We start from the raw sequence: 144,179 nt of genomic DNA, 5'->3' as shown, positions 1-144,179 counted from the left end.
ACTCCCTTCGAACTTAACGTTCAATATGGCCATGACGATGGTGATCTCTTGCGAAGCCCACATTATACCGCCGTTTGGTTGGGAGTTTGGTTTACTTAACAATGACTCACCCTGATATTGCCTATGCTGTCCAAGTAGTCAGCCAATTTGTATCTGCTCCTCGGACTCTTCATATGACTACAGTGTTGCGCATCCTACATTACCTATGTGGAACTCTGAATCGATCACTGTTCTTCTCCTCCACGAAAACTCTGGATTTTCGTGCTTGTTTGGATGCTAACTGGGCCGGTTACGCTATCACACGAAGATCTACCACTGGCTACTGTATTTTTGTAACACCCCGGTTCCCGAAACCCAAGTATACTACTCATTTTCCAAAAACTCGAGTGTTAACCTTTAAAATATCTCGAATTTTCACGTACATTTTTTTTTCTTTTTATCAAAGTTAATAAACTAGCGGAGTATAAGCAAATCAAGTATAAGAGGGAGTCCAAATATACATAACTAAATAATTGAATGGCTACCCAAGAACTTATACAAACCAATATCTTAACTTATTACAAAACATGATAATACAAATTAAAATGGACTGAAATCAGGAAAGAGAGTCGCAAGGTCCTCTAGCTCCTCCTAATACACATGAACACCAGTATGTGCATCATCTATATCTCCTGCACACTGAATACGGTTTGATAGCGTCAATGGCTATCGCAGTGAGGTATACCCCTTAAGATTTATCGTATCATCAAGATAATTAAGCATAGTTAACAAGGCAGTGTATAACAAATATTACACAATGATTATCATGGAAATCAAATAATGTTCATCAGATACACATTCATTAAATAAATTTCATAAAGATGATCTTATTTAAATGCATGGATGCGTGCACATGCTCACAGACCTGGAGATGCTCATCTAGCTAGTAAAAAGTCGCCTAAGGAGAAATAATCACCCGAAAAAGTACTCAAAGGTATGCCCAAGGAAAACTAGCCACCCAGAAAAGTCTATGATATATAGATCGGCCAAGGAGGACTAGTCACCCGAAAAAGTACACAAAGGTACGTCGAAGGAGAACTAACCACCCGAAAAAGACCATAATAATATATAAATCGCCCAAGGAGGACTAGTCACCCATAAAAGTACACAAAGGTACACCCAAGGAGAACTAACCACTCGAAAAAAATAATAATATATAGATCGCCCAAGGAGATCTAGCCACCCGAAAAAGTACTCAAGGTACGCCCAAGGAGAACTAACCACCCAGAAAAGACCATAATAATATATAGATCGCCCAAGGAGATCTAGCCACCCGGAAAAGTACTCAAGGTACACCTAAAAAGAAATAGTCATCCGGAAAAGACCGCATGCCATGAAAATACATGATTAGCCCAACCATTATTATTCTAATTTCAAATAATCAATTTAGGAAAGCTCAAAGGTCACTATGGGAGGTTGGTCACCCAGCATAGGCCAACAACTCAGGCATTGTCTCATTCCACCATCCCTGACTCATGAGACTAACAAACAGGATGTTTTAAAGATAACCCCTTCAACTAGGGGCCAATTGTAGTCCAACAAGTGGAACTTACCATCGCATATATGTATAAAATAATCCATTAAAGCCGTAAGAGGGCAAATAGTCAATCAAAGCCATATAAGGCAATCAGTTCATTTAAGGATGTGAGAAAAAATGATTTTTTCAAAAGCCACATAGTCAACAAATGGTCCACAAGATGGTAAGTCCACGACAAGAAAATTCTATTTAATCTATTCGACAGAACGGCCACTAGTTCAAGGACTTCCACAAACACCATTAAATAACTGCATGTGGCAAAACATACCGAGCACGGTGTCAAAAGTAATAACACATGTAAAGTGAAATATTTGAGACTTATACTATGTTCATATTTGAATATAAATCTAACCATCAGTTATTATAAAGAATTACTCAAATAGAAACTAGCATTTATCATAAATTTCACTAAGTATTATTTTAGGCAAGAGATGAAATAAACAAGTTACGCTAACTATCAAGATTAGAAAAGCTTGAAGGGTGATCCTCACCTTTCAATGGTTGACTTGGTTTCCAACGTTGTTAAATATTCGTATGTAATCTTTAAGATCAACTTCACTAACAAATTGGTACATATGGTGTGGTTAGATTGCTACGATACTTCATTTATCGGGTTAGATAAAAAATATTGTTTAATGGTGTAGATCGCAAGTTTTTAACTTAAAAGGTGTAGATATAAAAACCTATAGACTAGTTAAGACTAATTCAAGATGCACAAATTTGAGATAACTCACCTCTACTAGTTGTTTCATCTAAATAAAATCCTGAATCACTTCGGCTTTGAATAAGGTAACGTACACAAGAATTTGAATATTTTGATAATAATCAACCCTGTTCAAGGGAATTGAGTTAAATTCCCATAATTTCCAAGATCACTAATGTTAAACTTAAATTTTCACAAAAATACCTAAATATGAAAATCTTTAGATATTAATGAAGGTTTAAGGACTAATAGACCTAATTCAAATGCAATTGTAGTGAAGATAGGCTCACATTCGATGGATCAACTCAGTCAGCTACAAATCGGGTTGAGTTGGTGTGTTCGAGTGGTGACTGAGTCAACTCGGTTGGAATGAGTTGAGTTCAGCGCACTCTTCTTCTTCTTTCCCCTTTCTTCTTTCCTTCCCTGTTCTCTCTTCTTCTTCTGTTTGCTGAAGACTCGGCCAGAGATTTGAGTCGGACCGTGACTCAGCAGGATGACCCGCCCTTGAACCGAGTCAGATTTTGTTGCTCACTGCAGCTCATCTCTTCCCTTCTCCTCCCTTTCTTTCTCTCCATCATTTTCTTCTTCTTTCCTTCCTCTCTCTCTCTCTCTCTCTCTCTCTCTCTCTCTCTCTCTCTCTCTCACTCACTCACTGGCCCTATACACGGCCTGAACTCAAGCCAGATCTGCACACAACTCGGACTGAACTCTGTCCAGACTCGGTGCGACACAGCAACAGCGGCCCCGACCACCACTCTCTCTCTCTCTCTCTCTCTCTCTCTTCTTTTCTTCCTCCTCTCTTCTTCAGCTGAATAGGAGAGAACCCAAACTCCATCGCTCAACAGTGAGTTCACCCAGTGCCGCACACACGGTGCGATAGGGACGCACCTGCACCTTGTTGTATTTTGTTTTAAAATAGCATTAAAATTTGAATTTTCAAATTTTTGGTAATTTTCCTCCAATTTTGAAAAGTTATAGTACTTTTGAGTTGTGGGTTTTATCCCACATCGAATTTGACATAGTAAACTATCTTGTATATAAGATAGTCTTTTTGTTTAGGGCTGAGCTCCTTTCGGGGGCATGTGAATTTGGTCCTATGGGGGCTATGCCAATAGCTCTAATCTATGCCATTGACCACACAGGCGGCCGAGCCGAGCCGAGCCGAGTCGAGTCCGAGTCCGTGTCCGTGTGTGCGTGTGCGCGACGCGACGGAACGGGTGGGGGCTGGCTGGCTGGCTGGCTGGCTTGGCTGGCTGGCTGGCTTGGCTGGCTTGTGTGAACTCGCGTGGGTGTGTGTATGGGTGACTGGCAGACTGTATATGCGGGAGTGTACTCGCACTTGCGCCTTTTGTTTTAAACCAAAGATGCGTCCCTTCCGGTTGGTCGCCTCTGTTGGGTTTAAACCCAACGGACCTAACCTTTTGAAAAGGGTGCTTATGCACCACTCTGAGTCTATATAAAGACTACCGATTCCAGTTTAATATACGAAAAATTCTTCTCTTATAAAACGCTCTCGATATTCGGTTTTAAGCAATTTTCTACTAATTCATCTGAGTCAACTCGGACTTTACGAGACTCGATTTCTCCAGTGCACCATTGGGACTCGGTTATAGTCGTTGTATCCTGGAGGTCGATTGCTGTGGAAATCTGTTTGGGACGCTACCCAAGGGGAGCAAATTCGATATCAAGCCGAGTGACTCATACGCCTCGACTCATTCAATAAGTTCTTCTTTCTCAAAATTTATTTTCCTTTTTGGTTCTCAATTTTTAATAGTCTATTTAATTCAACTAAATATTCCAACAATTCTCTCGATCTTCTCTTCCTGGTTCTCTGCTTCTCCTTCTTCTTTCTCTGTTGGACAGATCAGGTGAAGCCTTGGACTCATCCCTAGCACGCAGCGACTCAGACCGAGTCAACCCGACTCAATGTGACGGCGTGAAACACACTCCCTCTCTTTTTAATTTTTCTTTCTCTTTTTCAAATGGTTGCCCTAAAAGGCAGCTTTATAAAGGCCTTTCTTAATCCTATTCTAAACAGTTTGTCTGTAACTAATGAGGGATTAGTTGGGGAGATTAGTGCAATAACAGCGAACCAATCGACGTGTTTTTCTGCTGATTAACCTCCAATCGAAACCGAACTCGATGCATGATCTTAATCTGGCTACACAGTTGATCTCCTCATGTTTTAGATTACCGGATGGATGACTTAGATCAAGATATGTGACCCACTGTGTTGGGACGGGTCCTAGAGTTAATCGGAGAAGATGGAGTGGCCGATCATGGTGGCTTTTGATGTACGGTCCCATCCTTTGATCCATTACTTTTGGATGGACCGAATAGGTCTTAAGGACCTTTTGGGACCCACCATTTGGACGGTCGTTAGGGTTTTCTAATGAGATTAGGTTTCCATTTACGGCGGCGGCTCGTTTGTTGTAAAGAAGCCCTAACCCTTGTGGAATGAATGGACGGCTGAGATTTTCCTGTGCGAAGGGTTTGGATTAGAGGAGAATCCCGCACATGGGCTGCCAGCTAAGAAGGAAAACGGATTTCTGTTTTCAGAAATGAAGCGTGCGCACAACTCATATTGCGCAGGTTCTCGTGTACACATGAGTGTATAATAACGGGTTTGAAAGTTGCGTTATGTCCGAATTCCTACCTGGACCAGATGGACGGTTTGGATCATCGATAAGATCTCCAATGAGGCCCACCTGATCGAAATTTGCAGGCACAGTCCGCTCGCTAGCCGCTCCTAAAGAAAAGGTGGGAAATTGCCATCCCTTTTTGAAAATTATCGGGTCAACACGTAGTTGACCCGATTTTTGGTTTAGTGTGTTGTGGGTGCACACGCACTAGTGTATGCTCAAATCATAAGCGGGGTCCACAGTGATGTCTATGGACAATCCACTCCGTCCATTTGCTTCCTCATGCCTAGATAGGACACCTGATTTGCGCTGAGGTAGATCCAACACTCAGGTGGACCATATTGTTTTATTTTTGTGATTTAATTGATGATTTCCATCGATCTGATGATCAGATCATTCTAAGATTGAACTTCAACGGTCAAAATGGTCCAAAGGGTCCCTTAGTTGGAAATCAGTGGTTGGATTATGGATAAGATGGTCTGATATGCATTTAAAATTTTAAGTATTTTTGTTACAATCTTCTTAATAACGTTATTATTATTATTATTAAATTTATTATTCCTATATTTTTAACTATTGAATATTTATATTCAAATATGATGGTTCTATCATTAGGAGTTGTATTATAGTCCTTTTTCAAACTAATTTATCTATTTATTTATTTATTACACTTATTTTTATTTTATTTCAGATTAACGGTTGGATGTGACAATACGAATAACCTACGTTATTAGCCTTCATTAGATAAGTCCCAACCTACCACTTAATTTCTATTTGATCATTTAAATCTTCTTTTATTCCAGGTTAATGATCTGGTGACCTTAAAATGTGTTATTTGAGTGGCTCACAAGACTTTATAACTACTGAGATGAAGATCTATGGTGGATCTCCCAAATTAACAATCAGGTGGCATAATCTTTGGATGGAGATTACTTTTAATGGTCAATTTAGGCTATAATGAAGGTAAATGTTTAAATAGGCTAGGTTTGTATTTATACTAAGTTTGGTTATAAGGTAACACCCGAATACTAGAAAGTACGGGGTGTTAAAGTTTTTCTCGGCTCTTTTCTCATCTCTTGGAAGTGTAAGAAGCAGGCCACTATTTTCAAATCAAGCACGGAAGCAAAGTATCGAGCGATGTCAACTACTTGTAGTGAGCTTGTTAGGTTACATGGACTTCTTTCCAACTTGGGCGTTCATCTACAGAATCCTTCTCCTCTCCATGTAGATAATCTCAGTGCCATTTAGATTGCCTCTAACCTTATTTTTCATGAACGAGCAAAGCATATTGAGGTTGACTGTCACTGCATCTGAGAGAAGTTTCAGTCTGGCTCATTTCTCTTCCACATGTCGCATCCCATGATCAGATTACAGACATTCTCACGAAGCCACTTACTTTTGCACGTCACTCATTTCTAGTTGGCAAACTGTTACTTGTCGATGACCAGCATCAATTTGAAGGGGGGGTGTTAGACAGGAAACATGCCTTGTATAACTAATTTCTATGTTAGACAGGGCACATGTTGTATAGTTAATTTCCATGTATAGACAGGTGATTCCATTTACCCTGTATAGATGATTGTAGATCTCTATATATTCAACCCTTTAGGGTTGTCTCAAATATAAGAAAACCAATGGAGGATTGTCTTCTCTTTGTTTTCATGCTGGCCTACCTTGACGATCTAAGACCCGATGGGAGAGTACCTCGACTTGAACCTATATACTCAAAGGTGTTTTGAATTTACCTTGTCGGCCTCTTCTTGGATTGTCGGTAAAAAATCATCTTACTTTTCGTCTCCCTTCCTTTCTCTTTTCTTGCGTGAACTTGTGCGTTCACTTGCTTCTCCTATGGTGGGCTTTTATAGGTCTCATGCCTGGCGAAAGCGAGTTCTCGGTTTGCGCAGGACTCGACCTTCCGCACCCTGTTACGCACAGGTTTGCGTGAGGCCTGCAAGTAGTTTGGAATTCACATCCCTGCCGTCCCTCTTAGTCCGATCGTTTCGTTAGGACATAATACTGTGTTAAAGATCTATTATCTGAATGCTTCTAATTCCCTGCAGATCATCCTGTTTGGCCTCCGTCACCGTGTATTCAATTGAGCAGGGGTTCCTGTTTCAATGGCAGATTGCTTCTCGGCCACTCTCCGCCCTACATCTTTCCTTTAGACCGTCCAATATCATATTCTGACCATCCCTGGCCCTTAAATTTCTGGTCCGAATGATAGTTTTTCGGAGTTTCCTTGCGAGACGTCACTCCGAAACTGTTTGGAGTGGAGACGGAAGGTGCGTGCGTGATTTCTCCTCCTTTCCCGATTCCTCTTTCGTCGGAATGGTCGGAAAGGAAACCATAAGGGTTTGGATGGCCCACATTTGTTGGATCTGCCGTGGATGAAAGTTTTGGATGGAGGAAACTTTCTTGTTTAAGTTTCTTTCGGACGTTGTAACAACGTCTGATTTCTGCTTGTCTTGAGGATGGATGGGCCCACTAGTTCGGCTTTTGTGGTGTGATCCAACCCGGCCATCAATCTTATCTTATCAATTTAGGGCACGAGCTCAAGTTTGGAGTGGATTCGTTGATCAGGTGGCCCACACATGGAGTAGGAAGGTGGCATGAAACCCATCGTTTCACCTGGTTCCGTCACCTACTGTTGCAGCGTGAGGGCGAATGCCGCTTCAGCTAGTTGTTTTGAATTAGGTGGGGTCCTGTTCTCTCGAAAAATCTGCTCCCTTCACCGCTTACATCAAGTCGTGGTGGCCCATGGCCCTAAGTTTGAAGTAGATCCGACTTCAAGGTGGGTCACACGGTCAGCTGTTGTGGGAGCAAAATTCACCATTGAACCAACTTCCTTCATGTGCAAGTTAGGTGTTCGAAGTAGGTGGGATCCACTGTGATACTTGGTGAGAAATCCACTCTGTTCACCGTCTTTGTCCCATTATGTTAGGACATGTGATAAAATATGAGGAAATTTCATAAATCAAGTGGACCCCTAAGTGGAAATCAATATTTAACGTTAATTCTTTAGCTTACGTTGGTTGAACAAACAGTACCATGCACGCATAGTGGTAGTTTTATTTACCAAATTGCTAATAAATTCCCAACTAACTTCTAATGTTAATTTTGTCAGAATGCACCATCCAATTACTTTGAAATTGGGCAGGTATCCCCCATTTTTCGTGCTCTTCCCATCGGTCAAGCTTGGGCTCCGATCTCCTAACGATGACCAAGATGCTCCTTTCATGGTTAATACACTCCGTAATTCAAAATAACATCTATACACCTTTGATTGAAAAGTTACCGAGTAGTTTGGACCTAAACCCTAAGATCTTCATGATGATCGGTTAACCGTGATGTTCACATAACCCGTTTGACGGATCCGAACCTGACAGATGGTCAGATGACTTGCTAAAAATAAGAAAATTTGATGGTTAGCACTCTAACAATGTATGTAGGTGGATGTACGGTCCGTTCTGTAAATGGACAAACATAAAATGGGTTTTTGGAGTGATTAGGGTAAAGCATGTGTATCTTCAGATTAGAGTGTCTTGTTCACATGTATAAGTTTCTTAGATCGTAGTTCTGATAGTGGGTTGAGTATATTCATAGGTGATAAACAAGATAGACGGATCAGAATCTTGATTTGATAAGTGTATGGACGGATGTAGAGGTCAAGTATCTAATTTACTATGATCTAAGGGCTGAAATTTGACGTGTACGGTTAATTTATGATAATTAGGCCTGGTATAAATTTTTACATGAAACGGATCATGAGAACTATGTGAATTGGAATTCAAGAGTATATGTTTATGGCATTTTCGTAATTATTGCTGATCTAAAAGTTTTGTGAAATTTAATGGTTTTACATGATTATATGCCCATTTCTAAACAATTCTTACAAAAGAACTTACATTTAAATTATTGTAAATTAAGAGTTATTCACTGATTTAGTCAAAGGAAGGTACATATATCAAATACATGAGCAACAGTCGAATGACCTGATTTATGTATGAAGATCATTCTTAACGGTTAGATTAGTGTTGAAGAATAAATGTAGGGTTAGGATAGTTAGATTGGCATCGTACACATGTACTTATTAAGTTGGATTTCATGTTAACACTCGAGAACTTTCAATTCTCGGGTATTGAAAAGTTCGGGGTGTTACAGAAGGGGTAATGTTAGGCTAAGTTTGACCAGCTTGAGGAATGGGTCCGCTATAGACGAGCCGGGCCAATATTAGCAGGCAGATAGTGAGGTCTCTTCCACTTGCCCAGTTGTGCGCTTAGATGGGACGGCAAGCTAGTGCAGAGTGTACTAGACCCGGTGATATTCCAGAGAGGAACTGTACTGATATGTGGATCCAGTTGAGGACTGGTGTGCTTGCGTTACAGCTTGCATATGACATTTGACCATGTAGGCTTTGCATCACATAGCCTTGGTATGACCGATAGCATTCATGGACTTGCCAACATTTCCACATAACATTCATGGACTTGCTAGTATTTTCGTATTACTCTGATATTGTATACTTGGCACGTATATTGCGCACACACTTACACCACCCTCTGAGTTTTCTGTAAGCTTATGTACAATAGATGTGTGCAAGTGACGCTAGGACGCAGTCAAGCTAAGGCAGGAGCGTGCAGCTGAGCTTTTGGAGTTTCTGATATCTATCTTGTATTTTCCCTTCATGTATTGTATTCAAAGTTTTTGATATAGTGGATATGTGGTGATGTTGTGGTTATTGTTGTGGGTTATGCTTGTGGTTATGCTTTTTTACGAAATTTTATTCTGAAAATCCTCCTTGTAGGATCCCAGGATCGGAATTCAGTATATGGGTGCCGCGAGTTAAGAATGGGGTGCTACAAAGGCTGTTAGCGCCGGATTCGACGATCAGAAAATTTGTGAGCCCGGTTTCTGAGTTTAGGGCGTGACATTGACTGTCCAAGTTTTGATAGAAATAAATTGGACACCAAATGATGGATTGGATCCACTCAATCACATCGATCAACTCCGATATTCACTGCTCAAGTTTCGATCAAGATAAATTGATGACGGATGAATAATTAGATCTGCTCAATCACATCGATCAACTCTGATCTTGATTGTTCAAATTCCTATCCAAAAAATTTGGATGTCGGATGACAGATCAGATCTGCTCAATCACATCGATCAAATTTGATTTTGACCGTCCAAGTTCTAATCGAGATAAATTAGATGTCGGATGATGGATCAGATCCGCTTAATCAAATCGATCAACTATGATATTGACCATTCATATTTCGATCAAGAAAAATTAGATGCTCGATGGCGGATCGGATCCACTCATCACATCAATCAACACTGATCTTGATTGTCAAATTTTCGATCAAGACATATTGGACACCATATGACATATTTGATCCACTCAATCGCATCGATTAAATCCAATCTTGGCCATCTAACTTCCATTCGAAGCAATTTAGACATCATATGACTGATCAAATTCGCTCAATCACATTGATCAACTCTGATCTTGACCATTCATGTTTCGATTGAGACAAATTGGACGTCGAATAATGGATCAGAGCTACTAAATCACATCGATCGAGTCCAATCTTGATCGTCCAAGTTTCAATCGGAACAATTGAAAAATCGAATGACAGATCAGAATGGCTCAATCACATCAATCAAATATTATCTTAATCGTCAAGTTTTGATTGAGATAGATTAGATATTGGCTGACAGATAGGATCTGCTAAATCATATCAATCAACAATCATATCAATCAACTCCAATCTTGACTGTCTAAAACCAATCCTAAAATTGGTCCCAAACCCAAACTTCAGGAAAAACTGAACCCATAGAGTCAGCCCTTGAGTTAATCCACTAAGTCAACTCATCTGGTCAGCCCACATAGCCAACCCAGACAACTCACCGCGTCAAACCAAGTCTATAAATCCATTTTGGCGCAAGTCAATTCCAAAGCCCCGATTTGGAGGAAATGGGAGACAGCAAGGCAACTTCGGAGGACTAAACATATCCACGTGTACAAGAGGAACCTCCCTCCAAAGCTAAAGCAAAAGGAGAATGACGAGCGACACCCAAGGTGCCGCTCACCACATGGCATTAGTCGTACTTTGGCCAGTTGCCTACTCATGTGTTGCTATCCTTCCTACCTATTTCATGCATATGTAAAACTTGGCAATTACTTTGATGCCCCTGTTTTGAGGTAAAATTATACTTTATGCTACCAAAATCAATAACTAATATCTTGCCACATGGCAATCTCAAATCTCAGTCATCCAAATCCTTTTTAATCTCTAGCCTTGCAAGTATTACTAGAAAATTAGGCTGGAGGCCTATTAATAGCCCTTCTCTTCACATTTCAAGCATCCTCAATCCACATCCATACACATTAATCCCTACCCATCGACAATCAAGCATACATCCCACCAAGGAGAGTGAGAGTGAAGAAGAGAGCCTAGCCTAAGTCTAACCCTAATACTAATCTCTTGAGCTGACCCAAGTTCAATTCAAGCCACTCGATACAATCCTTGCAACACTACCTTCCACGCAACTATTTTCAATCAAATTGCTTGTAGCCATTGTGTTTGCATAGCGCAATATTCATCTTATCATTCAATACACTTCACACCAAATTGGCTCAAACGTATGCTTTAAGGCTTGTAGATTAAATCGGATCCTACCCAACAAAAATCTACCAATTATTTCACATTTTCTCACAAGCTTTGTATACATTCGTATACCAGGACAGATCTTAACCTTCAAGAACAATTAAGATTCTGCGAAGTAGAGACCGTACATCCGTTTGAGCAAGTGGGTGCCTAACACATTCCATCCTATAACCACGGTCCCTTACTCTGAATCTCTTATCACGTAACCAAAGAGTCATATTAGGACAAAAAAATCTTCAAATTCCTACCTTAATATTTCTATAGAGTTTAGCCGCGAGTGGAGATAAATTCGCAAGTGGTGACTCTACTCAAATATAACCCATCAATTACGACCCGAAGTCCAGTCCGCGGAGAAAGTTAGCATTAGTCCATTCCGAGCTTGGATCCTAGCGTCCACACTACTGGTTCGTATACCATGGTACATCTGAAATTCGGATATGCTTCGCTTTTTGTTTTGTTTTTTTTTTAATCAAGCCCTAAAGTGATTTTCCAATACAGATGGACGGCGTGGATGTTGTCACATACATCAAGGTGTGGCGACAATCAAGGGTCGCACACACCTGGGTGGATCCGGGGATCACCGAAGCCGCGCCCCGTTGGCAGCGCTTTCCACGTGACCAAACAAATTTTCCGTTTTAGATGGATAGATGCATCCAAACAAACGCATCTATAGATAGGCCTCCCACGGGTGAGAAATAGGAATCCTGGCACACGCTGACACAGAGCAAGTGAGATCCGCGTTATTAATCAGGTGGGAGACTCCATTCATTAGGTGAGACCCACTGAAAAATCCCTTTCAGTCGAATCAGGATGGCAGAAAATAGCTAAACTCGCATGAGAAAAATGGGCGATTAGAAATTTATGGTGCACTCGTGGTCCACCAAATAAGTTGAAAAGACTAAATTTTGGGCCATAGAACGATCAAGGTAATTGCCACCTGATGAATTGACCAGATTTCTCTCAAACATGTATCAAGTTCACACATGAACGTTGACTTTTACCCTTCTCAATTTCACTCGCAAGACACTATCACGATGGGGTCCTTGCTCTTGGTCGGGGGGTGGTAGACTGTGAGGAGTTTCAACTTCCGGTCAAGGGTTCGAGTACCCATAGGTGGTGAAACTCCACTAGCGTGAGTGTGTGGGGGTGTGTGTGCGTGTGTTTTCTAAAAAAAAGAAAAAAAGAAGAAGAGGAAAACACTCTCACGACTCGCGAGAAAGACCATCAGTGTACATTGAAGGCAGATGGGGGGCCAATTTCTCCTAACCGTCCACCGCACTTGTGCTTGTGTTGCCACTGGATCGTCAGATAAGCTTATGTTTTTATAGGAGCGTTATAAACAGCACGACCCACCTGTTTAGCGGATGAGATCTGTCCACGTCTGAGATGCAAGTACCAAATAAGAGCACACGCGATCAAGTGCTGTTGCATTTTCAGAGGCCGGAGCATGGGATCTTGTTGCATCGGAACGAGAATAGCATCCTGATGCGCTACTCCATTACATCCTAGCCGTTGATCCGAAGTAACACAAAAAAGAATGGCGCCGCTGACTCAAAAATCTCCAACAAACACAGCAGTGCATGTAATAATAGCCATATATGTGATTTGTAGAATCACCAATGGAAAATGCCTTCCTGACTTTTGTACGGACATGAGCGTTAAGATCCACCCCATCCATCAAGTGCGCCGCCATATGTTTAGAAGAGGCTTAAAAAATTATGTCCATTCCACACTTAGGTGGGCCACACCATTGGAAAACATTGGACCATTAAAATCATCCAAATTTCAGTCTACAGCGTTAGGATTCCCCATATCGGATTTCTGGAACAATGCGATATAAGCAGTTATTACAAATCTATAGAATAATCTTACTCTGACAACTTAAGATTTTGGTTTTTGGGAGGTGATAGCAGCTGTGGTCAACGCTGTGCATGTGCAGATTTATCGAACAATGCTATATAAGCAATTATTACAAATCTATAGAATAATCTTACCTTGACAACTTAAGATTTTGGTTGTTGGGAGGTGATAGCAGCTGTGATCAAGGCAGTGTGCATGTGCCATACAGATGTACCACAGCTGGATAAATAGATTCCACTACTTGGACGTGGGGGCATTTTCAGTGGATTTAGTTGTTCTAGGGATGATTTTGCTATGAAATAAATTGGAAATACCTAAAATTAAAATAATAAATATTGATGTAAAAATCTGGTTCACCATCGCCGTGCTCCGAGCATTCGCACCGAGTCCTATAAGCTTGCACAGGAAAAGGATAAAGGAGACCCCAGCTAGATCAGCGGACCCTCCGATGCCAAAGTCAAACTAGGAATCCGGGTCTAAGTAGTGTGGGTAGGTTTCCGATGAGAGATTTTGTTTACGTATTCTTGTGTATTAGATAGCTATTTATACCTTTCAACTGGAGCGGACGTGCCCGTCTTTCTTGGCATGATCTTAGCTTCTGGCCATGAATGACGAACGTGCAAATACTGGCGGTTATACAGTTATTTCGAGATCATGTGTTACAGGAGATGATCCACAGGTCACGTCTTCATACAGACTGACTTGTCGGTTCTTGCACCCATAGTCTTACTGCTCGACTTGGTGAGTAACATCGGTGCTACGCTTCAGGACTGAGTCCGAGCTGACTTCAAGTAGAAGGGATGAAGTCAAACTAAGTATCATCTCGTTGGACCTTGCTACTCGGATATCACTATGACTCAACTACAACTCTCAAGGATGAAACATGCTCAAGATTTTTCCATAACAGAAGTCCCCTACTCTCTGAGTACAAACTTGGACTCAGAGAGTAAATATATGGGGAAATGATCCGTGGCACCCTATGCCACGAAGAGTCAGCTCAGTTAAAGCATACGGTCGCAATTATGGTTCCCAGTTATCAAGATGGTGTGTCGCTGCAGCTCTTCAATTATGAGCCCGTAACTGCTGAACACGTGGCGACGGTTGTGGATCTAAATCATCAGGGTAGTTGTGGGGCCGCCACGTGGACTCCAAAGGACGGAGTGGAGTCGTTACAGCTACTCGATGTTAGCAGCACGTGGCTCGATGTTCTTTGGCTAATGGCCTGTTGCCATGTATCCCGCAAGCTCGGCTCGAGACGCTTCGGCTTCAAAGACAACTTTTCGTCATGATTGCAGATGGCAACCTTGGGCTATATAAAATGTTCTCCCCTTCCTCAAATCAACTTTACTTTTAAACTTTTTGGAAGGCAGTCGTTGTGGAAGTTCCCCGGAGCAGGCGATTTTCGATAAGTTTTCCTTCTCCCAGCCTTCTTTCAGTTTTTCTTTTTCCTTTTATTCTGGAATGTCGGATGGATCAGGTGAGATTCGGGAAGGATACACATATGAAGGTGAATCCAGGCCGGGAAGCTCGGACTCTAGCCTTCAGGCCTTGGAGGGCCCTTTGGAAGAGATACCCCTCCATCCTCGACCCAAAAAGGGGAAGGGCCCTAAAGCCAGTGCTCGCTCCAAGGGCACAAAAAGAATACCCCAAGACCTGATGGGAAGGACTATCGCCAGGCCATCTGGTGGCCAACTGTGGAGCTCGTCCCTGGGGGCTTAGTGATCATCAAGTCTCGGATAGCTCGGATTCGTGAGGAGTTTCAGATCCCTGACTTCGTACATATACGAGCTCCTGCCCCCCATGATGCCCCTGGTGATCCTGCTAAGGGTGACGTCACCATCTTCATCTGTGTTTTACAATGTGGGCTTCTGCTTCCGCTGTACCCCTTCTTGCCCTCCATGACAGCGATCTTAAAGTTAGCCCTGGGCCAGCTTATTCCCATCAAGGTTCAGGCCTCGTTCTCAGACTTCTTTCTTCCAACAAAGATTGGAAGAACAAATGATTCTGGACTGCGGGAGAATGGGAAGTGCCCGCGGCTGAACTCAGAAATCTGCGGGTCCGAGTACCCATTAGATTCTTCACCCCAGGTCGAATTTCGAGAGATGCTCGTTCCCTCTTTGGTTCCCCGACCTCTAGCATTTTGACTGATTTTTGTTCTTCTCTGTAGAATACCCGAAGGGAGCCCCCCAGCTCTCCTCTCTTCTCAAGACTCAAGTGGCCAGAGCGAGATTGCTCACGGAAGAGCAATGCGTCTAGCATTACGTGATCACCTTGGATAATCTTCACCAGTCTGGGCTCTGCAAACTCAAGCCCCTCCCTTCTACTTTAAGTCAGTATTTGGCAACCTTCGCACCGAATTCGGTGTTTGCGCACGATCCTAAGCCAGGTCCCGCGCACCGACGTCGGCTCGATCTGAAACTTATGTCTTGACGATCGCGTCGTCGCCGCGGTTCCAACGCCGTGACTTGCGCACCGAACCGATACCCAGGTAAGAAGATGCCGATCAGCGTTTATTCCGAAGAAACACCGCGCGTTGCGGATTTCGAGGGAATCTCTACGCAATAAGTCCCATCAATCATCATTAAATGCAACCTTATCTCAAGTACAACAACCCATACCTCTCTCTTCACAAAGTCAACTCTCTCTCTCTCTTCACCCATCCCCCCTTTACTCACTTTTCAAACAAACCCATGCCCCATTAATTACACCCATCACTCCATCACCTCATATCACTCCCATCCTCTCATTTTCTCTCTCATTTTCTCATATCTCTCCAAGCAACCCCAAGCCCCAAACGTCTAAGCCTCCTCTCCCTCTCAAGTGTGGTCCACCTTTCATCATCCATCTACACCCTCCTATCTCTCATCCTCATCATCAAGAGTCCATCATCCTCCATCAAAGTTGAAGCTGAGGGGCATTGGAGTCTAAGAGACCAAGAAGAAGGAAGATAAGGTGGGTGCTTTGTCATTATTTTGAATTTCAGGGCCCACTTGTTGGTGGGACCCATTTGGATGTATGTGATCTAATCAAGAGGGCCCATAGTGGCGGGGTTCCTCTATCTCACCGTATATCTCCCTTTATCTCTCTCTTTCTCTCTCTTTGTAATGGTGTGGATCCCACCAATATGTGCTACGTCTACCCCGTCCATCTACACCAGACGGCGTGGCCCACTCTATCACAGGTGATGATCCACACCATCCACTGTTTGGATGGGCCCAATGCACTTTTTGTATATATATACTTATATGTTATATTTTATATAATATATATAATATATATAACTTAATATGTATTATATATATAATATGATATATATATTATATGTATATATATATATACATATATATTTTGGTGGGCCACGTCCATGTGGGACCCACCACAAGACATGTGTTTATCCACGCCGTCCAGCGTCACTGTTTGTGTTACAAAAAAAAAAATAAGAGAGTAGGGAGAGGTGGGCCACTCATGCAGGCCCCACCTTGATGTATATGTAAGATCCGAGCCGTCCATATTGTTTCTCAACTCATTTTAGGCGTTGAGCCGAAAAATGAAGTTGATCCCATTTTCTGGCGGGCCGTACCATAGGAAACAGTGTTCCTACTTTCGGTTTACTCCCTAAGGCTCCTGCATATCAAAAATACCCCGATATTGGACTCTATGGGCTTGTATCAAGCCATAGGGACCCATGGCTGGAGTGGATCTTGCGGATGTGGGCCCCGTCTATAAAAATCCGCAGAAAAACAAATTTTCAAAAAAAAAAAACGAACAGCAGCAGCAACTGCTGCCGCCGTCAGAAGGCGCAGGCGCGCTGCCTGCGGCTGCGCCCACCTTGGTGCATCTCGGCCATCAACACCGTGCATTTGATGGGTCCCCAGAGTTCACCCGTCCACCCCAGAATTCAACTGTATATGGAACTCCGGTGGGCCACATCATTGAAAATCATGTGAAGACATACTAAAACATATAAAATCATTTGGCAGGGCCCACCTGAGTTTTGGATGTTGCTTAAACTTGGTCTGTACGGTCATTTAGATGGGACCCACATAATGAATGGGCTGGATTGTGAATCACATCTCGGTGGGCCCCAAAACAAAAAAAAAAAAAAAAAAAAAAAATTTAAAACAGCAGCAGCAGCGCTGCTGCTGCTGCCGTGACGGGCGGCCAAGAGGCAGGGACCCACGGCTCCATCCGTGGGCCCCACCATGATGTATATTTTGTATCCACATCGTCCATTTGGTGGGCCATTATTTGATATGGACCCCCCTCAAAAATCAGGCCAATCCAGCGCTCGGGCGGCCCACATCACAAGAAACAGTGTGAATTGAACTCTACCATTGAAACCCTTTCTGGGTCCACAGAAGTTTCAGATCAAGCTGAAAATTGTTGTTCCCCTCCTCCCTGGCCCGTGTGACCTTATGAATAAGTTGGATTTCAAATGAACATTTCAGTGGGCCTTACCCAAGGTCCAAGTGACCTTATGAATAGGTTGGATTTCAAATAAATATTATGGTGGGCCCTAGGCCCATGTGGTGGAGCCATATTGATGTATTTCTGGCCATTGGGGAGGCCCACCTTGATATATATATAAGGGCCATGAGGTTAGGCCCATTCGACGTATTGGTGGCCCGATGTTGAGGCCCACTCTGATATATATAAGGGCCATGTTACGAGACCCATTGTGATGTTTTCAAAGGCTCATGGAGTATGACCCATTGCAATGTACATAAGGCCCACTAATGCGGCCCACTTGATTTATATAAGGCCCATAGGAGATGGCCCATTTAATGTATCTGAGAACTATGGGTCGAGGCCCAATGAGATGTATATTAGTCCATTGCAATGTGTGATTTCCTATGGTTTGTGTAATGGTGCTTTATGGCGGGCTAAGCCTTGGGAACAATGTTGGTTTGACGTCCACATTGTAAGGACAATGTTGGTTAAATGTCCGCATTGTCACACTCCTTAAGGCCACTGATAGGTTCATATTTATACTCTGCAGGCCGTCTAGGCCCATTTCTGTGATACGCAGAGCCCATCCCTATATGCATGTTTAGTATAGATCCATGGTTCATGATCATTCGCATCATATGTATGCCTGACGTGAGGAGTGACCGATCATAGCATATGCCTTTGGGCAGACTGTTTATGGGCTCCCTGATAGGCGGAGTTGCCCCATATAAGTGCATGGTATATACAGACTGTTGCATGACTGATAATGTGACTCATGCACTTGCATTTGTGTGATTATAGTTACTATGTGCCCTAGCGACATCAGGGCCATAGCCTCCACAGATACATCGTGGATGGCAGGATTGGAGACCGGAAATATTTGATTCTAGCATACGGGCACCATAGATGTCCCTGGGTGAAAATCCCTAAACCCGATGGTACCAGAGGATGACTCCAACGTCGAGACCGAGTGGATATACGAGCGCATGAGGGCCGAATACCAGGAGGCCGCGTCTCCCACTGTGTCGTGGTCGGTTGGAAAGGAGTGTGGCCTTACTCGCCCGAGGGTAGGGGGCAATACTAGGTTGAGTTTGACCAACTCGCGAATGGGTCCGCTATCGACGTCGGATAGGTATTGGCGGACTATTGGTCGGCGGATAGTGAGGTTTCTTACGCTCATTTGGACGTGCGGCTAGGAGAGCGACAGTGCCATTTGGAGTGTATTGAACCCGGTGATTATCCAGAATGAAATACTGATACATGTTGAGAATTGGCATGCTTGAGTTGCATCTTGCATCGCATGGCCGTGTATGGCCGATAGCATTCATATCTTGCACCGCATAGCCTTGGTACGGCAATTTGCATGTGCTCATCACCATGATTCCGCATCACTCTGACCTTGCATTTTGAGCACGTTTATATTGCGCACACACTTACACCACCCTCTAAGCTTTCCATAAGCTTATGCACGATTGATGCGTGCGGGTGACGCCAGAGCAATCGCAGCCATAGTCTCGTTGTAGTTGGAGCGTGCAGCCGAGCTTCTGGAGTTCTGTTTCTTTTGTTACATTGTATTTTATTTTCTTTCAGTCGTATTGTACTTAAAAAGTTTTTGATCATAGTGGATTTTGTAGTGGTGTTCTTGTGCTTATTGATTGTGGGTTATGCTTTTGTTATGCTCATTATGAATCAGACTAATGATTTGAAACCCTCCTTGTAGTATCCCAGAGCTCTCCTCTCTTCTCAAGACTCAAGTGGCCAGAGCGAGATTGCTCACGGAAGAGCAATGCGTCTAGCATTACGTGATCACCTTGGATAATCTTCACCAGTCTGGGCTCTGCAAACTCAAGCCCCTCCCTTCTACTTTAAGTCAGTATAATTTCGTTACGTTGAAACTCTATAGACTTGGTGGTATTCTCAACTTTCACTACTTGTGTATGTATGGCCGAGGCTTCCGGAACTAGAAAGAGGAAGCCCCCACCTCTTCAGGAGATGCTACTCTCCGAACCCTTGGTGAAAATCACCGCTTGGAAGAGGAAGGAGACTCCCTAAGATGAGGTCTCTGTCGCTGCGGTTCTGGACGTCATTGTGGAGGTCGAGATTATGGCTGCTTCTGGGGCTGGAGTCGCTCCTACCTCGACAGTCTGACTTGATGTTGTCTCCACCCGAGCCCTCGGGACGCCCCTGACTCCCTCCAGACATCCTCCCATGACTGAGGGAGAGAGGATCAGAGGGGTTGCAATCGCAACCCCTTCTTCTATCGAGCACGAGGGGGTTGGTTAAGCTGCTGGAGGAATACTCTCCCCGCCGGGGGACAGAGGCGCTGCGATGGCCGAGGCTCAGGTCTCGATGACCAGTGGCGTTGGTAAGGCGGCGAGGTCTACTCCTCACCCTAAAACTGGAAGACTTCCACCGGGCTATCATATATCCGGCCTGGTCAATTGGGTGGTAAAACACACCCCTGAAGATGAGATCGCTTAACTCCTCACCGACATGAGTCTTTTATCAACGACATCACCTCCGTCTGCTACAAGGTAACTCTCATATGTGATTTTTCTCTTATTTGATTTTGGATTGTTCATAACTTATACTCTCTACTCAGTCACTGCCCATGTTCCTGTCGACTCAGGAGAGACTAAGGGAAGTGACTAGGAAGGATGAGGAGATTGAGACTCTCCAGGGCGAAGTTAGAGCGCTTCGGGAGGAGCTTCACAGCTTGATAGCTAAGGAGAAGATGAGGGAGTTGTTGTACTGAGGGGACATCAACGAGCTCTAAGCCCGCTGCGATGCTGCCGAGTCTCAACACGGTGGAGGAGGATAACGCTCGGTTGGCAACTGAGTTGGGGCAAGCTAAGATCGATGATACTGAGGAGCTAGAGCTCGAGGTCGAGAAAGCTAAGGTGGCCCAGTGCGCTGAGTTTGAGGCCTCGGTCGCCTCAATGATTGTTGTTGCCGTTAAAGAATACAAGTCTTCAGCGGAGAGAACCGTTGAAGCCAACAAGTTCTACTACTGCAGCTACAATGCCTGCATAGACGATGTCTAAGATCTATATCCGAACCTCGGCCTCAATGCCCTAGCCGCGATGATGCCAGGGAGAAACCGGTCGAAGAAGTCCCCTCCAGCCGAGTTCCTGACTCTGAAGCTCCTCCTGCTGCCTGACCCCTCGACGTCGATCTTGCTCCTGCCAATTAGCCTCTACCCCCTTTTTACTTTTAATATTTCTTGGTCGAATTTAGAGGATATTACGACGTCTCGGCGTTATTCTTAGATATTTTGGATGATGATTTTTTGAATGATGCTTGTTGGTTGATTATTACGTTTAATATAACTTGTTGAGTGACGAGCCGACCTCTTCTATGAGAGTTTCCCGTCAAAGGGTTCCGTCTCTGCACATGAGAGATGGTCCTTCATAGTGTCCTTGGATAATAAGACGACCATTGCTATCTAATAGTCGGCTCACCCATAGGGCCTTATTCCTTGCAGAAGTCCCGTGTAGACTGAGTAGAAAAGAACTGGGGCAATTTGTAGAAAAACACGTCTTTTATTAAAACAGTAGATTTCTGGCGAAATGGGCTTACCCTTACATTGTTTCCTTCAAGAGTAGTAAATCTTCAGATACTCGACATTCCACAGGTGCGGCAGGGGACGCCCTTCTAGGTTCTCGAGTCGATAAGAGACGGGCTTTTCTGAGCTAACAACTCGGTAAGGACCTTCCCAATTAGGCCCTAAAGACCTTACTCCTGGTTCCGATGTGTTTTGGAACACATGATGCAGGACTAGGTCACCCGGTCTGAAATGCCTTGTTTTGGTCTAGGAGTTGTAGAAGCGGACGACTTGTTGATGCCAAGCTATGATTCACAACCTGACAGTATCTCTCAACTCTTCGATTTGGTCGAGGCTCATCGTCATCTGGTCGGCATTCTGCCTATCGTGATACGATTACACTCGGGCGGTGGGGAGTCCTATCTCAACAAGAATGATTGCTTCAGCACCATAAGAAAGGGAGAACAGTGTTTCCCCTGTCGTCATCCGAGCTGTAGTCCTGTATGCCCATAGCACAAATGGGAGCTCGTCGGTCCACGTGCCTTTCGCTTTTTCCAACTGTCTTGAGATGACCTTTTATTATTTTATTCACTCCCTCCACTTAACTGTTTGACTAAGGATGCCGAGGCGAAGAGTAGACGTTCCTGATGCCGAGCCTTTAGCACATGCTCCTGAACCTATCGTTATCAAACTGCTTCTCGTTGTCTGAGACAATGGTGTGCGGGATGCCAAATCGGCATACAAATTCTTCCAGACAAAGTCCGTTACCTTCTGCTTAGTGATCTTTGCGACTGGCTCGGTCTCGGCCCACTTGGTAAAGTAATCTACTTCCATGATTGTGTACTTGGTTTGTCCCTTGCCCTAGGACAGTGGATCGATGATATCGATTCCCCATTGAGCAAACGACCAAGGTCCACTCATAGGGCTCAGTTCTTCCACCGGCTTCCTGGGGATTGCAGTGAATCTTTGACACTTGTCACACTTTCGAGTAAAGTCTTTGGAGTCAGCTTGAATCGTCGGTTAGAAGAATCCCTGGCGAATGATCTTCTGTGCTAAGGCTCTGCCCCCGGAGTGATTTTCGCATATTCCTTCATGGATCTCTTTAATCACGTACTCGGCCTCGTCCGGTCATAGGCACCTTATATATGGTAGGGAAAATCCCTTCTTGTATAAGATGTCTCCGATGATAGAATACCATGCCGATTTAATCCTTAGGTGTCGAGCTTCTAACCTGTCCTCGGGAACCTTGTCATCCCTGAGGAATTAGACTATCAGGTCCTTCCAACTCGGGATAGTTTGCACAGGTTGAATGACCTCTGAAGTGTGGTCGTTGATACTCGGCTTGCTCAAGAACTCCATTGGGATGAATCTCAGGATTCTCCCCTCAGTTGCCGAAGCAAGCTTGGCAAGCGCATCGGCCCATGAATTCTTGGCCCTTGGTATCTAGCTGATGTTGCATTCTTGGAACTTCCCTATTAGCTTCCGAGCCTTGTTTAGGTACGCTATCATTCTGGCCTCTTTCACCTCATACTTCGATGTCACCTGATTTATGATGAGCTGAGAGTCACACTTGACTTTTAGGGCTCGGATCCCTAGGGCGACAGCTAATTTGAACCCGGCCAACAGAGCCTTATACCCTGCTTCATTGTTTGAGGCTCGGAATCCAAGTCTTATCGTGTATTGAACCATTATCGCATTAGGTGTGACCTGAACAACCCCAGCTCCTCTTGGCTTTGAGTTCGATGAATTGTCCATGAACAATGTCCATTTATCTTCTGCCTTACCCTCCCCAGTAGGTTGAGGAATGGGAGGAACCACAGGGTCTCCCATCGAGCCAGTAGATGCATCCAAACTAGATGAACTGTCTTCACTATTCTGAGCGATGAATTTCGCTATAAAATCGGCCACAGACTGGCATTTGATAGCTGTCCTCGGTCGATATTTGATATTGAATTTGTTGAGCTCTACTGCCCACTTAATCAATCGTCTAGACACCTCAGGTTTCTTTAGAACCTGTCGAAGGAGTTGATCCATGAGGACAATTATGGAGTGTGCCTGAAAATACGAGCGTAGCTGATGCGCCGAAACAATCAGGGCTAAGGTGAGTTTCTCCATATCTAGATATCTTGTTTCTACTCGGATTAACGCCTTACTGACATAGTAGATTGGGTACTGTTTTCCTCTAGACTCTCTGACAAGTGCTGAGCTGACTGCTGAAGAAGACACAACTAAATAGAGGAACAACAGTTCCCCTTTCTCTGGTTTAGACAGCAGTGGGGGCAATCCTAAATACTGCTTCAGTTGCTGGATAGCTTGCTCGCATTTGGGAGTCCACTCTGCCTTCTTATTACCCTTCAACTGCTGAAAAAAGGGGAGGCACTTGTCCGTGGCTCTGGAGATGAAGCGATTGAGCGCGACTATCCTTCCCGTGAGGCATTGGATCTCCTTCAGATTTCGAGGTGAGCTCATATCCAGGAGAACCCTTATCTTTTCTGGATTAGCCTCGATTCCCCTCTGCCTGACTTGAAAACTGAGGAACTTACCCGAACTCACACTGAACGTGCATTTGATAGGGTTCAGTCTCATCTAATACTTTCGAAGGATGGAGAAAGCCTCGGACAGATCCGAGGTGTGGTCAGCCAATCTGACACTTTTCACCAGCATGTCATCAACGTAAACTTCCATTGTTCTACCGATTTGTTGGGCGAATATCTTATTCACCAGTCGTTGATAGGTTGCCCCCGCATTCTTTAACCCGAATGGCATGACCCGATAGCAATAGAGTCCTTTGTCTATGACGAATACTATCTTTTGTTTGTACGAGGAGTGCATGGCTATAAGCCAGAGTATGCATCCATGAATGTTAGGAGCTCGTGCCCGACTATGCTGTCAACCAGTTGGTTAATCCTCGGGAGGGGTAAGTCATCCTTGGGACAAGCTTTGTTGAGGTCAGAGTAATTTACATGGACTCGCCACTTCCCGTTTGATTTTTTGACGAGCACAACGTTGGTGATCCAGTCAGGGTAGTGGACCTCTTCTATGAAGCTAGTGTTGAGGAGTTTTGTGACTTCCTCAGTGATCGTCGGGTACCTTTTGGGCTAAAAAGTCCTCCTCTTCTACTTGACTGGCTTGTGTTACGGATCCACATTCAATCTGTGAACCATGACTTCAGAGGCGATGCCCAACATGTCCTGGTGGGACCATGCAAACACATCTTTGTGCTGTCGCAGAAAATTCAGCATCTAGTCCCGCTACTCCACACTTAATGATGATCCAAGCTGGACTGTTCTGGTCGGATCAACATCATAGAGTGGGAAGGGTCAAGAGGTCCTCCATAGGGGAACTCTCCATTGAGGTGTTTTCTTTGGGGTCGAGCATACCAATTGTTAAGACTTGCTTTGTTGAGACCTTCCTAACTGCTATGGAATAACATCGCCGAGCCTCCCGCTGGTTGCCTCTAACATAACCGACTCCCCCTACAGCAGGGAACTTCATCATCAGGTAGTACGTGGATACCACCGCCCTGATGGCATTAAGAGACGATCATCCGATTATAACAGTATGTGTCAATGACGTGTTTACGACTAAGAAGTCCACCAGCAGGGTGACCTGGTTCCGTCCTTCTCCTGTTATGACCGGGAGAGATATTGCCCCTTCTGAAATAACTTTGTCGCCTGCGAAACTGTGCAACGGAGTTCAGACAGGTCAGAGGCATGACCTGTCGATGCCCATCTTGTCAAATGCATCGGAGTATAAGATGTCAGTTGAGCTTCCGGTATCAACCAGGATGCGGTATACCTTATGATTGTCTATCGTCATCGCGACCACCAAGGCATCGTCATGAGGATGCTAAATCCCACGCCCGTCATCCTCTATAAATGTAAGACTACACGGGCTCACTCGGAGCTCCTTTCTTGGTCTATTAGCCAAATGGACATAGTGCCCAGGGTCAGTGTTCCGGGCATGAGCTTTACGGGCCTGATTCGAGTCGCCGCCTCTGGACGGACCACTGTTTATCGTCCAGATCTTAATACCATTGTCCGCAGCTCTGCTCGGTTGCTCGTCCTTTCGAGCTTGCTTTTCTTTTTTTATGTACTGACGTAAGTGACCCTTGCGGATGAGGGTCTCGATTTCCTCCTTCAAATCGACGCAATCACTGGTGTTATGCTCGTGGTTGCGATGAAAGCAGCAATATTTACACTTGTCTCGCTGACCTGCTTCCGTCTTCATACAACTTGGCCAATGTAATAGCCTTCTGTCTTGAATCTTCAACAAGATCTGCTCTAGAGATGTGTTAAGAGGAGTATACGAGCTGAATCGGCTTTCGGGCTTTCTACTCAGCCTTTGGCTATGAACAAATCCTCATACGCTCTCTTCCTGCTTGTACTATGTTGAGACGGCACATACTTACGCTTCTCGTTCATGGATGGGTGCTCTGAGCTTTGGGCACTTTTCCACGAGCTAAAGAACTATTCGATGTTAGTATATTTCTGAGCTCGGCTTATGAGTTCACTTAGAGTGGTCAGTGGATTCTTTCTTATTGAGAAGAGGAACCTCCCATCTTTAAGTCCGCTAATCATTGCAGTCAGAGCCATCATATCGGATTAATCGTCCACCTGTAACGCCTCCTCGTTGAGCCGAGAAATGTAGTCTTTCAGTAATTCACCGCTTTTCTGCTTGAGGGTGAGCAGGTGAGTCAATGACTTCCAACTCTTCTTCCCGACAATGAACTGAGTCAAGAAGGCTCTACTGAGTTCAGCGAACGTACTGATCGACTTCGGCTTGAGCTGCCGATACCAGCTTCTCGCAGCACCCGTGAGGGTTATGGAGAATGCTGTGCACATCATCTCCTTTGATGCCGACTGAATCTGCATCCAAGAGCAATAAGACTCAATGTGTTTTGTCGGATCTCCATAATCTAAAAATTGAATGATGGGGGGCATCCTGACTTCGGAGGCATTGCTGCGCTCATGATCTCGCTAGTAAATGGAGGCTCGATCTCCTCCATCATTGTTTTTATTGCAGTCGGAGTTTGCGTCTGGCGATCCCACTACATGCTCTTAATCTAGTTTCGGAGTTCATTAAGCTAGGCTTCCCGTGGATCTTTATTCTCAGTGATTGTTTCACGAGGAACCTCAACCTCGGGTGTCCTGCCCCTTCTCCTCCTTTCCAATTCGTGGTGGAGGTCAGTTGGCGCTAAGGCCGAGGTCTTAGACACATAAGTTGGGACCCAAGTTGTTGCATTCCGGACGTGATTTGGGGCCTGAGCTGACATACTCCAGGTGCTCCCACTTGCGAGTTTACAAGGACAGGTCGCTCTGCTGCGACTTGGGCGGCCTCCCCCTAGTTAGGGGGCGACTGTTGTCCTGCCACTTGCTACTGCTTCATTTGGTTGATTTTGTTGACCAATGCTTGCACTTGGTTTTGCAGTGCTTAGTACTTGCCTCCTCGGCTCCGAGTCCGCTGAGACGGTCCCGTTGGGGCTGACTCAGCATGAAGTATTAAAGATGAGTGTCGTTACCTAGCGGGCTCGTGCTCCGCCGCTAGTACCGAAAGTGCTATCCGCTTTCCCTTAGCCATTGCTAGTAGAGTTACAAAGACTTTTTGTTAGATATTCCCTCAGACGGTGCCAAAATGTTAATGCAAAAAATTTGGTTCACCATCGCCGAGTTCTGAGCACTCACGTCAAGCCCAATAAGCTTGCACAGGAGAAGGACAAAGGAGACCCCAGCTAGAGCAGGGGACCCTCCGATGCCAAAGTTAGGCTAGGAATTTGGGTCTAAGTAATGTGGGTAGGTTTCGGGTGAGAGATTTTGTGTACATGTTCTTGTGTATTGGATAACTATTTATACCTTTCAACTAGAGCGCCCGTCATTCTCGGCACGATCTTAGCCTCTGGCCATGAATGACGAACGTGCAGATACTAGTGGTTATACAGTTATTCCGAGATCGTGCGTTATAGTGGATGATCCGCAGGTCACATCTCCATACAGACTGACTTGTCGGTTCTTGCACCCATAGTCTTACTACTCGACTTGGTGAGTAACATCAGCACTACGCTTCGGGATTGAGTCCGAGTTGACTTCAAGTGGAAGGGTCCATGCCATAGGAAATCATGGTCAATTTTTTTTTTAACAATAAGCATTTAACCCATTATTTTTGGGTGTCGTGGTCCACTTGAGCTATGGATATACCTCAATTTTGAATTCATGCTCTAAAATTATCCCGCAATATGAACATATGTACGTGGATAAGCCACATATTAAAGTAGGCCTAATTCACACCCTCCTTGTTTTTAGTATAAAAAAAAGTAAATGGTTACAGGAAGCATAGAAAAAGTGTGGACGTGGATTGCGTACTACCCCCGCCCATCCCCAGCTCCAAACGAGCAGTTTTGTGGGCAGGCCCACCATGATGTATCTGTACATCCAAACCGTCTATCCCTTTTCTCAGATTATTTTAAGGCATGAACACAAAAATGAGGCATATCCAACGCTCAAGTGGACCACAACAAATAATAATCTTAGTTGCATGAAAATGCACAAAGCATTAAATGTCAGTTGCATTAAATGTTTTCGATGCCTTAAAATAAGATGAGGAAAGGGATAGACGGTTTGGATGTACAGATACATCACGGTGGGCCCACCCAAGAACTGTCCGTTCAGAGCTAAGGATGGACAGGGGTAGTACGTAATCCGCGTCCAAAAAAAAATAGTGATTTAATAGTTATATTTAAAAAGTTCCTAAGGCCCATTGTAATGTTAATTTGCCATTCAACCCTCTGATTAGGTCACAAAGACCTTAATAAAAAGAAAAAAAAATATCAACTTGATCTAAAACTTTTGTGGCTCCCGTGAAGTTTTTAATGGTGGGCATTCTATCATCATGGATTCTAGGGTATGGTCCGTGATATTTGGCTTTTTCATTTTTTGGACTGTAAATTGACCTTTCAAATTGGATGGAATGCATGAATAACAAACCTTCATCACTTTGGGGCCTGTTTGGGCAGTGGGATTAGAAGGGATTAGGTGGGTTAGGATTTTTTTCTCATTTTTTAGATAATGCTGTAAATTGACCTTTCAAATTGGATGGAAGGCATGAATAACAAACCTACATCACTTTGGGGCCTGTTTTGTAAGACCCGTATCCTAGTCCATACTGTTCCGTCGACTCCCACGATCCTTTCCGTCGAAGTCCGGCAATCCACGACCTATAATCGATGTTTACGCGCGATCATAAGTCGTATCCTATAAATTTGAGTCGGCTTAATCCGAGACTTGTACCATTGCGACCGCACCGTCGCCGCAGTTTCCATGTGAGAAAGTGACTTTGTGTGGCCCACCTTTTTCATCCCAAAAACCTTCATCCTAGCCATTCAACTCTCATCACCCTCCATCCAAGTGAAGCACAAGGAGACTAGCGTTCCAACGGACCGAGAAGATTAAACGGTGGGTGCTCTATTAGACCTAGATTTCCTTTTTTTATGAAGGGCCGAGTAAGGCCTACCGATTGATAGTATGGATCTCACTTTGGACCCTAGGTGTGGCCGATGGCCCACCATGATCCACATGATCATTCCATGATGGGGCCATTCTCCATGGACCCCATCATGATGTTTATTTTCTTTACATGGCTAGGGTCATCTAGACCTTCCATTTTGGTGGAGAAGGAATCTCCATCGTTGATCTTTGATTTGATGGGCCCACATGTTATGGGACCCACTTGATGTATGATTGATTGCAAAGGAGGGCCCATAGTGTCGAGTTCCCTCCATCACATGCGTGTCTCTCTCTCTCTCTCTCCCTCTCTCTTTCATTTTTTTCTTGTTGTATGTGATGATGTGGCCATGTGGCCCACTCGGATGGACTCCACCATAAGGCATGTATTTTATCCAAGTCATCTATAGATGGGGCCCACTTTATGAGTGTTGTATCCACACTACCCATCATTTGGTGGCCCACGTGGGCAGCCCACTTGAAATGCACAACCGTCCAGCGTCCCTGGACGCTGGACGTTGAATGGAAAACACAAATATTAGCTTGGTGTAAAGCATTTGGGGTGGGCCACTTGTGTAGGCCCCACCTTGATGCATTAATGTAATCCATGCTGTTCATCCTATTCTTCAGATTATTTGAGGCGTTGATTCGAAAAATGAAGCTGATCCAATTTTCTGGTGGGCCATAGCATAGCAAACTGTATTTTTTCCATTGAAATACCCCCCGTCATTTCTATAACCCAAAATATATTGAATATTGGGCTTGTTTAGCTTGTCTTGAGCCATAGGAGCCATTGGCTGGGTCGGATCCACCTGATGCGGGCCCCACCTACGAAAAACCTCAGGAAAACCCATTTTAAAATATATATATATATATATATATATATATATATATATATATATATATATATATATATATATATATATGTGGGCAGCAGCTGCCGCTGACGTCCTCTGAACATGCAGCAAGTGTTGCTATGTGCTGTGCGCTGGGAGGCAGGGACCCACCATGGTGTATGTGTTCTGTCCACATCGTCCACGGTACTGGACGGTGGGACCCAACGTGATGTACGTGTTCTATCCATGTCATCCAGCCGTCAATCAGGTGGGCTATACAGCAGGAAACAGTGAGGATTTAACGTCTGCCATTGGAACCCTTTTGGGTTAACAGAAGCTTTAGATCATATGAAATTTGTTTTTCCTTTCATACAGGTATGCATGGCCTTATCAACAGATTGGATATTAGATAAACACTATGGTGGGTCCCACGTGGGACCCACGATGATGTATGTGTTTTATTCACACCATCCACGGTATTGGACGGTGGAACCCACAATTATTTATGTGTTTTATCCACACCTGGACGGTGGGACCCACCATGATGCATGTGTTGCATCCAAACCATCCAACCAATCTGAAAGCTCATTTTGTGGCATGAGCTAAAGAATGAGTCGAATCTAAAGTTCAAGTGGACCCCACTATTTAAAATAGCGGACAGTGACCTCCACCATTCAAACTTCTTAAGAGCCATAGAAGTTTCCACTTGTCTTTGGGTATGGCCCATTTGATGTACATATGGGGCCCATTGGTGTGGCCCATTTGATGTACATATGGGGCGCATTGGTGTGTCCCATTTGATGTACATATGGCCCAGGTAAGGTGGCCCATTTGTTATATGAGGGCCCATTGTGATGTATTCAAAGGCCCATGGGATATGGCCCATTGTAATGTACATAAGGCCCATTGATGCGGCCCATTTGATGTAGCTAAGGCCCATGGGTCAAGGCCCAACGGGATGTCCTTAGGGTCCATTGCAATGTGTGATTCCCATGGTTTGTGTAATGATATTTTATGGCGGGCCATGGCTTGGGAGTAATGTTGGTTTGACGTCCACATTGTAAGAATAATGTTGGTTAAATGTCTGCATTATAACTCTCCCTAGGGCCCATTGATAGGCCGGTACTTGTCGTGTGTAGACCATCTAGGCCCATCTTCATTGTAAGGACAGTTCATCACTTTATAACATGCTTAGTATAACTCCATGATTCATGCCCATGCGCATCATATGTATGCTTGATATGAGGAATGTTTGATCATAGCATAAGCCATTGGGCTGAGACATTTACGGGACTCTTTATAAGACGGAATGCCCCACATGAGCGCGTGGTATGCGCGGTATTGCTACATGAGTTGATGGTGTGACTCATGTATCTCGCATATGTGTGACTTGATCATTGTACACCCTAGTGACATCAGGGCCGTGCCTCCACATGTACATCATGGATGGCCTATCGGATACCGAAAATACTTGGTTCTAGCACTGTGGGCACTTAGGATGTCCTTGGGTGAAAATCTCATAACTTTTTTGGTACCAAGGGCTGCTCCAACGTCTAGAGCGAGTGGATACATGAGCACCCGAGTGCCGAATTCCAGTAGGCCATGTCTCCCACTGTGTCGTGGTCGGTTGGAATGGGGTGTGGCCTTATCCGCCCGAGTGAGGGGGCTATAAGCTAGGCTGAGTTTGACCAGCTCGCAAATGAGTCCGCTATCGACGAGCAGAGTAGGTATTGGCAGACTACTAGTCAGGTGGATAGTGTGGTCTTTTTCACTTGCTTGGCTGTGTAACTAGGGAGGAGGCAGTCAATGTGAAGTGTATTAGACCCCGGTGATATCCAGAGAAGAACTGTACTGATATGTGTACTTAATGAGGACTGACATGCTTGTTTTGCATCATGCATATGACATTTGGCTATATAGGCCTCGCATCGCATGGCCTTGGTATGGCCGATAGCATTCATGTCTTACATCACATAGCTTTGGCACAGCTGATAGCATTCATGGACTTACTGCATATTTTCACATTACTCTGATATTGTACACTTGACGCTTGCCTTGCGCACACACTCACACCACCCTCTAAGCATTTGTAAGCTTATGCACGACCGTTGAGTGCAAGTGGCATTGGATTGCAGCATGGCTAAGGCAGGAGCGCACATCAGATTATTTTGGAGTTTTTAATCACCCTGTACTTCCCTTTCCGCACTGTACTTAAAGTTTTTGATATAATGGATATGTGGCGATGTTGTTTTGTGACTTGATTATGTTTGTGGTTATACTCCATTACAAAAAAAAAATCATACTGAAAATCCTCATTGTAGGATCCCAGGATCGAAATCGGGCACATGAATGCCGGGATCCGAGAATGGGGCACTACGGAGGCTGTCGGCGCCAGATTCGGCAATCGAAAATTTTGTGAGCCCGTTTTCCGAGTTTGGGGCGTGACATGTTTGGGCGATGAGATTAGAACGGATTAGGTGGGATGGGATTCAAAAAACATAATTATTACCCATGGCAGGGATTGTCCCCTATTGCCATGGGATAAGATTAATGTCATGCTTTGTTGATAATATGGTGGTACATTGAATGAATATACCCACCATCATTTGAAATTACTGAGAATAACACACGTGTTATATCTAAACTATTAATTTGTTTTGTTACCTCATTTTATGGCATGGGCCTAAAAATGAGTTAGATCCAAAACTTATGTAGCCCCAAAGAAGTTTTCAACGGTAAGTATTCAATCCCCATTGCTTTCTATGGTGGGGTCCACTTGAGCTTTAGATTTACCTGATTTTTTAGCCCATGCTCTAAAATAATCTCGATAAATGGGTGGACGGTGTGGATATATCCCACACATCACGGTGGGACCTAAACAACTTGCTAACATTGAGTGAAATTGGCATGGGACCCAATGCAATTCCATTTAATGTAATTCCAAGCTTTTCAATTCTTCCCAAACATGGAGTGGAATTGGCACAGAACCAGATGAATCCCATCCCACCTAATCCCTTTTAATCCCACCGCCCAAACAGGCCCTCAGGGTCTACAACAGGGACACAGATTAACTACTTAGTTCCTGTTTGGCTGGGTGGATTGGAAGGGATTGAATGGTATTAGGGTGGATGGCATGGATTTCAAGGTAATGATGGTGTTGTCAATGGATTGTCTTAAGATCCATGGGATTGCTATATCAAGTCTGTTTGACGCGCTCGGCCAATCCCTGGATTAAACCTTCCCATCCCTTCCAATCCCTCAAATGTCACGCCCCAAACTCGAAAACCAGGCTCACAAAATTCTCGATCGCTGAATTCGGCGCCGACATCCTCCATAGAACCCCATTCTCAACTCCCGACACCCCTTTACCAAGTTCCGATCCTGGGATCCTACAAGGAGGATTTCTAACATCAGTTTGATTTGTAATTAGCATAACCATAAGCATAACCCACGAATAATAACCACAAGAACACCATCACAAAATTCACTATGATCAAAAACTTTTGAGTATAAAGCGACTAAAAGGAAAATATAAGATGATGATAATAACAGGAACTCCAAAAGCTCAACTGCACGCTCCAACTCTGACAAGGCTACGGCTGCGTCCTGGCATCACCTGCATGCATCAATCGTGCATAAGCTTATAGAAAACTTAAAGGGTGGTGTAAGTGTGTGCGCAATATAAGCGTGCTCAGAATGAAAGGTCAAGGAAATGCGGAATCATGCGGATGAGTGCATGAATGAAATCAGCCGTACTAAGGCTATGCGGTGCAAGATATGAATGCTATCGGCCATAACACGACTATGCAATACGAGATGCAGCTCAAGTATGTCAATCCTCATCATATATCAGTATAGTTCTCATTATGGATAATCACCGGGGTTCAATACACTCCAAATGGCACTGCCGCTCTCCTAGCCGCACAGTTCAAGTGAGCGTAAGAAACCTCATTATCTGCCTGGCCAATAGTCTGTCAATACCTATCCGGCATGTCGATAGCGGACCCATTTACAAGCTCGTCAAACTCAGCCTAGTATTGCTCCCTACTCTCGGGCGAGTAAGGCCACACTCATTTCCAACCGACCACAACACAGTGGGAGACGCGGCCTCCTGGTATTTAGCCCTCGTGCGCTCATATATCCACTCGGTCTCGACGTTGGAGTCATTCTCTGGTACCATCGGGTTTAGGAATTTTCACCCAGGGATATCTATGGCGCCCCGATGCTTGGTAATAATATTTTCAGTATCCAATTCAGCCACCCACGATGTGTCTGTGGAGGTTATGGCCCTGGTGTCACTAGGGCATACAATAATCACAATCACACAAATGCAAGTGCATGAATCATACTATCAGACATGCAACAATCCTGCGCGTACCGAGCGCTCATGTGGGGCGACTCCGCCTATCAGGGAGCCCATAAACGATCTGCCCGAAGGCATATGCTATGATCAGTCACTTCTCATATCAGGCATAGATATGATGCGTATGATCATGAATCGTGGATCTATGTTATACATGTTATATGGTGATGGGCTTTGATCAAAACGAAGATGAGCCCAGACGGCCTATACGCTACAGGTATGAGCCTATTAATGGGCCCTAGGAAGAGAGTGACAATGCGGACATTTAACCAACATCATCCTTACAATGTGGACATCAAACCATCATTGCTCCCAAGGTATAGCCCGCTATAAAATCAACACATATACCATGGGGAATCATACTACAATGGGCCTTATATACATCCTATTGGGCCTCGACCCATGGACCTCATATATATCAAAGTAGGCCTCGACAATGGGCCACAATTACATCAAGATGGGCCTAGTCACATGGGCCTCATATATATCATGAATCATACCAAAAGATTAACTGGACCACGCTCCAAATATCAGTGGTGATAATGATTTCCACCATTAAAATTCTTAAGGCCCACCATAGCATTTATTTTCTATCCAACCTGGTCATGGGGCCACACAAACTTGGATTGAGGTAAAAATAATTTCCTAACATTCCAAACTTTTGTGACTACAAAAGTATTTCAATGGTAAAAGCTCAATCCTCACTACCTTTGTACTGGGTGGTCCACTTAATCCTATATCTGTCTCATTTTTAGTCTCAAGCCGTGAGACAAGCTTTCAAAATGGTTGGACGGTTGGGATGCTACACATGCATCATGGTAGGGCGCACGTGGTACCGTCCAAATGGATGGTACATATGCAATACATTTAATAATGGTGGGTCCCACCAAAGCTTACTAACGTCAATGGAGCTGATGACGCGCTCCAGCCAATCCGCCAGCAGGTGGGTTCCACATGGACCCCACAACGTAAATAATATATTACATATTATTATAATATCATTATTATTATTATATCACACACACACACACACACACACACACACACATATATATATATAAGGATGTCCAGCGTCCAAACGTCCAGACGTGGACGCTGGAGTGCATACATACATAGAATGGGGTCCACCATGTTGTTTGTTTTCCATCCAACCCATTAATAAGGTCACACGTGACCTGGGCCCACCGTAGTATTTATTTGCAATCCAAACTGTTGATAAGGTCACACAAACCTTGATGGAGAGGAAAAACAATTTCATAGTGACCCAAAACTTCTGTCTCAAAAAGGTTTCAACGGCAGACATTCAATTCACTGTTTTCCAGTCGTGTGGGCCACCTGAGTTTCTTGTACCACTGATTTTTTTTGGGGCCCACTGTCTCAAAGGGGACCCAACAAATGCATGGCGTTGATGGTCGACACACATCATGGTGGGGTCCACGACTGGGACCCACGTTGGGCCAGCACATGCATAATGGTGGGGCCCGCCGCACAGCGTAGCAGCGCTTGCTGCACGCGTCAGTGGCAGTTGACGCGTGCAGCAGGTGATGCTGCTTATTATTTATTTTTTCTTTTTAAAGGAAAAGGGTTTTTCCACACTTTTTCCTATGTGGGGCCCTTATCAGGATAATCCGACCCAGCTGTTGGTTCCCATGTCTTAATACCAACCCATCAAGCCCAATATTCGATGGGTTTTGGTGTACAGCAACATCAGAGCGTATTTCAACGGTAGAAAACTTTATTTGTTATGCTATGGCCCACTAGAAATTCGGATTGAGATCATTTTTTGGCTCAACACCTAAAATGATCTGAGGAAAAGAATGGACGGCTTGGATTGAGTACATACATCAATGTGGGGCCTGTAGGAGCGGCCCACTAAAAAAAGCTAAATATATTATTTTTTTGTTAGCCGTTAGTACACACCCATGTCAGTATACACACCCCATGTTAGCCACGCCCGTCCCTGGACGGCATGGATATAAAACAAGCATCATAGTGGGCTTCGCACACTGCCATGATGGGGCGCATGTGGCGGCCCACCAAGGTTTGGATCAGTTGATGTTTGTGTTTTGCTTCCTCCAAGTTTGGAGAGTAAGGTGGGCTCCAGTAGTGGGTTATAGTGTGGTCCACTAAATGGACAGCGTGGATGCAATATATATATCATCGGGTGGGCCATCAACAATGAGAGAGAGAGAGAGTAATAGAGAGAGATCGGTGGAGTGGAGGCACCCCGCCACTATGGGCACCTTTTTAATCACAAACACATACATCAAGTGGGTCCCATCATAAGTGGGCCCTTAATGGAAATTAACGGTGGATCACCTACCTCTAGGCTTTCTCCTTGCTCCCTTAGGTTCGTAAGCTATTTACCTTCAACTTTGATGGAGGTTTATGGAGTTTTGATGGTGCGGATGAGAGATAAGAGGGTAGGGAAAGTAGGCCACACTTGGCTTGGCTTTGGAGAAGAGCTTGGACGTATGGAATTTGTTGATTGGGAGAGTGTTTAAGAAAATGAAAGAAAAAGAATAATAAGAGGGATGTATGGAGTGGTGGGTGTAAGGAAAAAGGGATAGGGAAGTAAGCTATTGTTTGAAATTTTGTAAGAAGAGTGATGGAAGGTATGGCCTTAGTTGAAAATGGGGTAAAAGAGGGATGGTGAGGGGAGAGAGAGTTGACTTAAGGGAAAAGAAGGGATGGGTTGGTTGTTCTTGGGGTAAGGTGTGACTTGACTTGAGTGATTGATTGGTTGATGGGACATATCGTAGAGATTCCCTCGAAATTCGCAACACACGAAGTTTCTTCGGAATGAACACAGGCCCATATATTCTAGCCTAGGTATCAGTTGGATGCGCGAGTTGCGGCGTTGGAATTTCGGCGACGGTGCGGTCGCTATGATACAAGTTTCGGATCGAGCCGACGTCAATGTATGGGACCCGGCTTAGGTTCACGCGCAAACATCGGATACAGGTCGAGGATTGCCGGAATTCAACCGGAAGGACAGCGGAAGCCAACGGAACGGTACGGAATAGGATACGGGCCTTACACAAACACGTCCAATGCAAATTTGAACGGATTAGGGTGGATTGGATGGGATTTAAAGGTAATGATGGTGCTATCAGTGGATTGTCTTAAGATCCATGGGATTGCTATATCCCAGGATCAGATCACCCGGTCTGTTTGGCACGCCCGGCCAATCCCCTGATTTAACTTCCAATCCCTTCCAATACCATCCAATCCCTTCCAATCCACCTGGCCAAATGGGCCCTTAAAGGCTGAGAAGCAAGATTTGCTACTGACGTGACGTCACCAAGTTCGGTGGGTCCCATCATGATGTATGTTTTGTATCTACACCGTCCATCCATTTGGAGAGACCATTTTAGGGCATGAGCCAAGGAATGAGTCAGATCCAAATCCCTAGTGGACCCAACCACAAAAAAAAAAAAAAAGTGAACAGAGTGATGCCCACCATTAAAAACTTATAAGAGCCACAAAAGTTTTGGATCAAGCTGATATTTGTGTTTTCCCTTTTTTAATGTATGTGTTAACTAATAAATAGGTTGGATCTCAAATAAACATCATGATGGACCTTAGGGAGGTTTTAACGGTGTGTGTCACTCTCTCCACTCTTTTCTGTGGTGGGGTCCACTATAAGTTTTGATCCGCCTCATTCTTTGTATCACACCCTAAAATGATCTTTCCAAACAGATGAACGGTGTGGATAAAACACATACATCATGGTGGGACCCACAGAATTGGGTGACATTACTTCACTAGGGAGTGTCGCTGCTCAACCTGTCGGTAGCTGATCCACGTCCCTACAGCACGAGTACCGACCTCTGTGAGGGCTCGCACACCCGTGGCTGTGGGAATGCATCAAGGAGAGTGCGCATCTAAGGACCTGGGATTTCCCGTCTCCGGTAATTCCATTGAGCCACGTTACCATTGGCTGACGTTATCTATATTGACTTTAGCAAAGCATTAAAAAAAAAATGTTATAAAAATACGCCTAGATAAATGAAATTAACATTCTGCCCCTACAGTGAATGGGCACGGATTTACGGCAAACAACATTTTAAATTTATTTTCCACAATACATGTAAATCATGACAAATAAGTAATTATTATTTTTTCACTTGATTTGAAAATGGGTGAATAGTTCTATCTATAAAAAAACCCAACCCAAAAGTATTATCTTCCATCTATAAACCCCACCGTAATGCATATAATGTATACATGCCATCCATATGTTTTATCATAATATTTTGAGCTACAAGCCAAAAAATAAGGCAAATTCAACTCCCACGCTAAGGTAAGGAGTGGTATTAATTTGTCCATCCTTATTTTTTTCACTGGCTCAATGTTGAGGTTTATTCATCATCTAACCCGTTCATATGGTCACTGACACATGGATAAGTAGAAAACATAAATATCAACTTGATTAAAAACTTTTAGGGGCATAAGAAGTTTTTAAGCATATAAATTTAATTCCCACTTTTCTTGTAGTCTAATCCACTTGAGTTTTGGATCTGCCTATGTTTGGGATTATGCCCTAAATTAAGGACATAGATTCCATCCTACCCCCCGCTCGACTCCATTGGGAATGGGTAGGAGCTTTGAGTGGCTACCGTGATGTATGTGTTTTATCCACATTGTCCATCCATTTTTACCTATCATTTTATAAGATAGGACCAAAATATAGATAGATCAAAGGCTCAAGTGGACCACACGATAGGAAGCGGCAGTGATAATGATACTCACCATTGAAACTTTTCTAGGGCTCACCATGATGTTTATTTGCCATCCAACCCATTTATAAGGTTACATGGACCTGAACGAAGAGAAAACACAAATATCAGCTCGATCCAAAAGCTTTTGTGGCCCCAAAATGTTTTTTAATGGTCGACGCTCATTGAACACTGTTTCCTGTAATGTGGTCCACTTAATATTGTGATATACCTCATTTTTGGTCTCATACTATAAAATGATCTATAAAAATAGATGGATGGCATGGATGAAACACATATATCATTGTGGGTCCCACAGAGCACCGACCACCAGCCATTGGCGGGTGTCAGGGGGAGTAGCCAATCCGTTTCCCCTAAAATGAGCTGGAAAGATGGATGGACGGTGTGGATATAGAACACATACATCGATGTCGCCCCCATGTAGAGCTGGGCATTTCAGATCCGATTCGGTGGATCCGACCTGATCAGACTCAATCTGACCTAATTCGAACTAAACCGACGGTCTGGATCGGTGCGGATCAGGTAGCCCCATCTAAATCCGAAATCTTTTTGGGTCGAGTTCGGGTTGGACCTGATCCAACACAACCCGACCCGATCCGGAATCCGATCCGATTCGGACCGATTCGATCCGAACCGGGTTCCAGCTATTTACCTCTGTAGTAGTATAAAAGAAGCTTTTGCTTTCAATCATGCGATTAACTTTGGTGTGAAATGGAAGAACTGATCGCGGAGAAGCAGACGAGAAGCTGTCTCGGTGAACTCGTGTGGGTTAGAAAATAGGAGTGAGACAGGAGATAGTTCAACCATCAAACGATCATGGTTGCCGCATGTGGCATGCAAAGAGTGGAGGGGGCCAGATGAACAGCTCAGACGCCGCACGTGTGACGAAGGAGCGAAGTATGCAGAGAGTGTCTACTCAAGCCATTAATGCAGGGAAATCTTTGTCATAAGGAGGGTACTAGTCTCGATGGCCTCTGAATCCATGGACGCGGATTGCGTCCTACCCCTGCCCATCTCCACCCCAAATGGGCAATTCTGTGGGTGGGCCCACAGTTATGTATCTGTTTATCCAAGCCGTCCATCCCTTTTCTCTTATAATTTTAAGGCATGAATACAAAAATGAGGTAGATCCTACGATTAAGTTGACCATGCCAAATAATAAGCTTGGTTGCGTTAAAGGCACAAGGCATTAAATGGCAGTTGCATTAAACACAAGAGTAATCTTTGGTGTGGTCCACTTAAGCATTGAATGTGCCTCGTTTTTGCATTTATGCCTTAAAATGATAATAGAAAAGGGATAGACGGCTTGGATAAATGGATGCATCACGATGGGCCCACCCGCAGATTTGCCCGTTCGGGGCTAGAGATGGGCGGGGGTAAGACGCAATCCGCGTCCTGAATCCATGCATTAAATAACATATAGGTGTAATCTCATTATGAGATCTCTTTTGCAACTTCACCCCGTTTCTCTCTCCCTAACATTCACCCTGAGGTTTCGTTCTATACATCTCGACGTTAATTTATGGGATTCCCACTGCATACTTAACTTACGTTTTCTTCTTATCCACCGTTAATTTAGTGTCGACAGATTTGATGGACATGATTATTAATAGTATTGATTTTTTATATATAAACTGTCCATGATAGGAACCTACATATGGACATACTTGGTTTTCATATAACTCCTCCACGTGTCCTTTTGGCTAGATGGGTCTACTATATTACGGTTCCTCTGTCTCCACCTTATCATATAAAACAATCTCTGACAGTTCTTTCGCCGTGGGGAATTTTTAAAAAAACTACCTACACAGTATGAAATTTACACCTGATACCTTTTCCAGGTTTTCAATAACTTGCTTTATTAATATAAGTAATTATTACTAGAGTAGCTTCATTAGGTTTCTTAATAGAGGTTGGGCGGAGCAAATGAGCTCAGTGACTCAAGCGGGCCCTACCAAGATGTCTATGTTAAATCCATCCCAACCATCAGTTGCATCACTCAATCTTAGCCTCGGGGTTCAAAAATCAATCTAATTAGTGATTCATGTGAACCACATAGCTACAAAAGGTACAAAGGACAATCCTCACCATCCAAATTATTTCACTTGGTATGGCCTACTTGAATCATAAATGGTCTAATTTTGAGCCATAGGCATAAATTTTGATGTGGCATCTAATAGGTGGAGTGAATTTATATAACCATTATGATGGGCTTGTGAAAATCAAAGGTGGATGTCTCCCTCAATAATGTATCTTTTAATGTAGGTCATCTAAATTAGATATCATTTAATTTTTAGTCCAAAATCTAATGTGAGATCATGCATAAACACATTAAGGTAGGTCCCAAAAAAAATAAAATAAAATCATCCCTAGATGTGTCATCTCACGTTAGGCTCAAAGAAAATAATAATAATAATAATAATCAAACTTCCTTACAATTTAAGCGGGCCACAATAATAGAAAATAATTTGGAGAGATACATCCACCTTTTTTTAGAAAGCTCACACCATTACATGTCACACCAAATTTGGACCTAGGGCTTATACATCAGGCTCATCAATGGTTCAGGTGGGCCACACAAAGGAAAATAGTTTAGAAGATGAAGGTTGTCATGTACATTTTCTCCAATCATGTGGTCCACCCAAATCACGGATGGAGTTCATTTTTAGACCTTGGGCTAGACATGTGGTGATGTGCTTGGTTATCAAAGTAGATTTTATGTAAACATAATAGTAGGGCCCACCCAAGCTGCTGGCTCCTGTGCTCCATGCAAGACCAACTTCAATCTTACAAAGTTTACAAATAATGGTGTAGGTTATTGATATTGTTTATTTTATTTATTATTTTTTTGTTGAAAATAGCACCGGAATGCAAATTCCAAAATAACTAGCTAGTTTTTTTTGTAAAGTTCCTTTTTATATTGCTTTTGAGAAAGGATTTCATACTCTCGTAGTGTGATGGATGATGATATGCAGGCACTTAAAAATTACTTAAATATTACATACGTGGCATACTATAATTCAAATTAAACTGTCGAACTTATGTCTCATATCTTAGATGCATTATGAACCAATAACTATACTTATTTGATTATCTGACTTTGACCGTTGGATATTTTCATTTTTAATCGTCCAATAAAATTCCAACCAATCTAAAAGGAGAAATTTGGGGCTTCGGACCCCACCTTTTATCCAGCTGTTTTTATGAAACAATACAAACTTTGTTTGGGAACTTAGACCTGCGTGCACGGACAGCGAATTTGAGGACGAAAATACCCCTCCTTTCACTGAAACGGATTGGGCACTCCCCCTGCCACCAGCCAATGGTGAATGGTCGGTGGTCTGTGGGCCCCACCATGATGTATGCTTTTCATCCATGTCGTCCATATATTTTTCCACATCATTTTATGATATGAGGCGAAAAATGAGGTATATCCAAATCTCAAGTGTACCACATTACAGGAAACAGTGTTGAATGAGCGTCAACCATTTGAAACGTTTAGGGGGCCCACTGTGATGTTTGTGAGAAATCCTCCCCGTTTAAGTTCATTCATAGGGTCACAAAGGCTAGATGAAGAGGAAAACAAATTTCATAATGATCCAAAACTTCTATAACCCCTAAAAGGGTTTCAATGGTAGACGTTCAATTCTCCACTGCCTTTTATAGTGTGGTCCACTTGATAGTTAGATCTATCTTATTTTTCATCTCAAGCCTTAATATGAGCTCTCCAAATAGATGGACGGTTTGGATATAACACAGACCTCATGATGGGACCCACAAAAGCAACACAGCAAAAAAAAAAAAAAAGACTATCGCGCCACTGCCACCCACGCAGTCTGGCTACGACTATAGCTACGGTTATAATCCGTAGCCATAGATAACCGTAATTTGACGATCAATCGTGGCTCCCGCGATTCCACCGCAAGTCGCTGTCCCGATCAGCGATCAATCGCAGATTCCATGATTCCACCCCCGATCTATGGCTACGGATTATAACCATATCTATAACCGTATCCCTATGCAACTTTTTTCTTTTTTCTTTTTTTACATGGAGAACTTTATTCTACCTACATTTTTCTCTAACACATATTTATATAAATATGTATATATAAGCATATAAAGAATTTTATTCTACCTACATTTTTCTCTAACACATATTTATATGAAATGCATGGAAATGACCGTGAAATGAAACGAAATCGCCGGAATTGACCGTGAAATGCATGGTAATGACCGTGAAGTAAATCGAATTGACTATGAAATGCATGGAATTGACCGTGAAGTGAAGGCAATTAACAATTAAATGCATGGAAATGACCATGAAGTGAAGGGGAATCGTTGTAATTAGCCATGAAATGCATGGAATTGACTGTAAAGTGAAGGGAATTGACCATAAAGTGAAGGGGAATCACCGGAATTGACCATGAAATGCATGAAATTGACTGTGAAGTGAAGGGAATTGATCGTGAAATGCATGAAATTGACCGTGAAGTGAAGGGAATTGATCGTAAAATGCATGGAATTCATCGTGAAGTGAAGGGAATTGACCGTGAAATGAATTGAGTTGACCGCGAACTAATTGAAATTGACCATGAAGTGAATGAAATGGATTTTCGACCATCTACTTGATGGAAAACAGTGGAAAATAACCAGGTTGGTTGGTTAAAGTAGCTTCTCCTACCCCAAAATCATATGTGGTGAATCAACATGGAATCGCTGGGAATGACCGTGAAATGCATGGAAATGACCGTGAAGTGAAGGGAATTGACCGTGAAATGCGTGGAAATGACTGTGAATCAACACTGAATTGTAGGGAATGACCGTGAAATGCATGGAAATGACCATGAAGTGAAGTGAATTGACCATGAAATGCGTGGAAATGACGGTGAAGTGAAGGGAATTGACCGTGAAATGCGTGGAAATGACCATGAATCAACACGGAATCGCTGGGAATGACAGTGAAATGCACGGAAATGACCGTGCGCATATATAGTATAATATATAGCAGGGTCCACAAAAAGTGAGGGATTTGAATATACCTGTCATTCGAAGCTTCTTAGATGGGGGACCATTTTCCTGGGGACCATTTTCGTCCTTTCATGGGTTCACAAAAGTCGAAAATGACGTGCGTGGGGTTTATATTCTCGACCGGACAAAGGGAAAATACAAAATGAAGAAAAGAGAGGGTTTTACTGGAAGGTGGATAGTCACAATGGGGGAGAAGTAATCAAAGAATCAGATTTGGTCGGCTAGGATGGAGCAGGGAGAGGAAAGAAGAAACATTCAGCGAGCCAAACTGGAAATTGAGCGGGACAAACTGGAAATTGAGCGGGCCAAACTGGAAATTGAGGCTAGACGAGTTCATCACCTTAGATCTAGTTAAAATTGGTTGGGTTCAATTAAGTTGAGTCTAGGTTGAGCATAATCTAGTTTTAACACACACACACACACACAATCCTATGGAAAAAAAAACAAATGAAAAGAGAGAGAACATATGAGAGGTGATCCTTATCTCCTTTGATGGATTCAAGTTGCATATGCCCTACCCAACTTCCCATAAGGAGAAGTTATATGGGTCTTGGAATAATGTTGGTGACAAATGCACCTTGTCTATTAATATTATCATATTGTGTTAGGACATGACTTTAAAAATGAGATAAATCCAAATCTCAAATAATATATGCTATAAGAGATAGTGGAGATGGAAATAGATGCATTGTGATGCTTGAGTTCGAGTATGCTTGCTAACAAAGCAACATTTTCTTGTTTGTTGCCATGTGATTGGGCTACATTATTACATCAATCGGGTTTGAGTTCGAGATCGGGTTTAGGCTTGGGTTTTCAAGTTTAGGTTTTGGTTTAGGTTAGGGAGTTGAGATTAGGATTAGGTGTAGGTTTAGGTTTAAGGATTTGAGAATACATTTAGGTTTTAGATTTAGGTTTAGGTTTTAGGTTATAGGTTTGGGTTTAGGTTATAGGTTTAGGGAATTGAGACTAGGTTAAGGTTTAGGTTTAGGAAATCAGGTTCGGGTTTAGGTTTGGGTTTTCAAGTTTAGGTTTAGGTTAAGGAGTTGAGATTAGAATTAGGTGTAGGTTTAGGTTTAGGGATTTGGGAATACATTTAGGTTTTAGGTTTAGGCTTAGGTTTTAGGTTTAGGTTTAAGTTTAGGTTATAGGTTATAGGTTATAGCTTTAGGGAATTGAGAATAGGTTAAGGTTTAGGTTTAGGAAATTAGGTTTGGGTTCGGGATTGGGTTTGGTTCGGGATTGGGTTTAGGTTTGAGTTTTCAAGTTTAGGTTAGGGAGTTGTAACGCCCTGAAAATCGGGGGTCGAGCATAAACTCAATCCACGAGTTCCAACGCATTACTTATGCAACATAAATAATGATGATTAAATGTTGTCTGTGTTAGTGCATTAATCATGAGTGAGATTATACCAAAACAGTAATTCATACTCCAGATCAATTCATATAACGCAAGCGGAAGACTGGTAAATGTATATAAACATGTATGAACCAAAAAGTTCACGATCGGTCTCCAGAGTATGAATACATCACTGAGTCATCATATACATGTAATAGTTCAAAATAGTTCAACTACAAAAATAAACCCTGTAGCCACGTCGATCCGGATGGCCTAAGTGAAACCACTGGAGAACTGCATATATGAAAACTCATCCTGATCATCATAGTAATCGGGCTCCGCCTCCTGAGTCGCATCATCATCTGCAACTAAGACAGTCTGGTGAGTGTTCAGAACACCGTCCCAGAACGTGGGAGTGAGTGATCAACTCAGTGGAACAATAAAGTAAAGGTTAACATGTTCTCAATTCAGTCAAGCAGTAATGATAAAGCAATACAATCAAACATCTCTAAGTACTCTGGTTAATGCAAGGATGAAATGTAAGCATGATGTATGCTCTTGCCTACACTCTATCGTGTGACACCATCTTGTGGTTGCGGCATGCTTTTTTCCCTCTGTGCTCTTCAACCTGGGGTACATGTAGTGCGATGACATGAGCGTGGTTACCGAGTTATTATTAGTCCTTTTCATACAGCAGGATTGGGAAGTTAAGGTACCTCCCTTATATCAATTTCCAAACAATGATCCATTCTAGGGTCGTCAATCCTAGCAAATCTCATACGATGTTACGGTTCCAGGTCGCTGCAAAGAGCTCGTCATCTTATCAGTGCAGGCCTAGTGTACTCTTGTTGCTACGTAAGGGCTCGTCGCCTCTACGTAGTCTTCGTATATGCTCGAGGTCACTACAAATGGCTCGTCACCTTATCAGTGTAGGCCGACAGCTCAAATACAGTGTCCCATACCATTGTATTTGGCTCCCGAGTCTAGGTTGCTCACTGGTCACTACGGGGAGGCTCGTCACCCCAGCGTAGGCCGACAGCTCGACCATGGTGTCCCAGACCACCATGCCTGGCTCATGAGTCTTAGTGGATCGAGGTACCAAGGTTTAAAAGGGTTTTCATTGGTGAGTTTGATACCTTAGATTCAAGCAGTAGCGTCTATACATGGTGAACATACATCGGGTCAATCGGGTTACTCGACGAGCTCGATTAGTACGAGCGCACGTTGAGTTAATCGACATGAAGTGCGTAAGCACTCTGTGTGGGCTAACCACTGCAGACAACCAAGGTACGACTCGTGTTTATCGAACGCGTCCTATGTGGTGAGACAACCTCAGCCACCTATTCCGTGCCTGTTACTGATTTCCTGGACTATTCTGTAGTCTCAAACACATTCAATTATAACAGATTAGCATACAGGCAAAACAAAACAGTAATGAATCAACAATTCCATTCATACAAGCATGTGAGCATTTGATGGACTTCAACTTAAACATGAATTCACATATAAGCAGTGTCTAAGTAAAATAATCAAAGGATGTAAGTTACCTGGAGGAAATCATACACATCGTTAAGGTAGTTGAGAATCTCTTCTCAACGCCCATATAAAGTACAATATATTACACACTTGTTCATTCAGACATTTCTACAAACACTTAGACTACATATTCCAACATACATGATGTATGTTGGTGATAGCATATATTAGGACAAATCCTTTCGCCAAGGAGTTGTTACACATACAACTAGCACAAACACGTGATAATTAATCATGGTAAACACATGTTCAAATTTCATACGTATACGATACTTTCTACATATACATGGAATACACTAAATATAGTTCAGATATATTAGAAACGCGATACAAATATTGCATTTGGCATGTGAAATTGCACCCACATCAGTAATAAACCATTAACTGACATTGAAAGCCTTGAAAACCATAACCTATACGTTTATAGTCCGCACCTTTCACCGGTAGACTCATAACGAACTCAGTTTTAAAGCTAAGCCTTTGTCTACGGCAGATTGACAACCTATAATATAAATTAGGTTAGCTATTTCATAACTTACACTATCTAAAACCCTAAAACAGATTAGGGTTAGATTTTCTTACCTAAGAATAGGATTGGTATCGCCCGTATAGCGATACAGGAGTGGCGGTTAAGTGCGTGGAGTAGCGGGATCGAATCCCAGGAAGAATCTCCAATTCTCACTGTCACTTTCACTCTTTTCCCTTCTCTTTTCTCTTCTCTCTCTCATAGGGTTTTATCAAATTCGTATGGGGTATGAGAGAGGGTGTTGGTGTTTAAGGTCCTTATATAGGCCCAAGTTTGATGGGAATGGCCCCAGGGCCAAGGTATACTTAAGTTATATCCAAATATGGACTGTTCCGGTCCAACAGAGCACTTCTAGTGGCCCATTTTCCACGTGCGGTCGGACTTAAGCTCCCTGACCATGGATCTAGGTCAGGCTGAGTTTTTGTTCCGATCGAATTTACAGATCAGCTGTGGCGGACCAGTTTCAGTTCAACGGTCATGGTCACTCGATCAGGATCACAAGTACACCGACATGTGTGGGATATTTTTCCTAATCCAAGGGTGTATTTGGGTCAGATTCTGACGGTCTGAATCCTTATATTTAGCCCGTAAGTGACACGACTCAGATTACTTAAATTCAGATTTTTATTTCTAAATATTTTCACGTTTCTCACACTCTTCGCTCCAGGCTCAAATTGTGTAGTTGTAGACACAACTAAGACTTGATTTCTGAGGGGGTTGTCAAGTCCAGTAATGCGATCATATTCGTATAGTTTCAGGGTAATCGGATTATCGACGTGCGGTCCAGGTCCGATACGGAGTTTCGGTGTGCTCCTGAGAGTAACCGGGTTTTGAGATGGATTCTAGATTTCAGGGTAATATAGTGTCAATGATTCTGCACGTTTTGGGTCTTGCAGATCATATTTAAAGTGATTAGTGCTTATTTTATAAGCACTCTAGTTTAACACTTGCTAATATTAACCTAATTTCTAAAGGATTTGGTCCTGCGTAATTTCTGCCTGAGGTGGTACTCGGGTCCTTGTACGGATTTTTCTGAGACGTTACAGGAGTTGAGATTAGGATTAGGTGTAGGTTTAGGTTTAGGGATTTGAGAATACATTTAGGTTTTAGGTTTCAGTTTAGGTTATAGGTTTAAGTTTAGGTTTAAGTTTATGTTATAGGTTATAGGTTATAGGTTATAGCTATAGGGAATTGAGAATAAGTTAAGGTTTAAGTTTAGGAGATCGGGTTCGGGATTGGGATCAGGTTTGAGTTTAGGTTTGGGTTTTCAAGTTTACGTTTAGGTTAAAGAGTTGAGATTAGGATTAGGTGTAGGTTTAGGTTTAAGGATTTGAATACATTTAGGTTTTAGGTTTAGGTTTAGGTTTCAGGTTTAGGTTAAGGTTATAGGTCTAGGTTTAGGTTATAAGTGTAGGTTATAGGTTTAGGTTTATGTTAGGTTATAGGTTATGGTTTAGGGAATTGAGAATAGGTTAAGGTTTAGGTTTAGGAAATCGGATTCAGGTTGAGGTTGGGGTTTAGGTTTGGGTTTTCAAGTTTAGGTTTAAGTTAAGGAGTCGAGATTATGATTAGGTGTAGGTTTAGGTTTAAAGATTTGTGAATACATTTAGGTTTTAGGGACAAACTGGAAATTGAGTGGGCCAAACTAGAAATTGAGCGAGCCAAACTGGAAATTGAGCGGGCTAAACTGGAAATTGAGTGGGCCAAACTGGAAATTGAGCAGGACAGGCAAGCATTGGATATACATTGTTGAGGTTTACAGTAATCTTGGAGTGCAAAAAATTTCCATATTTGTGCATTTCAGTCCGAGTTTATTCTCTAATCATGATGGCCTTGAGAGGGTTGATTCGAGACATAAAAATTTTCTGCACTCCAAGATTATTGTAAACCTCAACAATGTATATCCAATGCTTGCCTGTCCTGCTTAATTTATAGTTTTCTAGTTTGGCCCTCTCAATTTCCACTTTGTCTCGCTCAATTTTCAGTTTGGCCCGCTTAATTTCCAGTTTTCCAGTTTGGCCCGCTCAATTTCCAGTTTGTCCCGCTCAATTTCCAGTTTGTCCCACTCAATTTCTAGTTTTCCAGTTTGGCCCGCTCAATTTCCAGTTTTTCCCGCTCAATTTCCAATTTGACCGTGAAGTGATTGAAATTGACCACGAAGTGAATGAAATGGATTTTCCACCATCGACCCGATGGAATCTTGGAAAATAACTAGGTTGGTTGGCTAAATTAGCTTCTCCTACCCAAAATCATATGTGGTACATTAAGTAAATCATTTTAGTTTGGATCCTTACTCTTGCTCGGGTGGTAGACTCTTAGGAGTTTCAATACCCGGTCAAGCGTTCGAGTATCCATAGGTGGCGAAATTCCACTAGTGTGAGTGTGTAAAAAAAAAATAAATCATTCTAGATATGCTTGTTAAATAAATAGACAAAGAAATGAATTAAAAGATAGAAAAATATTTTTATATACTTATATATGCATATTTGCATAATTATGTATTAGAGAAAAAGGTAAGGGAGAAGAAGTTCTCCCTATAAATTTAAAAAAAATAAAATAAAATCTGCCAAACTACCCGCGGAAGTCCGTGTTTTTTTTTTTTTTTTTTTTGCTGCTTTGCTTTTGTGGGTCCCATCATGAGGTCTGTGTTATATCCAAACCGTCCATCTATTTGGCGAGCTCATGTTAAGGCTTGAGACAAAAAATAAGATAGATCTAACTATCAAGTGGACCACACTGTAAAAGGCAGTGGGGAATTGAACGTCTACCATTGAAACCCTTTTAGGGGTTACAGAAGTTTTGGATCATTATGAAAATTGTTTTTCCTCTTTATCCAGGCCTTTGTGACCTTATGAATAGATTGGATGGAAAATAAATGTTATGGTGGGCCCTACAAAATTTTTAACGGTGAAAATTAATTTTCCCGCTGCTATTTGTGGTGTGGTCCAGTTGATCTTTGGATATGATTTTTTTGGATAATGCTCCGAAATGATCTCGAAATATGGATGAACGCTGTGAATATAATAAATACATAGCTGTGGGGCCATGTAATTTTGATCTCTTCTGAGCCGTTCGTACAACTCACGGTTGGAGGAGCGTCAGCGCTCGTCTTTAGGGAGCGGTATTTTCGTCGTCGAATTCGCTGTCCGTACGAGCAGGTCTAAGTTCTAAACCTAAGTTTGTATGGTTTTGTAAAAATAGCTGGATAAAAGGTGAGGGCGAAAGTCCTAAATTTATCTTTTCCAAGTGCATGTGTATCAAGTGTCATCCGCAGCCAGAGTACTTCAAATAACTCTCATCTCTTTTTCTTTTTCTTCTTTTCAAATGGCTATTCTCTTCATTTTTCGGAATTGAGAGAATCTGAAAAAAATCTTCAGAGGTATGTATTCCTTATTCTATTGGAAATCTATATTCTTTTTTAATGGAATTTTGCATTTCTTGTTTTCAATTCCATTTCTGTTTACTGCTTTCAATTGTATCTCTGCATTTTCTCTTTCATTATAGAACTCTTTCTTCTTGGATTTGCAATATCCCTAGTTTTTTTTCTTCTTCCGCTTTTGTGAATTGAAATTCTACATATTTTGTAGATTTCTAGAGGTTTTTGGAATTGTCGGTCATACTAGGAGAAAAATGACCTTTTCTTTTTAATCAGAGGATATAAACATTACTTCCAACCAGATGGAAAGATCAGATGTCGCACAAGTGTTATCGGTTGGCACGTGTGATTCGTGTGAAACAAAAAAAATGAAAATTTTCCAGTCTTTCTTCTTCAGACTTTTGATTTGGAGTTAAGATGACGCCTTTTCTTCACGCGTTGATAGCCTGTTACTTCTTTTTGTCATTTTTTTCTTGAAATTTGGGTCAATCAGACCGAGTCCGACGCGGACCGGATCAGACCATGTACACTTCGGATCGGTTCGAGCCAGGCGTCCCGGACTCGGTCCCGGATCAGATCGAGTTCGGGTCAGCCCTTGAGATTTCGTATAGGCTCGAGTTGGACCCAATCCGATCCGACTCGGTCCGATGCCAGCGCCCCATGTGAGGGCCGCATCCACTGGCCGGGTACGGCCTCACGTAATCCGCGTTACATGTAAAGTCATTTTTCCAAACTTTTCCGTCTCATTTCACTTTCTTTTCAAAACAGCAGCGCAAGCAGAGCAGAGAGATGGATCCTCTCCTCCTTTCTTCGATCCCTTCTTGGAGCTCTGTAAGTTTGAAATTTCAATCTCTCTTTCTTCTCTCTGACGATGAATCTCTCTCCTTCTCCTGTGCTGATGAATCTCTCTCACTCTCTCCTTCTTTGTGCTGATGAGTCTCTCTCTCTTTCACTCTTCTTAGCTTGTTATTTTAGTCTCGTTCTTGAGCTACTTAGCTATCATTGGATCTATTCTGCCTGGCAAGATCGTCCATGGCGCCACTCTATCTGACGGCACCCGTCTCTGCTACCGTTGCAACGGTCAGTTCTTCTTCTCCTTTGATTGATGTGTTTTTTCTGATAAGGGGAATGGTCCATATGCAAAAGAAGTCGACCTATCCGATGTCCAGGATTTTACATGGAGGGCTTCTTTGTCCGTTTCCCATTCACTGGGCCACCAGACCAGATTAACAACCTGGCTCCCTGGAAGGTGGTCCTAGTTGTATGGAATGCTGGCGTGGACAAAATCTCCATTTGTTTGGGAGAGCATCATGTGATACATCTTATTGTAGATATGTCTTAAGGCCTGTTTGGATGCCTGTAACTTTTTTAAGTTGTAAGAAAGTTACATGTAACTTATTTACAGGTGTAAGTAAGTTACAGGTAATCCTGTTTAGATGTAAGTTGTAACTTACTTACAGGTAACTTTCTTTTTGTGTCTGGATAACCTGTAACTTTGTTATAAGTAATAAGTTGGATATTCACACTAGATAGAGTTGAAATAGAGAATCGTTGAAAAATCAGATTGACACATAAAAAAGATCAGGATAAAATTATTCCATTTTATTAAGCCCATGTAAATGAATAGTTTGGCTGATTCTTAGGCTAAACTCATCAACAGGAGGGCCATAAAAGTGGGCCCATGTTTTCAAAATGCTAGCAATGTGGGCAAAAAACTTAAGGTAACATATCCAAGCAAAAATTAGCAACAATATTACACTTTTTCCATTGTAATACAGTCCCTCAACAGTCTGGATTACCAGTTTGTCGGAACCACCTGCACAAACGATGGGCTTGATGATACTATCTGTCTGTCCAGATTCATACATTTCCTCTTTTCCCAGTGGTTTTTTTGGTCGGTATGAGCCAATCATCTAAATCATAACTGGTGTTTGTTTTTGGATGCCTTTGAACTTCAAAATCAGTCAGTTTTAAGTGATTGGTAGACTGTCAGCGTTATGATAACGATGCTTATCTCTACAATTTTCACCCATTTGTACTAATACTGATTACTGTTTCTTTCCTATCTTTGATATATTGCTGCAGATAGATCCTTTCAAGAAACCTTTTAGGTGTGAAAGACAAATCATTTTGATGGAATTGTTCGTCTTTGAAAATCTTTCCATTCCACTCCTTCAAAAGGGTTCTTGAAGCAGTACATTCAACAGACTGATCCAAACACAGCTGGACCAGTTCACCCCTGTGGTAAAACATGCTGGGGTTGGTTTTTCACTTGTTCGGGTAGCTGTAACACCATCATCACATGTAAACAATGTCTTGGGCACTACGTGGCTATCATGAATGATGTTAATGGGAAGGGGGAGTGCTCTTGATCTATGTATAAGTTATGACCTGGTTTTGAGGTTAGAAGGTTTGGTTCTTCAGCAAGGATAGAATGCGGGTTTCTGTCAGGGTTCTTACTTTTCAAGGGGAAGTTGGTCTCATGTCTGCCATTTTTTCATTCAGATTCACTGAAGTTGAGTCGATTTATGGTTTTATAGGATATATACAATGAATTGCCAGGTGAGCTCTATGTGATTAGAGAACAGATAAGCTGTCCTGTGTGCTGATGAGTGGACCGATCTGAATTTTGAGCCAGGGAATCAACATGGTGGGCTCACCTGATCCACAGCCAAGATGTCTCTTTTTGGTTCATGTGTCGATCACAGTTGCCACATTGGCATGTGTGAAAGGGGTTGTAACTTAAGCTCACCCACAATGTCAATCCCATCTAAAAGGGTGAAATCCATTGAGTACATTTTCTGCTACATGAACATCAAGAAATGGAAGTGTTGCTATAACCCTAATCAGATTGTCAGACAGTAAGTGGAAGATCCAGACCATTGATCTGATGGGCACACACTGGTTAACCCAATATTTTCCAGATTGGAAAATCCTGACCTTTGGACCAGCTGCCCACGAATTGATGATTAACACAAAACAGAAGGCAGTAATCTGATTTTAATTGATGAAGGCCAAAGATCAAATGGTCAAGATCTTCCAATCAAACAGAAATGGCAGCAACCTATCATTCCTTACCCAAGAAATGGAAAGAAACAAGAACATCAATCTTAAATCATTAGAACCCACAAATGGAAACTGAAAAATAGATCCTCATTTTTAAAAAGAAAAAGAAAAGAAGAACATGAAAAAGAAATTCATTACAACAATATCAATAGACCCATATCTTCGGATCCACAGCAATACCAAATAAACAAAAAAAATCAGAAGTCATGAAGGCTATGTGACGTGTTACGTGGGCCCACTATGATGTATTTGTTTCATCCACACCATCTATCCATTATTCCAGATAATTTTAAGTCATCAGCCCAAAAATAAGGTACATTAAAATTTCGGCTGGACCACATCACTGGAAACAATGTTGATTGAACAACCACCATTAAAAACTTTTGGTGGGCCACTAATGTTTTCGATCAAACTGATATTTGTTTTGTTCCCTTCATCCAGGTTTTTATGACCTAATCAACAGCTTGGATGTGAAACAAACATTACAGTGGGCCCTAGTAGTTTTTTAATGGTGGACTTTTAATCATTATTGTTTTCAGTGGTGTGGTCCACTTGAGATTTAGATATCCCTAGTTTTGGAATCAAGAGCTAAAACGATCTAAAAGAATGGATGGACGGCATGGATGAAACAAATACAATATGGTGGGCCCCATGGATCATCTGCGTTATCCACTCCACCTCACCAAAGTACCTCCATCAACGCAGAAGAAGAAAAAAAAGAAAAAAGGAAAGAAAGGAAAATGCAAAAGAGAGAAAAGGGGTTCGTAGCTTGTGGACGCTCGATGGGAGAGGGAGAAGTAGACTGAGAGAGGGAGAAGGAGACTTGAGAGAGGGAAACGGAGGCTGAGAGAGGGAGATGAAGACATTGGAAAGGGATGGATGTCTATTTATACAGCAATGGCCACCAACCTTCTTCAATACAGAGCTCTGATTCTCCCCAATGTCAGCCTCATAGCCCTCATTGCGCCTGCATGTAGCCTGATAGACTTCAATGGCCTCTTGTAGCCTCGCCTTCAATGGCTGCTTGTAGCCTTCAATGACCCTTCAGCCTTCACTCTGTTTGAGAAGGTAGGTACGCTTCTTCAATGCAGGTGTGATTCTTCCCAACGATTTTCATTTCAAAATTTTTAATCGTTAAGTTACAGGTAACTCGAAAAACGACTCCAGCGCCTGTAAGATTTTCGGCTTTTTCTCCTGTAACTTAGTTACAGGTTGAGAGAAAGTCACCTGTGACTTTCCTCCCCCAAACGCCAACTGTAACAAAGTCACCTGTAACTTACATTTTAGAAAAGTTATAGGCATCCAAACAGGCCCTTAGATTTCATTTCCTGGTTTTTTGCGCTGATATTTGAAACAATGAATCAATTACGAGAATTTGTATCGTGTTATTACCTTGGTTTTCCCCTTTCTCTTATTCTTTCTCTTATTCTTTGTTGTTATTTCTTTCTCTCTCTCTCTCTCTCTATCTTTTCTTTTGTTTTTAATTTTAAGTAAATTGGAAGATGCAGGCAGACTTACTATTTGATCCTATTTTTACATCTCTGTGGATATTCTTTTGAATTCTCAACTGTTTCTTATATCGATGGTAGAGTCCAAATCACGATTGCTCAAATATTGTAGTGGTCTTCACCTTCAGGATTGCTGCTGATTTTATTGATTATAACTATTTCATATCTTATTCTTATTTGGGATGTTTTGTCATATTTGTTTGAGGGCATAAAATTCAGAGAGAATATCTGGTGCAAATGTTGATTTCTCTTTGCTAGATGCTTGGATTCTATTGGGCTTAATTTTTTGTCAACATATTTTTTTCTTTCATGTGGATTCTATTCTTCCATTTTTGCCTGTGTTTGCATTTTTAAGTCGATGAATTACTAGTTTTGGAACTTATAGGTAATCCTGTTTGGATGTAAGTTGTAACTTACTTACAGATAACTTTTTTTTTTGTGTTTGGATAACCTGTAACTTTGTTATAGGTAATAAGTTGGATATTCACACTAGATAGTGTTGAAATAGAGAATCGTTGAAAAATCAGATTAACACATAAAAAAGATTGGGATAAAATTATTCCATTTTTTTAAGCCCATGTAAATGAATAGTTTGGTCGATTCTTAGGCTAAACTAATCAACAGGTGGGCCATAAAAGTAGGCCCATGTTTTCAAAATGCTAGCAATGTGGGCAAAAAACTTAAGGTAACATATCCAAGCAAAAATTAGCAACAATATTACACTTTTTCCATTGTAATACAGTCCCTCAACAGTCTGGATTACCAGTTTGTCGGAACCACCTGCACAAACGATGGGCTTGATGATACTATCTGTCTGTCCAGATTCATACATTTCCTCTTTTCCCAGTGGTTTTTTTGGTCGGTATGAGCCAATCATCTAAATCATAACTGGTGTTTGTTTTTGGATGCCTTTGAACTTCAAAATCAGTCAGTTTTAAGTGATTGGTAGACTGTCAGCGTTATGATAACGATGCTTATCTCTACAATTTTCACCCATTTGTACTAATACTGATTACTGTTTCTTTCCTATCTTTGATATATTGCTGCAGATAGATCCTTTCAAGAAACCTTTTAGGTGTGAAAGACAAATCATTTTGATGGAATTGTTCGTCTTTGAAAATCTTTCCATTCCACTCCTTCAAAAGGGTTCTTGAAGCAGTACATTCAACAGACTGATCCAAACACAGCTGGACCAGTTCACCCCTGTGGTAAAACATGCTGGGGTTGGTTTTTCACTTGTTCGGGTAGCTGTAACACCATCATCACATGTAAACAATGTCTTGGGCACTACGTGGCTATCATGAATGATGTTAATGGGAAGGGGGAGTGCTCTTGATCTATGTATAAGTTATGACCTGGTTTTGAGGTTAGAAGGTTTGGTTCTTCAGCAAGGATAGAATGCGGGTTTCTGTCAGGGTTCTTACTTTTCAAGGGGAAGTTGGTCTCATGTCTGCCATTTTTTCATTCAGATTCACTGAAGTTGAGTCGATTTATGGTTTTATAGGATATATACAATGAATTGCCAGGTGAGCTCTATGTGATTAGAGAACAGATAAGCTGTCCTGTGTGCTGATGAGTGGACCGATCTGAATTTTGAGCCAGGGAATCAACATGGTGGGCTCACCTGATCCACAGCCAAGATGTCTCTTTTTGGTTCATGTGTCGATCACAGTTGCCACATTGGCATGTGTGAAAGGGGTTGTAACTTAAGCTCACCCACAATGTCAATCCCATCTAAAAGGGTGAAATCCATTGAGTACATTTTCTGCTACATGAACATCAAGAAATGGAAGTGTTGCTATAACCCTAATCAGATTGTCAGACAGTAAGTGGAAGATCCAGACCATTGATCTGATGGGCACACACTGGTTAACCCAATATTTTCCAGATTGGAAAATCCTGACCTTTGGACCAGCTGCCCACGAATTGATGATTAACACAAAACAGAAGGCAGTAATCTGATTTTAATTGATGAAGGCCAAAGATCAAATGGTCAAGATCTTCCAATCAAACAGAAATGGCAGCAACCTATCATTCCTTACCCAAGAAATGGAAAGAAACAAGAACATCAATCTTAAATCATTAGAACCCACAAATGGAAACTGAAAAATAGATCCTCATTTTTAAAAAGAAAAAGAAAAGAAGAACATGAAAAAGAAATTCATTACAACAATATCAATAGACCCATATCTTCGGATCCACAGCAATACCAAATAAACAAAAAAAATCAGAAGTCATGAAGGCTATGTGACGTGTTACGTGGGCCCACTATGATGTATTTGTTTCATCCACACCATCTATCCATTATTCCAGATAATTTTAAGTCATCAGCCCAAAAATAAGGTACATTAAAATTTCGGCTGGACCACATCACTGGAAACAATGTTGATTGAACAACCACCATTAAAAACTTTTGGTGGGCCACTAATGTTTTCGATCAATGATATTTGTTTTGTTCCCTTCATCCAGGTTTTATGACCTAATCAACAGCTTGGATGTGAAACAAACATTACAGTGGGCCCTAGTAGTTTTTTAATGGTGGACTTTTAATCATTATTGTTTTCAGTGGTGTGGTCCACTTGAGATTTAGATATCCCTAGTTTTGGAATCAAGAGCTAAAACGATCTAAAAGAATGGATGGACGGCATGGATGAAACAAATACAATATGGTGGGCCCCATGGATCATCTGCGTTATCCACTCCACCTCACCAAAGTACCTCCATCAACGCAGAAGAAGAAAAAAAAGAAAAAAGGAAAGAAAGGAAAATGCAAAAGAGAGAAAAGGGGTTCGTAGCTTGTGGACGCTCGATGGGAGAGGGAGAAGTAGACTGAGAGAGGGAGAAGGAGACTTGAGAGAGGGAAACGGAGGCTGAGAGAGGGAGATGAAGACATTGGAGAGGGATATCTATTTATATAGCAATGGCCACCAAGCTTCTTCAATATACAGCTGCGATTCTCCCCAATGGCAGCCTCGTAGCCCTCATTGCGCCCGCATGTAGCCTGATAGACTTCAATGGCCGCTTGTAGCCTTCAATGGCTGCTTGTAGCCTTCAATGACCCTTCAGCCTTCACTCTGTTTGAGAAGGTAGGTACGCTTCTTCAATGCAGGTGTGATTCTTCCCAACGATTTTCATTTCAAAATTTTTAATCGTTAAGTTACAGGTAACTCGAAAAACGACTCCAGCGCCTGTAAGATTTTCGGCTTTTTCTCCTGTAACTTAGTTACAGGTTGAGAGAAAGTCACCTGTGACTTTCCTCCCCCAAACGCCAACTGTAACAAAGTCACCTGTAACTTACATTTTAGAAAAGTTATAGGCATCCAAACAGGCCCTTAGATTTCATTTCCTGGTTTTTTGCGCTGATATTTGAAACAATGAATCAATTACGAGAATTTGTATCGTGTTATTACCTTGGTTTTCCCCTTTCTCTTATTCTTTCTCTTATTCTTTGTTGTTATTTCTTTCTCTCTCTCTCTCTCTCTATCTTTTCTTTTGTTTTTAATTTTAAGTAAATTGGAAGATGCAGGCAGACTTACTATTTGATCCTATTTTTACATCTCTGTGGATATTCTTTTGAATTCTCAACTGTTTCTTATATCGATGGTAGAGTCCAAATCACGATTGCTCAAATATTGTAGTGGTCTTCACCTTCAGGATTGCTGCTGATTTTATTGATTATAACTATTTCATATCTTATTCTTATTTGGGATGTTTTGTCATATTTGTTTGAGGGCATAAAATTCAGAGAGAATATCTGGTGCAAATGTTGATTTCTCTTTGCTAGATGCTTGGATTCTATTGGGCTTAATTTTTTGTCAACATATTTTTTTCTTTCATGTGGATTCTATTCTTCCATTTTTGCCTGTGTTTGCATTTTTAAGTCGATGAATTACTAGTTTTGGAACTTAACTGTTATTCCTGCCAGGTCTGTTGTCACTTCTTCTGTTGGTTACTCTTTTAGGAATTGGTGTTAGCACAAAGGTGATATCACCCACGGTATGTCGCTTGTGTTATCTTTGTCCTTGACTGGAAAATATTTAAATATTGAACAGCCATGCTTCTTTCTTCTTTTTGAGAGAGTTCTTCCATAGATTTCTATTCATGTAAAGGATGAAGGAGTGACACAGTCAAAGCATAGAGGATGATGACAAACTGGAATTGCATATATTTTCCTTCTACAGCTTAGTGCTTGATTTTGAGATAGTGCAGATTTAACTTTGGAAGGGTTGCTTTTATGTCGGAAGTCTTTGGTTGCTTGAAATTAAGTTAGGCAGTAAGAATATAAGCTGGGATCATTTGGAAAAGAAAAAGGACAAAAGGAAGGTATGTTTAGTTGGATTAGGAAGGCTTGTTGTAGTCCTTACTTTAGGAACAATAGGAAATGAGAAATGTCAATGGTTTAGCTTTTGGTAATGATTCGTTGTTGTTGTTGTTGCTGGTGGTGGTGGTTTTTTTTTTTTTTTTTTTTTTTTTTTGAGAAATGAAAAGCTGGAGGAGGACTGGCTCTCTCCCTTTCTCTCACCTCTCTTGGTAGAATAGACTTTGTTCTTGTTTCTTTGCACAAGGATGCATGTGAAGTGAGAGAGAGGAAAGAAGAGACATGAGGAGAAAAATTGGTGCTAGTTTCGGGGACTGAAAGTCGGAGGCTTGAGGTAACATATAAGCTGTTCATTGGCTTTGGTGGGTGAAATTTGAGCCGCCCGACGGACACCAGCTGCAATATGAAACTTTTGAATTTAATTAAAAATGTCTTACCATGTCCTTAAAATATTCAAGGTTCCACATCCAGGAAAACTAATTGCGAGGGCAAAAATGTCAAAGACCCACTCTTGTTATATATAGTAGAGATTAAGGTAACTTGATGGTGGTATGCGGATGTTGATGCTGAAATAGAGGAACTATTTACTTTGGTAAAACAAACACATAAACTGGAATGACGTATATGTACACTGAACATAATGAAAGCCTAACTGGTAAAGTGATGCTCTCTATTAAACACAGTAATCTGTGTAATACCAGAGATTTTGGAAAACATCTCAAAGTAATGCCGTTTGATAACAAGCACCAGATGGTTAGAAAAAGCTTTTAATAGAGAAAAAAAGTTCTTAGTGGAAATGCACCAAATGGTTGGGAAACTTATAAACCATGACAGCTGGAATGACATTCAGTGAAATCCCTAGGTAGCTGGAAATGATTAAAAGCCCTCAAGTCCAACTTCCGATTTTAAATATGAGATTAAGAGAATAGCAAGTTAATGTATAAAGGCATTTTTGCATTTTTCCACATTAACAAAAGGATACTTGCAAAGACTCACATAAAAATTGACTTTGCAAATAACCATATAATCAATTCCCCATTACTGAAAATGCCCAATTTTTCACACCTTCCATTCACAACAGGTAAATAATGATGAAAATGCCCATATTTATAAAATGATGAAAATGCCCTGTTAGTATAAACAATAACAAACCTCACTACTAAATAAAGATTTTTTTTTTTTGAAAACATCCATCAGTGATTGTGGGTCCGTATAGATGGATGGTATGGATCGCGTGGATGTGCCTCACAAATAACTCCCTCAAACCTTCTCCCTTTTTATCTACTCATCCTTTATCTTCTTCTTGTTCTTTGTTCGCCTTTATTCTTCTTTGTGTAAGATAGAAAGAGATGCTGAAAGGTGTGGGAATGGTGCGTTTTAGGATGGGGGTAATTTCATCATTAAAAAAATACCCTAAAAGTTAAAAGTCATGGGAATGAATTGTTTAACCTAGAAGTGCAATGGGATAGGTTAGAAGTGCAATGGGATAGGTTTAGAGAGTTATTCAATGAAGGTATTGGGTTTTTAGACAAAAGAAGGGAATATGGATAGGGTTTGGTTTTGGGATGAGGTATGGTGTGAAGTTCGTTTGCTTTGCTTTGTGCTTTCTTGTTACAACATGTCCACACCCTTGCACGTGTCTTTAATGATGCTAATACATCTTGGGACTGCTTTCCTCATCATCCCTTGAATAACCTCCCTGAGTACTCTGTTGTATGCCTGTCCAGATTTATAGAAACCATGTAGAGATTCTTCCTCCACGTATCCTATGTGTAGAGGTGCATAACTGAATGTGCACTGACAATGTTAATTGTTCCCTTGCCTAAACCAGCTTAACTCCAATTAGCCTATCGAGCATTCCTTAACTTACACAATTCTATCATTGTCTTTATTTACAGCTATCCGTACCCATTGTTTGAATTATCTCTGATATTATTGAAATATCTCTGATATTATCGTTATCTCCAGCTTGGCGATACTGATAACACTGTTAGCAATACCGATAACATTGGTAGTATTAGAAATTTCAAGCATCAACAATGTATTGCTAAGTACCGCCAACAAATCGATATCGCCAATATTTTTAATTGTGTAAATTCCAGGCATCGCTTGTATTACTAATGTATTGATATCGCCAATATTTTCAATTGCATAAATTCTAGGTGACGCTTGTATCACAAGTGCATTAGCGATATTTGCCAATATAGATATATCACAGAAAGTTTGTTTGTTAAAAAAAATCTATTTCAAAAATTTTACGAGCGCAATGTTCTATGAATTTTTCAATTTGTCGTTGCTAATATTGATAGTATCTCAATATTATCATTGTTGCAAATGTGCGATATCAAGACCATGATCTTATGTTTCCTTTCCTGTTGTTGATGATTTCTTTGCAAAATATCATGAGTTGTCAATATTCTACAATATCGATGGATGTTTGGATGGAAGGTTGGATGGAAGGGATGGTTAGCGAAGCCTGCAAATGGTTCTTACGATGACACACATGCTTTTAAGCCCCCATTAAATGGAAACTTATTGTGTATACATTCTTTTTGCAAATTTTTTATTCCTAAATATGCAAATATGTGTATTTTAGCATCTCCTGAAGTTTCACTGAAAATTCTACCGTTTTTCCCATGTTTTCTCGCACTTTTGGTTATTAGTGATATTATCGGCGATATTGATTTGTTTTTGTATCCCCGACCAGCGAAACTTGTAGCGATACTGATACTTTGAACACTGTCCATACCTCATTCCTAGTGCTATCCTTCCCATGTACATCAACTTGTAGCCATTGCTAATCTTTTTAACTTTTGCTCATTTCCACTTGGCTCTTTCAAGCACTACATTAACCCTCCTTTTCAATGTATCTATTAATTCTATACTTGTACCTGAAAAAGTTCTGTCATTCTAAGGGGCAAAACTAAATTTCCTCTTCTTGACTTAATTCTTTACATGCACTAGTCCAGTTTGGTGTGGAATCCTTCCCACTTTCCACTACATCCTGCGAAGCATGAAGGGAAATGGGAATAGAATTGGGTGTCGGAGCACAGAAGCCTTGTTACGAGAGTGTTGTTAAGTATTGCCACCTGGAAGCAGGAGTGAGAGAATGAGCCCAAAGCATGATTCAAAGTTGGAGTGGCATCTAGATGGAAGTATCATGTGACTAAGCTACAATCAGGAGCCATTGTAGTTCCTTGCTTTTCGTAATGCCCTAGCCCACCCCTGCGCCCTTGGTGTGTTAGCATCCAGGAATGCTGTATCCCACCCTTGTACACTGTCCACCACAAGAGGAATTACAAGTTGTAGAATGTTGCTTCTTGAATAGCTCTGTTCTTAATCAGAATAATAAAAAAAATAATCTCAGAATTGGTTGGGAAAAGCTCAACGGTCAACTGTGCCTGACATCAAACATCCTCCTTTATCTGGGCTGTGTATGAGTTGGCAAACCACTACCACGTGGAGTTAGAAATCCAGAATACGTTCCCATGGAGAGAACAACCTGGTTTTGCTAGCAGTAGTGGGTGCTACTGATTCTCCCTGGGCCATGTGTGATACGTCTCTCATGCTGGTTGTATGGTTTCATCAGTTACAGGCTACTTCGGTTGTTAGCCATAGCATTGGTAAATTTTTTCTTTTTTATTTTTATTTTTGGTAATTGGAGCTGGACACAGCGTTTGAACTTTATCAAGTGTTGGAATTGTTTATTGTGTGTCAAAATTGTACATTATTTCAATCGCATACCTGTCTTCTGAATTTCTGTACTTCTAAATTTACAGAAGAATCCAGTAGTTAGATGTTATGGTACCCAAAGTAATCCATTGATTCATGTGGTAAGTTGAAAGGATGTTAAAACAAAACTGATTGCAGGTAGTTGCAGATAAAGGACTTGAGCTGCTCTCTGCCACCTTTGTATTCAGCTTTCTCGTAAGTTCAATTGTAAATTTCAGCTGTTTTGAAGCATATCCAAGAGCCTGTTATAACAAATGCGAGCTTTTATTATCCAGTGTTCTAGATGCACTGGCTATTCAAAATGCTGGATGCTTTTATTCTTCCATTAAGATGAGAACAGTCTCTCTTCATCTTTTTTTTTTTTTTTGATATCATAGAACCTGTATCAGATTTTTAGTATTTTTGAAGATTGTAGAACCATATCTTTGCTTACAATAGATTTTGGCTAACACTTGCATAAAATGAAAATAATTTAAATTTGTTTTGTTTAGAATTAAGATTCAATTTCCAGGAGCCTTTATCGCTGTGAAAAGTTCAGATCTGTGTTTGTCGTAATCCCACAATAACTAGAGAGCATACAGAAAAAAGGAGAAAAACCACGAGATCCACTTTTGGCATGAAACATTATGCAACAAAATAAGGAGAGACATGAATGCCGTTAGGATGGTGTACTGATGACAAATTCCCTGAGATGGACTGCATTAGAAATAAGTTAATGAAGTTGGCTTGTTTTGTTTTACTCTTTTTAGTTAGTGAAGTGGGTGCAGATATTGATGAGGATGTTTCCAATGGAATTAGAGCTGGTGGGTGGAGTATGCATCTAGAGTGCTTTTGATTGCCAGATGCTAACGTAACTTAAGGACTGTTTTGATTCGCAGAAAAAAGAGAGGACAATGCTGATTATTATTATTATTTTTTTTAAAAATGACAATTTCTGGAAATGGATTGGAAATGAATGTTTTCGAAGAACCAAATTCACGAAAATGGCCTTAATTTCCATTTTTCTTGATTGGTTAACAAATTCATAAAAAAATAAAATTACATGGTAGATTTTTCCTTAAATAGCATTGGTGATTCGTGGCTTATGTTGATCATTTTACATGGTCCTATTAGCCCATCTTGATCCAAAGTACTATTGTATTGAATCAATGATTTTCATGTATACTCTTGCGTTTGCTGTATTCCACATATACAGAATTATAGGGGTGATCTTTACAACTAAGGGAATAGGATTTTGCTATATTCTGTTAATCTTTTTGCTGTACACTATCCAGGTTTCCATGAATGGGAGGATTTACTCATACTGTGTTGTAGAGGAACTGGATGGATTTTGTTTAGAAGATTCTCTAATACCCTCCTGCAAACTGATGGGGGCGATCCCAAACCATAAGTTTGGTTCGTAGGTTTTGAAATTGTGATGAAGATAGCCCTTTGTTGAAGATGTTGGCGATTTGATCTTGAGAGGAAATGTAATGAATATCTAGATCTTTTTGTACTACCTTTTACCGAATGTAATGGGTAATCGACCTCAATGTGTTTTGTGCGGGCATGAAAAACTGGGTTGGAGGCCAAAGAGATTGTGCTAATATTGTCACACCAGATAGTTTGTGGAGAAGGAAGATAGACTCAAAGATCTTTAAGCAGTGTTCGAATCCAAAAGAGCTTGACGATTGTATGGGCAAGAGACTAGTACTCAGATTTTGTGTTGGAACGTGCAACAATCAATTGTTTCTTGAAACTCCAGGAAATGTTGGGTCTTAAATAAATACAGTAACCACTTGTAGATTTGTGGTCAACAGGGTATCTAGTCCAGTCAACATTGGAGTAAGCTCGTAATTGAAAATCACCAGGTGAAATCTGAAGACCATGAGTGAGAGTGCCTTTGATATATCGAAGAATGCGTTTCACTACTATCATGTTGTCTTCAGTTGGCCGTTGCATAAATTGGCAAACTTGGATGATTGCGTAAGAGAGATTCGGCCGAGCCTAGGTGAGATATTGGAGTGCAGCGACTATGCTTATGATATTTAGTAATATCATGAAGGGCAGGTGTAGTTCCTTACACGGGATTTTATTTTATTTTATTTTATTTATTTATTTATTTTTTTTTAGCGATAGGCAAAGAGGAGTACGGTTTTGAGTTGAGCAGGGTGTGCAAGTGAGGAGTTCCAAAGCATACTTGCTCTGGGATTCTGGGAAAGAAAAATGCCATTGCAATCCCAAATGACTTCAAGTCCAAGAAAATAATGGTGAGGTCCCAAGTCCTTCATAGAAAATAAGTTGCTCAATGTTGAGATTAATGATGTTAGAGAGGATGAGTCATTGCCTATTATAATGATGTCGTCAATATATATTAATAAAATAGTGAGGTGGGAATTGGTTCGACGAGACGGATCGACCTGGGATCCAGTGGAATCTAATTTGAGTAAATAATTGGTGAACCTTTCAAACCGTGCTTTCGGGGCCTGTTTAAGTCCATAAATAGATTTATGTAGACGCCACAGATGGTGTGGGAGTTGAGGATCCATACATCTAGGGGGTTGTTGCATGTAAACTTCTTCTTGGAGAGTACATCCAATTGCCGGATGGGCCATCCGAACTTAACTGAGAGTGTGAGAACAACTTTGATTGTTGTAGGTTTGGCAACTGGGTTGAATGTTTCTATAACACCAATTCTAGGTTGCTGATGATTTTCTTGGCAGCTAGTCATGACTTATAGCATTCAAATGATCCATCTAAACGGGTTTTGATATGATAAACCTATTTGCATCCCACTATATTCTTTGCTTCAAATAAAGGAAATAACGACCAAGTCCTTAGTTTCTGAAGTGCCGTAAATTCCTCGATCATAGCAGCCCGCCACTCAGGATGTTTGGAAGCCTGAGTAAAACAGGTAGGTTCAATGTGACTTGAAGTAGAGGAGCACCTTTAGCAAAGGGGTCGAGTACTTACCAATATATGTTTCTTGGAGATATCGTCTTTTGCATGGGTGATCATGGGATGAACATTAGGTTGCCATGTGGGTGTGGTGGTAGGAGCAGTTTGTGGATGGGTGGAAATGAGGGGTGCATTTGTAGAAATGGAGGGGGAATTGGCAGGGCGGTTGATGATTGGTATTGTAGATATGGATTGGTTAGAATTTGAGGAGGGAGGTGGAAAGGTAGTTAGAGGTAGAATAGGTGTAGATTGCGCTAAGGTTAGAGGTGGGCTAGGAGGTGGGGTGTGGGGATTTGATGAAAACCTAATGGCAAATGGTCTAGGAGAAGGGGAATGAACACTGTTTCACAATGGAGAAGTGGATGCATCCGTCAAAGTACTTGCAAAGGGAAAATGTTCCTCATTAAATACCACATGATGCGACATATAGACATGGTTGGTAGAGATGTTAAGACTGTTTGTACCATATTCGATCGAGTCCTGTTTTCAGCCAATCAGAGTCGATTACGTGTGATTTGTACAGATGCGTGTGCAATGGTTGCAAGATTTTCTGTAGATACGTACGATCACATTTTAGAAAGAGAGCCACAATGTATCAATTGCATTAAAGTGGCCGATGTGCGTGCGACCGAGTCTAGATGACCAATTGACAGGTGGCTAATGGTTAAGTTCGCACGATTGCTGGACAAATGGCTAAAGAAGGATTCAAAGAAGCAGAACGTGGGAAATATCTATAAGCAGAGTAATGGAGAAATGGTTGTTGTAACCTTCAGAATGTGGAAAATATCCAGAATGATGAATCTAAACTATAAATAGCAAGGCAAATCAAGAAGGAAACTCGTCTCATACCAAACCAATCAAACCAAATCTATCTTTCAATTACCCTTGTCAATTTACATTCCTTAGTGTAATCAATTACTTTTTTTGTTCAGTAAATTACTTTTCTCAGAGTAACAATTTACTTTTCTCAGAGTAACAATTTACTTTTCTCACTCGTCATTTACATTTCATAGCATAATCTGTAGCGTTAACTCAGTAGCTAATAATCGTAGCTGTAATCGGAGTCTAAACTTGCACGCCGAACCTCATTGCATCATCGGAGGAGTGTCCTTCAGGAGCTAATAGCGGTCGATTGTAAGGAATTCTCTCTCATTCTGTTTAATCTGTATTGAAACATCCTTCCGTACAAAAGGCCAAGGAGTAACCCATTATCAGAGGACAAAACCCCACCCTTTGACTATTGCCTGATCTGTTGACACATTGAGCGAGTAGCTGAATAGGTGACTGATCTTCTCAGGCTCGATCATACTTTGCGTCTGCCTACTTTGGTGCTCGGGGTCATAATTGTTCGGTTTGAATTGGAGCCGCAATCCCAATTCTGGCACGCCCACAAGCCACCCATGCTGGGAAAAAAATGAGCGAACAAAGACATCGATAACCTTTGTGATGTAGGCTATAACCCAAAAGGACACATTGGACAATGAGTTTTCAGTTTGTGCTTGTTATAGGGTCAAACACTGGGATAGCAAGCACAACCAAAAGTTCGTAAGAATGTGTAATTGGGCGGCCGATGAAATAAAATTTCCCAGGGTGATTTCCATTTTGCGATATGACTGGGCATGTGGTTAATAAGGAAAACTGCAATACGAAAAGCTTCTACCCAGTATTTGATAGGCATGTGTGTGTGTGTGTGTGTGTGTGTGTGTGTGTGTGTGTGTGTGAGTAAAGTGATGCCCGTTTCAACAATCTTGTGATGCTTGCATTCAACTATCCCATTTTGTTCTGGAGTGTGAGGACAAGACAACAGATGCAGAATTCCATGTTTGTTTAAACATTTGCAGAATTGATGGCTAGTGAATTCACCACCTCCATCTGACCAAAGTGTCTTGATCTTGCAATTTAGTAAATTTTCAATTTTAAATTTAAAACTAGCAAAACTATCCAAAAGTTGAGTACGTGAATGTAAAGGAAATCACTAGGAATATTTATAAAAATTATTCACAAACACAATATAATAACACAAACCACTTATTGAATAAATAGGCGAAGGACCCCAAATGTCCGAATGTGTAAATTCAAGGGGTTGTGAAGAAACTGTGTTTGGAAGAAAGGCAAATGATGACTTTTACCCAATTGGCATGATTTGCAAAAGGGTAATGGTGAATGGCTCCCTCTTATTGGTAAGATAGAAGATAAGTGGCCAAGCATATTTGATGAAGGATGTCCTAAATGATGATGCCAAAACGAAATTGAAGCATATTTACCAAGTAGAGCTAAAGGAGTGGTGTTATTCTTGTGGTTGGAGATACCATAATGGATATAGTCCATTCTTACTCTGACTGCGGAAAAGCTTCTTCCTCGACATTTTGTCTTGCATATTGAAACCATTAGCATAAAAAATAAATAAGCAGTTATTGTCTTTGGAAAATTGATTAACATATAATAGATTGGAAGAAACAGAGGCAATATGTAAGAGATGGGATAAATGGAACGTTTTGGATTGAGTTTGAATGATGGCATCATCAGTGTTGTGTATTGCTAAACCTTGACAGTTTCCAACAGATAGCTTGTCACTTCCTTGGTATTCCGAACGAAGAGATAAGTTGGACAGATTGACAATGACATAATTTGTTGCTCCTGTATCAGTGTACCAAAGTTGTTTTGTAGTTGGAGTTTGAGAGGCTACCATGGCAGCTGGTCTCCGAGGTGGTATTCGTCCTTGGTACGCATAGTTCATACGATTGTGGCAATCAATGTATGTATGACCCATTATATTGTAGATCTGACGTGTTGGTCGTGTAGTAAATGTGGAATAATTTGAGTTACCACCTCTACCTCCACGACCTCGACCACGACCTCTATTTGATCGAAAATGACCACGGGCTTGATTTTGGTATGGGATCCATGGGTAGCAATTCTATGGTAGAGGTCATGGCAAGTTGGTCATTCATATTGAGTTCCTCACACATTAGGAGGCTGTCTAATTCATCAACTGTAATCAAGATCAGATAGAACCTTAATCAGTGTGCGAAAAAGGAGCGTACTTGGAAGGTAGTCCATTAAGTGCTATTAACACAAGATAGTGTGATCCATAGGTTTGTCGATAGATGCAAGTTTGTCCCCAAGTGATTTGATATTAAGGAGGTATTTGGCAATTGATGAGGTGCCTTTTTTTATGAATTGAAGTTGCGACTTCAATTGCATATGTGTGATCTTGAGAGAGCTGAAACCGATGTTTGAGAGTCTACGACATAGATTGAGATGTGGGAATTGCAATGACATGAGGCAAAATGCTTTCCGATACTGTAGCATTTATCTAGCTTAAAAGATTTTGATCTTGGCATTGCCATTCATCATACCTCGGATTGATTGTCACGGAGATTTTTCCATCATCTTTTGAAAGAAAATTTTCAGGGCATGGGTGTGTGCCATCGACAAAGCCAAGTAGTCCAAGGCTTTTCAACACTGGTAAGAATTGGGATTTCCAAAGAAGATAATTGTTACGATCTAGTTTAATGGAAACTAGATTAGAAAAAAAAAAGATTAAATTATTTGCAATGACAAAGGTTGGTGCAGTATTGGAGGAAGATGCCATTGGGACGAGGAAGCACGATGAAGAGAATCTGATCTCCAATATTCATACATGCAGCAAAAGACCTGTGGGACACAAGTAGACTTGGGCACATTCAACAAGTGAGCAACATTGGAATAGGTGTACACTGGTTACGAATGTTGGGCCACTGGTTCGAGTAGTCCTGCAAGCTATTTGTACTGCGTACGTATAGGACCTATGAGAAGTCTTCTATTTACGCAATGGGTTACAAAATATAGGGTTTTGGGATGGTTGTTTTCATAGATGTGTGGAGGTTGCCGAACAGGGGGCGAGACAATGTGAAATGTTGTTGCTTGGGCGGGTTGTCTGCTCCAATCAGCTAGGGTGTGTCTTAGACGGGAATGGAGGGTTGATGATGTTTTCAGTTGCATTGCTAATAGGTTGCGGTTGCAAGGGTTACGACTATAGACGTTACAACCTGATGTCTGGAAGATGCGACAATGGGTTTGGGTAGCAATGATGATTTGCGACAAGGGGATGGGTTTGTTTTGATGATGCGGGTGATGGCTGGTGGGTTTGGGCAGTGATCATGGTGCAAGTAATGGTTGACGATGATGTTGGGTTTTTTTTTTTTTTTTTTTTGTATCAATGGATGGGGATTTGGGCGGACAATGGTTGTTTTTTTTTGGATGGGGTGGGGGCAGTTGCTAGTGGAGATGTGTTCGAATTGGATTAGTTTTTTTTTGCTGGATGGGGTGGGGTCTTAAGCTATGCACTATCTGATTGAACTAATGCAAAATAAGCTATAAATGTAAGAAGACATGTATGAAAACACAACCAATTTATTCAAAAGCAAAATAAGTAGAAATTGAGAAATATACCTATGAATGATGTGACTGGTTGTGGTCTAAACCCATATAGAGTTGTGCGGTGGCTTGTAATAATTGTCTCCCTCTCGATGTGGCTGGGAATAATGTTGATGTTCCACAAATCGACAATATTGTGCCCATGTCATGGTAGAATAGTACCAATTAAGATAACTCCATAATATAACACTGGTACTCATCCTCTTCGAACTGAACCAATACGCCCATCCGTGGGTACTATGCAATCGTTAGTCTGTGGCTAATATGGATCTAAGATGGGCATAGATGGAGCTATTGGGTATCCATATTGCTGCCCATATCACTGCCCATAATGCGGAAGTGAACTCCCAACCAGTGTTCGAATTATCTTTGCTATTATCGAAATATCTCCAATATTATCTTTATCTCCAGCTCAGCGATACTGATAACATTGGTAGCGATACCGATAACGCTGGTGGTATCGAAAATTCCGGTTATTAGCAGTGTATCACTAAGTATCACCAACATATCAATATAGCTAATGTAATCGCCAATATTTTCAATTATGTAAATTCTAGGTGTTGCTTGTATTGCCAATGCATCAATATCACTAATGTATCACCAATATTTTTTACTATGTAAGTTCTATGTAATGCTTGTATCATAAATGTATCGAGGATATTTCAATAATATAGTCAACATATTGATATCCTCAAAATTTTGTTTATTAGAAAAAAAAAATTATTTCAAAATTTTTTCGTGGGCACATGGTTGTATGTAGTGTTCAATTTGTCATTGATAATATCTCGATATTATCGATATCGCAACATGAGCAATATTGATACCACAATCTTTCGTTTCCCTTACAATTGTTGATGATTTCTTGGGGAAATATCATGTGTTGTTGATATTTTGCAATATCGACGAATGTTTGGATGGAATGTTGAATGGTTAAATAGGCCGAATGGGATGGTTGGACTGATTCCTTATAACAACGCATGCTTTTAAGGCCCCATTAAATGGAAACTTGTTATGTATGCATTCTTTTTTACTTTTTTTTTAAAAAAAAATGCAAATATGTACGTTTTAACATCTAAAGTTTCGCTAAAAATTCCATCATTTTTCCTATGTTTCCTCGCATTTTCGGTTATCAACGATATTATCGGTGATATTGATATTGTTTCCATATCTCTGACTAGTGAAACTTGTAGCGATACCGATACTTCGAACACTGCTCCTAACCATAGTCGAAAAATGATGAGTCATAATGGTTGGAGTCGTTCCCCGTTTATCCATTAGCTCCATATCCATACCCATACCGTGGCATAGAACTCAAGATGCTCTTGTGTGTTTATGATCCATAATCATGTTGTGGCCTGGAACTCGAGCTCATCTTATTCCAATCTGCGTAGTTGTGAGAGTTGAAAAGCTCTTGTAGCCCCTACCCATGTCTGCGGAGGCTATTTAAGGCGATATAATTTGTGGCGAACCATGTCACCCCGGGCGCACTATATCCCCACCACACCTCTTGCGCATCATAGCTAATAACCATGTGTGGTTGTATATGAAGGGCATGATGAGCCATGTGTCAATAATAATGGCCTTCATTGACGGCTTATCCCCGATCACCTCCAACATGAGATTGATGCAATAGGCTATGCGGGGGATCTATTACATATGATATCTATCCATTATATCCTTCCCCTCCTTGACAAATACACTTCTATTGTCCATAATGAATTGCACAATGTTCTTCCTCCTAACATCTTGGATGACATTGTGCATTAGTTTGTAAATGTAGTCTGCGTTTTTACTCTTATTACCCGCGTCTATAGACTTTAGGAACACCGCCTGTCCCCTATAATAGACCATAGAATTTATGATCGACATCTTTGTTGGTCTGGTCCAATTGTCACACATGATAGTGCAGTCGTACATCTCCCATGGTTGCTTAGGGCGTGTTTGGATTCGCGTTTGCGGGTGTATTGTCTGGTATTAAAGTGTTTGATGTGACATGTATGGTGTTTGGTTCGGAGTAGGTAACCGCAGTATTCCACACATGCGAATAAAGCGTGAAGCCAAAAAATTGCATCGATTGTACTCTTGGGCGTAATACATCCGGGCCCTTCTTCATACATCTCAGATGCCTCTCTAAGATCACTCCTCTCTTCTTCTTCCCCATGAACTTCAATCAATCTAACAAAGTCCTCAAAACCCAACATCCCATCTCTGTCCAAGTCGATGGACTCGACCACCGCTTCCGACTCCTCCACCGACAGATCCTCCCCAATGGTCCTCATGCAGCTCCGTAATTCTGCAGCAGAGATCTTCCCATCTCCATTTTCGTCCAAGTAGTGGAAGACAAACACCAGTTTTATGCATGTGAATGAGGCAGGGGGCTAAGATGTAAGGATTTGAAATGATGAGCGCCACGACATCGGATTCGGAGAGGCCCTTGTCTTTGAAGTGTTGGATCTTGGGCCTTAAGATGGAATCAGGATCCGCGAAGAGGAGTTTTGGAGTTGTGGCAATGATGGATTTGATGTGAGTTTTTGAGAACCCATGAGATTTGAAGAAGGTGAGGACAGAATCTGGGTTCTTGGGTGTGTGTTTTAAGATTTTGGTGACTGTTAGAGCCTTTTTTGGTGAGAGATGACATGAGTTTTTGAGGTATTGTAGGAAAATAGAAGGCGGGCTTGTTTGGGAATGAGATTTTAGAAACGGGTTTTGTAGGGATTGGATTTGGAGTGTTTGGTTGTTGATTTGGAGGAGCTTTCTGTAATGAAGGAAATAGAACATCCTCTTCTTCCTTTTTTCCTTTCTTTTTTATGAAGAAATTAAGAGAGAGAGAGAGAGAAAGAGAGAGGGCTGAGATGAAAACTTACAAATTTTGATTTTTTTGTTTTCCTAATGAGTGAATAGCAGAGATGAAGAATACCTGTGGCTGCAGCTTGTGCATGAGCTTCTCTGCCCTCTCAGATCTCTATACAATGTGTGGCCCTTACATGTCATTTCCAAACATTGATCTGTACAAGAAGCTGTATACATGCTGGGACAATACCTCCTATCCAAACATTGGTTAGTGGCATGTTTCTGATGGATGTATTTTGAAAATCATCCAACGTATACATGAATAGTACCGGAATACAATGCAATACACCCAAAACGTGAATCCAAACAGGCCTTTATATGATTCCATGTATGTCTTCATCTCCGTATATTCATCATCATCCAAATACTTCCCCATGATCTTAAAGGGTGTGGGCGGCTGCACACCCTCACGCTACACTTCACTTATCATATTCTTGAAGTGCGAGCTTGCTGTAGCATTTGCGGGGATTTGATCATAGATAAAAAAAAAACTTCGCTATAAACTTCCCAACCTTTTTCCTCACATCCCCTCCACTAAACATGTCATTTAATTTCTTTTGTGTTCCTCCCGTCTGTTTCTACATTCTTGGATTTGAAGGTAAATCGACACTCGCATGCTACTGCTTCACCCCACACCCCATAATCCTCCCCACCGGTTACCCTCCCCTCTACCACCCCTAGAACTTTCCCCTGCTTCACTACCCCCTGCCCTACTCGGCTCTACCCCACTCCCCCCTACTCCACTCCCCCCACCACGCTCATTATCAGATTCCTCAAATCTAAGCCTATTCGCATCCCACCTCCTTTCCTGATCCCTTTCCCACTGAACTCGAAAGGACTCCTGAATTGTGTGCTTATATTTAGGATCATCATTGTCATCGAGATCCACGACATACTCGTCACCTACATATGGTGCCTGCCCCAACTCCCTAATTCCTCTCCCCCACACATATTGTTCATTTCTTATCTTAACATTTTTTTCTTTAATGCAGCCTTCATCTCGTCTCGCACATCCTGTGGGCATTTAGGGCAGTTCACAACATTACGATACCCTCCTGCTAAATGCTCCTTCAAGCGGGTTACCCCCTCAGTTCTCGACAAATGGCCACATAAATTATATATACTTTTGAATTGATTATAGGCAGTGGACCGACCATTTCTTTATCCTATATCATGTTACCTCCCTCCTCTTCCTCCTGATATATTTTACCTGTAAAAGAACATTCTGTTAACAAAGGCAAGATACCACATCAAAAATAAATTTTAAAAAATAAAATTTTAATAATTTTTTATTGTTTTAAATAAAAAATATTGTTTTATTCCAAAATTGACAAAAACCCATTAAATCAGCAGCAACGTATTCAAAATCAGTTACGTAATGGCCATTACTGCTGTTACGTAAAGGTAACGGTCATAACCGTTACATGTTACACGTTACAGTCATAACCAGAAATTGGAGCATTGTTTTTACATAGCTATATGTTTGATGGATACCTTTCTCATGCTTCATTGACTATTTTGATTGCGTACAGAAGTAAATTTTCTGTAGATGTTGTTGTGTACATGCATCCTTGTTGTATGTATATCTGGCCTTTCCACAAACACGCACAGAAATTCCTGACAGCTAATACCCTTCCATTGTTCTTCTCTGTTTCCATGTCAGGTTTCTTTAGTACTATATACTGCTGGCCACCAGTCGAAGGATCGGGGTTCCTCTTTAAAGCCACACGTCACAGGAAACCTAATCCATGACTGGTACTTCTGAGGAAGTTCCTCATCTATTTTAGTTATTCCATCATGATTGACTGTTTTTTCCTTTCTTTGGGTGAAATAGAAAAGTTGCGGTAGGTGAAGTAATCTTGAATATCATTAAAAAAAAAGTAGTATTTTGAAAGATTTCACTCAATTTTCTAGTAATTTGTTCATAGCTGCAAAGAGAACACAGTTTCTTCTCTGGTTAAGTGTCATCAGGTTAATGCAAGCAACAGTATCTTTCCATTTTATGCAAACAATGTGCTGAACAACCCAAATCTATAAAAGAATGGGGCTTGAATTAGTTCCTTACATGCTTATACTACTGAAATATTCATTTCATCTTTTGACTAACTTTTAAAGCTCAGTAAATAAGGCAGGGTTGTACTTTGTAGGTCTATCCCATGTTGTAGGTAAGACCATACCAAGTCATATTTAGCCACTTTTTAACTTTTTGGAATGGAAAGTTATATTCAGCAATTCCTTAACTGCTTAAACTTATGTCATTGAGGTATTTTGTTCATTTGGGCATGTAGAAATGTATGTGATGTGGTACTTGCTTTCTCTTTAGCCTCGGATAACCCTTTTCTTTTGTTGATGAATGGATCATTTTTATTAAAAATACAGAGAAAAAAAATAAAAAAATAAACATAAAGTGCAACAAGGGATGCATCCCTCAGTTCATCACACAAACCATGTTAATGCCCAACTGCAATTCTTGCGTCTGCTAAAATTACCCCTTGCCTAGCCACTAAATTTGATAATGCTAGTTTCCTCTCTCCCAACCTCATCTTTGACCAATCTGTCCTCTATCTCGTTTACAGAGCATTGAACATGCGAACACGCCACCTCCAATGTTTTACACAAGTCCCTCTCCTATTCAATCAAATCCGCAGCCTCCCATAGGCAATGTCTTGCCGACGGCCATCCAAGAGCAACCTTGGAATCACATTCAATATGACCTTCCTACGGTCTCACCTTATAGCAAGGTATTCCGTAACGATAACGGTGGCCGTAACGGCCACTACCGTTACCTTTACGATACAGGGCATAACAGTTGTTACGGCCTCGTAACGGCCGTTACAATCTCTCTTATTTATTTATTTATTGAAAAAAACCCCGAAAAACCTATATCTGCCTCATAATGTTGATTAAAAAGTATGAAAAACCTATATATGTCCCATAATAGACCATTGTGGGGCTATTATGGCCTTTATAGGGGATCTAATGTGCTGTTAATGGCAATTATGGGTCATTTTTTTTTCCATAATGGTTGTTACGGCTGTTACAACCCCGTAATGTGTAACGGTTGCCACCGTTACCTTTACGTAACGGCCTTTACGGCACACCATGCCTTACAGAGAGCTTAATGTGTTGGTTGAAAGTTGTCGCTTCCACATGGTTAGATGTGTGCCTCCCCAATAGACTGGAAAATTCTGTCACCACCCTACCCTCACTATTCCTTTTGATGCCCTTAATCCCTATTGGACTAGGGTTCCCAATTGAGCACCCATCGAAGGCATCAACATGTTTGTTCTCGACCCCAGCCTTGTGTTTAAGAACGAGAGAGTATTCCTGAAGAAATTAGACCCATTTAGCATGCCTAGGGTTTAGTTTCTTTTGGAAATTGAGGTAACGTAAGGCCTCGTGGTCAAAGAACAAGAAAAATTCTTGTGGTAATAAATAATGCTGCCAATGACGCAAGGATTGGACGACTGCATAGAACTCTTTGTCATGGGTGGAATACCGTTGCTTTGCCTTATTTAACTTCTCACTAAAATAAGCAACGGGGTGCCCTTCTTGACTGAGCACATCACCTATACCTACCCCAAATGCATCACACACGACCTTAAAGACTTTAGAAAAGTCCGGAAGGTACATGACGGGGGCTTCACTCATCTTGCCCTTAATCTCCTTAAATGCTTTAGAGGCAACTTTAGTCCATACAAACTTCCCTTTCTTGATACAATTCATGATGGGAGCTATAATTGAGTTAAATCCTCTGATGAACTGCCTATAAAAAGTTTTCAAGGCATGAAAGCTTTGCACATCGTGAGTATTGCGCGGTTCAAGCCACTCAACTATGGCCCTGATTTTCTCGGGGTCCGCTCTCACGCCCTTAGATGATATGATGAACCCTAAGAAGATAACACTCTTTGACATAAATGTGCACTTTTTAAGGTTGGTGTATAGCTTTTCAGTTCTGAGGACCCCGTAAACTTGCCTCAGATGGTGGAGGTGTTGTTCCTTTGATGTGTTATAGATAAGAATGCCATCAAAATACACTACAAGGAACTTACCCGTAAAGGGTCTCCTCAACACCTGGGTCATCACTATCATAAATGTGCTTGGGGCATTAGTCAAGCCAAAGGGCATGACTAGCCACTCATATAGCCCATCCTTTGTCTTGAAGGCTGTCTTCCACTCATCTTCTGGGTGTATACGTATTTGGTGATACCCGCTCTTGAGGTCAATCTTCGAAAAGATTGTGGCACTTGCCATCATGTTTAACATATCATCAAGACGCGGTATGGGAAACCGGTACTTGACCATGATTTTGTTGATGGCTTTACTGTCCACACACATGCGCCACATGCTATCTTTCTTGGGTGTGAGAAGTGCTGGCACGGCACACGGACTCAAACTCTCCTGAATGAAACCCTTTCTGAGGAGCTCATCTACTTGTCTCTTCAACTCCGCATGCTTCGTAGGGTTCATTTGATAATGAGGAAGGTTTGGTAGAGTCGACCTAGGGACAAGATCAATGGCATGCTGGATGTCCTCATGGGTGGAAGCTCATTTGGTAAGTTCTTTGGAAATTCATCGTGAAACTCATCCATAATCGGTTGCACCCTAGGGGGTCCCTCTACACTAACCTCGGGTGTAACTTCTCTCGCCACTAAGGCGTACACCATCGAATCCACCGTAGCCCTTCTCTCAAATTTCTTGGCGTTGATAACATGGAGAGACTTAGGTTGGGATTTCCTCGTATCCCTTGGGTTACCTAACTTCCCCTCAGTTTTCTTCTCTGCATTTCTTTTTAGTGGGAGGGGAACTAGAGATATCTTTTTGCCTTCATTTATAAACGAACATATATTTGAGCGGCCGTATATCGTCACATCGTGGTCAAATAGCCAAGGCTGTCCCAAAATGATGTGTCCAATGTCCATAGGTAAGATGTCGCACCACAACAAATCAAATAGGATCCAAAATTAACCGGCACGAGATATCGCTGGGTAACAGGCATGGAAGATGCATCCACCCATGATACTTTATAGGGTTGAGGGTGCGGTTTAGGTTTCAATCCCAAACGGGACAAATTGCTAGTTGAAACCTGTGTTCGAAATATCGATACTATTGGCCGATATTATCGTTATCGGCCCCCAGCGAGACGAAACTCTTCCGATAACCCCCGGAAGGTACCAAAAATCCCAAAATCTAGATATCGCATGATATATCGTGCGATATCGCGCTATATATCGTCGATATCGCACTATATTTTGTGATATTGCTGTTATTATCATCTTTCCCGTGTTTTATTAAGGGATTTATCAAATTTGATGCCTAATTACCCGAAAAAAATTGAAAAAAAATAAAATAAAAGAGAAAGGCTTTCAATCCACGTAAGAGGGGATTTTGGTACCGGATCGCTTGATCAAAAGTATAATTTGGTGGGCCATGATCGACAGTGGCGCGCCATGCGAAAAATTCTCAAATTCCCGTTTTTTTCTTCGAACGGATGATATATTGAAATTGTAAAGGTGATTTTGGCGATAAATCAGCAAAAATCCTGGAGTTTTGGAGTTTCGGCAAGAGAATTTGGGGTTTCGGAACCCACTTATTTGAAAAATGGCTTCGGAAGCCCTTTTATAGGGAAGCCACCACCATCCTAGCTTTTGTGGGTACGTGTCGTGCGAAAACGAGCGTGATGCTACTCGTGCTTTGAGTTGTACGAAAGGTTCAAACAACATCAAAGTTACATGGGCCCCACAATGATGTATTGATCACATCTACACTATTCAACCATTTGGGGAGATCATTTTAGATCTTGATCCTAAAAATGAGTAATTTCCAAGGCTTAAGTGGACCACGCCACAAAGAGCAGTGGGGACAATGATTCTCACCGTTAAAACATTCATAGGGCCCACCGTGATGTTTACTTTCCTTCCAATTTGTTTATAAGGTCACACGGACCTGGATGAAGAGAAAAAACAAATATCATATTCATCCAAATTTTTTGTGACCCTCAAAAGGTTTCAATGGCTGGCGTTTAATCCCCCACTGATTTTTACAGTGTGGTCCACTTTATTTTTTGATGAGTCTTATTTTTCAGCTCAAGACTTAGTACGAGCTCACCAAGTGGATGGACGGTTTGGATATAACTCATACCTCATGATGGGACCCACATAACTTGGTGACGTCAACACATAGCTGGTGGTGGTGTGTGGTACACTAGCCAATCCGCTGCCCTTTTACCCTACGAGGTGGAAGGTCCTGTTGTGGGCTTTGTGGGTTCCACCTTGATGTCATATGTTTTATCCATACAGTCCATCTATTTTGGATGATCAGTTTAGGGCATGAGTTGAAAAATGAGTTGGATGCACATTTCAGGTGGAGCACGCTAAAAAAAGCGGTGATTCAATGGTTAAAATTAAAAACTTCTTTGGCCAATGGTAACATTTATTTGCTACCTAACCACTTTTTAGGGCCCGTTAATTTATCACATAAGATCTGGACGAACAAAAAACCAAATATTAGCTTGATCGAAACTTTTGTGGCCCCTAAAATTTTTTAATGGTGGCCATTGAACAACCCTTGTTTTGTGTGGTGTGGTCCGCCCCAAATTTGAATTTATCTCATTTTTTAGCCCACGCCCTAAAATCATTTGCCAAAATGAATTGATGGTGTAGATACACCTTCTTAAATCAATGTGACCCTATGGTCAGGGTCTCACTCAGTGCCATAGTTAGCCACCGTTCGAGGAAACAGTTTGTGTAGTGGGCGTGGATTTCGGGAAGCTAACTAAACTCTTTTCGGCTTACCTCGATGTATGTATTGCATATCCACGTTGTACAATTGTTTGGGTTGCTTATTTCATGGCATGGTCCCAAAAAATTAAGTAGATACAAGTTTCAAGTCGACTACACTACAAGAAATAGTGGTCAATGATCTCCCACCATTAAAAACTTCCTAGGGTCCACCGTAATGGTTATTAACCATCCAACCTATTGAATTTGCCTTATTGGATCTGCTTTATTTTTTGGATAATGTCCTGAAATGATATGGAAAAATGGATGGACGATGTGGATATTGAATATAGTTGTCTTGGTTCAATCCGACAACGCATAGCTTAGGACCCTGTACAAAGGAAACCTATTATGTGCACTTCTTTTTTGAGACTTCATGATTTAAAAGTGTGCATTAAGGTCTTTTTTAATAATCCCTAAAGTTTCATTGAAAAATTCAACCATTTTCTCAATGTTTCCCAATGTTTTCCAAAAAGTGCGATAAATTATGCGATACAAACGATATATCCCGTGCGATAACTGATATGTATCTGTATCCCAAGGGTGCAATACATTGCGCGATACCGATATTTCGAACACTGGTGGAGACCACATGGTACAACTGCCACTATTGACGATTACCTTGCAATTCTTCTCTCCACATTTTGCATGTGTAAAATATCGTAGTCCGGCGCCAATCGTCATTCTCCTTAGCATTGGAGAAGGCGCACCTGACTACTGCAAGTGCTGTGGTCTATTCTTCTTCTACTTCCTCATCACTAGCACTATTGATTTGGGCTGATAAAAATCTTCTTCAAAATCGCCCTGTTCATCTCCTTCTTCCTCACCATCGTCAATCACAAGGGCTTTGTTCCTCTCTTTCGAGGGACATTGATGCGCAAAGTGACCAACTCCATGGCAATTGAAGCATCGCGTTTGCTCACCTCCCCTAGAACTAGCACTTGCTATCCCTTTTCCTTTGACATTTCTAGGGTTTGGCTGGGATCCAATGTGGGGTCTAGACTGATTCCCCATGTTAGGCTTAGCTCCTTGAGAGTAAGTCTTAACACTTGGACTGTAAGGGTCATAACGCTTACCAATTGGTGCCTTGAGGTAGTGTTCAATGTCTTGCACCACTTGGTACATGTGCTCCAATGTGCTAAAATCATGAGAATAAAGTTCTTGTTGGATCTCAAATCGGAAGCCCATCCTGAATCTGGACAATGTAACCATCGGATCCTCAATGTTACATCGCATCATGTACTCCTCGAACCTAGCGATGTAATTTGACACGGTCATGGATCCTTGGCGCAAAGCCTGCCACTGATCTAGGAGCCTCTGACGATAAGAAAGGGGAAGATACTTTTATTTAAGGACCTCTTTCATCTCGGCCCAATGCACAATTGGTGATTCTCCTTTCAATATTACGCGCCATGTTGGTTCAAAAAGTTTGGCATGGCCCACCAACTTTATCTTGGAAAATCTCACTCGACGGGCATAAGACATTTATACCACTCAAAATAGTGGTCCACGTCTGCCAACCAATCAAGGAATGCTTTGGGGTCCAAGCGATCATCAAAACTAGGGGCCTCGACTTTCACTCCTTTCATGACTTGTGCATCTGGATCATAATGTTCATAACGCTCCTCACGTGGTGGCGGCATGTGTGCTTGACCACGGCCAATGCCTTCGCCATGACCACGCTCCCGCCTATCAACCTGATCTCTAGCCTGAGATTGAACGTCTTCTCCAGTGTCGGGGTTTGCCTCTAAGGAGGCCTCAAGTTGATTGACGCGCACATTGGTCGTGGTTAATTGAGTGGTAGTGGTCTTATTCTCCTCTTTAATGGTCGTCAGACGGTTATTGATAGCATTAAGGGCCTCGATAATCTGCTTTAGATTCGTTATGTGTTGTGGACCAAAACCACATCCTGAACGAGTGGGCATACACAAGAAAACCCTAAAAGGAAACCCTAGATGTAATTTTAACTTAGATGCAACACAAAAATCCTATATGACCTGTATCTATATGGGGACTCAACAAAACCTAGAAAAAGGGCTGACTAAACTCAACAAAATGTCCCGTTTGCAGAATCAGTATGCAGGTTGATGGGGGTGCAGTGGGCGGCGCGCTCCTGCTCGGGGTTCGAGGCAGAGTGCCAAAAAGCTTTACGATTTTTACGATTTGGGTTAAGGGGTTCCTTAGTAAAATTTCACCAAAAAGTGGGATTTTCGATACATTGACCTATGCTAAAAACCTTCTTTGATACCAAATTTGTTGCAGGACCGATGCATGAATCAAATAATATGTGAGGTGAAGTAGTAGAATTAAGACAATTAGCAAAAAAACACAAGCATTGTCATAATCATCACGAATCCTATGAAAACCAAAAGAACATCATGCATAATGCTATCCTAAGTTATCAACATCGTGACACACAATCATTAAATAAAAAGAAAATATGATCTAATGAATGTAGGAGCATCTAATTAGCATAGGGTATAGTCTATTTCAAAGTAAAAAACCTAATACAACATATGGTAAAAATTAGGGTTTGGGTAATTTGGGAAGGTATGAAAGTTAGGTATTTTAGATTTATGGTTAGGGTTTCGGGAATGGAAGAAAGGAGTTTTGATATAAGGATGATGGAAAACCAAAAGGGGCAAGGTGTGGCCGTACGACCAACCCAAAGGATTCACACGTGTGGCCGTATGGTCACACGTGGAGTGAGATGGATGGGTTTAGGTCAGTTAGGGTTTGGGGTTGTAGATAGGTAAATGAAAGATGAGTTGAGGAGAAGATGAGGGCTTATGATGGGAAAATCAAAGAATTTGAAGAAAATACCTTGATGGAGGGGAAAAAAAGATGATGGTGTGGGGATAGATAGAGACCTCGCACCTCCGTTGATGAAGATTAGCCTCGCATCAATCTCCCTTTCAAATCGCATGAAGATGGAAGAAGAAGAAAGCAAGAGCTTTTTATTTATTTATTTAAATCACAAAAATCCAATGAGGGAGAGGTTCACATGCCCACCCTCTTTTATAGCTTCAAGAAAGTTCAAAAATTACAATAAACACCCTGTTTTGTGAATTTTGACGAAAGTAGCCGTAGTTCGACTAAAATCAACTAAAAACACTCATAATGGTGTCCAAACATAACATAAATAAAACTAAATCCCATAAGCTGATAAAATTTAAGAAAAACTAGTGTGGACGATCTACGATCAATGGCCCGATCATGTGATCCAACGGTCTGGATCACTCCACAAAGCAACCCATGTGCATCTTCCCAGTATGAGTCTTGCAGATGCTTGCACATGCACATGTGGTCTTAGAGTGTGCATGTCCTCATCACTAGTGCTCTTAGAGCACTATGCTCTATAAGTTATAGTGCTCCTGGTTCCTTTGATGACACTTAGACAGTCCAATCCATTGATCTAGACTATTCATCAGGACGAGCACGATTGATGGGCTGGCATGCAAATATCATGCCTAATTGAGAAATGTTATCCATTTGATCAATGGGATTTAATACGGGCAGTCGAGACCATGTAAACAAAAATAGGTCCAATCAACAATTTAATCCATCTATTTGTGAGGACACATCATGGATTGCTTATGATTCTAAAGAATCACTTTTGTTGGCAAGCCTAACCATCCCATCCATGTATTGGAAAATGGATGGCTATATAAAAAAAGGCCAATCAAGGATAAATTGGATCATCTTGTCAGTCCGATTTTTGCATGCTGGTCCATGTAATGTGTCATTGACTTAATGGACATTTCAGATTGATTGATTAGTTGTTCAAGTAAACAGATGAGTCTTGGGGCACTGTAACTAATAGTTCTCTTAGAGCACCATGGCATCTCTCTCTCTCTCTCTCTCTCTCTCTCTCTCTCTCTCTCTCGCTCTCGCTTTAATTGCATAACCATGAACCTGTTGAGATGTGACTGGCGGTGGGGCATTTGAGATGCCCCGTAATAATGATGGGGTGCCCAAAAAACAGGCCTGTCCATTCATTAGATGGGCCACACCAAAGAAAACATTGGCCGTCCACCAAAGAACTCCAAATTCATATGGTGGCCCATATGATGGTTGGATTGGCCTGATTTATAGAGTGTCCAACTTTCAAGGTGGGCCAACCCTGGTGGGCAGATTGGACTAGATGCTACATGGACGGTTCTGACATAAAAATCTCAGCATGTGGGCCCAGTGGCTGCAATACACGCCGGATTATGAGATAGGAAAAACAAACTCTATAATGCTTCTTGCTATGGGGTGGTATTTGATACTCCGGAAGAGTATGACAGTCGATGCACAGGCACTTCAAAATGGTACATGTGGCATACAATAATCCAAATTAGACCATATAAACTGAGTAACCCACTGTTGCGAAGTTACGGTCCAAAAATCAGATTGGTTGCACAATCGTAACCTTTGATTTGTGGAAGCCTGTTTTTGTAAATGAGACTATGGGATATTTTTATGATCCATCCAAAAAATGTCCACTAATTTGATTGTTAGACAATGGGATAAGATTGTTCTTGGTTTGTGGTACATCTAAACTGGTATTTGGATGGTTTAATTTGAATTTATTTATACTTAACTCATCCATTACACTCAACCAGAGTATCAAAGTTTTTCTCGTTTGCCATCCGATTTTGATTTTTGCTCCAGGCCGGTTCCTGTACAATGTTTGTAGAATAAGTGTGCTCGTGGCGCCCAATGTGATGTATGCATGACATCCAATCTGTCCATCACATGTGCCACTAGATTTTTCTCCATAAATTTAAAAAATAGGCCTACCTCTAAAATCACTTGGCCTGGCCCACCTGAGTTTTTGAATGGCCCAACTTTTGGGTTGCATTCATCTTGGTGTTTCCATAATTCTGAATGAACATTATGGCATGCAAAATGGATGGTGTGCCCTATAAAATCTAGAAAGTTTTAAACGTCCCCATCCGAAATGTCCCCTGTGGTGAAACCAAACTCTGTTTTGGATTGGACTTATTTTTGGGATATGTTGTGAAGTTGAAAGGGTGCATCTTATGGATGGATTGGATGTGGCTTTCACACACAGCGTTGTAGAAAAGCTTATTCTACAGAAGTTACGGAGGTACCTGCCTCTTTTTTCTCCTATCAAACAGTCTTATTCCCAATTTTTCTCAGAATCCAACTACGCCGGTAATACCTTGTTTGAAAGAGTGAAAAAAGTGTGTGAAAATAATTTTTCTTTAGATAATGTTACAATGGACATAGTAATTTGGTGTGCCAAATGCAAAATTCCCTATAGCGATACTCTATGCCAATATGTCTATGACGGGCACCAAATGGGCCCCCTATGCCATGTCCAAGAATACTGGTAGTTTCTGGCTTCATTATCACTTGTATTATGCATTAATCATTTATTGCCAATGGTGGTTACTGGTCCTTCAATTTGAAAACATGCATAAATTAAGTGGTGGCTACTGATGTTATAGGCGTTCACATGTTCCCTTAAAGCGTTTATTGATTGCCCAGCTCACACATTTGGAATTAGTTTTTCTCATGCAGATGGTTTGATGCCTGTTTTTTGTCTTGTTTTCCAAAAGAATGCATTCAGAGCGATTATCTTTATTTTTCTATGCTGTTTTTTGGTTTGTTGTTCAATAGGTGGTACGGTATACAGCTGAATCCAAATGTCATGGGAGTTGACCTCAAGTATGTTAAACCCTTTTCAGCTTTCTAAGCAATTTACTTCTTGAGTCAATTGATTAAATTCCCCAAAACAATCATAGTTATGTCAAACAATGAGGGTTTCAATTAGTAATAAAGTGAAATGAATCAAATAATTCCTTCTGACATAACAAGCTTACATCAATTATATCTCAAACTGCAGTTACTCTCTTAATTCTGTGGTAAAATGGTAAAACTGAATGTCTTTTTTCCATGTGTGAACTGCAGTTATGCTTCATAGATATTCTAGATGGATGAATTCAAGCAATACACTTTAATACCAAATTTTAAGTTGCATTAAACCTGGAACTTCCTGTTGAATCACACCACCTGTAGGAGTATCACACACCAAAAATAGTCCAACACATGATTAAGAAAAGAACAAATAAAACCCATTCACCATCTGTTTCATAAAAGAATTTTTACACTTCTCGATCTCTCTCGTCTCTTGATCCTATTTGTGTCTCTCTATCTCGCTCATGCTCTCTTCTCGATCTCGTCACCATCTCTCATTACCTACTGACCTTATCTGACTCCCCTTGAGCAACAAATCCAGGTGTTTTCTCCGTATAGACCTTTTCCGTGAGATCTCCATTCAGAACTACATTTTTAACATCAAGCTGAAACAATGGTCAGCCATGATTAACGACCGTAAACATTGTAACACAGATGGAGTTGGGTTTTGCAATAGGGGAAGTGGTCTCTGTATAGTCCGGACTGAGAGTCTAACCCTGGACAACTAAACGGGCTTTCAACCTTTTGAAAGTACCATCAGGCTGAGATTGAATTGTGTATACCCACCGACACCCCATAGCATGCTTTCTAACATGAAGAGTGGTTAACTCCTAGGTATGCCTCAAGTCAAGAGCAACCATATCCTCTTTCATTGTTCTTATCCACCTTTTATCACATAGGGCTTTCTGGGAAGAGTTAGGAATGGATGAGAAGAAAGAGATAAGTCAAATTTACGAAAATATGAGACAAACAATGATAAGAGACAAACTTGGAAATGGGATGAATGGTGCAGGTTTGTCTACCTTGCCTTAGGGCAATTGGAAAGTATGAAGAATCAGGAGAAATACTTGGAGAAGTTGGGTCATCCGGCACAACAGAGAGCAAGGTAGGTGGCACCACTTCATCATGGACTTCATTATATCCTCACTTCTGTCTGGAGTAAACTTTGGAAGGGTGTTCTCTAATATGTTAGATGCAGATAGTGGAGTAGGAATAGACTTTATATCATCAATCCGTATTGGTGTAGGTAAGGAGACACTGGTGGGGGACCTAGATTTTTCCAACTCAAGAGATTTTCCCTTCTTAGAGTAAAAATGCGCTGATTCAAACAAAGTAACATCAATACAAAAAATCTTAAAAGAAAAAAAAAGATGGATTCTCAAACTAGTTTTATTTATAAAAAGGTCCTTTGAAAAACTTGTTATAATATGAAAGTCCTGTATACTGAAATTAATTCATCAAGTTGATGATAAAATGCATGGACGTTCCATTCTCTAACCGCTTTTGTTTGTTTCTTCTTGAATCTACTTTCCTTGTTATGATTGTCCCTGAAGATGGGAGCTACAACATCTGTAACTCCTTTGGGTTCTGAAGTATCTGAGAAAGGCTCATTAGATTGCTGGAGAATCTAATATATCGCGATCAGATTCCAACTGATGAACAAAGCACATTTATTGGAAGCTTTAGTTGGAAAGGAAAATAATGGAAAACCAGGAAACAAAGCTTCGTGAGGTGACTGATTTCTTAAGATTGCAGAAGGCATCCTATTCTTTAAGTGACACACCGTTAGGACAACATCGCTCCAAAAGAATAATGTCACATGTGAATAATGTGCCTATGTCACCTTGAGGAGATGACTATTCTTCCTATCAACTATGACATTCTGCTATGGGGTGTTACTTAGCACATGATGTTTGGTGTCTATGGGGTGTTACTCAGCACATGATGTTTGGTGTAAAATACCATTAGTAGATAAGTACTAGTTAAAAAGATTAAGAAACACTCCTTTGTATTATTAGAATGAATCACACACCTTAGAATTAAACTGAATCTTTACTTCCATATGAAAAACCTTAGAAATAGAAAATAACTCAACTTTATCCTTCATTAAATAAAGCCAAGTCATTCTGATAGCGGATGGGCCACACGGAATAACAAAGACAAAAGAAATCTGAAATTTCAGGATGCAGTAGGTCTAGCGTTCAAGGGAAAAGAGAAATAAGAGAAAGAGGTGAGATTCAAAGGTTTAAAGTAGAAGATATGAAGAAAGGAAGAGTAGGAGAAGATTATAAGAGATTAGCGGAGTGAAAAGAGATAGGGTTCACCGGAATCAACACCAATGAAGATCTTGGAATCGGCACCAAGATGCGGGAGAGGAATCGACACCTCTACAAGTCCAAAGAAAGTTCGTCTCCTTCTTCCAAAAGCCAAGTTACAATCGATCCCCTTTTCCCCCAAGGAAACCCCTAAATAAAGCCACCAGGCTGACTTAAAACACTTATTACAAAATACCTCATGCAATAACTTTTCTTAACAAAAATCATAAAAAGGCTCATGTGCGCTTGTTGATCTCATGGAGGCCCAACTGCACCACCTATCTTGGCTTTTACAAGTGGTCGACTGACTTGTGGGGCCTAGAGGAGACTCGTGGGTCCCACTCCAGCCTTGGCTCTCTTTTTGTAGACTTTATGTGATGCGGACATCAAACCCTTCAAAGTTTATCAAAGACGAAGGCGGCCGACGAATACATCTTTATGACTCGATGATGGTTCATTGCACAATCAAGGATTCTTTTGAAGATATGGTTACTTGCACAACTAAACGATGATTTTGAAGATTTGGTTAATTGCAAAACTAAGGATGATTTTGAAGACCTTACACGTGTCCTTGGATTAATTAAAGGCCCCACATTAGGAGGGCACACATGTAGGATGAGTTAGAAGACTGATTTGTTATGCATGATTATTATTTAATTTTTTTATTTTTTTATTTTAGAAAGCTTTATTTTGCGCGTTTATTTTTTACTTTTGTTATAGGGGTATTTTAGTCATTTCCTTTTAAATCTGAATTTTATAAATAAGGTGCTCTCTACCCTAAACCTAATGATATATTTTTTTAATGAAAGCTTGGTGCCTCCTTCCCCTTTCTCTCTGTGGTAAGTTCTTCTCTTCCCTTAATCTCTTCTCTTCTTCTAACTTCTATTTCTAGCCCTCCAACCTTCTTCTTTTCTTCTTATGCCTAGTCTTTTCTTTTTGCTATTGACCCTGAAATTCTGAATTGATCCCAACCCTCTCAAAATTTCCAGCCGTCCCTATTCTAGAAATTCTTTGATTTCTTGGACTAGAGAAGCTGCATTGATTGTTGGATTGAAACTATGAAAGATCAGGAGGTCCCATCTCTCTCCGGATCCAATCCACGCATGATTTGAATACGGTACTGTAGGATTGTGATGATGGTCTGCAACTATTGCATGTTCCCTTTATTATTATCGTTACTATGATGTGGAATGTGAATATTTCAATTGATTTGCTTAGTTTATTTCGCTGGATCATTTATGGCCCCCATCATCTTTCCCTAGCTTGGAAAAACTCGACCGCGACGAGTTGGCAGTTTGGTACCTCTCTTACAAATATGGATTAAGATGCTGAAAGTCAGAAGCCGTAATCCATGTTCATTCAAAAATCGGTATACCCTTCCATTTGATAAGGAACTTGTGATATCCGCCATCCTTAGTAGACACCAGTGTTTGAAATATCGATACTATCGGCCAATATTATTGTTATCGCCTGTCAGCGAGACGAAACCCACGCGATAACCTCCGAAAGTTTAGAAAAATACCCCAAATCTAGATATCGCACGATATATCGTCGATATCGCACGATGTATCGTCGATATCCTCACCCATTATTTTCGGATATCGACAGACGCACTCACGGACGCTCACGGGTTGATTGCAGAGGACTCACGAGTCTCACTGTAGCCAACAACCCACAACGACCATAAAAACCGATGTGGGGTTGGAGAGAATAAAAAAAGAAAAAGAATTAGAACCAAAAAAGGAGAAATCGGAGAGTACCTGTAGGTTATAATCAAGATTGGTGATCGGAGGTGGGCCATTCCATCAACTGATAGGTAAGTTCGATTTCCCTCTTTCTTCGATGATTTTTCTCTTTATTTTCTTCAATTTCCCTTTCTTCGGAGAGTGCCTGTGGGGATTTCTTGGAGATTCCGGCGAGAAATCGGGCTGGATTGAGGAACCCCTTCCTTCCAGAACTGTCGCTCCGGAACCCTCGCCGAATCGTTGCGTTCGTGAAGAAGAGGGTTCGTGAAGGAGAGGGACACGGATTGGGGAAAATGAAATCGGATTGCGTACTGAGTTACTTAGTACGTCTTATCGTACTAAGTAAACTCAGTTAGGCCCACCTTGAATGTATGTGGTCTATCCACACCGTCCATCTGTTTTTCCATCTAATTTAAGGGGTTGATCCCAAAATTTACGCATATTCAAATAACAAGTGGATCATACCACAAGAAACAATGGGGATACTGATTTCCACCGTTGAAACCTTTCTCAGCCCTACAGTGATGTTTATTGGTCATCCAAACTGTTAATAAGATCATACAGACGTGGATGAAGGGAAAATACAGATATAAGCTTGATCCAAGACTTCTGTGGCCCTCAAGAAATTTCAACGGTAGATGTTCAATCTAAATATTTTCTATGGTGTGGCCCATTTGAACATTGTATATGCTTTATTTTTGGGCTAAAGCCCTGAAATTATCTGGTAACATGGATGGATGGAGCGGATAAAATACATAAATGACGGTGGACCTCACATGAGTTTACTCAGTACGCTAAGCGTAGTGAGTTACTCACTGCGCAATTGCATTCACTTAAGTGATGTCACCAAGTTTTGTGGATCCCACGGTAATGTATGTGTCGTATCCACACCGTCCATTCATTTGGAAATATTATCTTAGGGCATGACACAAACAATGAGGCATATCTAAATCTTTAGTGGATCCCATCACAGAAAAAATTGGAGAGAGTGACGCCCACTGTTAGGGTTTGGTGTGGTCCATCTGAGATTTGGATCTTCTTATGGTTTGGTATCACGTCCTAAAATGGGATGGAAAAACAGATGGATGGCATGGACATATAAAAAATACGTCAAGATGGGCCCCACACGGTTAGGGTAACATCCAGTGAATTGTTCTCTGGGTAACCACTAATTCCCTCTCAATCTGTTGCATGTGGACGAGCGATGTGAGTGTGACATTGACCGTGGGCTCCACCATGATGTATGTGCTGTATCCACACCATCCATCCATTTGTATAGATCATTTTAGTGCATCGGCCAAAGAACGATGCTGATCCGAAGCTCAAGTGGTCCCCACCACAGAAAACAACGAGTACAGTCCGCCCACCATTGAAACTCGAAACCTTCCTGGGGCCCATCATAATGTTAATTTGTGATCTAATCTGTTCATAAGTCTAGGAAGATATGGACTAAGGGAAAACACAAATATCATCTTGATCAAAAACTCCTGTGGCCCTCAAGAAGTTTTTAATGGTGGACGTCACTCCCTCCACTGTTTTCTGTGGTGGGATCCACTCGAGCTCTGGATTTGACTTATTTTTTGGCTCATGCCCTAAAATGATCTTTTCAAATGGATGGACAGTGTGGATAGAAAAAATACATCATGGTGGGACTCATGCAACTTGGTGACGACCCTTGTGCCCGTCAATGAGGGGCGCGGTTTAGGTACTACCCAAGTAATCTGTTCATAAGCCATGACTTCATGTGCCACCAAACTCGCGTGTTGCATGTGAAGGATATTAGAACCATCCAAACTGTGCCGCGAAGATCAGACGACACAATGATCTGGCTGGTCCACTCATCTAGCGGGCAGTGTTCATGTATGTTGAATTAAAACATCTGCAGGAAATATCTAAACCATCCATCGTTTCAGCGCGGGTGGGCCCACTCAAGAGTAGTTATTTGGGTTGATTTTGACTTTTCAAAAGTATCCAGTTATCCAAACCATTGATATTATTCGTACACTACCATTCATGTTTTCAGTCTGTACAAGTGGGAACAACAACTCACTGATCTAAACCGTTGATATTGTGGGAACCACTGTGGATGGCCCATGCACCTAAATTCTTCCACTTGGAGAATTCCTATCCTTTCAATGAGTATCAAGAAAAAGGAACGTTAAATAGAAAATCAACAACGGTTGGCATTCAAGCAAAAAAAGGGCCAAACATTCTACGGATATGATTTTAAAATATCAATGGTGCGGGGCATAATATCAATGGTCCAGATCACTGAAACCATCGGCCCACTTGTGCAAACCGAATTATAGGAACCTCATATACGACCCGCGGCTGGAGCTGCATGCCACACCGCCATCAATTGCTTTATGCCTGTAAAGGGCACGAGGCAGGTGCATCGCGGGAGCACTTACAAATAATGCCCCAATGTCTGGGCCCATGTATGGGGCGATCGGAACCGTTCAAGAAGTCGTACAATCTTCACCATGATGTATGTGTTTTATCCACACCATCCATCTATTTTCCATGAGTGGCATGAATATACAACACATGCACCAAGGTGGGCCCTGACAAGTATTAACATAATATTATTTTACAGATAAAATATGTTGGGAGGAAGAGGAGGGAGACAACCTAATATAGGGTGGAGGTACGGTCGGCCTATTTCCGATAATTGATTCGGGAGTATTTGTAATTTATGTGACCATGTATCGAGGAGTGGTGGGGCAACCTACTTAAAGAAGCATTTAGCAGGAAGGTATCACAATGTTGTGGATTGTCCTAAGTGCCCACAGGATGTGCGAGAAGAGATGAGGATCGTATTGAAAAAAAATGTGAAGACAAAAGATGAACGACATGCACGAGAGAGGGAGATTAGGGAGGAGTTGGGGCGGCCACTATGTAGGTGAGGATGATGTAGTGGATCTCGATGGTGATGATGATCCCGAATATAGACGAACAGTTCAAGAGTCCATGTGGGATCAGTGGGAGAGGGATCAGGATAGGATGTGGGAGTGGTGGGGGGTGTGGAGCAGGGGGGTCTATCCATGAGCGTGGTGGGGGGAGTGGAGCAGGTGGGAGTGTTGGGGTAGATCAGGGGAGGGTAGTAGGCAGGGAGGAATATGGGGCATGGGCAGGAGTAGTAGCATGCGGGGTGCGAGATCTACCTTCAAATCCGAGGATGTACAAAGAGGAAGGAGGGACATAAAAGAAAATAAAGGAGATGTTTAGTGGAGGGAATGTGAGGAAGAATGTTGGAAAATTTATAGCAAAGTTTTTTATATACGATCAAATCCCTGTGAATGCCGCAGCAAGCCCTCACTTCAAAAATATGATCAGTGAAGTGCAACATGTGGGTGAGGGTGTGCAGTCGCCCACACCCTCACAGATCATGGGGAAGTACTTGGATAATGAACATGCAGAGATGAAGACATACGTCGATTTGTATAGGCAGTCATGGGAGATGTACGGCTGCACTGTCATGTGTGACAGTTGGACCGGACCGACGAAAATGTCGATCATAAATTTTATGGTCTATTCCAAGGGACGGGCGGTGTTCCTAAAGTGTATAGGTGTGAGTAGTAAGATTAAAGATTCTAACTACATTTACAAACTAATGCACAACGTCTTGCAAGATGTTGGGAGGAAAAACATTGTGTAGTTTATTACAGACAATGGGAGTGCATTTGTCAAGGCGGGGAAGGATATTCAGAACAAGTATCATATGTATTGGACCCCCTGCGCAGCCCATTGCATCGATCTCATGCTGGAGGCGATAGGGGATAGGCTGTCGGTGAAGTTTGTAATTACTGATGCACGGCTCATCATAAACTTCGTATACAACCACACCTGGTTATTAGCCGTGATGTGCGAGAGGTGTGGTGGGGATATAGTGTGCCCCGGGGCGACGCGGTTCGCCACAAATTATATTGCCTTAAGTAGCCTTCTCAAACACAGACTAGGGTTACGAGAGCTTTTCGCCTCTCATGATTACGAAGAATGGAAAAAGAGGTTGACGAAAGTAACCTATAGAATCGAGGAGCCGGTGCTGAGAAATTCATTCTGGGATCGCGTGCGTGGTGTTGTGGGTATTCTAGAGCCCATTTATGTGGTGTTGAGGATGGTGTATAATGAGACAAATCCGTCAATAGGGTCGCTGTATCCGTCTATACAGTGGATGAAAGAGTCCATGGTTAAAGCTCCCAATTCATATAAGTGGGTGCATGCAATAATAGACAACCGTTGGGAAAAGACGCTTTCTCACCCACTACATCAGGCTGGTAAGTACCTATATGGATTTTTTTTTTCATATGTAATTCACACTTTCTTCGTAATATCATCAGGCATATAGTTGCATTCCGGTCGGTCTCCTCCGAAATACCTTGGTACAGTCTCCATAATCGCACTTCGTGGAGGTTTGGGCCGCTCCCTAGCAGCTCTATTGGCAGTTAAAGGAGCGGTGCCAATAGATGCTCTCGAGGAAGATCATCGACCTCGCCTCCTTCCTTCACCACCTGTTGTCCTGAAGTGTCACCATCTCACGTCTCATAGGTAGGGTTTGCAGGTGCACGATCTCCCTCATTTCTTGACTCTAATTACTCCACTCGCATCTCCAATGCGTCCATGCAACACATGAAGTAGTCGATTTGATCCGCCATGCGGGCAAGCATGTCATCCCGTTGCTCATTCGTAGATCTCCCATGGTAGGATTTGCCGATGCCGGTTGACATCGACAAACCTAGATCTCTGGTACCGAATAGAATAACAAAGATAAAAGAAATCTTAAATGTCAGGATGCAGTAGGTCTAGGGTTCAAGGGAAAGGAGAAATAAGAGAAAGAGGTGAGATTCAAAGGTTTAAAGTAGAAGATGTGAAGAAAGGAAGAGAATGAAAAGATTATAAGAGATTAGTGGAGAGAAAAGATAGGGTTCAATAGAATTAGCACCAGTGAAGATCTTGGAATCAACACCAAGTTGCAGGAGAGGAATCGACACCTCCACCAGTTCAAAGAAAGTTTCTTTCTTTCTTTCAAAAGCCAAGTTACAGTTAATCCCCTTTTCCTCCAAAACACTTCTTGCAAAATACCCATTGTAAGGTATTCTATAACGGTAATGGTGGCTGTAACGGCCACCACCGTTACCATTATGATACGGGTTGTAGTGGCTGTTACGACATTTTTTTAACTTAATAAAGAAAAAAAAACATGTTTCTGGACCATTACGGACTGTTATAGGCCGTTATAGATTGTTACAGGCAATGTTTTCTGCAATGGCCATTTCGGACCTATAACGCGTAACAGTTATGGCCGTTACCAATACGTAGCCGTTTTTGTATTCCTTGACCTCCTATAATAACTTTTCTTAAAAAAAGCACAAAAAGGTTCATGTGCGCTTGTTGGGCTCATGGAGGCTCAACTGCACCGCCTATCTTGGCTTTTACAAGTGGTCCACTGACCTGTGGGGTCTAGAGGAGACTTATGTGCCCCACCCTAGCCTTAGCTCTCCTTTTGTAGACCCCATCACATTATGGAGTAGTCATTGAAGAAAGTAAAAAAATATCTGTACTCTAACATACTGGAGACATGGGCAAGACCCCAAACATTTGAATGCAGTAATATAAATGGGACAATGATGCTTTCAATATAAATGGATTGCTCCAACTACTCCATAGCCATGTCATGATTTGAGCACTCGCCTGAACCCCTTCATCGTATTTACTGACTCTAGTCAAGCTTCGCAGTGGTCAAGTATTTTAACTTACCTTTGGCCGTCTAGAAGACTTGCACAAGCTTTGGCCATTGAAGATAGTTTGCCCCATTCAACTTTGTAGGATATCATTTGAGCCCCTAGAAAGTCAGATAGACTTATATAACCAGCTTTATTCTCAGTTTTTTTTTTCTCCATCAAAACAAAAAAAATCAAGAGAATCTAACCTTCCAAAAATAAAAAAAATAAAAAAAATCAAGATAGTCTAAAGCATGCCACTTGAGGAAATTGGGCTGAAATGCGTGTACACTTGAATGCTTCAATTTCTAGAGTCAACACGAACAACTTGCTGCACGGGAAGCATCAATCAGCTCAACACATCACAATCCAACACTCACGCATATTTCATACGTCTTCAAATGACGAGGATGATTGCATTCATCACTCACAGCTTCACGCACAAGCCATCAACAGACAACAATAGCCCAATGCACAAATAAAAGAAGGCAACCCTGGATTCTTTAAAGAACTCTCTGCACAAGAAAAAAGGGAGAGGACACGAAGAGGGATAAGGAGGAAAACATTTTAAGAGAAGAAGAAGAGAGAAAGAGGCCCTAGCTAGACGAAGTCCGCTCTGATGCCATTTAATTTGAGAAAAATGAGGACAAAGAGGAGAAGAGAGTTGAGAGGTAGAATGGAACAAGAGAAAGGGTATTATGTTTGGACGTCCCACTCTTTGCTTTTATTCTCTTACGTTAGAAAAACCAAATATACTCAAAATGTCCCTCACTTATTACAAATTAACATAAGCACCCTAAGATTATAAAATATGATCGTGGGCCACAGTGCTAGAGAAAGGAGAGATGGAATGTTGTGTACATTGCGAATTGTACAGTCCACACACTAATTGAATTTAACAATTTCAAATACCGAAACTGTCCACAGCCATGCACACCTTCGTTAAATTGCTCATAGCTCACTTAGCTGATGTCGGAATTGCATGATCTCGGGTTTGTTCTTTTTTCAATTGGTTTTCAAACAGGATATATGCTATGTCATTATGACATCATTTAGTGCCTGAAAAATGGCTCTGAAAATCCATGATGTAAATAAGTCTACCGGCTAAACATCCATCTTTTTCTATATCAAACTACTAGACATCTTCATGGCAGTGTGGCCCAGTGATCGATTGGACAGTTTGTGGGTTCCACTTCACTGATGGGGTTGATTATTCGGCTCACTCTTGGATTGCATCAATTACCTTCTAAACATTCTTTTTGATATTGGTACTGATGCTCTTTTCCTCATGCTTGGCCATGAGCCATGTCTTGAGATGTTTGTTATTCCAACCAAAGTTACCATGGTGGACTTTCCCTCCTGTTGTTCCTGTGCTCCAATGTCCTTTTAATGTATTGACATGTGACTTGAAAATTGGTCACATTCGTTCTTAGTATAAATTGATGCTTTTCAATACCCTTGACTTGACTATGTTATTCTTTCCAAGGAGATTTTCACAAAACCTTAGCTTTACCAAAGCCATTATATTAATGAGGTTTGCTAGCCCCACATGCACCCTCCCTACAAGCACCTTTGCATGCAGCACACGTGTCATTTTGGCAACTGCCACATTCGTTCTTAGTATAAATTGATGCTTTTCAATACCATTGACTTGACTATGTTATTCTTTCCATGGAGCTTTTCACAAAACCTTAGCATTACCAAAGCCATTATATTAATGAGGTTTGCTAGCTAGCCCCACATGCACCCTCCCTACAAGCACCTTTGCATGCAGCACATGTGTCATTTTGGCAACTGCGTAGAACATCTAACCAGTGCATAAGGTAACCCCCAACCTTTATGATGAATGATGACCCCAGCAAGTCTAAAGATGACCATGTGCAAATATCATGCCGTTCAACTGATCAGTTGGGCCATCTCCATACTAAAATCATTGACGGTTTAGAAAACTGAAATGTCAATAGTCCACATTTAATGTACACATGATTTGCCTGATGAGTAGAATGTCCCAATTTTAGGGATTATAATTTTCACAGTTGGGGTCACCTTATTCAACTTTCAGATGTTTCAGACACTTCATGATTGGCATGTGTGGAGTGGTGCCTAGTGTAGAATCCTCTTCAAGGATTTCTTTCTTCTTCTTCTTTTTTTTTTTTTGGTACTCAATTGTATATTCTTCTAACAACAAAATTTGTTATCTTTCTGCAGATTTTTCTTTGTTAGAGCTGGAATGATGGGATGGCTATTAATCAATCTTTCTGTTTTAGCAAAAAGCATTCAAGTTGGCAACATGCACCGTTCGATGATCCTTTACCAGCTCTTTTCTGTGGTACTCTTTGATGTTTTAGTTCCATTATTTCAATTTTATGCAAGCATATGTCACCTGGAATAAATGATACTTCTCTTCTTCATCTCCATTTTCAGCTGTACATTCTGGACTATTTCTTTTACGAGGAGTACATGACCTCCACGTAAGCCTAGCACCTGCCTTTTATATTATCTGGACCTTTTGGTACTGTATCTTTTCTCTGTGTGACAGACCACACATTCTACTGAGTCGACACATGTATTTCAGGAGGAATTATACAATCAATGACCTTGCGATACTTCGGTTTTCAGTTTTCAGAAGTCAGGCCTATGGTACAGGGATCCAGACTGTTGGTCTGTTGCTGCACCCTGGATGGTCCATGGTCCAAAAAGTCTCTTGATGGAGCAATCCTAACTTTCAATGTGTGGCCTGAAAATATTCAGTTAAGAAGAGAAATACAGCAACCGTCCAGTTGGGCTGAAAATAGTCCCAAGATTGGTTTCTGGGATCTTAGCATGTGGTAGATTTTGGGGCATGGTCCACCCATGGTTGGACCCATTGGACCAATGGTCCAAAGTCACTGAACCATGGGCTCCACTTATGCAAACTGAAGACAGTATATTATTCATATTGTCAGTCAAACGATCATATAATTACTCTTATCTCAGTATTTGACTTTCTTTCGTTGCTGTTTGTTCCTTCTCTTTCCACTTGGCTGGTGAGGCAATATCTATTGTTTCATCAATGTTTTAGTTTCATACTGACCAGTTTGCCTGCATTTTACCTTTTACAGATGGGACATCATTGCAGAGAGGTTGGGCTTCATGTTGGTCTTTGGAGATCTAGTCTGGATTCCTTTCACCTTTAGTGTACAGGTATGTGTATATTTCTAGAATGTTTTTGCTCATTGTCTCTTTAGTTTGAATAAGGGTTGTTGTATGCGAAACGGGATCCAGTTGGCCTGTGTGGATGAAATTCTCATCCTCCCATATTTATGTCATACAAATGGTGTATATGTAAGATGGTCAAATCTGGTCACCCTACACAGCTCTCCAAATGGACCATTAGACAAAATGATCACAAGTAAATGAGACAATCCTAACCATGTAAATAATGTCAACAAAATTCAGTAAGGGCCTGTTTGTTTTTCCAATTTCCTATGAAATGCAAAATAATGAGCTATTATTTTCATTTCCAGGTGTTTGTTTAAACAAGAATTATGGCTCGTAAATCAAGAGTCAAAATCATTGGTAAATGTAGTAGGTAAAGTAAATTGTAATGTATTACATTTTCACACAATAAAATTACCATTTTTATAGTGATTTCTGGGTGAAACAAACAATGTAGTATAATCATCATTTTAGTCAAATGTAAGTGATTTCACCACAAAATTACAAGAATAAATAATCATTACCCATTTACAGCCGTTTAACGTTGTGATTGGGAAACCAAATATGCCCTAATTGAATTTTAGTTCTTTTAATACCTTTCTTTAGAATGGTTAGGATTTTCCTTTATTAATGTTTGGCATATGACCCATTGGATGAACAGTTCAGATCATTATACACATCCCATGTGTATGGTATAGAAAATGGGGGGAAATTTTTTTTACCACTCTGGGTGGACTGAATCTCTTCTCATTGAACTAATATTTCTGGATTATGCATGAATGTTATTATGGTCGAAAGTATTGTACTAATTAGAAAATGTGAACCCATGTTTGATGGATATTCAAAATGAGTTCTCTCATTTTTCTGATGCCGTCTGTAGCTGCTAAGGTTCTTTCTTCTCAATTAGGATAGAAAGAATTGCATGTGTTCTTATGTTTGTTGTACATAGAGGTTGACATATTTATTTCATCCAAGGTATTCCATAATGGTAATGGTGTAATAGCCACCACCATTACGGCCAAGGTATTCCATAATGGTAATGGTGTAATAGCCACCACCATTATGGCCTTTGTTTTCTTTTCTTTTTTCTTTTTGAAAAAAACCTGTTTCGACCCTATAACAGACCATTACAGAACTGTTGTAGGCCGTTTTTTTTTTTTTTTTTTTTCCGTAACAGCCATTACAGCCCTGTAATGCATAAAGGTTACCACCGTTACTGTTACGTAACTGTCATAATACCTTGGTTTTATCTCAGTTTACGAGAATGCAGATTACGTTCTAATATAACAGTAAGTTGAATTATGAATTGAGCAAAGACAACTTGTGATCGGGAGAGTTCTCATTGTGATGCTTGCAAGGGACATGGCATCGGATTTCAAATGGGTGTTTACTTCCATGTATGGGTTGAATAGAACTCGACAACAAATGGCTTTATGGGTGGAGCTGGATTAATCTCATGCAAGGTAGCAAGCCCCTTGTTGTGTGGGTGGAGACTTCAACATCATTAGATTCTCCCGTGAAAAATTCAATGGTCCAAGATTACAAGAAGTATGAGAGACTTTTTTAGATTGGCTCAAGAGGAAAGAAATGGTGGATCTTCCCCTGGGGGACGTGAAATTCACATGATCGAATGGACAAGATCGGTTGGAGTATGTCAAGATTAGATAGGTTCATGGTTTTGGACGATTGGTTTGAAATCTTCCAGCAGGTTCATCAATGGGGCCTATCGAGGCCTATATTCGGCTAGTACCCCATTTTACTGTCAGAGGCAAGGTACTCCATAATGGTAATGGTGGTTGTAACGGCCACCGCTGTTATCTTTATGATATGGGTCGTAATGGACACCATAATGTTCTCTTCTCTTATTGAACAAAAAAAAATAAAATCCAAAAAACTTGTATTTGCCCGTTATGTTGAAAAAATAAATAAATCCAAAAAACCTATATATGCTCTGTAACAGACCATTATGGGGTTGTTATGGCCTTTACAAGGGACTAACGGGCCGTTAATGACGGTTATAGTTCATTTTTTCCATAACGGCCGTTACGACCCTGTAATGTGTAACAGTTGCCACCGTTACCTTTTTGCAACGGTCTTTATGGCCCCGTAACGGCCTTTACGGCACACCATTGTCGGAGGAGGAAAATTGGGGCCCAAGACCTTTCTACTTTGAGCTTATGTGGCTTGAGGTCGAGGGTTTGCTTAGCAGGTGAAGGATTGACAAAAATCATTTTAGGCAGATAGTTGTGTAGGGTATAGATTATTAGTCAAGCAGTGTCTTAAAAAAGATAAGCTAAGGCATTGGTGCAAAGAGTTCTTCTGCCAAAGAGGAGGAAAAAGAGAATATCCTTCATACTATTTAGGTAACAGACTTTGTGGAAGGGGATTCGTTAGCAAAGGAGGAAAGGATTGATGGTCTTCAAGTATATCAATTACAAATGGGTACTAAAGGAAGAGGAAATTTAAGTGAAGGCAACGGTCAAGGGCGATGTAGCTCAAGGGGACAAAAACACTGAGTTCTTCCATAGTGTTGCTAGTGCTAGGGTATGATCAAACAAGATCCATAGTTTGTTGGTTCATAGGGTGAGAGTTTAGGATAAAAACCAACTGTGGTGAATTGTAAAATTCTACTTAAATCTCCTATTAGATGAGGGGTGGAAGCGGCTAAAGTTAGAAAATTTATCGTTTGCTCAAATTTTAGAGCTAGAGGCAAAAAAGTTAGAAAATGAAAGGGAAATTAAAGAGTCAGTGCATTCTTTCTAGGTCCGGATGGGTATTTTATGGCTTTCTTCAAGGTATTTTGGGAGGTGGTAAATGAGGGTTTAATGGAATTTTTTCATTAATTTGGTGAACGATGGAGACTTTTTGCGGTGTTGGGTGCATCCTTCATAACCCTAACTTCGAAGGAAGAGCCCAATTATTTTGATTGGAAGCCCACGTAAGATCTGGCTAAAATCCTAGCCTCCAGATCAAAGGAGTGTTGGGATCCATCATTTCTAAGGCTCAAGTAGCTTTTGTGTTTGGTAGGTAGATCCTCAATGAGGCTTTAGTAGCTCACAAATGCATATGTTCTTGGCATAAAGGAAGTATAGAGGGGATTTTGTTCAAATTAGATTTGGCAAAAGTATATGATCAAGTCAATTGGAACTTGATTACATGCTAGCTAGTTTGGGTTATGGTGAGAAGTCGAGGCGTTGCGTAAAGGAATGTGTTCGCTTAGCTAGATTCTTGATCCTACTGAATGGATCAACTAAAGGCTTCTTTAAGGCTTTGGGAGGGCTTAAACAGGTTATTCATTGTTTTCATTTTGGTTGGTTGTGGTAGTGAGGCGCTACATAGGATCTTGGAGAAGAGGGGTAGAGGTAGATCTTCATAAAATGGTTCCAAGTGGAGAGTTTTTCGCGCCGGATATGTCAACTCTAGTTTATGGATGATATGCTTTTATTGGCAATTCAAATATTAAGAGAATGGATATTTGAGGAAAACTCTTAGGTTGTTTGATGTGGTTTCGGGGTTGAAGATCAATATCCATAAGAGGAGTTATTGGGCACATAACTTTATTGGGCATATAACTTTAGATGAGGATGTCTGGGCCTTGATGGAGATTTTTAGAAAGTTGATAGTCTCTTGTCATCTTACCTTGGCCTTATATTTTGCATTTAGAAACATCTATGTGACAAGGTAATAGAAGGAATCAAAAGAAAGCTTTATAGATGGAAAAGCAGACATTTGTCTGTAGGAGGAAGATTAGTGCTAATTAAGGTAGTAATGTCAAATATGCCAATCTACTTGATGGCTTTGTTTCAATGCTCATCTTCGGTGGTGGGTAGTTTGGAGTGGATAATGTGTGATTTCCTTTGTGAAGGAGTGGGAGGTAAGCCATAAATTTCACTGCAAGGGAAGGAGATACAAAATCCAACATTTGTTGGTGGAGCCGACATTAGGGGAGCTAAAGGTTAATGATCAAGCTCTCCTAGGCAAAATGGTTGTGGATGTTTGGTTCGGAAGAGGCTAGCCTATGGTAAAAATGATAACAAGAAAATATGGAACTAGGTTAGGAGCATGGCTTGCTAAGGACTCTTCTCTTTGCAGAGCATCATCAACAAGGAAGGTGGTTATGAAATATGAACTTAAGAGTGTGGCAAGCAGATTCAAAGATTGGGTCGGATTTTGCTTGAGCACTGTCGCATCTGATTTTTGGAGGACATTTGGTTTGGGAAAAGACTGCTTGAAGAGGTATTCCCTTCCTTGGTTAGGTTAGCTTAGAATCGAGACACCCTACTTTTGCAAAGCGGTTCACTTGTCGGTAGCTCCACAGTTTGATCCCTATCTGTAGAAGGGATCTATTAGAGAGGAAGATAGGGTACTCATGATGGATAATTTTCAGAAGAGTAGTTTATCATCCCAGTGTTTGTGTCATTTGTTAAGGAAGTCTGGAAGAATATTTTTGGATTGTTCCAGGCAGTGTTTTAAATAACAAAGATATTGGCCGATTTATCCTACGATATAACTTGCATCCCACTTGTGTGATACGAAATGCATAGGTAGTGCCGCTATATCCCCTACCTATTCGATCTGGTGAGCATTTTCAATTTTCGATCCATTTTTGTTGTTGTAAATCACGTTAAATCAGTGTCAAATGGTTACAAATCTATCATTCTTCATGTTTTTCATGAAAATCATGGATTTGGAGCGATTTCAAGATTTGGGGGATAGGGGGAAAGTTACGGAAAATTGGGAAAAATCAAAATTTCTCAATTTCTCACAAATCAATTATAATCTTTGCATCCAAACACAAAATCAAACATGTAACCTGATATAGTGATTCTTCTTTTGCTTTGAATGTATTGCTTGTGTTTCCATGCATGTCTTCTTATGTTTATAAATTATATAAATATACTTTAAATATACTTGCATCAGTTTAGTTGGACAATGCATGTATTAGGACCCCATACAAAGGAATCCCCTATTATGTGCACTTTTTTTTTTTGTAATGTTTTGATTTCTAAGTGTATATTTATGTCTTTTTCAACAATCCCAGAAGTTTCCTTGAAAAATTCGACCAATTTCCCAATGTTCCCATGTTTCCCAACAACAGCGATACATTATGTGATACAACCAATAATCCCGTGCGATAACCGATATGTATCCGTATCCCAAGGGTGCACTATCAAACCAATATATACCTGCATTTCTATCAAACCTTCCTAAACTATAATAGGTAAACGGTTAATTAGCATGCGGTAAGCACTATCAAATCAATAGATACCTGCATTTCTACCAAGAGGGCCTTACTAGCTTCAAGTAAATGGGGATTTTTTGTTTGGCCACTTCATTTTGTTGAGAGTATGTGAACATGAGGTTTGATATTCAATACCATGCCCCTCTTTAGTATGCTTGAAATTCTGTAGAAATGTATTCTCCGCCATTATCATTGCGAAGTGTCAAGATGGTTGTCTGAAATTGGTTGCACATCCATTTGTGAAAGGCTTTAAAGTGATGAAAGACTTCTGTTTTGTTGTTCATGAGGTATCTCTCAATCATATGTGATGCATCGTCAATGAAAGATACAAAATAATGAGATCCAACATAAGCAGTTATAGGAGATGTCTAACCATTAGAATGTATTAATTAAATTATTTTTCAGAGAGGAAACAAACTATTATGATATTTTGAAAGTTCACATATTTCACTATTGGAAAGATGGCCAAACTGATAATGCCACACATGAAGTTCTTTATTCAAACTGAAGTAGTATGGCGAGAGCAAGTACGAGAGTCCAGAAGATATAATCCATATTCTTAATGACCATCACCAACCACCTTCTTCATCCTCGGGTCCTGAAAGATGAGTATGGAAAAGGTTACAGAATGGTTTAAAGACTTTGTGAGATTACTTATAGATAACGTGTTAGCAGAGATTGTGGGCATAAAACAATTGAGGACAAGGACAAGTTGGAAGAAATAGGGTAAACATTTTCCCTCTATGTTCGTAAAGGTGCCATCCACTACTTGCACTTTTTGACGACTAGTATGATCAATGGAAGAAAAGGATTTTTAATGTACTAGACATTATTAGTGGTTCAAGAGTTAATTTCCCAAAGGGCTATTGGTAGAAGAAAGTAACATGACAAGCAAAAGTTGTAGGTACCTATTTGCACAAGATTTGTGCTCGATAAAGGTTTAAAAGTAGTGTTTCGGTTGATATTTTCATGATTTGGATCTAGACTCATATTCAGTGCAGGGGACTTGAATGAGTCCACCAGTGGGATTGGAGTCACTAATACTATTAGTGGCTTGACTTTCAGTAGCTTTTACAGAAACATTATGGTCACCATGTGATGAGGACATTCGAGCACCACACTAGAGGAGGGCTGAGCTAGTCTCCTTATGGCTAGACGACCATTACATGGGGCCCATTTGGCCCAGTACACATTCCTAGCCACATTGAAGACCCCACTTGCATGTTCGTGTATCTTTGAAGACCTTACACTGGAAAGATGCACGTGGGTTGCATATAGGAGTTTGATGGACACATCAGACCGTTGGATTAGGTGGACACAATGATTGGACTGTTAGATCATCATCATTGGACATCTTGATCATGGACCCCCATGGGCCATGAAATAGTTTAGTTGTTTAGATTGTTTACATGCTTGTTATTTTTGGTATACCTTATATTTGTGTTGAGATTAGGGAGTTAGGAGCAACTTTTAATTTATTAAGCGTCTTTATGTTGAGAATCTTATTTGAGAGCGTCTTTTTGTAAAAGGTCTTTTCTGAGACTATAAAAGAGAAAGATGGGTGTGTGAAGCCCTAATGCCATTACTTAGAAAAAAAAAGCTTTGTGTTTTCTCTTCTTCATGTGATTTGAAGAAATACTCCATGTGATTTAGAGCTTGGGTGTAGTGTGATTCCATTCCTATTTAACGGAGGTGCAAGGCTTTCATCTATCATCTTCGTTCTCTCTTCCCCCAGGTATTCAAAATCTGTTATGTAACGGTAACGGTCGTAACGGCCACTACAGAAAAAACGGCCCGTAATGGCCTCGTAACAGTCCTGTAACAAATTTTATTTTTTTTATTTTCAAAAAAAAAAAAAAGAGCAGTAACGGTCGATACGGGGGCCGTAACGGCCGATATGGCCCATATCATAACGGTAACTGTGGTGGCCATTACGACCATCATTACCATTTTGGAACACCTTGGTTTTTCCTATGTTTCCTCGCATTTCTAGTTATCAGGAATATTATCGGTGATATCGATATTGTTTTCGTATCCTTGGCCAATGAAACTTGTAGCGATACCGATACTTCGAACACTGCTTAGGCTAAAAAATGGCTTCCTCCATCACCTTTTTTATGTTGCTTATCTTTCAAAAGAAGAGCAAGACTTGTTTCATGCGATTTGGAACAAAGATCGGTGTGATGCTCTTCTTCAAGCATGGATGTGCAATGCTTCCAACTATCAACCATTGATTTTTCCTTCTCCATTCAAGGAATTTTGTGGAGATTTCATCTTCTTCTTATTCCAAACCTCCAATAGCCTTCCAAAACCCCTTCTTTGCTTTCCCTTTGACCTTCCTCATCACCCCATCCACTACGGACCAAAACCTAGCCACCCAAGCCTCACACGTGTGACCGTACGACCACATGTGTGGATCCCGTGGGCTGGTCCGTACGGCCACCCTCTCCCCCTTTTGTTTTCCTTTTGATTCCACATCAAAACCCTCTTAATCCTAGACCTAAACCCTAACCCTAAGTTCCCAAATTCCCCAAACGCTAAAACCTTAATTCCCTTAATTCACTTCAATTCGCTAACACCCAATCATCCAAACCTGAATTCCTTTTAATTACAACCCAAATTCCCAAAATTTTCTCATCCAATTGGAACAATTAAGCCGTAATTTCATTTTCCCCCCAAATTTCCCTAACCCTAGACTTACCCTTATCTTGATTTAGCAAACACTAGATAGTATTAGGTTTTCCTCCTTGAATTAGGCCTAACCCTATTATATTTGGATGTCCCTACATCCATTAGATCCTAGTTTTCTATATTTAATGATTGTGTAGGACGATGCTTGACAACTTATCCTTGAACTATGTATGAATTCTTCTTAGAATCTTGAGATTTGTGGTGATGTTAGCATGATTTATAATTTTTATTAATTAATTTAATTTTGCTCATTGATCTCGCTCATTATTTGGTATCACAGCCTAGGTTTAGCATATGATTTTTGTGTTGCACTTAGGTTAAGAGTCACATCTAGGGTTGGTAGAGCATACATTGTATGTAGAATCTAGGTTTATCTTGCTGAATTTTGTTCCTAGTTTGGAATATCCCATTGTTGAATTTTCAGCTAGTGTTCTCCACATTACCATTGCTGAATTTTCAGTGTAGTAATCTCAGGTTGTCACCTTGCTGAATTTTCAATTTGTAATTTTCACACTCTTGCTGAATTTTCAGCTTGGTACTCTTAGATTGCCAACCTGCTGAATTTTCAGCATAGTACTTCAGGTTAACGGCTTGCTGAATTTTCAGATTAGTTTCTGTTGTATGTCCAATTTGATCTCCAGGTTGGTTTTTATCTTTATCATAACATTACCCTAGGGTTTAGGTTTTCCCTTTTAGAGTTTCCTTGCGTATGCCCACTCGTTCAGGATGTGGTTTTGGTCTATATCCCATTATGAATGTAGAGCAGATTGCCAATGCCCTTAACGTTATCAACCACCGTTTGACAGCCATTGAAGCGTACGATAGGACCACCACTACTCAATTGGCTGTGACCAATCCCGCGTCAATCAGCTTGAGGTCTTCCTTCAGGTGAATCTCGGCATTGGGGAAGATGTTCAATCACAAGCTGAGGATCAAGTTGATAGGTGAGGACGTGGTCGTGGCTAAGGCGTTGGCTGTGGATGAGCACCAGTGCTACCGCAACGTGAGAAACATTATGACCGTCATGACCCAGACGCTCAAGCCATGAAGAGTGTGGAAGTTGAGGCTCCTAGTTTTGATGGTTGCTTGGATCTAAAGGCATTCCTTGACAGGATGACTGACATGGACCACTATTTTGAGTGGTACGATATGTCTAATGACCATCTGTTGAGATTTGCCAAGATGAAGCTGGTAGACCAGACCAAACTTTTTTGGACCAACATGGAGCGTAAGATTGAGAGTGGAGAACCCTTAGTTGCGCACTGGGTTGAGATGAAAGAAGTGCTTAAGGAAAAGTATCTCCCTCTCTCTTACTGCCAGAGGCTCCTGGACTAGTGGTAGGTCATGCGTCAGGGTTCTATGATTGTGTCTGATTACATCGCCAAGTTTTAGGAATATATTGTGCGATTTAACATTGAGGAGGACTCGATGATCACGCTGTCCAGATTTAGGACGGGCCTCCGATTTAAGATCCACTGAGAACTTTTGTCTTGTGACATTGGCACCTTGGAGCACATGTACCAAGTGGTGCAAGACATCAAGCACTATCTCAAAACACCAGTTGGGATGTGATTTGACTCTCGGGATTCAAGTGTCATTGTTAACAACCCCAAGTGTAGGGTCGCAATGTAGTAATAATTTCGGTAAGGCCGAGGTCGAATCCACAGGGACTGAACCTTGTACGTATTCTGAAAGTAACTAGAACTAGAACTAGAAGAAGATGTAATCTAAATCAGTAGAATTTAAGGGAATAATTGTGGACTGTTTAACTAAAACTTGTAAATTTCAAAGGTGGGAAACTAGGGTTTCCAAGGATCCACTTGTAGAGATCAGGGAGATCTATGCTTGATTCAAAAACCGCAACTGGAATCAGAGTCCCATCTTCATCCAATTGGAAGATATCTCATTAAAACTCAAATCTGAACTTCTTTTCATCTAGTTCTCAATGGATTAGAGGTATGAGGACTAGAATTGATTCCATCACAAAACCATGTCCATGAGACAAAGCAAACAACAGAATTTACCAATCCACAACCAATCTGAGAGAATTATGAACGTTAGAAAGGGTTCTATCATCCAACCATGCCCAGGGGACGATGGTGAACAACAGGGTTCCCAAGTTCACAATCCCTATAATGAAAAGAACATACTCGAAGCTATCGCAGATCTATTGTAATTTAAGTCACAACAAACCATTAAAAACTAAAAGCATTTCTTATAATCAAACTAAATTCAAAGACAGTTCAACTTAACATGAATTAAAGCCATAGAAACGATCCCATCACACTACAAGCTTCACCTCTTAGCCCTAGCTAAGAGGTTTAGCCAACCACAAACATGATTAACTAGAATCTCTCAAACAAAAGCATCAAAAGAAGAAAACTAAAGAGGGAAGAAAAACCCCTTGGGTGGCTGTCCGCTCCTCTCTCTCTCTCTCTCTCTCTCTCTCTCTCTCGTCCGTTTCTTCTTTGCTTCACACGTCCACGGCTGATTGTCCTTCTCTCCTTTCTCTCTCCTTTTATAGATAAGAGGTAAGTCGGCTGGAGTGGAGAAGGGCGGTGGAGTGTTTACGCAGCAACAGTCTTTCGCACCTTGCGCAGCGAGAACGCAAACAGTCTTGCGTTTGGATGATAGTTTGGGATGGCCGATCGTCTTGAACTTGGTTCCGTCTTCATGGATGGGGTTGGCCCCACCTTTTGTAGCTTGTGGACGGTCCAGATCATGGATCCGGCCGTGTCCATGATCGCACTACAGCTCGTAAAAACCGGGCGATTTCCGGACGTGCGTTGCGTAATGAATTACGCAGTTGTAGTCGGTGGCGTCAGTGGGGCCCATGATCGACGCCGGTGAGGAAATCCACTCCGTCCATTAGATTCCTCTCGAAATTTCAGTCAGGAATGGACGCTTTTACTCGAGTTTGGTGTGGCCCAAGGGATCAAATCTTCCTGCCGTTCATCCTGTGTTTGAAGTGGTATTCATGTGTGCACGTGCATGGCGGTAGATGGACACCATGGTTGAGGTCGGTTCCACCGTTTGGTTCGAATGGACAGTCCGGATCAACCATTGGGATGATGGTGGTGGGCCACTCATCATCTCAGTGTCCTTGGATGCGGACGCTGGACTTGAATCCGGGTGGGAGTCGGGTTAGCGCACGCTGATCGACTCCCATGGTTCGGTGTAATGCGCGCTCACATGCACTGTGTGCGCACGCAACCCAAGGTGGGGCCTATCGTGATACTCATGAGAAATCTACTCCAACCATATGTTTTCTCATCTAATTTAAGGGGTTGAGACCAAAATTAATGCATATCCAAAGATCAGGTGGGCCCCAAATCGATGATTTATGGCGGATCTTCTCGTTAGACCACTTCCACAAAGATTCAAGGGCTGAAATTTTACGTGTACGGTTACTTTATGATCCTCAGGCCAAATATGAAGTTTCATGCCGAACGGATGGTGGGAACCCTGTGATCTTGCATTCAGGACGATTTTCAGGCGTCTTTATCTTCAATCACTTGATTTTCTTGGATCTTTGGCGTGTGAATTCTTCAATCTCTGTCTCCTAAGATCCGTTCCTTGCCTTGGTGATTCCTGAGCATCAAATCTAAGCTTTTAGTACCTTTTTCAATCCAAGCTCTTAAATTCACCTTGCAACAAAAACATGATTAAAATAGAACATTTAAGCATTATCTTGTACGAAAAACCAAGTAATAACTAGGGTCTAATATGCAATATTTAACCCTCAACAGTCATGACTATTCCTCAAGGGACTAAGTCTAATGTGGGGAGTCAATCCAAGCCCTAAGTTGGTTCCCAATCCAATCCTAAAGATGTTGAAGGAAAGGGAGTAGCAAGTGCTAGCTCTAGGGAAGTGACCTAACGCGATGCTTTAATTGCTACAATTTAGTTCATTATGCAGAGAGAAACAAGGCCCTAGTGATTGGTGAAGGTGAGAATGAGAGAGATGAACTGGGCGACTATGAAGAAGTTTATTAGCCCAATGTCATTGGTGCTAGTGACGAAGAGGTAGAGGAAGATGAGACCACACCACTTGTAGTATTTAGGTGTGCCTTGACCAATGCTAAGTTGACCGATGACTGGCGTCAGACTACAATTTTTTACACCTATGCAAAATGTGAGAAAAAGAATTGTAAGGTGACAGTCGATATTGGTAACTGTGCAAATGTGGTCTCCACTGGCACTTTATCTCATTTGGGTTTCAAACCCAAACCTCGACCTCAACCCTTTAGAGTTTTGGGGGTTGACACATCTTCCATACTCGTTACCTAGCGATGTCTTGTCCCTGTTCATTTCGAATCCTATTCAGACTTGTTGTGGTGTGACGTTCTGTCTATGTATGTTGGCCACATCATTTTGGGGCGGCCTTGTTTATTTGATGTGATGATATATGGCCGCTCAAATATGTGATCATTCATGCATCAGGGCAAGAAGATCACTTTAGTTCCTCTCCCACCAAAAAGCAATGCGGAGAAGAAAGCCGAGGGGAAGTCGAGTAACTTAAGGGATACAAGGAAATCCCAACCTAAGTCTCTTCATGTTATAAACGCCATGGAGTTTGAGAGAGACTAAGGTAGATTCAATGGTGTATGCCTTAGTGGCTAGAGAAGTTACATTGAAGTTAGTGTAAAGGGACCCCCTGAGGTGATTCTGATTCTGGATGAGTTTCACGTTATATTCCTAGATGACCTACCAGATGAGCCTTCACCTATGAGGGACATCCAATATGCCATTGATTTTGTCCCTGGGGCGACCCTACCAAACCTTCCTTACTATCGAATGAACCCTAAAGAACATGTAGAGTTGAAGAAGCAGGCTGATGAGCTCCTTAGGAAGGGTTTCATTCAGGAGAGTTTGAGTTCGTGCACTGTGCTAGCTCTCCTTAAACCCAAGAAAGACGGCACGTGGCGCATGTGTGTGGACAGTAGAGCCATCAATAAGATCATGGTCAAGTACCGATTTTCATACTGTGTCTTGACGATATGCTAGATATGATAGCGGGTGCCACCATCTTTTCAAAAATTGACCTCAAGAGCGGATATTACCAGATAGGTATTTGCCCAGGAGATGAATGGAAGACAACCTTCAAGATGAAAGATGGTCTATATGAGTGGCTAGTCATGCCCTTTGGCTTGACCAATGCTCTGAGCACATTTATGAGAGTAATGACCTAGGTGTTGAGACCCTTTATGGGTAACTTCCTTGTGTATTTCGACGATATTCTTATCTATAACACATCAAAGGAACAACATCTCCACCATCTAAGGGAAGTTTGTGAAGTCCTCGGAATTGAAAAGCTTTATGCCAACCTTAAGAAGTGCACATTCATGTTAAATAACGTTATTTTCTTAGGGTTCATAGTATCATTTGAGGGCATGAAAGCGGACCTTAAAAAGGTTAGGGCCATAGTAGAGTGGCCTGAACTGCGCAATATTCACGAGGTGCAGAGCTTACACAACTTAATAACTTTCTATAGGTGGTTCATTCGAGGGTTAAGTTCCATCATGACTCCCATTACTAACTGCATAAAGAGAGAGGAGTTCACATAGACTAAAGCAACCTCTAGAGCATTCAAAGAGATAAAGGGCAAAATGAGTGAAGCTCCTGTCATGTGCCTTCCGGACTTTTTTAAAATCTTTGAAGTTGCCTGTGACACATCTAGTATAGGTATAGGTGGAGTGCTTAGTCAAGAAGGGCACCCCGTTGCTTACTTTAGTGAGAAGTTAAATGAAGCAAAGCAATGGTATTCTACCTATGACAATGAGTTCTATGTGGTCGTTTAGTTCTTGGGCCATTGGTGTCATTATTTATTACCGCAATAATTTGTCATGTTTTCTGATCATGAGGCCTTACGTTACTTTAATTCCCAAAGAAACTAAACCCTAGGCATGCTAATGAGTTCAATTTATTCAGGAATATTCTTTCGTTCTCAAACATAAGGCCAGGGTCGAGAACAACCTTGCCAATGCCCTTAGTCGTCATGTGGCGCTACTTGCTGAGTGTGAAATATTGCATATTGCCCCCTTATTGTGCATTGGGTTTATAAGCATAAGTGTGCTTAATTGATCTAATTACATATGTTTTGCTGTGTGATGTGATTTGGAGAGCTAAGATGAAAAGGATGATTAAAACAATGATTTAATGCTTGAAGAATGACCAAGTGGAGAGTTAGATTTATGGAGGACAACATTGGAGAATTTAACTACCAAAGATCTAAGAAAACCAAGCATTAAAGATGGAGAAAAGTTTGGAAAATCACACAGTTCAATAATAGAAATAACAAACTGTTCGGTCCCACCTGAGGTTGGTTTGGTGAGATTGAAAGTACAAAAAACAGTCCAGCAACAAACAGTGAAATTCGGCTTGACAGTCGGTGCGACTGAAGTGTTGTTTGGTCCCACCGAAGGAGGGTTTAGTGCGACCTGAGGGAGATAGAGTACATAAGACTTTTGAGGAAATTCGGTTGGAGCCGAGAGACAAATTCGGTGCGACCGAAGCGTAAAAAAAGTGCGAAAATTTGAAGTTGGTCCAAATTCGGTGTGAGTTTTTCTTATTTAAGGGGGTGATTTACGCTCTTATAGATACGAATTAGGGTTTGGGAGAGAGCAAGGAGTTACAGAGCTTTTGCGTAGTCATTCTTTTTCTCTAATATTTCAGTTCTAAGTTCTTTTTTATGTTTTCGTTTGAGTTTAGTTCGACTATGACAATGTTTGGCTAAATCTTTTAGATAGCGCTAAGAGGTGAGGCTTGTAGTTATTTTTGATATTATAATTTACTTCGATTCAAGTTACTTGATTTGAAGAAAGTTTTTTTTTTTTTGTTTATTTTGATCTAATGTCGACTCCGGGCACTTTGTATGCTTAGGAAGGCTAAGATTGTTTGCTTCTCTTTTGCAAGGGATTGATATGTAAAATTCATTGATCTATCATAGACTATGGGCATGATAGATACTTTGAATTCCTATGATCAATAACTTGGTGCTTCATGTGGGAACTAAATTAATTGAAGTTCAGATCTATTTCTGTTTAAGAATTATGAATTAACTGCTCTATTATCCGGCTGGATAGGATAAGACTTTGATTTCAATTGAGTTTTCTAATTGAATCAAGTGAATTAGGCATTGAGAATGGCTAGAAGTGGATCCTTGGCGCTTTAACATTTTATTTTATTGATTTCTTCCTTAAGTTACTTAGATATTCACCATTATTTCTTCTAATTCTAGGTTTAGTTCTAGTTCTAAAGTGTTTTTGAGAATGCATAAATATAAGTTCCTGTGGATTTGATCTTAGCCTCATCGAGTTAAAACTACATCGCAGCCCTGCACTTGGGGTTGTCATCCGTTCGGATCTATCATTACTCTAGAGTATGAGTGTAGAAGTGACTAGGTTTGAGGGGTTTGAGTAGCTGAAAGAAGAGTATCATATATGCCCAGACTTTGATGAGTTGTACACGCCATTACGAGATAGTCAATCGAGTGACAGCTGCGGGTTTGTCATCACTGATGATTTCCTATTTAAATATGACAGTTTTTGCATTCCCCATACTTCCCTCCATGATTTCCTAGTTTGGGAACTTCATGCAGGAGGAATAGCTGGTCATTTGGGGAGAGATAAGACCATTGCCCTTGTGAATGATAGATTTTATTGGCCAAGTCTCAATCGAGATGTAGCCAAGATCATTGGGCAATGTGGACTTGTTAACTGGCGAAGCAGAGAAAACAAAATACGGGATTGTATACGCCTTTGTCTATGCCATATGCTTCGTGGCAGGACATTAGTATGGATTTCTTGTTGGGCTTACCAAAAACTATCAAGAAACACAATTCCATCTTTGCGGTTGTGGACCGTTTTTTCCAAAATGGCCCATTTCTTTCCGTGCTCAAAAAACGTCGGATGCTCCCAATGTTGTTAAACTTTTCTTTGGGGAGGTGGTATGTTTACATGGTCTACCAAAGACCATAGTGTCTGATCGTGATGTACGCTTTATGAGCTATTTTTGGAAGACACTATGGCACATGATGGGGACAAGGCTTCAATTCTCATCTATTATCCCTAGACAGACGGCCAGATTGAGGTCGTTAATAGGAAGTCTTTGAAATCTGCTTAGGTGCCTTGTGGGAGATCACATTAGAACTTGAGATACCGTTTTGCCTATAGCCGAATTAGCATATAATAGTTCCATTAATAGGTCCATAGGCATGAGTCCTTTTGAGGTTGTGCATGGGTACAAACGTAGGAAACCTGTAGATCTCATACCTATGTTTGTGTCCCACAGGCCATCAAAGTTAGCACATGAGTTTGCACGTCATATACATGAGTTGCATATTGAGATCAGGAAGATGATTAATTTAAGTAATGAAAAATACAAAACGCTTGTTGATTCTCATCGCAAATTCCAGGAATTCCAAGTAAGCAATTATGTCATGGTTCGTATGAGGCCCGAATGGTTTCCACAGGGAGTTGTCAAAAAGTTGCAAGTGTGTAGTGCAGGACCATACAAAATACTAAAGAAATTGGGTCCTAATACATATGTAGTAGACCTTCCACCTACCATGGGAATTACCTCTACTTTTAATGTGGAAGATCTAGTACGATATAAGGGTCTTGCTACTTCGCCTTATGATCAATTTTCAAACCCTCCCACAGACTGTGACAAACAATGACCCAGTCCCTAACCTATGGCCTCTACCTGTTCCATAATCCCAGCCTTTGGCACACTTGCCCTCCTTGCCTACTCGAAGTGAACAAGTTGAAGATATACTATATACACAAAAGGTTTCCACTTGCCAGGGGGGATTTCAGAAATTCCTCGTCAAGTGGAAGAACAGACCGATTTCGAATAGCATGTGGATTACAGAGGCAGCGCTGCAGACTTTACACCCAAACATACTTGAACGTTACCGGAGTTTTTGTCTGCTAGAGGCGAACTCTTCTTAGCCAAGGGGAGTTGATGAGGACATTACATCATGCACGCCTGCGGCTAGGGGGTGACCTCCCTTTAATGGTGGAATTTCTCTAAAAAAAAACTATAAAAGCTCTTTTTTTCTTCTTCACGTGATGTGGAGACTTCTTCCATGCAATTTGGAATGAAGGTTGGTGCGATGCACTTCTTTAACCACAGAAGTGCGAGGCTTCCAATTATCAGCCACTGATTTTTTCTTCTCCATTCGAGGTATTGTGTTGAGATTTCTTCTTCTTGTTCTAGACCTCCAATAGCCTTCCAAAACCCCTTCTTTGCTTTTCCCTTGACCTTCCCCATCACCCCTTCCATTACGGATCAAACCCTAGCCACCCAAGCCTCACATGTGTGACCATAAAGCCACATGTGTGTACCCTGCGGGCTGGTTTATACAGCCACCCTCTTTCCCTTTTGATTTCCTTTTGATTCCCCTTCAAAATGCTCTTATCCTATACCTAAACCCTAACCCTAACCCTAAGTTCCCAAATTCCCCAAACCCTAATTCCCTTAATTCACTTCAATTTCCTAACACCCAATCATCCAAACCCTAATTCCTTTTAATTACAACCCAAATCCCCAAAATTTTCTCATCCAATTGGAACAATTAAGCTGTAATTTCATTCTTCCCCAAATTTCCCTAACCCTAGATTTACCCTTGTCTTGATTTAGCAAGCCCTAGATAGTATTAGGTTTCCTCCTTGTATATCCCTACATCTTTTAGATCCCAATTTTCTGTATTTAATGATCATGTAGGATGATATTTGACAACTTAACCCTGAACTATGTATGAATTCTTCTTAGAATCTTGAGATTTGTAATCATGTTAGCATGGTTTGTGATTTTTTAAATTAATTTAATTTTTCTGATTGATCTCACTGATTAATTGGCTTCATACATTGTTCCTGCATCAAAGAATGAAATTAGTTGCATGATCCTTCTGATCAGGTGCTGCTTCCGCTTTGAATCACATTTTCTAGCTGTTTATACTTGCTAACATTTTGAAAGAGATGCTTCCCTGCTCCCACTCCTGAATCTGTTGCTGCTTCGCATCACGCTTTGTGCAACTATTGGGTGAACACGTCAAAACATCACCCAAACAAAATAACAATGATTGTTCATTCTTAGATGGAAAAAATAAAAATAAAAATCGGCAAGTCCAAAAAATCAGATGCCGATTGCGATCACTATTATGAATATCAACAGCCAAGATCAAATCTGAGAAAATTTTACTAACCTTTTAATGGTGAAAGAACCTCGACAATACTTGGAATATTTTCTTCTCCCCTGTCAGATTCTGCACTCACCTGTACCCTTGGACTAGTGAAGTGGGCCCGACCTTGAAACCACAGACACAGTTAGAAGAGGTGACCAAAGAAGATGAATGGTATCTCCTCGATCAGCCTGCTTTGATACTTGTTGTGAGATTTGAATCTCAAAAATCCAGAAAAGCAGAGAAAGAAGAGAGAGATCATGTTGTGAGATTCTCATGGGGGGGATTGTGCTACCAAGGGAGGGAGGAACAGGTGGAAAGAGAGTTTATTGAATAATTACATTATTGTGGCGAGTTAGCTGGTATACAAAAGATTTCAGTACCTTGTCCCCAACACAGGCAACATATTCTGCAGGTATATGCATAAATGCATTCCTTTAACATAAATTACATCTAAAGTTTCATAGCAACCGGTCATGTATCTCTTGTACTGAGCTCAAGTACAACAGCAATTATTATTATTTGTGCTTGTGAATTGAACCATTAATACCATTATTATCCCTCTCAGTTTCTTCCATGTATTGTCTATGATTCTTTCAAGTGATTTGAATGTTCTATCACTGGTCCAGGGTTGGTGGCTTTTGGGAAACAAAGTGGAGCTAACAAAAGCAGCTGTTGTTGCCAACTGCTTAGTTTTTTTAATTGGGTAAACAAATTTCAATATTTATTGGATAATACTCCAGTGCATAAGAGCATTCCCATGCCCCTAGCTGCATTTGGACATGTGGGCAGTAGCATTGATCTGGACTGTCCAGTAGGTCTAACCAACCTTCTTGAGCTACTGTGGAAAGATCATGCTGAGTGGGCATGGTTGGACCAAATTGATTATTTAGAACCATAAGAAATCCAAGGTGGAGTCCTCTGAATGAAAGATTGGTGATTGGACCTCCTTTTTCTGTAAATGATCTTGACCGTCCACTTCTGTATGCTATTGATCGGATAGTTAGGATAATTCCAACTACTGTATTTTTTTTTTATCAAGGTGGCCTATGAGCAGTGGTTTGGACCAAATGGGGACTGGATCAATGATATGGACCGCTCATGTGTCCACTAGGTGTGTGGAATGTTCCCATGCACTTGTTGCACTAGAGCATTTTTCTTTTTTATTATTTGACAATCAGGATATTGCATTCATTTGGGGAACACCTACCTTAAATAGCAAACTTTGTTAGTAGGCAGTTTCTAGAAATTTCTAGTAGTTTTCAAACTGTCCTTGTCTTGTGCAGGTATCGAGTTTTTAGAGGAGCCAACAAGCAAAAGCATGTTTTCAAGAAAAACCCCAATGCTCATATATGGGGCAAGCCTCCAAAAGTTATTGGAGGGAAGTTGCTTGCTTCAGGTTACTGGTAAGGTTCCGAAAGTTTTCTGTTTTTCTGGTGCATTTGCAATTTATTTTCAAAGCATGCTTTTCTGTTACCACTGGGATTGGTGTAATCTCAGGTTAGGCCTGAAGTTTCACCTGCTTGTGATTTGGGTGGTTGATTCCATTCCTGATTGGCGTGCTGCCACATTTCTGAATGTGCCCTTGGGGGTAATTTAGGTACTGGTGAAGTCTTTACCAGGTAATTAGTTTCTTGTGTTTGGTACTGGTAGTTTTTAGGGAGAGAGAAAAGGGGTACAGTGTTTATTTTTAATTCTTTTTTCATAAGAGAAAAAGAAAAAGCAAAAAAGATCTATTGGAGGTAAATGAAAGTGTTTACATGGTAAAATGTTACTCAACTTGCCAAGTGGAATCAGTTGCTTGCCTTTTAAATGAGGTATTTACAAGGTTTAAAGAGTTTCCACCCCTTTCACCATGGTTCTGAATATTGGAATCAGGGGCGTATCAGCCCAACAGAAGAATGATGCGGTATAGGCATCACCGTCATGTATTGGTATTGGTTGTATTGAACTATATCGGACCACGTCAGTCAAAATTTTATTTTAAGCCAAAGAAATAAGGGGAGATATCAGAAAAAAGGAATACATGAGATATTCAAGAATCTAACCTTTATCAGAAAAACGGAATACATGAGATATTCAAGAATCTGTCCTTTTTTTTTTTTTTTTTTGGTATTTTGGGCATGTATATAATGGTTTATCAGATTTTTTATATATATATCAGAATGTTGCTTGTTGGCTTCACCTGTTGGAAGTCAACCAAACAGGCTCTAATTCAGCACAAGTCAAGCATGATTTAGTGATTATGGTCCATTACATTGGTATACAACAAAAGGAAATTGAAGTTCAAAAAAAGGTGATGGCTTTCCCCTTTTTTTTTTCTCCATAATGGTCAAATCCACTTCGATTTGTCAAATCCCACTCAAATCCTTTGTTTTCATCCCCAAAATAGGTCTAAATCTAATCTAAAGTGACTGTGTAACCCTTCTCCATAGTTTAAATGATTAAAAAAAAAAAAGAGGAGGAAAAATAAGAGAAATTTTGAAAAAAGTTTTAAATTTAGGCTTTCATGGCCAGCTCTGCCATATCGCCCCCAGTTATTGGAGTGAGCCAATATGCCTCGTACATCGTATTAGGCCGATAAGGATATAATATGGCCGTATCGGCCAATACGATACAAATATTCAAAACAATGGCTTTCACAACATCCAGAGCTGTGTAAATTGTTTACAACTTGTAGACATGTATAGTTCTGGACCATGGGTCCTCTTTCTGTGGACCGTGGCCTTCTCTTTGTGGACTACGGGCCTTCTCCTATTTTCCTCTTATTTCTCTCATTATTTTTCTTTCTTTTCTTTTTCCTATTTTTCCCTTGGTTTCAAGGGTATTTTATGTAATTTGGGACATCACTTAATATAAATAAGAAGGGGTCTGGACTTCTAGTTAGAGTTTTTCTCTCCTAGGGGCGTTTTTCTCTCCAACATGGCATCGGAGCAAAAAAAAACTCTTTAGGGTTTTCTCCTTTTCCTCCCTTCTTGATCTCCTTTTCTCTCTTCTCCATTTTTACTTCAATTTTCTTTTCTTTTCTTTCTTCTCAAATTTCTCTCAGTTTGAGAGTCGTTGCAACCTAATCAACGATTGAATGTAATTAACCAGGGATCTTGCTACAGATTCCAATTTTCTTTGAAAAGTCGCTGGACATTTAGTTTTGATTAGGTTTTTGGGGTGTTTTTCTTCAAGTTGTTTGCATAAACTGGTCTGTGGCAACTAGGGCTTGCTGGATATTTTTGTTTGGATAGTTTTTTGGGTTCTTTTTGTCCTCTAATTTATTGCGATTCTTTTACAGCAAGCAATTAGTATTTGAGATTAAAAAAATAAAAATAAATTTGTAAGATAATCAAGATTTGTTGATATTTGGTGAATTTACTCGTAAGATCCCCTTTTCCTTTTTTTTGGTGCTTGATTTAGAACTACAAGGATTGGTATCTTTTTTGAATTTTTGGAAACTGCCAAAAGCAACAATTGGTTGTAGCAGTTATTATTATTATTATTGATTAGTGTGAAATCTTGATGTAGAATGGGTCGCGGATACGATCATGGCTAATATGGACTGAAGAAAAGAAGCCAAGAAGGATCGATGACATTTAGCATGGTTCAACCAATCGACCAATTACAGGTCGAAATTCTGCAAGAAATTCCAGAATTGGTGCTGGACAATTTCTACCAGTTTCAACAGGTTGATAGATCTTGTCGATAGGTCAAAATACTGTTCGACAGGTCGAAATTCACAGAATTTCAAGTTTTAGCCTCGTGATGTTTTTGAGCAATTTCGACCGGTTGACAACAAATCGACGGATGTGGGAATTTACTCGTTTTTTCAGAATTTGTTTCCTTGCTCGATTAAAACTCTTTGATTATGTTTTTAGGGTTTGTTTAGGGTTACTTAAGAATGCAAAAACTCATTTTTTATTCATTCAATCAATTAAGATTCTCAGATTTATATTATCTCTCATGGATTCGAGAAAAATCTCTTGTGGATTCAAGAGTGCCTAGGGGATTCAAGGCGTTTATCGATCGAGGAAGATGGTGATCGACCTTATCATGTCCTTCCCTGCGTCAGTTGGTATCAGAGCCAGGCTTTTCTTTGGATCAATGGCTTTTAACAACGGGTCAGACAATAATTTCATGGACGGTCTCCAGGGAATTATACTGTAATTGTAGCGGCCGTCGAAGCGGCGCAACGAGAAAATCAGCAAGTCATGCAAGGACTGTAGGCTGCCATCGAGCGCATGACGGAGGCTCTAGGGCAACTCCGTGTTCCTGGCGATGACTCGCCTCTGTTAGGTGATGGAATTTGCAATCGTGCGGGCTGCAAGGTGATACAAGTGATGAATCGCAGAATTGGACCTGAGGAGGTGCGATCCAGCTCGATGACATGATCCTCCAACATCTCGGACAAGGCGACGATCGGGTAGATCGGACGGATTGAGAATTCAGGATGAAAGTCGACATTACTAGTTTCAATGAGTAACTCCACATTGAGGACTTCTTGGATTAGCTGCTTGAAGTGGAGCATTTCTTCAACTACATGGAGATCCCTGAGGAGAAGAATGTCAAGTTGGTGGTGTACAAGTTGAAGGGCGGAGCTTCGGCTTGGTGGGAGCAACTTTAGCTTGCCCGAGCAATGCAGACGAAAGCTCCAATCCACAAGTGGCAGAGGATGAAGCAACTACTGCGTGCACGTTTCCTCCTTAACGACTATGATCAAGTATTGTTCCAGCAATACCAAAATTGTCAGCAGGGTAGTCAAATGGTGAGAGATTATACTAAAGAGTTCTATCGTTTGGCGGTGCGGAACGATTTCGTTGAGACTGAATTGCAACAAGTCATCCGATTCAATGACGGGTTGCGTGTTGCGATCCAGGATCGGGTTCAGATGCAACCCGTTTGGATGATGAACAAAGCGATAAAGCTAGCCACCCAAGCGGAGATGCAACTTGAACGAGCCAATATACGGGCCTATCCTACTAATAGGGTAGCCACATCTGGTCCTTCGCAGGGAGCATCACAGACCAAAGGAAAAGAACCTGTAGGGGGAAAGAACGTGTAGGGGAATGAACCGAGACTCGGGGAGTGGACAAGCCATACCCTAAAGAGCAAGGACCACTGTTGTCGGTCCAAGCAAGATCCCAAACCCTTACGGTCGACCAAGGCCAGACCATTGTTATCGATGTGGCCAACCGAGTCACTTATCAAACACTTGCCCATCGATTAGTGGCTAATCTCGGCATTAATGACAGTAGCATTAAAAACACAGGAAGACCCGAATGTTGATGAATTGGAGCACACAGCGGATGATGAGGCCAAAACAGATTGGGTTTCGCAAGATCACGGTGAATCTCTAGTAGTGAGACGGTTATTATATGCACCAAAGGAGGTATACCCACAACGACACAACATCTTCTAAATAAGGTGCATGGTGAATCGAAAAGTTTGCAATGTGATCATCGACAATGGGAGCAATAAGAACATCTCCAAGGTCATGGTGGAGAAGCTACAGCTGAAAACGGATTGACATCCCTTCCCATACACAATCGGCTGGATTAAGAAGGTTAGCAAGACGAAGGTAATTGAACAATGTACTATTTTTTTTCAAGTGGTAAAAATTACAAAGACCAAGTAGTATGTGATGTAGTTGACATGGAGGCTTGTCATATGTTACTTGGTTGAACATGGCAATCAAATCGTGACACTACCCATTTAGGACGAGATATTGTATACATTTTCGTCAAGGATGACCGAAAAACCATACTCACCCTGATGGGCCCGGATGAACCGCCCCTAAACTTCTAAAGTGGAGGAGCGTTCACTCTTAACCATACGGGACTTTGTAGAGTCCAAAGAGACGGGAGAAATGTACGCATTAGTAGTGAAGGGGGAGGATGTGGAACCTACGAATATCCTTGAGAACTTGAAATATTTGCTGCATGAATTCAAAGAAATTTGGCTCGATGATCTTCCCGATGGGTTCCTGACTTGGTCGACCCAATCATGATATTGAAGGATGGGACCTTATCCCCCTATGCGGGATATTCAACACCACATTGATTTTGTCTAAGGGGCTACGTCCTCATTATCGGATGAGCTTGAAGGAGTGCGAGATTCTACAGGGACGAGTGGAGGAACTGATCTGTAAGTGTCTAGTACGAGAAAGCACACGCCGTTCTGACCCTATTAACTCTTAAGAAAGACGGGAGTTAGTGTATGTTTGTAGACACTAAGGCGATCAACAAGATTACTATAAAGTATAGGTTTCCCATGTTGTGGCTATATGATATGTTGGACATGCTTGAGGGTGCAAAATTGTTTTCTAAATTGGATTTGAAAAGTGACTACCATTAAATCCGAATATGGCCGGGTGATGAGTGGAAGACAACTTTTAAGACCAAGGAGGGGCTGTATGAATGGTTGGTCATGCCCTTCAGTTTTTTGAGCGTGCCTAGTACATTCATGCGGTTAATGAACCAAGTTTTAAAACCATTGATTGGGCAGTTCATGGTGGTCTACTTCGATGATATACTTATATACAATTAGAATGAAGTAGGCCATATGGAGCATCTCAAGCAAGTGTTACAGGTGCTAGTCGTAAACAAGTTGTACCTCAATCTTAAAAAATACATCTTTCTGACCAAGAGCCCATTGTTTTTGGGCTTTGTCGTGACTTCCATGGGTATCCGGGTGGACGATGAGAAGGTTAGGAGTGTTGCTAAAATCAAACATAAATTGTCCACAACCCCGGTTCTTGTACTTCCCAGCTTCGACAAACTATTCGAGGTCGAATGCGATGCTTCATATGTCGGAATTGAGGAAGTATTATCACAAGAAGGTAGGTTAGTAACATTCTACAGCGACAAGCTCAGTGATGCCCGTAAAAAGTGGTCGACGTATGAGCTTGAATTATACGCAGTGGTCCACGCATGGCGACATTAGAGGCATTACTTGATTCAATGAGAGTTCATTCTTTACACAGACCATCAAGCTCTTAAATTTATAAATAGCCAGGCTAACGTGAATCGTGTGCATGATAGGTGAATTTCATTCTTGCAGGAATTCACATTTGCACTGAAACATAAAGTCGGGCAGCAAAATAAGGTGGCTGCTACACTTAGCTGACATGCATCATTATTGATCGCTATGAGCAACGAGGTTGTTGGGTTCAACTGCCCCAAAGAGCTATACTCAGAAGGTGACGATTTTAAGGACGCATGGACTATATGCTAGGAAGGATTTCTCTTAAAAGGAAATCAGTTGTGGATTCCATAGAGTTCGTTGCAAGACTATATCATCCAAGAGCTACATGGAGGTGGCCTCGACGGTCACCTAGGGAGAGACAAGACTATAGCTCTTGTGGAGGAATAATACTACTGGCCTCAGTTGAAGTGTGATGTGGGAAAAGCGGTACAGAGATGCCACATTTGTGAGTCTTCCAAGGGGCAGTCTTAGAATATGAGCTTATACACTCCATTGCCTATCCCTGATGGTCCTTGGGAGGACTTATTCATGGATTTTGTGCTTGGTCTGCCGCGGACCCAACATAACATGGATTCAGTGTTTGTGGTGGTGGACATATTTTCAAAGATGGTGCACTTTATTTCGTGCAAGAAGACTCTTGATGCTGCACATGTTGTGAACCTGTTCTTTCAAGAGGTTGTGTGGCTACTGCTGTTTTAAATATCGATACCGGCCGATATATCCCACGATATATCTTGTATCCCTCTTGTGCGATACGAAACACATAAGTAGTGTCGATATATCCTATATGTTCGATCCGGTGAGCATTTTCAATTTTGGATCCCCTTTTTTTATTTTTATTTTTTATTTTTATATTAAATCGCTGTCAAATGGTTATAAATCCATTGGTACTTCATGTTTTGCATGAAAAATCATGGAGTTGGAGCTTTGATTTCGATATCCATTGGTTCTTCATGTTCTCTATGTTTTTTTTTTTTCAAAAATTTCCTTCAATCAGTTATCAAATAAGATTAATTTCAAAGTATTTGATGAAATGATCAGCACATACACTCTAATTTCAACATTTGAGTGTAGGTGGTCTGATTTGGGAAAAATTCAAAAATTTCCCTAATTTCTCCCAAATTGCTTGCAATGTTACACTACAAACATGAAATCAAACATGTATGAGGGTTGATCTACTAATTTGTTGAGTCCTTGTCAATTTTTAGAAAATAAAATTCATTTTTAAAGTAAAAATTAATAGAATATTATTAAAATATTTTTTTTTTTTGGAAATTCCCTTCAACCAGCTGTCAATTCAGACAAATTTCGAAGTATTTAAGGTGTTTGATGATCATTCATACACTCTAAATGTTATGCATTCAATATGAATATAGTTGCATTAGTGAAGTTAGACAGCGCATAGAAACCTATTATATGCACTTCTTTTTTGAGATCTTATTGTTTAAAAGTGTATATTAAGTTCTTTTTTTAACAATCCCTGAAGTTTCATTGGAACATTCAACTATTTTCCCAATGTTTCCCAAAAAGTATGATAAATTACCTGATACAAACGATATATCTCGTGCGATAACCGATACGTATCTGTATCCCAAGGATACAAGACATAACGCGATACCGATATTTCAAACACTGGCGGCTACATAGTGTTCCTAAATCCATCACATCCGATTGTGATACGAAGTTCCTCAACCACTTTTGGAGGACTTTATTGAAGCAATTTGAGATTTAACTTCAATTCAGTAGTGCGTATTATCTGCAGACTGATGGGCAAACTGAAATGGTGAACCATACCCTTGGAAACCTCATTCGGTGTATTTCTAGAGATAAACTGAAGCAGTGGGATTTAGCCTTGGCTCAGGCGGAATTCGCATTCAATAGCACGCTGAACCGTTCCACTGGCAAGTCCCCGTTTGAAGTTGTGTACGGACGCGTGCCCCGACATACTCTTGATTTGGTTCCTTTGTCGAAGCTCCCAGGCATGACCGTTGCTGTAGAACATATGGTGGACCAAATTATGGGCATTCGCGCTAATGTTCATGCCAAGTTGCAAGCTTCCAATGACAAATACAAGGAGCCGACTGAAAAACATTGGCATTCGAAGGTGTTTGAGATGGGCGACACCGTGATGGTTCATCTGCGCGAAGAAAGATTGCCAACCGGGATGTACAATAAGTTGCCACCCAACTTCAGTTTAGCAGTGCGTATCATCTGCTCTGCGATGGGCAAATTGAAGTGGTGAATCGTATGCTCGGAAACCTCATTCGGTGTATTTATGGAGATAAACCGAAGTAGTGGGATTTGGCTTTGGCTTAGTCGGAATTTGCGTTCAATAACATGCTGAACCATTCCACTGGAAAGTCCCTGTTTGAAGTTGTGTATGGACAAATGCCCCGACATACTCTTGATTTGGTTCCTTTGCCCAAGCTCCCAGGCATAAGCGTTGCTGCAGAACATATGGCGGACCGAATTATGGGCATTCACGCTGATGTTCATGCCAAGTTTCATGCTTCCAATGACAAATACAGGAGCTGGCTGACAAACATCATCATCCAAATGTGTTCGAGGTGGGCCACAACGTGATGGTTCATCTACGCGAAGAGGGGAAATCGAGGAGCTATGTGCTGACATGCAGATATTCTTTCCCATGTGCCCTGTGCAACAAACAATGTGGCTGATTCCTTAGCCAAAGAGGGGATTGTGAGGATAGGTCTCTGGAGGTGCGGGTCTTTGAAGTTTTGAGGTGAGGTGTTGTATTTTTTTAAAAAAATGTATTTATTTATTTAAATCAGCCCCAACAACCGCTTGGGCATATGGCTTTTTTATCCCTGTTTCGTTATCAACTTGTTTTGTCGAGGGCACCTGTTTAGGGTTTGTTGCCATTTTCTTTTACTTTCTTTTGAATAAATTGCTATTCATAAAAACAGAAAGATTCTTTTTACTCTTCAACTATTCGAAATAATATTTATCCTTTATATCCATGATCCAAGGATCTTTCTTTAAGCACCTTGCACCAATGAAGGACATTCCTTCTATTCTATCTTGACAAGCCATTCTTTAGTGATTGACAAGATGTTCTCTCTACTCCCGAGTCCTGACTGAACTTCGCCAACCCCCACTAAAGGTAAGGAATTTTATTAAGAAAGCATAATTGAGAAGTCTACATGAGGATTACACAACAAATGACCAAAACACCAAAGAATCTAAAGAACAATTAGCAAACTCCTCAAAAGAAGAGGCTAGGCCATAAGATCCAGCTTTGTCCTTCTGAACACCTTGTCTAGTAACCAATTCCAGTTGCGAAGTTTTCTATTGTTTCACTCCCTCCAAATGCACCATACACCCGCTAGAAGAGTTAACTTCCACAACTTTCTTCCCTCTCAATGGATCCCATCCCCATGCCACATGAGGAAAAAAAAGGTCCAATCAACTCTTGGCATTACCCACCTGCAGTTAAAGAGATCAAAGAAAGTGCTCTGGTGGAAACACAATGCATGAATAGGGGATTGATAAACTCTGCATTCCACATGCACATGCTACACATATTAGGCGTGTTCATATTCCTCTTCTGCCCATGATCCACCATGAGAACCCTAATCCCTACTAGCTATGCTAGTGCAATAAACCTGTGTGGCCCCCATACGACCAAATGAATTCTTTTGGTGCTTTCAATGCTCTTGACCCAAAGTTGCGAACCACCCCGTAGAAACTACCAGATCATTCCTGTTCACACATCCAAGAATCCCTCTCTGAACTAGAAGGAGAATGACTCTGTAGAAGGTTCAACAGGCATACTAGATCTCCAAGTTCTATCTCTGTTAAGTTTCAATGGCATGGAGGGGTCCATATTGAGAATCCGAGCACCGGGAAATAAGCAAGTCCAGCTCTGGTGCCAGTCCCAACTTCCAACTAGAGGTGGGTAGGATCCGACCCAACTCGACCGAACCGGTCGGATTCGATCCGACCTAAACTGAAAGCCAGGTCAGGTCGGATCGAGTAGACCCACTCGGATCCGACGCCAAATCGAGTTGAGTTCAGGTCATGTAGCAACTCGATTCGATCCGATCCAATCTGGACCGGAATCGGGTAGTATAAAGTAAGATTTTACTTTTTTTTTTAAACCTTAACCCTTCTTCTACTCAGACCCTAACTCTACCAAAGCCGGCGCTGCCAGATGAACCTTTGTGGCGTGTAACAACTGCAACCATACTAGCCTTCCTATCTTGCTGGTTGAAGCATGACCAGTGAACAAGGCTTGGCTTGGTTTTGAGGTCCTAACCGGTGTGAAAGGAAAGTTTGGGTTGTTGACTCGGGTTTGGCGGACGGCCTGGCATAGTGTGGCACCGCAGCCCGAGCCGAGTTCCTCTCCATCCCTCCTTCTATCTCCTCCTTTCTCTCCCTCTCTCTCTTGATTTCCCTCATCTCCTTTTTTCTCCCTCTTTCTCTCTCGATTTCCCTCTTATTTCCTTTCTAGCATCAAAGTCTCCGGCTCGGCTTGACTCAGCCCATCCGAATCGACCGGACAGACTCTACTCGATCCGACTCGGTTTCCCTGACCGAGTCGAACTTGGTTCGGGCCAGGCCAACAAGGAATCGGTTCGGATCGAGTCAGCCCTGCTGGACTTGGTCCCGAATCGGATCGAGTTCGGGTCAGGTACTTGTAAAAACCGAATCGAGTCGATTGGACCTAATCCGGTCCGACTCGACTCGATGCCCACCTCTACTTCCAACTGATGCTGGTGATTGTTAGTAATTTCTCCACCAGTTCATGCTTGCATTCCAAACACAAGGAAAGCCAACATTTCTTAAACAAAAATTTCAAGTTTGACATGCATGCAAGTTTTGGTGTTGCTTGTATTGGTTTTAAATGTTGTATATGCTGTGTTAGCTTTAAAGATTTTTATTTATTTTTATTATTTTTATTTATTTTTTTATTTTTTTGTGCATCTCTATCAATGGATCTTTACTTCCTTGAGTGCATGCCTTTCATTTTGTTGTGGCACTCTCTTGCTCATGAAGAGTAAACATTCACAACATTTGGTAAGATGCGTATATATCTTTCCGGCCTATAGACACGTATGCTCATCAGTTGGTAGATGAGGCTTTGTTTTTAGAAAGGAAAAGAACAACTACAAGGGAATAATCCCAAAGTCCAAGGAGGGTCTAAAGAGCCCTTCCCTATTGGATTTCATATTGCCTTCTGCAAGTGAATGAAAAAAATTAGTTGGAAAAGCTCCATGTTTCTCAAATCTCTTTGGTTCAATCTGCAAGTCTCCAAAGAAAGCCCGCAGATGCCCTCAATGAGATGACCTGGAAATTGTGAGTGATATCTGAGCCCTAGCTACAGAGCTCTAATCTCGAATTAATTTGAATCAGCAACACCAATTTGCGCTTGCAATGCTGTTTAAACAGTCAACAATGTCCATCTTATCTCTAATAATATCCTGCACTAGCATGGATGGGAATACCAATTGATCAACCATTGAAGCTAAAAGTTCTCCAAACTTTGTTCCACCACCCTCTCTAGCGCCTTTTTTTAGATTATTGGTCTTGAATCCTACAGCTTCCCGAAAATCAAGGTCCAGTACATTATTCTCCATCTCAACCAACCATTCGATTCTTCCAGCTTATTGCAGAAAGATCTGCTTTCTCTTAATAAATGTTGGAAAATTTACAGAATAATATTTTTTCTGTAAAATATGGAAACCGAAAAATGCAAATGAATCTGAAATAAGGACAGGCTGAAGCACATCTGAAACGCTGTCCTTAAAGCGTTATTTGCCCCAACTCAAGTAAATTGAGTATGCTGATAGGTTACAGGCAAACTGCTTCTAGGATACGACGAGCCTGGTGTGGGTCTACGTTCAACAAACACGAAGGCCCACTAATGGAACTCTTGTATACACTATCTGACAGAATTACAATAAAAGAAAAATCCCAAAAGAGAAAAGAGAAGAAAATTTGTGATTTAGACTACTGCACTGGTCAGGTTTTCAGCCACTGGTTCAGTTGAACCGTTCTAGAACACACTGTTGGTCTATTCTTCAAGCTATGGTTCTAATCAACCTTGCTATACTACTGATATTTTGGTCTGTAGGAGAGGAGATGCTTTGATTCGTACTGGGATTGCTGGAGTATGGTGAGATGGTTTGGAAACCCATCTAGGCCCTCCTTTTATAGGCTATGGTGGCTGGGGGTTATCCAGGGAAATAAATCCCATGACTGTTTTCTAGCTGTTGGAGAAAACTAGCTGTTTTATGGCCGTTTTCTGACTGTTGTGCATTGGCCATTAAGCTGCTGCATGCTGACTGTTGTGAGACAGCAGCTAGCCGTTTTCTAGTTGTTGGGCTAGCCATGTAGCAGTTACAGCTGGACCCTACACTAATGACATTGCCGTTACAGATCTGCTGCAACAGCTCTATTTCAGCTCTCTATATATACTAGAGTGCTCTCTATTTCAGCTCTCATTAAGCCATCCGCCTTAGCCACTTAGTTGCTCCGCGACTCGCACACGTCTCGCTCAAGGTCGCGAAAGAGCGACCCTTTGCGACACAATGCAGATGTGCGAAGTGCAAAGTGCACCACTAGCGCCTCTACAGCTACACTACTTCACATGCCCACGTCCTCGCACCAAGACCGAGACCAAGCCTGAGCCCGTGCCCATGCCCGAGCACGAGCGCGGGCGCGAGCGCGCGGGTGTTCCAGTGCTATGCACTAGAACACGCAAGTTCCATTCTCCTTTGGACCATGCGTGTAAGTATTATAATACTCTACATCCTTCATATAAACCACAAAATCTTCTTTTCCCTTTCCCATATGGGATTATTCTTAAAAACCCCCAAAAAGCTTTTTACAAAACTTTTTAATATATTCTATTATATTTTATTTTAAAATATATTTTATAAAATCAATATTTTATAACAATCCCCCACTGATTTTTTAAAAATATATTTTCTCGATTAAACATTTCTGCCAGAATAATCAGCTTATATGCATAAAGAAAGATATCTTTCGATTTTAATCTTCCCTTAGTGTACGTATCTCAAAACTTTATTGAAATGACTGGTAGCTGTAGCGTTGAACCAGTTATTCCTAGATAACAGAGTCGGAGAAATCACACACATTCGCTATGTGTTTGTTAGAGTTCCCACATATTTGCTCAGCACAATTAATGGCCATGTGCTTATCCTAATTCGTGAACGATCACGAGAGAAAACTTCTAACTCTCATGAGAGACGGCACCATCTCTACGTTTATATAGGTGAAATCCTTCCAGTGTCTTCGTTACTATAAGACACTTGTCCTTTAGACTGGAATTCATTAAGAGTTCTAAGACTCAACCCTCTTTCATAACGCTCAGCACTTATCTATTATGGATGATGTTTTATAATTTAATGTTGAAAAACTTTTCACATATCAGTGACTTGTTCTTACCCATTAAACCCAACATTAGAGATTTTCTGACTTTAGATTGAGTTACCCTCACTGGTGGAACTTTGGTTGAAGAGTTTCAACCCCATCCCACTGGATGTAGCCTTTACTACCTCCCTCGGTAGAGGTTTAGTGAAAGGATCTGCCAGGTTATTGCTTGATTTCACATAGGAAATAGCAATGATTCCATCTCGAATCAATTGTTTGACATAATCATGTTGAAGACTGATATGTCTAGACTTACCATTATAAGTGCCGCTACAGGCTCTAGCTAATGTGGCTTCACTATCACAATATAGTGATACAGCCGATATAGGCTTTACACAGAAATGGATTTCTAATAGAAGATCCCTTGGCTACTCAGCCTCTTTGCCTGTTGCAGCCAGGGCTATGAATTCAGACTCCATAGTCGAGTGCGTTATGCAAGTCTATTTCTTGGATCCCCAAGATACAGCTGCACCTCCTAGGGTGAATACCCACCCTGTAGTAGACTTGTTGTCCCCTGCACTCGATATCCAGCTCGCATCGGTATATCCTTCCAATACGGCAGGAAATTCTGAATAAAATAGTCCTAAGTTTTTGGTTGCTTTTAAGTAACCAAAGACTTTACTGATTGCATTCTAGTGTTCAGTACTGGGGTTACTAGTAAACCTACTAAGTTTACTCACAACATATGCGATATCAGATATAATGATTGCATAGCATACGTAAGACTCCCTATAGCACTCGCATATTCCAATTGTGCAACTGTTTTTCCGGTATTTTCTTTTAGCTTGATACTTGGATCAAATGGGGTATTTGCTTCTTTTATATTTAGATGGTTAAACTTGTGTAGTATCTTCTTAATATAATGAGATTGACACAAAGCATAACTCCCACAATGTTTTTTAACTTTGATACCTAAGATGGTATCAACTTGTCCAAGATCCTTCATTTTGAATACAGAAGATAGAAACCTCTTTGTTTCAGTCACACCTTCCATTTTATTACTTATTATTAACATGTCATTAACATATAGACAAATAATAACGATATAACTACCATCTACTTTATAATATATGCATTTGTCAGCTACATTATGTATGAAACCATGAGATAGTATTTTGGAATCAAACTTCTCATGCCATTGTTTTGGTGCTTTTTTAATCCATACAAAGATTTGACTAATCTACATACTTTGTTTTCATTTCTTGGTAGAATGAAACCTTCAGGTTGTTCCATGTATACCTCCTCATTGAGGTCACCATTCAGGAATGCGGTCTTTACATACATTTGGTGGATGTGAAGATGATGTATGGAAGTTAGCACAAATAATATCTTAATGGATGTTATCTTAGCTATAGGAGAGTATGTGTCAAAATAATCTATCCATTCTTTTTGTCTAAAACCCTTAGCTACTAGTCGAGCTTTAAAGGTTTAGATAGTCCCATCAGCGTGATATTTCTTTCTAAATTCCCACTTACAACCCATGGGTCTATAACCTGGAGGTAAGTTAACCAGTTCCCATGTTTGATTTGACACTATGGATTCTATTTAATCGTTTATAGCTTCTTTCTAGAAAGCTAAGTCTCTAGAGGATATAGCCTTTTTATATGTTTTAGGATCATTTTTTATAGTCATTACTATAAGTATTTGTCTTATAACATTTTCTCTATCTCCTTCTACAAGATGGAAAATGACGCGTTGTGAGTCTATGTAGTCATCTCCTAGACTCTTCTCTATTCTTGTTCTTTGACTCCTACGAGGTTCAACAGGAGTTTCCACTATCTGTAGAGCTGTGCTATCTGGTTCTCTATTAGGAGTTTGGATTTCATTATCTTTTGACTCCAAGGATAGTAAGTTTTCAAAGAACTCAACGTCTCTTGATTCTATTAATGTATTAGACTCTATGTCTAGAAGTTTATAACCTTTACTATTTTGTGCATACACTACGAAGGCGCACTTAATAGCTCTTGGTCCTAACTTGGTTCTTTTTGGATCAGGAGTTCTGCAGTATGCAAGACACCCCCACACTTTAAGATATCCTAGGTTAGGTTTTCTACCTCTCCATGTTTCATATGGAGATATTTTATATTTTTTAGACGGAATTCTGTTTAGTATATGGCATGCTGCAAACAGTGCCTCACCCTATAGACTTAGTGGCAACTTTGCTCTTATCAGCATTGAGTTTACCATCTCTATTAATGTTCTACTCTTCCTTTCAGCTATTCTGTTTTGTTGAGGTGTGTATGGTGCAGTACATTGATGTATTAGTCTATGTTTTTCACAGAAGTTATCGAATTCATTGAAGAAGTATTCTCCTCCTCTATCGCTACGGAGAATTTTTATCTTCTTATTTAGTTGATTCTCTACTTCTACTTTATATATTTTAAACATGTTCAATGCTTTATCTTTGCTCTTTAATAGATAAACATACACATATCTAGAGCAATCATCTATAAAGGTTATGAAGTACTGTTTACCTCCACGAGTGAGAATACCGTTTAACTCACAGATATCACTGTGCACAAGATCCAATACTTGAGACGATCTTTCAACACTTGGAAAAGGTTTCTTTGTCATTTTGGATCGTATGCACACTTCATATTTATCGGTTTCATTATCTATGTATGAGATTAAACTATTCTTAGCCATGAACTTTAAGGTACTATACCCTATATGGGCTAGTCAATCATGCCATAGTCCAGCGGATTCAACTATATACGCAGAAGTGCTACTTTCATTCAGATAAAACTTAATCATCCCATTACAAGCATATCCCTTTCCGACAAAATTCTCATTCTTAGACAGAATCAGTTTACCTGACTCGTACACCACCCTTATGCCTGGTTTACCTAGAAGATCCCCAGAAACTAAGTTTCGCCTCATGTCTGGGACGTGCAATACATTTGTCAGAATCACTTTCTTCTCAGAGGTGTATATCAGTTCGACAGTTCCTTTGCCAACGACCTTCGATCGCTTCATTACCCATTTGGACTTCTTGACCATCGGTCAATTCCTCATAGGTTTTGAAGGCTGATTTGTCGTAGCACACATGTACTGTAGCGGTAGTATCATACCACCAACCTGGAACTTTGCCTTGGATAGTATTCACCTCAGTGATCATAGCTGCAATATCGCATTCTTCTACGGCACTTGCTTCTTTTTTAGATTTGCGATATCGGCATACTCGAGTATAGTGGCCGGTTTTCCCATAGACATGGCATGGGCCTTTGAACTTTCCGTTCTTCTTTTGGGCGTTTTTCTTTAATTTCCCTTTATTGGGTTTAAGGGAATCGTCCTTCTCGGGATTCTTGTTTGTGTTCTCTACTGCATGTACCTTGCACGAGGCATTCCCGTTATCATTCTTTCTGTCGCGGTTACGGGATTCTTCCTCAATCCTGAGGTGTTTCTGGACTTGTTCCAGTGTGTAGTCCTCAGTTTTATGCAGCAACTTCTTTCTATAGTCTTTCCACATCGGTGACAATTTTGTGATTATAGCCCCGACTTGGAATGATTCAAGAAGATCAATTTTGATGGCTTTGATTTTGTTTACTATAAGCTGCAGTTCTCGGATTTGGGGCAGTAGCGGTTTGTTACCTACCATGTTGAAGTCAAAATACCTGGCGATGAGAAATTTGTTGGTTCCTCCTTCTTCAGCATTGTATTTGAACTCCAAAGCAGCCCAGATCTCCTTTGCTGATGACGTCTGTTGGTACAGATTATACAGGCGGTCGGAGAGCGCGTTCAGAATGTGTCCTCGATACAAGAGTTCGTCTTCAGCTCGTTTGGTGCGGGCAGCCACCTGTTCAGGTGTGTCTTTGTCGGATGCTTCAGGTAGTGCTTGCAGATTTGGATCTAATATGTAGTAGATCTTCAGCGTCGTAAGAAGAAATTTTAGCTTGTCTTGCCATCTCGTAAAATTGGTTCCATCGAACTGATCAAGACGTATCAAGTCCTGATTTATCAACTTGATGGACGAAACACTGTCCGCTTCCATCACAAATAATGCTTTAAGATTGTTGGAAAATTTACAGAATAATATTTTTTTCTGTAAAATATGGAATCCGAAAAATGCAAATTAATCTGAAATAAGGACAGGCTGAAGCACGTCTGAAACGCTGTCCTTAAAGCGTTATTTGCCCCTACTCAAGTGAATTGAGTATGCTGATAGGTTATAGGCAAACTGCTTCTAGGATACGACGAGCCTGGTGTGGGTCTGCGTTCAGCAAACACGAAGGCCCACCAATGGAACACTTGTATACACTATCTGGCAAAATTACAATAAAAGAAAAATCCCAACAGAGAAAATAGAAGAAATTTTGTGATTTAGACTACTGCACTGGTTAAGTTTTCAGCCATTGGTTTAGTTGAACCGTTCTAGACCACACCGTTGGTCTATTCTTTAAGCTATGGTTCTGATCAACCTTGCTATACTACTGATATTTTGGTCTGTAGGAGAGGAGATGCTTTGATTCGTATTGGGATTGCTGGAGTGTGGTGAGATGGTTTGGAAACCCATCTAGGCCCTCCTTTTATAGGCTATGGTGGCTGGGGGTTATGGTCCATTGAAATAAATCCCATGACCATTTTCTAGCTGTTGGAGAAAGCTAGCCGTTTTATGGCCGTTTTCTGACTGTTGTGCATGGGCCATTAAGCTGCTACATGCTGACTGTTGTGAGACAACAGCCTGCAACAACTCTATTTCAGCTCTCTCTATATATATTGGAGGACTCTCATTCAGTCCTCTAGTCTCCCCTTCATCTAGCCATCCGCCTTAGCCACTTAGTCGCACGATACGGACGTGCGAAGTGCAAAGTGCGCCACTAGTGCCTCTACAGGCACACTGCCTCACATGCCCACGCCCGAGACTGAGACCGAGCGCGTACGCACTGGAACACGCAAGTTCCATTCAACTTTGGACCATGTGTGTAAGTATTATAATACTCCACATCCTTCATATAAACCACAAAATCTTCTTTTCCCTTTTCCCATGTGGGACTATTCTTAAAAACCCCCAAAAAGCTTTCTACAAAACTTCTTAATATATTCTATTATATTTTATTTTAAAATATATTTTATAAAATCAATATTTTATAACAATAAATACTACAATAAATTTGGAATGCAAAGATTCTAGAGAATTTGATCTCAAGGGAGCCTGAAACTGAACCTCCAAGCTTTCGTGGAGTATCATGAACCATAGCTTGGAAACAGACTCCTATGGAAACAGAGACGGTTTTGACCTGCAGTTCTTGCCCCCTAACAAAATTTCATAATTCATGAGAAAAAAAAGAGAGGATTGTCCTGTCCTATGGAAAGATCAAAGGCATTATTCTTCAGATTAAGTTATATGAAAAAACTCAACTGGCTTACCTTTTGACACACATGCATGCCCACACACGCATGCACCCACCCACACACACATAGACAATGCCAACTCATCCAAATAGTTAAATAGAATGAATTAAGAATAAAATATATTTTCACGTTAAGCATAGAATGTAGCAACACAGGTTAATACACCAACACAAGATATTTGGGAGAGATAAGAACAGGACTCATGCAGCCTTCTGTGAAATCCTAGCTGCTCATCAGATCTCCTAGCTGCTCATCAGATCCCCGGCCCAAGAATTGGTTGGTTCGCATCTAGATGCGAACCATTCACATACACTGAATGTGGACCCATTGGACCATTCTTGTGACAACTCCTTTCTTTTGCACATGTACTTTGTATATGGACTTGTTGGTTGATTCTTTTGACTATCCATATCTTTCGTACATGTGATCAATGTTGTCAAATCGCATATGGGATCATGGGCGATCGCATATGCCTATGCGCATATGTGACCGCATATATTTTTTCTTTTTCTTTTTCTTTTTTTTGAATTTTTTTTTTTTTAAAAAAAATGAAAAATAGGGAAAAGTAAAAAAAAAAAAATGATAAAAAAAATAAGAAACTAAGGGGAACTTTCCTAAGTTAATAGATAACTAATTTTACATATTTAAAATACATTTGAGAGAAATCAAATCAATTAAACAATGAATTAAACATAAAGTCATCAATATTCAACAATATAGTTAACAATTATGTAGCAGGAACAAAATCAACAAGCTATTTATTTATTAATGTAGAAAATCAACAAACTATCTTCCTTAAAACTTGAAAGTGCTTGAATCTTGACCTTCCAACTTTTAAGAGAGGGAATGTAGGAGAGAGGCGGAGAGATTAAGACCACTTGGAAGTAGGAAATGAATGTGTGTGTGTGTGTGTGTGTGTGTGTGTGTGAGAGAGAGAGAGAGAGAGAGAGAGAGAGAGAGAGAGAGAGAGAGAGAGAGTTTTGGGGTGAGAATATTGTAAATGGAGGAGGTTTGGAAGCCTTTTTATAGGCAAAAAATAAAAATAAAAAATTTAATGTGCCATGGCCAATATGCGATTCCATACATGGCATATGCGATTGTATTTTTTTGCATATGTGCCATGATCACATACATATGGATACGTGCATATGCGATCGCATATGACAACACTATGTGATGAGCGCACCGACCTGACTTTTTGGGCTAGGGCATCTTCAAGGTTGGCACACGTATGCACATCGTTCAATGTAAGCTATGAATCCCTTTGGTGAGAGACTCAAGTTATGACTTTTCATCACTCATGATTTCTTTGGTGAGAGACTCAGGTTATGACTTTCATCACTCATGATTCCTTTGGTGAGAGACTCAGGTTATGACTTTTCATCACTCATGATTCATTGTAAAATTCGTTCACTTTATTGCAGGGGAGTTGCTAGGCACTGCAATTACCTTGGGGACTTGTTGCTGGCACTGTCATTTAGCTTACCTTGTGGAGCCAGGTAATTTCTCAAACTGGTTTCTAATGGCTCTATGAGGAATACAGGTTAATGAGCCTCAGAAACTGAGGCACTCAACATCACTCAAGTTTTCCCCGTGGTTCATGGGTCAAGACCATTGATCTGATGGGCCTCACCATGGATGGGGGATTCACTGAAAAGATCCCAGATTATAAGATTCTATTGCTTCAATCTTACAGAGACATTACTTTCCACAAATATTAAGGTTAGAATCTTCTGATATGGGAATAAAGGCCAAAGACCATGGCGGTAGGGATGCAACTTGGGCAGGTTGGGTCGGGTTGAAGTTCAACCTGAGCCAACCCAACCTCAAGAGGCCCAACCCACAACCCAACCGAAATGGAACTCCAATCCAAACTCAACCCGAATTCCTCCATGCTCAACTCAACTTGACCCAAATCATCCCAACCCGACCCAGATACATGTGATTATTCTCCATATGACCTAACCCGATCTGAGTTTGCTCAACCTGGACAACCCGAGGACCTTGACAACCTGACCCAACACGAACTGATCTCGGGTTAATCATGTTCGGGTTGACCTGAACCCAAGTTGCAGTCATACATTTCAGGCCTCACTTGTCGAAACCAAAAACTGATGAGCCCCACTCACCCGAACTGAAGACCCAAGCATGCTTGGCTTGCCTATAGGGTCCTTGCTCTTGCCCCTGTGTTAGACTCACAAGAGTTTCAACAGGAGGTCATGGGTTCGAGTACCCATTGTGGTGAAATCTCACTGTGGTGTGAGTGTGTGTGTAAAAAAAAATAAAAATACTTGTCATACCTATAGTTCCTATCAGATAGAACAACGTAGAAGGCCAATCATTACTCAACATCTTTACCCTTCTTGCAGTTCTATAGTTCCATACTTCTACCCATCGTATCTTCTTATTCTGCTGATATGGAGAGAGAGAAGAGATGAAGCTCGGTGTGCACAGAAGTACAAAGAAGACTGGAAAGAATACTGCAAGCTTGTTCCATGGAGGATATTGCCTTACATCTACTAGAAATGAACAGTGGGCGTCTGCCTGTTATAAAACCACTCGACATTTTCAAAAGGAATGTCTACATGAATCATACAGATTAGATGTAAGCAACACAAGACTTCCTTCCAAGAGAGGTTTTGTAGCTGTAGGAAGGAACATGCACTTCTTGTTTTATTCTAGCATGTACCTTTGGTTGCCGATGGGATCTATACTCATCTCTTTTTGGATAATTTCATGAAGCATTCAGTTATCTTTTATGCATTATTCTTAAGCTAATTATCTTTCTATACTTGTCTAAGCTTGGGTCCATCTTATCTTTATGCTTGTTTAGGATCAGTCAGCGAGATTAACGGCTTGCTTTCTATATCTCCTGAATTGGGATTATAGAGGATGTTTGGTATTTCTTCTGTTGGGCACTTGCAGCAATGTGGCAACGGAAACCTCATTTGGATCTCCGTTTTCCACCTATTTCTGCCTCAAACTGTATTGCTATTTGTTTCAGTCGATGAAGCAGTTTGGCGATCCCAACGGCCTAAAGGGCATCTAACACACTTCGGGTATTATAAATGGTGACTGACGCGTAACTCACTAGATTGCTGAATTTTTTATATTCAAATGAATCAGTGATGCGACAAAAAGGAAGTGGGCCCATTTCTAAATTGCTGCAATTCGGTGTCCTTTTATCCATTCAATCTATAAATATGGCCCATCTCTGAACGATGACCTTCCAAAATCAGGTGATGGATGTGATTGGTGTCAAACCGCAATCGATATGCCTTTTTCGTAATGACTCATCCACAAGGCGGCCCACTATTTAGGCATTCAGTGTCCATTGCCATGTCAACCAATCAAAGCTTTGTAGATTTGGGGCCATTAGCTGATTGCTACCCATAGATTTGGGGCCATTAGTTGCTACCCACTGCATGACATCTAAACCTCATCATCTTGTTAGTCATTAGGCCTTATAACCGAGGTATTGGGTATGTTGTGGCCTGACAGCTTGTTTCCATGCGATGATCCAAGATGCATTTCCATCAACATTGTTGAAAAATGGATTCAATTTTTAGGAGCCGTGCTTATTTTGCAAACAAAAATTCCATATTTACATTTAAGGGCTTGTTTGTTTCACCAATTATAATAGTAATGTAAAAGAAAAGGGACATGATTACAAATTACTTGTATCTTGACATTCACTATATTTAACTGTAATGATGATAATTTTACATTGTTTGACTTATTCCTTGTAAAAATGTAATGATGGCAATTTTGGATTATTTAAAATTCAAATCATTATCAAGATAATTTGATATCGTAATTTGAATTGGAAATTCCATAGTAATATCATGAAAAAGTGCAATGATTTCTCTTAAATACATCAATGTTTGACTATCAATCTTGATGTTTGGTTTAGTTATGATAAAATTGTAATGATGATGCATTCTCCTTACATTAATCGGGTAATTGGCGAAACAAACAAGCTCTAAAAAAGAGTCATCTCGTATATTGCATTAATTGACAATTCATATATTGGTTTATCTGTCGTGAAATTGTAATGATGACATTTTTACATTACTTCAATACCAAATCATTATTAAAACACATTATTATCATTTTTTTGATTATAAAAGTACAATAATTACAAATTCCTTAACTTGTCTCCTAGATACATATGTATTTGACTGACAATTCTTATGTTTGATTTAGTTGCAGTAAAGTTACAATAATGACATTTAAAAAAAAAAAAAATTTATCAAAAATTTCAGCTAATCAAACAAGCCTCTAGAGATTCCCAACTGTAGATAAAGTTAGCTATTATTTGATAAAAATCATAGTGTTTCCATCAAACCAAGGAATGCATTTTTATTTTTTTTGTTAATTAATTTTTTTTTCTACCCAGCTATATTATTATGGCCACTAGCGAAGTCAAGGTCTTTTTCGTCCTGTACGGCAAACAGTATCTTTTACATATAGTCAAACCTTGTACAAGGTCGATCGTTTTCCATATCGTGGCACATTCGCCGCCCATGCCTTTGTCGGTGCAGCATTAGCGTGCGCTTGACCAGGACAAGTCATTAAGGATATGGGCTTTTTGGTACACTCAAAGTTCATGCAGTTATCTTTTCCATCTTTGATTGCAATGTCCATGTGAGTCTTTGCACTGTCATATCTGTGTAATTACGAGCTATGGACGCAATTGGACGCCCCATATCCATTGTCCTCTTCATCATGTTAAAGGTTTGAGTGGTATTTACCACTGCCACAACCTTTCAACGGTTATTTATTTGGATGAAATGAAAAACCATTTCAAACTCGTTCTGACTCCACCTACGGTTGAGATTTATCCTGGAGATTGGATGAACATGATTCACATCACGCTACACTCATGACAAGATTGATGGACGGTTGGGATCCTGAACATGTGATGCACTGGCACGTGTGCATGGTAGTTGAAAAATACGGCCGCCCAAATTACCTTTTTTTCCTCTGTTTTCAAAAGAGCTAAGAACTAGTTTTCAATGTAGGGGTAGAAATAATAAGCTCTTAAGCGATGCCTAACATGAGTAAACGTCTAAAACTTTCTTTCATATTCTTTCTCACATGCGATAGCAAATATCCCAACACTCATGCGACAAATATTCCTCATATCAATATAAAATCCTCCTACATTTTTGCTGGAAATTGAACAAAAGATATTATCACATTATTATGTTCAGTATTTCAAAATCTGTAAATTTCTAAATAAATTTTGCATTAAAGGCTGGGTTTGGTTGCACCTAGGAGTGTACACGAACTGAGCTAGCTCGGTTAGCTCGCTCGACTCGACTCGAAAAAGCTCGATTCGACTCGGTTCGAAGCTGAGTTTGATTGAGCCGAGTCGAGCTGATTTTTTGAGCTCGAAAATGAGTTTAAGAAGGCCCTAGCTCGACTCGACTCGGATCGAATCCAACTCGAATCTAGCTCAAATCAAACATCGAACTAGTTCAATGACTCGGTTACTTTGCCATTGGTGTTACTCACCAAGTGTTTGATAAAATGACTCAACGAAGTGTGGCCGGTGGCAAGGAAGGTATGTACATAAAACAAAAACCCTTTTTTTTTATTGGGTTTTCTTGGTTTTTATGTTGCTTAAAAGGTTTTTGATAAAATAAATACTTGTAAAATCATTGCTTCTGTTTCACATACAAAGAGATTTTGAAGGTGCAATACAGGTGTTTGTGGAAATGCTTCAATGGTAAACTCGGCTCAATCTTGGCTTGAGCTTGGCCTGAGTTGGCCCGAGGTGTTGACCGAACTGAACCGAGCCGAGCTGGCCACTCAGGCTCGAGGACCGAGCCGAGTCGAGTTCGAGCTGAGGTCAGCCAATGGCCCTCAGCTCAACCCGATGTACACCCCTAGTTGCACCAAATATCTTGAAATATCATCATATTTCATGACTAAGCAGTCTAATTTGTGCAAAATATCAGTATACTTGGTGCAACCAAACGCAGCCAAAATCGCAATATTTCATGGAGTGAATTTTAATGTAAAAGTTATTTAAAATTTTAAATAATTCATTCTATAGGCAAAAATGATCGCATGAGGATTGGTGCACATGAGAGTTATGAGGTGGGCTTCACCATGATTCGTTGCTGACATCTGAGCCAACCATAGGATGGGTCCCATCAAGTTAGGTCCAGGGCTTAAAACAGGCTGACTCTTGATTTCAGTGGGCCACACCAAGGGAAACGGTTAGAGAGGAGGTCGTCTACTCTTGATTCTGTACGAGGCCTGCTGTGTTGTGTATGTGAAATATGGACCTCAGCCTCTTAATTTGCATAAGATGAGAGGGCATACAAATAATAATAATAATAATAATAATAAAAGACTATCCCATGTCGCCTATTTGGTGCGCATGAGTCTCTCTTGCACCAAAATCCACGAGGGGAGGAGAACTCTATGTACACGTCTATTTAAATTTTAAAATAATTTATTAATTAAAATAATATTTTAATTTCAAGAAAACCTTAAATCAGTCAAACTAAGAAATTGCTGAGGCGCTTGTCATTGATACTTTAAAGACTACCGGTGACTTTTTCTCTTTGTCAAACCCTTCTTCTAATGTCAAATTTCATTTTCATCTATCTGTCAATGTCAATGTCTCTCGGTCAACTCCGTGATCCATATTCAAATCATCTGAGCCCTCAGCTGCCACCCGTCACTCTTGGGTTGTTGGGACATGGGTCAAACAGGCCTTTTTAGTCCACGACGAAGCCTTGTAATGTTAATTTCGCCACCGGCATTCAGCATGCACGCAAGAGTCCTGTTTTAGGAGCCGATGTCATGAGATCCGTACAATTTCAGCCCTTAACACAGATGTGGCCCATGTGGTGTGCAACCAATGTGAATTTAAATGGAGATTTTCTAACTCAACACAACCCTCTAATTCAAGCCGGGGATTGATGTGCCTGGCTGTGTGCACAGGCCCGTTCCAAAAATCAGGCCAGTCCATTAATCAGGAAAACCAGCATCTGTTAAATAATCTGGACCATTGGCAACTTCTTTCCAAACCACCCAGCACCATCAACGCTCTGGAGCCCACTTGATATTCGGCTTGCGCGTCCCACACATACGTGTAACCGCATGCACAATACTGTGTGGGCTTTTTCAAGCTCTACATTACACAAGCCCATGTGGGCCCATTAACACCTACAACCCCTAATTGGTTTCTTGCTTATCCAAATAGCTTAAAAGGTAGGAATGATTCTGATTTCAATGTCATGCTCATCTCATTATCAATAGAAAGAAGAGATGAGACTGGAGTAGGTGGGCCTTTGATCATTTGGCTCCTGGCTTCTT

At 41.0% G+C, this 144,179-nt stretch overlaps 1 protein-coding gene across 5 annotated transcripts; it reads left to right on the top strand.

Annotated features, from left to right (window-relative positions):
- Window positions 1–51,375: 51,375 nt before the first annotated feature.
- LOC131234349 (delta(14)-sterol reductase) lies at window positions 51,376–139,632 on the top strand. 5 transcript variants are annotated; one of them, XM_058231161.1, is made up of 13 exons: window positions 51,376–51,514; window positions 51,646–51,763; window positions 59,219–59,253; window positions 63,446–63,502; window positions 75,177–75,268; window positions 85,924–85,971; window positions 97,990–98,110; window positions 98,206–98,252; window positions 98,883–98,964; window positions 117,728–117,804; window positions 118,385–118,504; window positions 138,266–138,340; window positions 139,211–139,632. In XM_058231161.1, exons 1-13 carry the CDS (start codon window positions 51,473–51,475, stop codon window positions 139,362–139,364), a joined length of 1,068 nt encoding a protein of 355 aa, XP_058087144.1. In that variant the 5' UTR covers window positions 51,376–51,472; the 3' UTR covers window positions 139,365–139,632. The 5 variants fall into 5 exon arrangements, with proteins under 5 accessions (XP_058087144.1, XP_058087143.1, XP_058087147.1 ...); XM_058231160.1 differs by having other exon boundaries at window positions 59,183–59,253; XM_058231164.1 differs by lacking the exon at window positions 63,446–63,502.
- Window positions 139,633–144,179: the final 4,547 nt, after the last annotated feature.

The sequence above is a fragment of the Magnolia sinica genome, chromosome 19 (genome assembly GCF_029962835.1).
Source record: "Magnolia sinica isolate HGM2019 chromosome 19, MsV1, whole genome shotgun sequence".
Classification (NCBI taxonomy): domain Eukaryota; kingdom Viridiplantae; phylum Streptophyta; class Magnoliopsida; order Magnoliales; family Magnoliaceae; genus Magnolia; species Magnolia sinica.
The sequence above is the reverse complement of the archived record's forward strand: the minus strand, read 5'-3'. Positions and strand labels throughout refer to the sequence as shown.

Excerpts from the sequence above, each read along its gene's own strand:
- LOC131234349 (XM_058231160.1), top strand. The coding sequence starts at position 51,473 with ATGGATCCTCTCCTCCTTTCTTCGATCCCTTCTTGGAGCTCT. Across the intron at positions 85,972-97,989 it reads GTCATGGGAGTTGACCTCAA|ATTTTTCTTTGTTAGAGCTG; the intron begins GTATGTTAAACC and ends ATCTTTCTGCAG. Across the intron at positions 98,253-98,882 it reads GAGGAGTACATGACCTCCAC|ATGGGACATCATTGCAGAGA; the intron begins GTAAGCCTAGCA and ends TACCTTTTACAG.